At 34.2% G+C, this 144,179-nt stretch overlaps 11 protein-coding genes and 1 pseudogene across 15 annotated transcripts in view; 3 read left to right on the top strand and 9 right to left on the bottom strand.

Moving 5' to 3' along the window:
- Positions 1-2,735, top strand: part of LOC132266416 (transmembrane 9 superfamily member 3) — a 5,454-nt gene extending 2,719 nt beyond the window's left edge. Inside the window, exons 3-8 of the mRNA XM_059767281.1 lie at positions 1-64; positions 172-309; positions 427-583; positions 794-1,278; positions 1,923-2,176; positions 2,325-2,735. The exon at positions 1-64 is cut by the window's left edge and continues 522 nt beyond it. Of these exons, the coding sequence (XP_059623264.1) occupies positions 1-64; positions 172-309; positions 427-583; positions 794-1,278; positions 1,923-2,142 (1,064 nt within the window). The 3' untranslated portion in view covers positions 2,143-2,176; positions 2,325-2,735. The remainder of the gene's footprint in view (positions 65-171; positions 310-426; positions 584-793; positions 1,279-1,922; positions 2,177-2,324) is intronic.
- Positions 2,736-5,944: 3,209 nt separating this feature from the next.
- LOC132267485 (ubiquitin-like protein-NEDD8-like protein RUB3) lies at positions 5,945-6,751 on the bottom strand. The gene has a single exon (XM_059768644.1). The coding sequence runs from the start codon at positions 6,749-6,751 to the stop codon at positions 5,945-5,947; it is 807 nt and encodes a 268-aa protein (XP_059624627.1).
- Positions 6,752-20,664: 13,913 nt separating this feature from the next.
- On the bottom strand, positions 20,665-26,738 carry LOC132266415 (cytochrome c oxidase assembly protein COX11, mitochondrial). Of its 2 annotated transcripts, none has more exons than XM_059767280.1 (8): positions 26,588-26,733; positions 26,162-26,346; positions 25,562-25,895; positions 25,416-25,468; positions 24,311-24,383; positions 23,730-23,834; positions 21,363-21,443; positions 20,665-21,274 (listed from the first exon to the last, which is right to left on the bottom strand). In XM_059767280.1, exons 2-8 carry the CDS (start codon positions 26,242-26,244, stop codon positions 21,173-21,175), a joined length of 831 nt encoding a protein of 276 aa, XP_059623263.1. In that variant the 5' UTR covers positions 26,245-26,346; positions 26,588-26,733; the 3' UTR covers positions 20,665-21,172. The 2 variants fall into 2 exon arrangements, 1 of the variants encoding a protein (XP_059623263.1); XR_009468615.1 differs by lacking the exon at positions 20,665-21,274 and adding an exon at positions 21,972-22,116 and having other exon boundaries at positions 26,588-26,738.
- An 11,067-nt stretch (positions 26,739-37,805) lies between these two features.
- LOC132266413 (transcription repressor KAN1-like) lies at positions 37,806-43,851 on the bottom strand. Of its 2 annotated transcripts, none has more exons than XM_059767278.1 (6): positions 42,349-43,851; positions 42,139-42,215; positions 41,619-41,664; positions 41,128-41,296; positions 38,711-38,810; positions 37,806-38,484 (listed from the first exon to the last, which is right to left on the bottom strand). In XM_059767278.1, the coding sequence occupies exons 1-6, from the start codon at positions 43,154-43,156 to the stop codon at positions 38,371-38,373; spliced, it is 1,314 nt and encodes a 437-aa protein (XP_059623261.1). In that variant the 5' UTR covers positions 43,157-43,851; the 3' UTR covers positions 37,806-38,370. The 2 variants fall into 2 exon arrangements, with proteins under 2 accessions (XP_059623261.1, XP_059623262.1); XM_059767279.1 differs by having other exon boundaries at positions 38,711-38,807.
- Positions 43,852-62,747: 18,896 nt separating this feature from the next.
- Positions 62,748-68,507, top strand: LOC132266412 (uncharacterized). Of its 2 annotated transcripts, XM_059767276.1 has the most exons (3): positions 62,748-62,809; positions 63,130-63,274; positions 66,831-68,507. In XM_059767276.1, exons 2-3 carry the CDS (start codon positions 63,268-63,270, stop codon positions 68,366-68,368), a joined length of 1,545 nt encoding a protein of 514 aa, XP_059623259.1. In that variant the 5' UTR covers positions 62,748-62,809; positions 63,130-63,267; the 3' UTR covers positions 68,369-68,507. The 2 variants fall into 2 exon arrangements, with proteins under 2 accessions (XP_059623259.1, XP_059623260.1); XM_059767277.1 differs by lacking the exon at positions 62,748-62,809 and having other exon boundaries at positions 62,816-63,274; positions 66,834-68,507.
- A 2,459-nt stretch (positions 68,508-70,966) lies between these two features.
- On the top strand, positions 70,967-75,710 carry LOC132266411 (uncharacterized). 2 transcript variants are annotated; one of them, XM_059767274.1, is made up of 3 exons: positions 70,967-71,079; positions 73,545-75,128; positions 75,405-75,710. In XM_059767274.1, exon 2 carries the CDS (start codon positions 73,547-73,549, stop codon positions 75,080-75,082), a length of 1,536 nt encoding a protein of 511 aa, XP_059623257.1. In that variant the 5' UTR covers positions 70,967-71,079; positions 73,545-73,546; the 3' UTR covers positions 75,083-75,128; positions 75,405-75,710. The 2 variants fall into 2 exon arrangements, with proteins under 2 accessions (XP_059623257.1, XP_059623258.1); XM_059767275.1 differs by having other exon boundaries at positions 70,969-71,079; positions 73,542-75,128.
- Positions 75,711-76,544: 834 nt separating this feature from the next.
- Positions 76,545-93,038, bottom strand: LOC132266410 (uncharacterized). The gene is made up of 20 exons (XM_059767273.1): positions 91,793-93,038; positions 91,450-91,656; positions 88,565-88,669; positions 88,185-88,250; positions 87,922-88,089; positions 86,886-86,960; positions 86,644-86,789; positions 84,390-84,525; positions 84,231-84,300; positions 84,003-84,133; positions 83,825-83,881; positions 82,150-82,323; positions 81,914-82,006; positions 80,120-80,205; positions 79,966-80,032; positions 79,813-79,879; positions 79,593-79,729; positions 77,188-77,279; positions 77,025-77,091; positions 76,545-76,823 (listed from the first exon to the last, which is right to left on the bottom strand). Exons 1-20 carry the CDS (start codon positions 92,321-92,323, stop codon positions 76,677-76,679), a joined length of 2,622 nt encoding a protein of 873 aa, XP_059623256.1. The 5' UTR covers positions 92,324-93,038; the 3' UTR covers positions 76,545-76,676.
- LOC132316269 (uncharacterized) lies at positions 92,397-93,024 on the bottom strand. Its single transcript, XM_059814776.1, has 2 exons — positions 92,464-93,024; positions 92,397-92,411 (listed from the first exon to the last, which is right to left on the bottom strand). Exons 1-2 carry the CDS (start codon positions 93,022-93,024, stop codon positions 92,397-92,399), a joined length of 576 nt encoding a protein of 191 aa, XP_059670759.1.
- A 2,533-nt stretch (positions 93,039-95,571) lies between the features above and the next one.
- LOC132316268 (uncharacterized) lies at positions 95,572-110,618 on the bottom strand. Its single transcript, XM_059814775.1, has 22 exons — positions 109,392-110,618; positions 109,133-109,153; positions 107,800-108,003; positions 106,483-106,587; positions 106,153-106,215; positions 105,881-106,045; positions 104,597-104,671; positions 104,409-104,500; positions 102,683-102,791; positions 102,526-102,592; positions 102,306-102,433; positions 101,823-101,921; positions 101,390-101,521; positions 101,163-101,255; positions 100,497-100,595; positions 99,889-99,974; positions 99,733-99,799; positions 99,561-99,672; positions 99,327-99,463; positions 96,953-97,044; positions 96,736-96,802; positions 95,572-95,655 (listed from the first exon to the last, which is right to left on the bottom strand). Exons 1-22 carry the CDS (start codon positions 110,616-110,618, stop codon positions 95,572-95,574), a joined length of 3,324 nt encoding a protein of 1,107 aa, XP_059670758.1.
- A 1,984-nt stretch (positions 110,619-112,602) lies between these two features.
- Positions 112,603-120,474, bottom strand: LOC132266409 (cysteine-rich receptor-like protein kinase 2; annotated as a pseudogene).
- An 8,860-nt stretch (positions 120,475-129,334) lies between these two features.
- LOC132266408 (cold-responsive protein kinase 1-like) lies at positions 129,335-136,534 on the bottom strand. The gene is made up of 8 exons (XM_059767272.1): positions 136,092-136,534; positions 133,608-134,008; positions 132,623-132,745; positions 132,193-132,320; positions 131,794-132,004; positions 130,596-130,827; positions 129,999-130,149; positions 129,335-129,929 (listed from the first exon to the last, which is right to left on the bottom strand). Exons 1-8 carry the CDS (start codon positions 136,484-136,486, stop codon positions 129,612-129,614), a joined length of 1,959 nt encoding a protein of 652 aa, XP_059623255.1. The 5' UTR covers positions 136,487-136,534; the 3' UTR covers positions 129,335-129,611.
- Positions 136,535-141,813: 5,279 nt separating this feature from the next.
- LOC132266407 (zinc finger protein 4-like) overlaps positions 141,814-144,179 on the bottom strand; it is a 6,613-nt gene continuing 4,247 nt past the window's right edge. Inside the window, exon 2 of the mRNA XM_059767271.1 lies at positions 141,814-142,888. Coding sequence (XP_059623254.1) covers positions 141,992-142,777 — 786 coding nt within the window. The 5' untranslated portion in view covers positions 142,778-142,888 and the 3' untranslated portion in view covers positions 141,814-141,991. The remainder of the gene's footprint in view (positions 142,889-144,179) is intronic.

The raw sequence follows: 144,179 nt of genomic DNA, 5'->3' as shown, positions 1-144,179 counted from the left end.
TTCTCCTTTTAACTGGATTTCTTGCCACGATTCTTATGCGAGTCCTAAAGAATGATTTTGTTAAGTAAGGGTCATTTCCCATTTACTACAGTCAGCACTTACACTGTTGGTTTAAACCCTTTCCTATTATGGTTTTTATCATGTAATTATATATATATTTTTGTTTAAAAGGTATGCTCATGATGAGGAGACAGCTGAAGACCAAGAAGAAACTGGGTGGAAGTATATTCACGGGGATGTTTTCAGGTATCCGAAATACAAGTCCTTGTTTGCTGCTGCCCTTGGTTCTGGAACACAGCTATTTACCCTGTAAGTATGCCTTTGAAGTTCCATTTTTCAATTGGGTTTAGCTCAATCGAGCAAGTTGGTTATCTATTCTTGATGGGTGATTGATGATCTTAAGTGTGCATTTTTTTTTTTTTTCAGCACAATATTTATATTTTTACTCGCACTTGTTGGAGTTTTTTATCCATACAACCGTGGAGCTCTGTTCACTGCACTGGTTGTCATGTATGCACTTACATCCGGGATAGCAGGCTATACTGCAACCTCTTTCTACTCCCAGTTAGAGGGAACAAATTGGGTATGCTATTTTTGGATATTATTTTGTTGACTGCTTGATGGATGTCAAGAGTTCTTTACTTAGGCTACATAGTACTCATGAAGATGTACATTAGCCAGTGGTGTTTGTCCATTTCCTTTTTCCACTCTCTTTTTAAATAACAATTGAAGTTTATATGCCGAAATCTACTGTGAACTATAGTGATCTAATTTTCTATTGCTGATTTGACAGGTGAGAAATTTGTTATTGACAGGAAGCCTGTTTTGCGCACCTCTGTTTCTCACATTCTGCTTTCTTAACACCGTTGCAATTACTTATACTGCGACTGCAGCACTGCCATTTGGTACCATTGTTGTGATAGTTCTTATTTGGACGCTAGTAACAACACCCTTGCTGGTATTGGGTGGGATTGCAGGAAAGAATAGCAAGGCTGAGTTTCAAGCTCCTTGTCGCACTACAAAATACCCTAGAGAGATACCGCCATTGCCTTGGTATCGTGGAAGCCTTCCTCAGATGGCAATGGCAGGGTTTCTGCCTTTCAGTGCAATATATATTGAACTCTACTACATATTTGCCAGTGTTTGGGGTCACAGGATCTACACCATATACAGCATCCTATTCATAGTCTTCATCATTCTCCTGATTGTTACTGCTTTTATTACCGTAGCATTGACATATTTTCAACTTGCTGCTGAAGACCATGAGTGGTGGTGGAGGTATGAAACATAATGTTCTATAAATTTTGTTCTTTCTACATCATGCTCTATTAAAAAATTCACATGCATATTGCACGTCCAACTTTAAATGCTTCCGATGTTCATAAATTTGAATTATTTTTATGACATTATTTTGTGCTTGATTGCTTGGTAGGGATATTCTTTTTTGCTGTTTGTCTTGGTAGTATTTTGAAGTTTATAATTGTACTTACCTCAGAATGATGGATCTTGAATTATCATTTTATGTTATGCAAATTAATGTCCAATAAAGTCCAGGTTATTTGCTTTAATATCTGATAAATTGGCAAAAAAAAGAAAAAAAAAAAAAAAAGAAAAAGAAAAAAGAAGAAGAAGAAAATGTTTCAAAGAGAATCTCATGCTGGTAATAATGTTGTTTGGTTAAATTTTCTTAAATTGTCAGATGGTTACTATTTCCTGGATTCTCTGTAATTCAGATTTTGGTTCTGTGTATTATTTCCGGTTCTATTTTGGATTGTTTGGAATACATATTCCTGCTTCTTTCTTGTATTCCAAAGCTTGCTAGCTGTAGCTTTTTGTAATTCATTTTTTTCATTGTAAATTGTGATTACAAACTCTATGTCAAACATTTGCATTTACGGAATGTGTTTGATTGTTACCATCAGGTCTTTCCTTTGTGGTGGATCAACTGGCTTGTTCATCTACGGCTACTGCTTGTATTACTATTATGCACGATCAGATATGTCAGGTTTCATGCAAACCTCGTTCTTCTTTGGGTACATGGCTTGCATCTGCTATGGTTTCTTTCTCATGCTAGGGACTGTTGGTTTCCGTGCGGCTTTGTTCTTTGTCCGTCACATATACCACTCAATCAAGTGTGAGTAGTGCATTGGATCGTCAAACTTCTCGTGTTGAATAGGTATGTTTCATATTCCTATATTGTGCCCTCTATTGTAGAAAATTTTGTAGGATGTCTAACGAATGGTTGAAACCGTCCTTGTGTTAAGTAATTCTGTTCGTGTTATTTATCCATAGCAATTGGTGGTTGCTGATTACTTGATTTACAGATTCGTGATGACGCGTTCGATCAAAGTGGACTACGTAGAACAACAGGCGTTCTCAGAATGTAGCTTGTATTAGTTCCGCGTATGGCAAGCATTCCACGGAGATCGTTCTTCTTCCTTACTGCGGTGATAGTTCAATAATTGATGAGAGAGATAGAAATTTAGGCCTTTTTTTTCTCTTTCAAATCTTGCTTTTTGTCTCGTTATATTGAAAGAAAATATGAAACATGGGCACAAGTGTATGTCTTCTGCAGTGCTTAATTTTCAGTTTTACCCTGTACGGTTGGATCTGATGTTAATTTTCAGTTTTACCCTGTACGGTTGGATCTGATGTTGATGTTTCGTTCAAGCAATTCATTGGTATCATGTAACGTACTTATTGCTCTATATTGCATTACAACTCTTCCTTTTTAATGCAAGGCCAAGAACCCAATGGTATTAATGGAGAAATTATTACATGGTTCCGGGTCTATTGGTCCTGACTTGTACCACCTGTGACGACTTTGGTTTTTCAAATCAATGCGTTTTGTGATGAATCGAAGATTGACCCAATAATGAATCTAGATGTGGAAGCAAGAAATAAGACAACGGTCTCTCAAGGCACAACACACCTCTAAGACACTTTGATGACCTTCCATGAGGTCGTGGAATTTAATGAAAACTGACGCTGAAGCAAAAGATTAGAAAAATAACAATTAAGCCTCCAGGGGCAAAATAGTCATTTTACATGAAAATGACGTTCCTCGAATGTATATCATTCTCGAGACATATCCGTGATTTCTCATAAAGTCACAGAACTCAAAAGAAAGTAGCGGAAGCGAAAAGTAAGAAAAATCGGATAAAAATAGTCTCAAGGGTAAAATAGTCATTTCTTAAAATATGAATTCGGGTGCCACCGAGCACATTACTGGAAAGAGAACAAAAAACTAATCAAGATGGACTCAAGAATTGCATGATTCGAAGTTCGGATGAAGGAGAAACGGCATGACGAAGAAAAACGAGCACTTAAGGCTAAAAGGGTAAACTGGTAATTATTCAGGAAGATCCGGGTGCACCAATACGCATGGTTCGCAATATCGGTCAAGATTGCGGTTGCGGTCGCGGTCGTGGTGTAACGGACTCGGACAAAATTAGTGTAAACTGGCCGATACGAGTCACGTATCGAATTTGAAAAATGGTCGCGTATCGGACGATATTGCGAACTATGATTCACGCAAGAATTTGTGCCAAGTTTTTTTTTTTTTTTTTTGCTTATGTGTCAATTAGCGATTGGTCGGGACCAATGGTCTTGGGACGGTATTAATAATTTGACAAAAGCTAATGAATGAAGCATGTTGAGAGGATTGTTGGTCTCAGCTTTGGACCACCAACAAAGGTTCAGGCCTCAAAATGTGGAAGAAAATCATTCGATTGTGTGCTAAAGCAATAATATGCCTGCCGATGTGCAGTTTGGATATGCCAACGCCTTCCTTCTACTTGCACTAATGCTTTGTTGGGTAGGAAGGAAGGAATAGGGGTAGACAAAACATAAGAAGAATAAAGAAACAAATTTCATTCGGTATAAAAAAAAAAATTAAAAAAAAAAAAAAAAAAGGTTTGGGAAAGAAAGGATAATATGTCATCCTTTATGAATTTTTATCCTCCATATATTGGCAAAAGAGAGGAGGGAGGGCAAGTGAGGCTATTACAAGTTTTAAATTATAATATTAGCCTCCATAAATTATAATATTATATAAAAAGTGATAAGTATAATGGAAAAACTAATATAAAACTCTTTCTTCCCTTCTTTTCTAATGAATACAGTAATTTATAAAGCTTATTTAGTTATCTTCCGTCCAATTGAATAAAAAGAGGGAATGATATAATTTTTTCTCTAAAGATGTTTCATCCGCATCTATTCTCTATTAAGCCTATACCGGTAAGTCTCAGTTAGGAATAAAGTTAGAAAATCTTTGTTCATATATTCCTCCCCATATGATGGTTGAATTAATGCAGAGTGTTCATTGTGATCATCTTAGAGGCTTCACTGGTTAGTTAGGCTAGCCGGCAGTGAGCTACAAAGTACGAAAATTGGAAAATTAGACAATTGTCTCACTGGTTTGATGTGAGTGGAGGCGTACGTGAGTCTCACCACTGACGTCATGATTTGTTCCCATCATTGACGTCATGATTTATCGGACACTACTAATGTTATGAAGTTGTTCGACAATTGTCTAAGTGATTTATAATGTAAGTGGGGGCGTAAGTCTCACTACTAACGTCATTATTTGTCCGATACCACTGACGTCAAGGAGTTCCTCCCAACTTTTTTCCAAATTTAACAACTCAGGAAGACTAATGTCATGATTTATTGAACGCCAATGATGTCATGGAGTTATTTGACAATTGTCTGATTGGTTTAATGTAAATGGGAGCATAAGTCTCATCACTGATGTCATGATTTGTCCGACACCACTAACATCATGTAGTTGCTCACAACTTTTTTTTTTTTCCTTCAGATTTAATAACACAAGAGGAAGACTGACCGTCATAATTTGTCGAACTCCACTGATGTCATGAAGTTTTCTATAGTTGTCTGATTGATTTAATGTAAGTGGGGGCGTAAGTCTCACCACTGACGTCGTGATTTGTCCGACACCAATGACGTCATGTAATTGCTCCAGCCATTGACGTCATGATTTGTCCGGACATTTTGATGTTATTTGACAAAATCCATTTGTGGTTGGAATGTCATAAACAACAATGGATTTGCAATTTTTGAATAGTCGTTGCATTTAAAAACTACTTCAAATTATCATCCAATATTCAATAAAACCATTTATGTTATATTTGGGAGTACGAATAAGTGTCTTGAATTTGAAATTGAAGAAAGTTTAGTTCAGAATTTGTATTAATTTTTTTTTCAATTCCAAATTCAAGATGCAGATTGGGTGCCGCTAAATATAACTTTAGTCTTAGTCATTGAATTCCACCAAAAGGTGGGCAATACTGGAGATTGAAAGAAGTAACTGCTTGGGTTACCTAATAAAACTGTAGTTACCTAATTAAATTCTTGTCAATGTTTGTGTTACTCAAGTGAACATACATTGTTACTTCTCTGCTTCATTAACGTATTCATTCGATTGATGGACTGGTCTTCTAGTAGTTCATACCAAACTTAAACTTCTATCAAAGACCAAAAATAGAAAAGATACCATTCTACATATTGTTTTATCTCGATCTCGAAAGTTTACTTGTATAAAAAAAGAGTTGAACTCGCTCACATAAAACAATTGAATTAGCCTAATTATCAAATTATATATTATTTTTTAATTAACTATATTAATTGAAGCATTTAATTCTTGTTTCGTTGGCACATTCAATTCTCTATATTCTCTATAATCTTACTAACAACCTTCCAAATATTTCTGTGTTGTTAATTACTTCCCAAAAGGGCCTTAATTAATAGTCAAGGAATTTTTTCCAGTAATTGTCAGGTGAATCTAAGAAACCGGACAGCACCATCTATCGTCTACATACTAAAACATTGTTATTCTTTCATCGACATTAAACCCTAATTCTCGATCCACATAACTTAATTTCACACACACATATATAATAAACTAGAAAATGATTAATTAATTTCATGAACCACCGGTGACACTTCCATTGAAGATCTCAATAGTATCACCTTGTCCAACGTGGTGCCACCGGAAAGACCTATCCTCGTCCATCACATTCTGCTTGTAGATGAAAAAAAACCCATCCATCGGAAGATGAAAATGGAATCTATGATGCAACCTCTGCAACTCCTTCCTCAGCTCTCCCACATTGTCCATGGCATTCACTTCAACCGGAATCTTTTTCGTCCCGCATTTTGTCAGCACCATCACTTTCAGCTTCTTGGACCCGCCGGTCGAGTTCCCGGATGCCGAGGAAGCCGTCGGGGACGGCCTGAGACCCACCTCGATCTCTGAATGGTCCGAGAGCTCACTCTCCTGCAGAGACCGGGGGTCCTGTAATTCGACACCGTTTGCATGGAGCACCAATCTGTTTATTGGCACACCATCTGTTTCGTTGATTCTTTCTTTCAGTCTCCGGACGGTGTCGTTGACGTCCATTTCGAGGGCGACGCCGAGTTTGGACGTGGGCATTTTCAGGAGGAGCTGGATGGTCTTCTTGTTATTGCACGGCTGCGATTCTTCGACCTTTACGCTAGCTTTTTCTGGGTCTACGGCAACCATGAGCTGGATTTTCGATCGGTCAAGGATTTCGGAGGAGTGGACGTTGAGTTCGTCGTGGAGGACTTGGTTGTTGAAGATTAGGGTTTGTTTGGGAATGGGAATGCCATGGTATCTCTGGATCTTTTCTTTGATCTCTGAGACTGTATCGAAATAACCCACTTCAATGGTAAATGACCGGCCTCTTGTGGGTTCAAAGAAGAGGTCCATTTTTCAGTAAGTTTGGAGGAATATATTGTGAGTATATATATATATATATATATATATATATATGTCTCTCTCTCTATATATATATAGATATATATTGTTTATGTCTAAGTTGAAGCCTATATAACTGCATGTTTGTTACACAATCTTAGCAGCTGTAACAACATCGGATATTGGGCAGATTTGGATAATACTATTCCCCTGGTGAAATTATTTAGCTGTTGGTGGACCACAGCGGTGTTCTCTTCCTGGTGTTCATTATTATTGTTATTATACTCATTCTATCTCATATTAGTAGTTTATTTATTTATTTTTTTACATATCCCAAATTAGTTGTTCTTTTTAAAAAGTCAAAGCAAATAAATTCCATATTTCCATCATTGTCTTTTATTTTTTAAAAAAAATTCAAACTTTATAATTATATATATTTAAATTAGAAGGGACAAATTGGTAATTTTAAAAAGGAACAATGCATTAAATGCTTGTCCCTTTAAAAAATTCCAGTTCTAAAAATGGACCTCTAATGTGGGACGGAGGAAGTATTTTTTAAGATTTTATTAAAATTTTTAGGTCTTTTGTTTTTAATTAGAGAGTTTTAATTAATACATTATATATATATAGTTAGAAGGGTGGGTCTTACTACATAATTTTTTAAAAAGTAATGATAGGGAATTCAATGGTTGGACACATCAGACTAAATTTATGTGAGTAAAAACTAAGGACTGATGCAATCATGAATATTAGTGACATCCTATTTTTGGATTTCAAATCATTATCCTTTTTTAAATCACTATATTTCACTAGTTTAACTATTTGTGAAGTCATTTAACTTAGACCATTAATAACTTAAAGTGGGACTTACATACTTTTCCCATCAGCCTTAATTAATTCAAGGGTAAAGTATACTGACACCCCCTGAAGTTTGGCAAAATGACACACAGATGCAACTTATCCTATTTTGGGACAAAGACACCCCCTTGTAAAATTTATCATCCAAACAGAGCCTTAAAACATGTGAAAAGTTCATTTTATGTAATACCCCTAATTATATAAAGGAGAGTCCTGGTATTTCATTAATTGTTTAATTAGAATTTTAATGGTTTATTATTTGACTTATTTGAATTACTTGAATTAAATTGTAATTATGTGAAGTATTTGAATTAAATTGTGATTATATGAATTAATTGACTTAATTGTGATTGTGACTTTTGAATTATTGGTGTTAATTAAATAGTTTGTTTTAATGATTTCGTTAAATTATATTGGTTAATTATATTATTTGATAAATTGGTAATTATTTAATTAAGTTAATTATTGAATTGTTTTGTGTCCACAGTTTATTTGTTTTACGTTGTGTAAGTTAGGGTTTTATGTCTCATATTGTAGCCAACTTTTGGTTAGTATATGAATTAGGTTTTGGTGATATTCGAAGCCTATAAATACTATATGATATGTCAACTTAGGGTTTAAAAGACAGAACTTTTATTTCACGTAATGGAAAAAACAGAGAGTTACAGAGAGGAATACAGAGAAAGATACAGAGAGGAAGTCTAACATTTTGCCTTAGGCTACGGTTAAACCAAGGAAGGATTGAAGGAGTTGTATGTGTGTGGAACCAAAGAGAAACAGAGGTATTGATCGGTGAAGGATTTGCCTGAAAATCTAGAAACGACAGTTAGAGATTTTAATCCAAAGTCTCAAAGGTAAGTCTCTGTTCTTCTCTTTCCCTTAAACTTGTGATCTGTGTATGCTTAGATGGATTCCAGTAGTTTAATGAATGCTTAAACAATCTGTTATGCATGTTTAAATTGATAATTAATCTCGTTGAATGAAACTGATATACCAAAATTCTTTAGGTTTTTGTTAGTTGGTTTCTTCTGTAAACATGTTTAATTCTTACTTATTTGAGATCAACGATTCATATGGTTGCCTAGTAATTAATCTAGAATGTTAAACGTACACTGGAACAATAATTTAAACTCATTACAGAGGCTTGGAGATCATCGGAGTCGAAGGAGACAAGGTGAAAACAGACGACGACTGCCAAGGGAGGGGAGCACGCTCCCAAAACCTTTGGAGCCGGCTCCCAAAGAAGTAGAGCTGGCTCTTGGTGCCTTGGAGCCGGCTCTCAAGGTCCTAGAGCCGGCTCTAGGTGAATTAGAGCAGGCTCCAAAGTTTAAGAGAGCCTGCTCCATTTTTAATAGTCCAGTTTTGACACTGAGGAGCTATTTGGACTGAAAAGGTTTTTCTTGGTTGGTTTAAACTGTTTTAAATAGTGTATGGGACTGTAATAGACCTATAACAGTAGGGAAAACATTAATTCATAATTGGATTAAGGGATGGAACGAGATGGATTTAGGGAAAAACCTATAAATGACACACTATTGTGGTTAATTAACTTATGTGCGAGGTTTTGAAGCTTCTGTTGTTTATAAATTTTATACAGTTTAATTATGTTTAAACATAGTTATAAGCATAGTAACCTCTTGAAATCATCTATGCTTGGTTTGAAATAAATTGATACATATATTCTGCTAATTGTGTCAATTACTGGATTATGTGGAAGATTTAAATGCTATAACTCGTGTTAGCAATTTAAATATTCGGAAAGTGATTTTTAGGTTCTGTCATGAATGCTTAATGCCCTAATATATGTATTGAACTGTATTTATGCATATCCTGGCTAATGATTGATAAGGAACAATTACTGTTTTAACAAGTATGTTGTTTAGAGGATTGTATGCACCGGTATGGGACGGTGGCATACTAAGGATGTATTAGTAAAACACTAAATCCTACCTATTTTGGAATAAGTTGGATTAACTATAAAAAAGTTAAGTTCTACTTATATGGATGTCTATGCACCGGTATGAGACGGTGGTATATTAGGGACGGCTTAATTCAAAACACTGAGACCTACCTATATTGGGGATGGATTAGTTCAAACACTAAGTCCTACCTATATTGAAATAAGATGGAGTAACTACAGAAGGTTAAGTCCTACTTATAACTAGGTGTTAGGTCAATAAACCTTTTGAATGACACACTTGGAACGGACTTTATATATTTATGTTATGGTACAATGGTATGAGTTTGAGTCTCAAGACCATGGTTAGGGTGCGTATATCGCCTAGGATAGATAGTTAGACAGATGTGTTGTTCCCTGATAGGTCTAGGTACACATGACCACATTATGTGCGATTTGCATAGTATCTCTACTCAGGCTGAGACAGACCTATTGGACTAGTGAGCGTCCTATAGTGTATACTTATATATATATGGACTACTCTAGATATTATTGAGTCTATCTATGATGTATCTGCGTATCGGGTTTATGTATGGATTGTAGTAGAATATGACTTGCATGTGGGCCTGATCCACTCTCTTATTTTTCAGGTGTTCTTCAGTTCCAAGGTTATAGCTTGGACGTGCAGAGCAGATACAGACACTCACTCCTCCGATTATGTAGGATTTCTTTCTATATTTAGCTTTGGACTTGGTTCAGTTCTTCTCGTTACAATTTGAGATTTTTTTAGGGGTCAACTAGATGGATTCCCGAGTTGTAAATAAATGGAGGTTTTGGATTATGGGTTTTACAATTATAACCTTTGAGGATTTTGTAATTAGAATTCTCTCAGCTTTAATATTTATTTTTACATTTAGTTTTGTATTCTGTGTTCGTTTTACATATTAATTGTTTGATATCTCTCGGATTTGTGCTCGGACTTAATCACCCGTGGCTCTAGAATCGAGGGGTATCACATTTTACCCTTCACTATTTTATTAATTTTAATTATAAAATATAAAAATACTTAAATGACCAACTTACCATTTTCATCTCTTTCTCTCTCTCTCTCTCTCTCTATATATATATATATATATATAAACAATATATATATAAATAATCAGAGTCAACGAAGCTCGGCCTCAGTTCGGGAGAACTGAGCCTCTGTGAATCCCTAAGAGCCATTCATTAATATTGACGGTGCTTCTTGCCCCGAAATCCTAATTATCAGTTTCGTCAACGTTGTGGGTGAGACGACCCATCTTTACCGTAGATCGAAGATTCGCTTATTGGGGAACATCATCGTAGAGAGAATATGTCAAAACAGCCATGGAAGGTGGACTGTAGCTCTAGGAGTGGTTGAGGCTTGTTTGAGATTTCATTCTCCAGTAAACAGACCCATATTCCTTCTCCGGCGGAACCACGATGGTGAGTAATTTATTGGCCGATGTCTGCAACGGCCACCGTCGTTGAAGAGAAGAAGCTTCATCAGGTTGTCTCGAACCACTGGAAACTCGATGTCGCAACTCGAGGTTTTGTCAATCGAGTCTATCTCGGTAGTGACACAGCCGGGTTCAATGACTGACTCGTCAGAGTTGGATGCGATCTCAAGAGTTGTTGACGGAAACCAACAGTACGTAGCGGCGATGGTAATGGTGTGTTTAATTGTGGGTTTTTCATGGGTTTAATTAATGGGTTTTGGTTGTGGTGGCAGAGGTTGCAGTGGTGGGTGGAGAGAGAAAAAGAAAGGGGTGGGCAGTATTAGTGGGCGGTAGTGGTGACTGGTGGGCAGAATTGGTGGTTTGGTGGATTTAGTGCCAGCTCGATTGGTGTTGGGGTGGCGATGAGAAGAGAGAACAGAGAGAAGGACAAAAATGGGAACCAGTCTACAACCAGAGATAGAAAGGTCATTTCAACATTCAAATTAGTTAATATAAAAGTCAAACAGACAAAATTGTCAATTCATTACTATTGGGGTGTCTTTGATAGTTGTATCAAACTTGAGGGAGTGTCTTTGTCCCAAAATAGAATAACTTGCATCTGTGTGTCTTTTTGTCAAACCTCAAGGGGCCCTTAATTCAATTTGACAAATAAACCAAACTAATCAACCTTTAAACCATATATATATGTGTGTGTATTATTATTATTATTATTATTTTAAACATGTTTCAACAGCTAGCTTGGATGTCATTGCAAGTCTTAAAAGCATTTGGCGAGCTAAAGCATATATATCTCTTCTCATTTTTATAATTTTTTCTTTTTAAACTTTATAATTAATATGTCTTTAAGTTTGTAATGTTAGAGTGAGGTTCTCTCTCTCTTTAGTTATAGTTTTGAATGATATGTATTTACACTTCCTAGTGAAAATCTAGGTGATTGTGGTGAAATATATTTATATATATTAATATTATTAATGAATCCACTAACAATCTTTGGTCATGTATAGTTGCATGCATGGTAATTATAATAAATTCCACATTTGAGAACCATTGAGCACCTAAACGATTTGTTATTCGATTTTAAGTTATAAAATGGTAAGCAAGTTATAAAATGAAAAGAACAACACGTTAACACATTCGATTTTAAGTTGTAAAAATTCTATAATACCCTCTCGGGTTAACTGCAGAAAAACCTTTCCCCCTAACTTTACTTCTTCTTCTTCTTCTTCTTCTTCTTCTTCTTCTTCTTCTTCTTCCTTTTTTATTTTATTTTATTTTATTTTTTTATAATATTTTTGTAGCATTAATAAATGTTACAAATTACCCGTTGAAAGTTGAGGAGTATTTTTTAATTATTTATTTATTTTTTGCCGTATATCCTATTATCTATATATATTTTTTCTCTAGAGGGAAAATGGTAACTAAGACACACCTGAATAAAAATTTAACTTGTAATTTTTTTACACTTTCTCATTTGATGTAAAATCATTTCAATTTTTTTTTTTTTTTTTTAACAAAAAAAAAAAAAAAAAAAAAAAAATTCGACTTGGCTGGTCGTGAGGTGATGTGGGGTACACCCTCATATTTGTTCCTTTTTATTTTATATATATATATACCCCACATATTTGTTCCTTTTTATTTTATATATATATATATATAAGAAAATGAATCAGATACAATATAACACAAATATTCATTATTCAAACAATTTAAAAACATATATTCAAAAGCAAGTAATCATAAAGAGATTACAAAAACCTAATGGCATTTAATGTTAGACTTTAATATTAAAAGTTTTTAGTAATCTAGACTTTTGGCATGTAGTTAGAACTCTAGTTTTTATCCTACTTTCTTAATCTTTGTTCGATATTATTGTTTTTTATAGTCTCATTGTATAATCAATTAATTTAATTCTTGTATAGTATTTAAAATATTATATATATCTTCTAATTTTACTAATTAGTTCTATGATACTTTTCCTTCTCTCATTTCATAATATTTTTTTTTACTGTTGTTAAGGACGGATTCAAAAATTATCAATAGGGTGGACTAAAATTAAACATAAATTTAATAACTCAATTTGTTAAGTAAATTTTTTTATTAAGATTTGTTTGACTTGGGCCTTTATTTTAGTATTGTGGCTTAATTGACTTGTGCTTGTTTGGGTGGACTAATACTAATAATAATATTTTTTTTTTTATGATTAGGTTAAAATTACCCATAGTAATTATTATTATTATTACTATTATTTTATTTATTTATTTGGGTGGGTTGGAGTCCAACCTAGCCCTACCCTAGATAAGCATATGATTTGGTTAATTTTTGTCATATGATATGAGTGGTTTTGTTCATTTATGTAGTTATTATGTTTTCACAATTTATTTGTTGTAATGTTTATTTTTAATTGGTCCTTAAAATTTTGGGTGACCCAGACCACAAACGTTGCATTGCCGTGCGTATTTGCAGGAGTTGGGCTTAGCGCTGGCAGATGATTGGGTTTAGGGTGGGCCTAAGTCACAAAAAACGAGTGTTGCGGGAGCGTAAAAGTTGTAAAATATAAATTATACAGAATGAGAACAGAAATAAGAGCACGCGCGAAATGTGAGAGCGACACGTAACAAAGCGACACCCGTTTAATTAAAGAATTGTGTGACTTAAGGTGTGTTAACTTATTGGTTCGCCCAAGTCCCACAGTCCCACCCCCACTGTAATAGGGATGATACTTGTTAGAGATCTAAATGAATAAGTGAAATATGTATTTGATTGTTTAATTAAATGGGTATAGTTCTTACATTACGTGCCGCCCCTGAAATGGTGATCTAAATAATCAATTGATGAATATTTCAACATCTGAATGTATAACCAAGTATGAGGGTTAGACTTGCAAATAGTTGTTACGCAATTCACTATTCTCTGGTGTCAAAGAAATTAAAAATAAATAATAAAAAAATCACTATTGTCTAAACACATCTTTGAAGGGGAAATATTGCGATATAAATGAGTTGGAATGAGCAATTATTTGACAATAGAGTTGTGGTGAGTTTTATATATACTTCAACTAGAATATTGAAAAATTTGTATAAATTTGTAGAGTATAAAGTTATTTGACAATAGAGTATCGTTCTTACGTTACTTACCGCTCCTGAAATGGTCATCTAAATAATCAATTGATGAATATTTCAACATTTGAATGTATAACTAATATGAGGGTTAGACTTGCAAATAGTTGTTACGCAATTCACAATTGTCTGGTGTCAAAGAAATTAAAAATAAATAAATAAATAAATAAAAAATCACTATTGTCTAAACACATCTTTGAGGGGGAAATATTGCGATATAAATGAGTTGGAATGAGCAATTATCTGACAATAGAGTTGTGGTGAGTTTTATAAATACTTCAACTAGAATATTGAAAAAATTGTATAAATTTGTAAAGTATAAAGTTATTTATAGAATAGTTAAGAGTTTTGTAGTATAGGAATTTAGATGGATAGTTTTTTAGAGAGCATGCCCCGATTGAGGGAGTCAATGTCTATAAATATGTAGATTGTCATTTGTCAACCACGGCTACTACTAAGAATTAGAGCAAATATGAAGAGCAAGTGTAAAATATTAGAATACTAGTGAGACTTAAAATGGGTAAATATATTCTTGTGATTTAATAAGTTTTGGAGTTCAAAATGATTAGGTAAAATCTAATAGGTGATATAGTTTAACGACGAGAATGACTTATACTTATGGTGTTCGGGGACACTCGTCTGATGAAGTTTCAGATGTGGTCTTGCAATTTAGTGATATAAAAAATGAATATTACAAGCACGCAACCCTAGTACTTTTCTATATAAATGGTAACATTCTTTATTAAAATATCTTACCTGCAATGATCAACTCTTCACAGTCTTTCAAAAAAATAATTAATTAACATTTTACAATGCTAGAATCCTTATATTCCATTTCGGAGCACTTAATCTCTTAAATTTGAAATTAAAAAAAATTTAGTTAATTTCTTTTGATTTTAAATCCAAAAGCATAGTGTACTTGTCAGAAAACTATTTTCAATAAATACAACCAAACAGTTTTATGAGTTTTTGTTTTCTGGAAACTGTTTTGTAAATTTTCTTAACCAATGGTGCGTTTAGTAACGTTTTCGTTTTCTGCTTTTGCAGTCTTAAGAAAGTAGAAACATGATTTTGTTTTTTTTTTAGTGAAAATAAAAAACAGAAATAATGTTTATTAACACTTATTGTTGCCACAAATTTAAAAACATAAAACAATAATTATGTTTAGTAATACAACATATTTGTTACAAAATGTACATAATTATTTAAATTTTTCATTTCTATTTTTTTTTTTTTCATTTCTATATATATTTTTTCATTGCAAAATTTTTTAGGAATTAGTGATTAGAGGAGGGGATAGATGACTTGAACACGAACTCTCGGACACAGAAAACAACCCAACCACTCAGGCATGACACTTGCTTCCATTAATATCAAAAAGCCATAAATCTAGAAAATCTAATTTAAAATTATAAATCTTAAAAATACCCAATACATCTTAAGTACAAAATTAGATATACCAAGACAAACATTCCCACCAATTATGTATATAAATACATGTATATGCATGATGTATACATTTATTGTATGATATATAATATATTTAGCATATGATAATTTATTATGAATAAAAAATATTAAATAATATATCTTATATGTAATAAAATATATATTGTGTTATAATATTGTAAATTAATTATAATTTAGTATTTACATATAATATAATATAGATATGATATATAATAATATAAAATATCTACCGCTTAATAATTTAATAACATTATATTCTATATCAAAAATTATTTTGTCACAAAAAATCATTTACATTATTATTTAATATAATATATATTAAAATATATTTTTATCAAATAAAAAATAATATACAATATTTAATTTATTCAATATTAAAAATATATTTTTTTATTAACATTTAATATGCAACTTAGTATATAACACAAATAATATGAATTTTATTTGAAATGAATAGTGTCTGTGCACTATCATTAGTGAAAACGTTTCTCTGTTACAGTGCCGAAAATATAAGAAATATCATTTTGATGTTTTCTCTTTTCTTCACAAAAATTGAAAACGTTTTCTGTCACAGAAAAACAAAAACATTTTATTGAACACGATTTTTGTTTTCATTTTGCCTTTTTAGAAGTTGAGAACAGAAAACAAGAAATGTTTCTCGTTACTAAATGCAGTCCAAGTAGGTTTGAAATCTGAAAACTGTTTTCTGTTTTGATTATCTAAAAACTGTTATTGAGAACTATTTTCATACATGCAATCCAAACAAGGTCTAAAATCCACACACACCCTTCCTCTCTTGTTTGATTTTATATGCATTGCTCCAAATCTAATAAAGGCATGTTGATTCATGAGTTATACTAGATAATTTGATATAAACAATGGAAAGGGCCGGTTGGTTCTCATAACAATGTACGCTGCCCATCATCAAAATATTTCAACTTTTACAAACAGCATGCAAAATCCCACTTTGGCAAAACCTCTATATAGAAAGGGGTTTTCCGAATATGTCGATACAAGAGCAGCATCCCAATTATTCTTCAGAAATCTTGAAAAATGTATAGGATAAGATCAAGTTGTTGATGCCATCCATTCTAGGATACGTTTCAAAGTCTATATAAAAAAAGAACACCTACAAAGTTAATATATATGTTACGAGTCATGATATTCAGGTGGACTCATTAGGTCTATTTGTCAAAATAAAACAATCAAGACCATCAATGACCTTGATTGTGTCACCCAGGTATAACCAGTAACTGTGACTATCATTTTTTGTGTGCAATTGGTTGATAAAGCATGTTCCTGTTAAAACACATCGCTGATTACTCAATTGACAGATTCTGGAACTAAGAAAGCAAGCAAATTAATTTGGGAGTTCTTTCATGTTCCAAAGTAAAATGTAGTTTGTAAACTTTGCATAAATGCTTGTAACTTTATTTAATCCAATACCTTTCAAATCAACCATCATACTTTAATAAACTAGTGCTAGAAAATTCTGATTGAACTGATCAATACAGCCCATGACAAGGGAAAAGAAATATATTGAAGCAGGTAATTTTGAAGGGAAAAAACAAAAAAATATTTTAAAAAAGAGACTAATCGGTATTGGTCCCATTAAAGGTCTTGTGGTTCAATTGTATCTCATCTACATTCTAAAGTGGACTGTGAAAGTTCGAATCTCTAAAAGAACCAAAATGGGTGGCTCACGGGGTGTGGACTGCGGTGTGTGTGAATTTCTTAACGATAAAATAAAAAATAAAAAAATAAAAAATAAAAAAATGTATTGGTCCCTGTTGGCATTATTTACACAAAGAGGTTGCCCTTTGGTTACCACAACTCCATGCAATACTTGGGTTTTCACTTTTCACATTCCCCTCCAAAAGTAAGGCCTAAAAGGGTCCAAATTGAAGCCTTTATAGGCACTGAAAAGACCATATTTTTCTTCATCTTTTAATTTTAATTTTAATTTTATGTTTTAAAGGTCACAAAAGGCTAATTTATTGGAGTTTTGAAATTTTACTGGGGTCTGCCATGCTCACCTCCCACCTTGGCCGCAAATTCCACAATTTCCACCATTACCTATGCCCTAAGTCAACAATGCATCCGTCAGTAAATGATTTGGTCATACTCCTATTCTTTTGAACAAAAACTTACAGTATTATATCACATTTTGAAATATAAGGTGCATTGTTAAAAGCACAAAATATACATTGTTTAAGTTAAAAGATTAATCCGCGATAATTGTAATTAAATGCTTAATTAATTTCTATAAAATAGTGACAAAAAAATAAATAAAAGAATACCTACAATCAGAAACGGACTCAGAAAATTATGTGAGAGGGACAACAATGATTTTTTTAAGTATTTTTAAGGACAATAGTGATATTTTTTAGTTAATTGCACCTCACATACATGTAGGTCCATCCCTGTCTACAATCTAGGTACCTCTCATACTCTATTATTTTATTTTATTTTATTTATTTATTTTTTTTTTTGTGACATGCTCTCATAAACCATCTTATTTTGTAACAAATAAATTAAAATTGCACCTATGACAAATCCACCCAGAAAAGAAGAAGTTGTGCCACGCAGGCCTCCTATAGAATCTAGGTTTTTTCAAGGTTGTGTAGAAAAGTTTGAAGTGTTATAAAAGAGGGATAGAAGATTATAAAACATTGGAGGGTTTGTAAAATTTTGAACTGTAATTCTAAGAATATAGCAAGTTTTGTAGTGTATATCTAAGATATTTAGATGGGCAATCTTAGAAAGATTCTAGCCTTGATGGAGGAGGTGGATGATTATAAATAAGTTTGTTGTCATTTGTAAACCATAATCGCTAAGAATGAGAACCAAGCAGTAAGAGCGAGTGTAAAGTACAGGGTGAGAATGCAAGTAGATAAAGGTTGAATGTAAAAATTGCAAGCTAAAGACTCTGGATAGATTAATTAGTCTGAGGGTTAGACTTGTAAATAGTTCGTTGTTAAGTAGTACTCGCTAGAAATCAATATACTGAATTCTTCATTAATTGCTACTATCATTTTATCAATATCTTTACATATTTAATTGAGTGCTGCAACAAAGTTTAAAATTTTAAATTGGATCGAAAGACGGTTCCATTTATGAATTGGTGTGTTTTATTTATAAGTATGAGTTGGCGTGTTTTATCCATAAGTTTGAGTGACGAGTTCTGTTTAGTTATAGACTTATATTTTTTTTTAAGGAAAATGATATATATTTACTACTTGGGAAAAAAAAAGGAGGGAAATGGATACTCAATTTAAATGCATGTGTAGTAAAAAATAATAATAATAATAAAATAAAAATAAAATAAAAACTACACATGGGTAGAGTTAGGAGTTCTAAATAACAAAATGGTCGATTTTAAAAGTTTATTTTTCAATTTGATAGATTTAAATAAAATAATTACAAATAATTATTGTTAAAGTCTCAAATACCCTCTTTGTAATCTGATTTGCTTTTTTGGCTGTCAAGAAATATGCCTTTTTAGGTGTGCTTGTTTCCTTACTTAATAAAATTGATTAATTATCAATATATATATATATATATATATATATATATATATATATATCAAAAATAGTTTTCTCCATTTATCTTTTCAAATTGATTTCATGTATATTTTTAGTGAGACCAAATTTACAAGATTATAGAATAAAATAAAACAGCAAAATAAAATAAACGTACCAATAGAGACCTATATTATTTGCTAAGAACACAAGGAATATCACATGATCCCAACAAAATAATATAGCAAGAACTGAAAGAAGTATAGCATACAACAATAAGTCATACCTCTTGCACCATAATATTGGTACACCATAAAAGCTTATTACAATTTTTATGTTTCAAAGAGTGTTTTGTGTCTTTAATTAGACTTTACACCGTAATATCGGTACGTTTATTGGATATTCCAACAAAATAATATAGCAAGAACTGAAAGAAGTATAGCATACTACAATAAGTCATATGTCTTGCACCATAATATTGGTACACCATAAAATCTTATTACAATTTTTATGTTTCAAAGAGTGTTTTGTGTCTTTAATTAGACTTTACACCGTAATATCGGTACGTTTATTGGTAGGTTTATGTTGGTACGTTTATTTTATTTTGCTTTTTAATTTTATTCCATAATTTTATAAATTTGGTATTACTACAAATTATACATGAAATCACTTTGAAAAGATAATTCAGGAAAAAATTATACAAAAAAGCAAGTCATATTACAAAGAGAATATTTGAGACTTTAATAATAATTCTTGATGTATTTGTAATTATTTTGTTTAAATCAATCAAATTGAAAATAGACTTTTAAAATAGATTATTTTGTTATTTAGGACTCCTAATTTTACCTATATGTAGTTTTCCCAAAAAAAAATCCACCATTTGAGAGCTACTGAGCACCTAAACAATTCTTAATTCAAAAGTGTCAGAGAAAAAAAGAAAAAAAAAACCACCTTTAAAATCTTGCACGCCCAAAAGAAAAATAAAAATAAAAATAAAAATCAGATATTGTACCATTAGTCTTGTTTTTATATCACTCTCTTTTAACTCTAATTGATTTTTTTTTTTTTTTTTCCGTTAATTTTTAACTCTACTTTGTATTTGAAGACTAGCTCAAGATACTCCATTTAAATGACACATGAATTGGTCCAATATTTTTTTATTTTTTTATTTTAAGGGAGATTCAATGTCAACTCCTATCAAAATAAAAAACAGAAAAGGTCAATATTTATCTATACAAAAATATTCATGTTTGGCTACAAATTAAAGAAGCGACCCAGATCCTTTCCTGACAAAGATTAAATCCCAATTAAAGAATTGGAGTGGTTTAACAAGGGTATGGTTGATTTGTTGAGTGAGTTAATAAGGATATGCTCGTGTGTCACCCATAAAACAATTTTCTATAAAAACTCGTTTAGTTCAGTTTCTTAAACATTCGGTTATAAAAAAGTATTTTCAGATTCTTACAATCTCTGAAAATAATTTCCAGAGTGCTCGACTGTTTTCTGAGTGACAAACCAAGCAGACATGAATATATGAAGCATTGTTTTGGCAAGTAAAATAGAAACTTGACAATGTACCCCATGATGCACGTAATATCCCATTAAAAAAAACAGTTACATTTTAATGGGAAGAATAATTACACTTGACAACGTAAGACTCCTACAAGTTATACTTGCCACAATGTACTCGCAAATTCCTCCAAATCAGTAATCATGTTTAACACAGACTAGTAAAATCTACACACAGATGCCCCTCTGATATTATATGCATTGCTGCGAATCTAGTAAAGGACACCATGGAGAGCATGCTGATTCATGAGTTATACTTTGATATAAATTTATTTGCAACAATGGAAAGGGCCATACTTGAATCCAAAGAACATAATAATCGGTTGGTTCTCATGAGAATGTACACTGCCCATCTTCAAAATATTGCCAACTTTTACAAACGGCATGCAAAATCCCACTTTGGTAAACTATTTTTCGTCATTTCAGTAAGAATACGAATGATTTTATTGTGAGTATGCTGGTCAAGACCTCTATATAGAAAGGGGTTTCCCGAGGCTGTCCATACAAGAGCTGCATCCCAATCATTCTTCAGAAATCTTGAAAAATGTATAGGATAAGATAATGTTGTTGATGCCATCCATTTTAGGATCTGTTTCAAATTCAGGGTCTATATAAAAGAACACCTACAAATGCAGTTCATAAATATGTTACCAGTTGACAAGGCATGTTCTTGGAAAATGCAGACTACAACTGAAGAAAAGTTCTACTTACAGGCATGTCAATCTGCTCCCCAGGGAGTAATCGTTGCTCCTCAAAGCAAAAGCACTGTATTTTATTGAAGTAAACTGCAGCCTGAAAAGTGTCACAGCCTGATTACTCAATTGACAGATTCCGGAGCTAAGACAACAAGCAATCTTTGGGAGTTGTTTCATGTTCCAGAGTAAAATGCAGTGTGTAAACTTTGCATAAAGGCTATTGAAGTTCACCAAGTGCAATGCAATTCTACCTCCTCATTTCAGTAGAACTCGACCCTTGGCTTGTAATTGCATTAAATCCAATACCTTTTGTATCAACCATCACACTTTAACAAACTAGTGCTAGAAAATTCTGATTGAACTGATCAAACAGTTTTAATACTTGAAGCCAGTAAAGTTTGAAAAAAGAAATAACATTAAAAAGAGATTATTCAGTATTGGTCCTCATTAATCGAGGTTGTCCTTGGACTTCTGGTTTGACAGCCAAAGATTTTACCACTTCTCCAAGCAATGATTAAGTTGAAAAAAACAAAAAACTACACAATGAAAATCACGAGGTAATGATTTACAAAAAACAAAATATATATATATATATATATATTATAAGTAATTATTTACAAAATACCTCAAGAAGATGCCTATTTTGGGTCTCTCTTTAATTATATTTCCTCAGATCAGTTTTGTTAACCAAATTAATTGTGCCTCAGGCCCTCAGCCAACATTTTACCCATAGCATTAGCTTCTCACGGAGAACCTTCACCTTAAGAAGCCTGTCCAATGTAATGAAATGGGTTAAGGACACACGAGATCCTTAGACACTTTCTAGTATGATGAAAGAAGAAATGGAATTATCTACAAAAATAGAATGCACTTCATATTGGGATCCACCTCTAACTCCAAATTGGATGATTTAGTTAAAAGAATGAAACAAGTTTTGGATTTGTTATGAAAATAGAATGTGTTCCATATTGGGAGCCACCTTCAAATCCAAAGTGGATGGTTTAGTTACAAGAATAGTAGATTTTTTTTCAGAGGATCATTTTGAAATGTCATGCTTACAACCTATCAAGGGGCATTAGTTACTTGAAATCAATAACGTAATTCCACTTTATTGACTTGCCTATATGTAGTTCAGAAAAGATCACACCTCACGACTTGCCAAATGACAATCACACTTCAATTTATGCTAAAACTTGCTGTCTTCATCATTATGTAGAGGTGCATCAAATATTGGAATGGAGTGCAAGACCAATATTTGAGCTTGCCCTCTGCAGTTTCGAATATGCCATCAGAAATTGCAAGCCAAATGATATTCAACTTAGAGTTAATAGTACTTATTTAAATTAAATCGAATAGCAACTGTCTTCAAACAGTCCCAGTGAGTGCCACTGGTGCCCTGCTAAGAGCCTAAGACCTTCACCTTTTAACTCCCTAATTTCTCATGCAAACGGGAATTAATTATTCCATCAATTCCAACAACAATGGAGGCATTTTGTATTGGTTAATGCATTCTTCTGCCTAAGTGAATCAGCCTATTCTCAATTCTCGCATCAAACTTTAGTTGTATGCTATGGTTATCTAGGGGGAAAAAAAGGGAAGAAAAATTGGCATGTTGCTGCTTCAACAGGAAAAAAACTATGCCCTTGTAGATAGTAGACCTATTAATATGTCGTAGACGGTTGAATACCAACAATACATGGGCCATTATTGGGAGGTCTGCCCATGCTCACCTCTCAACCCAGCCACAAAGATTCCACCCCATCCTACCCTACCTATGCCATAAGAGAACAAATTTTCTGTTGGTAAGTGTTTTCAAAGTGTCTCACTCCTAACCGTCCTGATGGAGGATAGCCCCAGAACAGCTAAGCAAAGCTGAAGACTTTTCTCACAATTAATTAATTAAGCACCTTTAATCTGAACCATCAATCATGTTATGCATTCATTATCACTGATGCCAGGAGTATTATATTGCAGTTTACACATTTAGAACCATCTTAGACAGCTATTCTTTTCTTATTTGGTGCCTTATTGGAGCTACATCTACATTCTCAAGCTATCATAACATACATCGTGTTATGTACTGCTAAACTATAAAGATCAAAAGGAAAGCAATAGTTAGATTTGTAGATCACTTTGTCAAGAACTAAAGTAGTGAATGATAATACACCTTCTAAACAAAACTTTGGATATCACATTTCAAAAGATAAGGTGCATAATTAAAGCACAAAAATACATTAATTTAAAATTAATCAACTAGAATGTAATTAAACGCTTAATCAATTTCTAAAAATAGTGACAAGAAATACTATTTATTAAAGAGATCAAAAGGCTAAATCACATACCATATCATTGAGTAGCTGATGAAAAATTTGAGTAACCTTACCTTCATAGGGGTGACGTTATAAGTAGACATTCCAGTTATAGGAGTTTTACTTCGATTTTCAGCAGTATAAAATGCAAGGGCACTTTCTCCCGGCTTCACCTTTACCTACAATAGAATCAATGGTTTTAAAATACAAAGCCTATTATAACATAGGGCACTTGAGGGATTTGTATAAATAAATAAATGAATACATATATATTCAGAAAATAAAAGGGCTATAAGATGAACCAAACTACTCAGGCTTGGCTCATAATCTTCTCAACTAGATTCACTCGTGAGATAACCAGCCAAAGGCTAATCAATTTATTGAGATGAACTTGAGCTACGTTCAGTAAGCTAAAAGCACTCTAAACTAAATGAAAAACCAATCTGCTCGAACTTGAACCAAGGTTGTCTCCGTCAACGCTACCCTGAGACTATCTATGAGTTTGAGCTCATTAATTTTTCGAGCTGAGCTTAAGAAACCTGTGATTCACCTTGACTACATTCATTTACAGCTTTCTGTACATATATGTGTGTGCGTAGACTCACATACATATATATATATGTTAAAATAACATGTGTTACAGAAGAAAGAGGACCTCTCGTTGTGTGGGAATAAACTTCCAAGGCATTCCATCCGCCACGTCAGCATTGAACTGCACCACAATATCCCTGTATGAATAATACCAAGAATACATCAAAACAAGACATCTACAAGAAGAATCAACAAAATACATTACCTTAATCAAGGTCTTGTTAGATGTTCCTAAAAATGAAGGATAACCAAACTAATTATAATCTAGGATACAAAGAACCAATGCATACTCCTGAAACTAGTCACCTCATTCCGATTTGCTAGTTTCAAATGAGCTTAATTTTGAGCTTTACTGTACGATTATGATGGAGTGATATGGTTGATGTATCAGTTTTTGAGCAACTGCTCGAGACTGACTTCCATAGAGTACTCATGTCTTGTTTGTTTCAATTCACTTCTAAAAGCTCCCGATTGTACGTGAGCTAAGAAAGGAAGGGACGGTGATAACCCTCCCTTTATTTGGTAATTTCATGAGAGAAAAAGAAGGAAGAAAAGATGATGATCTATTTCCTTGATTAAGAATTTATAAGAAGAGAATATAAAAGAAAGAAAAGAACATTTTCTTTTGTTAAAATAAAGGATAAAATAGGAACTCACTTCTTATAGAACTATGAATAAAATGGGTAATTACTAACTCAGTTTACTTTCCCTCCATTTCTACCAATCTTTGGAGATGGGGGAAAAGAAAAATGGATAGGCCAGAGGTGTTCATTTCCTCCCATTTCTCTTGTTTTCTATCCATAAAGAACTCCCAAATGAGGGATTATTGGTCTAATCCCAACTTGTAACTTTTCTTCCCTCGAACCCCTCCACTTATTTCCACTTTCCCTCCTAAACAGAATTACTAAGCTCTTTGACTCATTGGAACATCAAAAGCACTTTTGTTCCACCTTACTGTAAGAGAATCATTCCAAAGAACAGAGATACGCTACCTTGAAAATCAGTAATTCATAAGTGCAAAAGTTTTCATTAAAATAATCACAAACAAACCGAAATAAATAGTTTCAATCTAGAGATTTAATTCGAATCAACGCTGGAGAATTCATGCTTTGAACAATGGAAACAATATAAAGCTGTCTCATTTAAGAAGTAAAATTTTAAAAACACACCTGGTGGTGATTGTTCCATCTTGAGCATGCCGAGATATCTTTTCTTCAACACTCTAAAAACAGTATGCTTTGGTTTTATTGCTCAGAAAAAGGTTGGGAAAATAAATTAACTACCAAACTGACAAAACTTATAGAGATTGCCTCACCTCACGGCGTTGAACAGTACCCCCATACCCAGTAGCTTGGCAGAACCTCCTATATAGAGGAACCGCCGCGTAAGTACACCCCACCATTGCGAATACCAATCCTGTTAGGTACAAAAGCATCTTCTGTGATTTCTTTTCAGTAGCTGCATGAGTAGCATATTGGTGCTGAAAACCGAGCAAAGAATATGACCTCCTCAAACACCAAGTTCTTGAAGATGAATATCGACCAGGCTTATCAAACAACCCCGTACTAAATTCACGTCTTATAATCCCATATCTAGTACTATTAATTCCAAGAGACTTACAATTCATCCATAGAGCTTCAGTTAAGTACCTACACCAAGAACAATAGTTTCATCTACATGTACCAATTTGGGGGACAAAAAAAGGCTCTTAATTTATAACATACACATACATATATTATATATACACATGGATAGTAAATAGAGACACATATCACACACACACACGAAAAAAAAAAAACTCTTAAATTATAACATACACATACATATACACATGGGTAGTAAATAGAGAGACACATATTATTGAAAGCATATTGAAATGGAAATTTCTATATTGACATTTTTGAATGTGCATCACCTTGATTTGTAAGGGACATGCTGTAGAGTTCTGTTGAAGTAAGGCAAAAGATGGGTTTTTCTAGAAATCCTGGATAATGACATATTCGGGTGTATCAAAGCACATACAATATCATCTAAAAAACAGGGAAAATCCACCCTGGTTCAATTGATTACGCATTCATCCTCTGTTTGGCGGCCGAGAATCTGGAAGGAAAAATATAAGAAAACGAAAGTTTAATTGAAACGCATTCCTTTGCTTTCCCGATGTAAGGAAGCGGAAAACAAATAGCGATTGAAAATTTCTAGCTTCCGAACTAAAACTAAACAGCAAAGAATCAAAAAAAATTGGAGGTGAAGTTTTCTCGGAAAACAAACAAGCGTGGAAAAAAAATTTAATTGAGAAATTATCAGCAGAAAAATGAGGATTGAAATGGAAACAGAGTACCAGTTGTTCGTGTTGTTGGTAGAACCTCAAAACCCTAGTTCTTCATTCGATGAGCTATGGAAGGAACGAGCTGGAGAGCGCAGACTATGGAAGGAGGAAATTTGTGTAACAGCTGCAAATTACAATTTTAGACACAGTCAATTCATTTGACTATAAAATTCCATTTAAAAGTAAATAAATCTGACCGAAATTTTTTATTTATCAAAAGGTATTTATAGAATTTCTACAATAAAAATTCCATTTAAAAGTAAATAAATCTGATAAAAAAAAAAAAAGTGAATAAAAGATCATTTGTTATATATATATATATGTTTGTGGGGCGCACAATCTTAAGTCATTCGTGATGACATTGTTGGCTTAGGGGAGAGAGCTCAATTCTTGTTTACATTGAAAGCCTTATTATGGCTCGTTTGGGAAGCTAAAATTGTGACCCTATAAATAGGCCATATGTATATACTGCTTGTAACGACACACTTGAATGAAAAAACTTTCCATTCTCCCTCTCTGTGAAAGATTTATTTATCTGAATATCACTCTATATATACATATATATTCATTACACGTTATTAGCACAAGACTCTGTCAACTGAGAAGAAAATTATATTTTTCTTTTATTTATATTAAACCGTTGTTGTTCAAATTTTATATATAATTAAAATTGTTGAGCCTGCAGTCTCGCAAATATTTATTTATTTATTTATTTATATTACAATATTTTTGTCCATTCTTTATAGAAAAGTAAATTGCTAAGCCCGAAGTTTCACAAATATTTGGTACTCTTTGCGAACCCGAAGTTTCTCAAAATAAATTTGTTGGCCTGAAATCTAAATGAATCTAAAATCCTTTGACCTGAAGTCATTTACACTGAGTACCCTTATAAACCTGAAGTTTTGCAAAACGTAGAAATATAAATTATATATGCCGTTTAGTGTAAACATATTTTGTCTTTTTGCCATTGTTTTATTTACTGAAAGTACATGATTAACTTTTTGACATTGCATAGTATATTTATTGACAATTCATATTATATTTGTTAAATATCTTGTTACAATCTTTTACATGTTACTTTATGTACATTACTATATACATAACTTGGCTCAGATTTGAGTACGTAAAAAAAATAATAATAATAAAATAATAAATTAAATTAATTACCACAAGATTCGAACCGTGTCTCTTTAATGCGCAAGTTGAGTTAACGAAACACCAAGCCACTTGTTCTGTTGTGATTATAAATTGACTATTATTTATATATATGGTATCACCACTATGCAAATCATATTATAATGACTGCAATGTTTTTATAATCTCAAATTGATTATTCTTTTTGTGAAATAATTCTAACTGTGTTATTTTATCATTTATAGTTCATAATGTCAAATCTTACCAAGCTTAAATTTGTGGCACTTGATATCTCGGGCAAAAACTACTTGTCATGAATCCTTGACGCCGAGATCCACTTAGATGCCATGAATCTCGGAGAGACAATTAAGGAAGAAAATAATGCGTCCCTACAGGACCGCGCGAAAACTATGATCTTTCTTCGCCATCACCTCCATGAGGAATTAAAAACAGAGTACCTCACGGTTAAGGATCCACTTACACTGTGGAAATATTTGAAAGAACGATATGAGCATCAGAAAACTGTGATCCTTCCAAAGTTCGCTATGACTGGATCCACCTACGATTGCAGGATCTTAAAAGTGTAAGTGAGTACAATTCAGCCTTGTTTAAAATCAGCTCACAATTAAAATTATGTGGAGAAAAAATTACTGAAGATGATATGTTAGAAAAAACATACTTCGTATTTCATGCCTCAAATGTGCTCCTGCAGCAGCAATATAGAGAGCGCAGATTTACCAAATATTCTGAGCTAATTTCTTGTTTGTTGGTGGCTAAACAGGATAATGAGTTTTTAATGAAAAACCACCAGTCCCATCCAACTGGATCTGTACCATTCCCAGAAGCGAATGTGTCCTCATTTCACAGCCATGGACGTGGACGTGGACGCGGACGCGGACGTAGTGGTGGTTGTGGATATGGTCGCAATAGAAATAATTATAATAACCGTGGTGGTCATAATTCCTCATTAACTCCCAGAAGGAACTCCACACCATCCCACTAGAAGTGGAATTCAAATGCGACCAAACAGGCAAAAGGAAAAGCTTTGCAAAACAAAGCTCCTGAGATATATGATAACAAGCTTTGCTATATATATGGAATGAAAGGTCATTGATCGTGTACCTGTTGTACGCCCAAACATTTAGCTAATCTTTACCGTGCCTCAATGAATGATAGGGGAAAAGGAAAGGAAATTGAAATGAATTTTGTGGATGACGACTTACTGTTGATATTACTCACCTTGATGTTTTTGACTTCTTTGTTGATCGTAATGGTAGTATTGATCATTTGATTGGTGATGGAAATGTCCATACCAATTAATGTGTCATTCTCTAGCATGTTATCCCTTGTGTGTTTTATCTTATCTATATCAGTATGTTTAAATTTTCATTGTATCAATATGTCTCTATCTAGATTGTACCAACATGTTTTTATTTTGGCTATCTTGTATGTAAATCTAGTTTGTATTTCAAGTTTGAAGTAATGAAATATATATTCTTGTATGCAACAACGCACATTATACTCCGAGATAGAAAATATTTTTCGCGTAAAACATTAGTTGAAGCTCATGTCAATACAATATCAGGTCCAGCAGATCTAATTGAAGGCTCCGGAAGAGCTATCATTGTGTTACCATGTGGAATAAAATTGAATATTGATGATGATCTATACTCTACCAAATCCAAAAGAAATTTATTAAGTTTTAAAGATATACGTCTCAACAGTTATCATATTGAGACTATAAATGAGAGGAGCGTTGAATATCTCTGTATTACATGCCAAAAGCATGTATTAGAAAAACTCCATGCTTTATCTTCTGGATTATATTATACAAATATAAGAGTAATTGAGTCACATGCAGTGACGCACCAGAAATGCTCTGACCCAAATATTTTTATACTTTGGCATGATCGCCTTGGTCATCCTGGGTCAACAATGATGCGCCGAATCATTGAAAATTCACATGGTCATCCACTAAAGAACCAGAAGATTTTTTTAGCAAATGATTATCCATATACCGCTTGCTCACAAGGTAAATTAATAGTCATACCATCACCTTCTAAGGTCGTCGTTGAATGCCCACCATTTTTATAACAAATTCAAGGGGATATATGTGGACTAATTCATCCAGCATGTGGACCATTTCGGTATTTTATGGTCTTAATTGATGCATCAACACGGTGATCACACGTAAGTTTACTTTCTACTCGTAATGTTGCATTTGCTCGACTCTTTGCTCAAATAATCCGATTATGAGTACAATTTTCGGATTATCCAATCCAGACTGTCCGTCTTCATAATGCCTGGGAATTCACATCTCAATCATTTGATGACTATTGCATATCAATTGGCGTTCTTATTGAACATCCTGTTGCACATACTCACACCCAAAATGGACTTGCAGAATCTTTTATCAAACGTCTTCAGTTAATAGTTAAACCATTACTCATGAGAACTAAACTACCTGTTTCTGCTTGGGGACATGCGATATTACATGCAGCATTACTACTTCGCATTAGACCAACTGCATATCATAGTTTTTCACCACTACAACTTGTGATTGGTCAATAACCAAGTATCTCTCACTTACGAGTTTTCAGTTGCGCTGTATATGTTCCCATTGTACCCCCACAACGCACCAAAATGGGTCATCAACGACGACTTGGTATTTATATAGGTTTTGATTTTCCATCTATTATTAGATATCTTGAATCTATGACAGGTAATGTTTTTAAGGCGCGGTTTGCTGACTGTCATTTCGATGAGACTGTTTTCCCTCCATTAGGGGGGGAAAGAAAAAGCCAGAAGAGCAACGAGTTATTAATTGGAAAGTCTCGACTTTATCTCATTTCGATCATTTCACAAATCAATATGAACTAGAAGTTCAAAGGATCATTCATTTGCAAAGTATTGCAAATCAATTATCCGATGCATTCACTGACACAAAGAAAGTGATGAAATCACATATATCAGCTGTAAACATTCCAGCAAGAATTGATGTCCCTGTAGGACAGTCTGTCAGTGTTATTGCAAATGCATCTAAGACACACCAGAAGCGTGGTAGACCAGTCGGTGCAAAAGACACTGTTCCCCGGAAGAGAAAAGTACAAGAGAAATCAAATAAAGAAATTGGCGCTCCTGAAGAGGTCACACTTGCAAAAGAAACAACGAAAATGATTGATCAATCTAATTTCTATAAGCAAGTAGCTCCAGAAGATATACATGCCCCGGAAGTGGCACAAGCCCCTGAAGAGGCACTGATACCTAAATATAATGAGATCTTAATAAACTATAAAGAATTGTGGGATACAAAAACAGTTATTATTAGCGATATATTCTCCTTTGCAGTTGCTCTTGATATTGCAGGTGATAATGATGATCCTGAACCTCAATACGTCGAAGAGTGTCGATGTAGAAATGATTGGCTAAAATGAAAAGAAACAATACAAGCAGAGCTAAACTGATTAGTAAAACGTGAAGTATATGGACCTGTAATCCAGACGCCTGAAGATGTCATACCTGTAGGGTACAAATGGGTATTTGTAAGAAAATATAATGAGAAAAATGAAATTGTAAGATACTGTGATAACCTGAATTTTTTTTTAGATTTTAATTTATAATTTTATTTTATTATTATTACTCATATTATTTTAAATTTTTTATATAGTTGTGTGTGTGTGTAATTTGATAGGTTGTTTTTGGTTTTTAATGCATTATATATATATATATATATATATTTTGTATATATAATATACATGGCATCAGTTAGCAATTGAAATAAACGAAGCTGCGAAATGGGAATTCAAATGGTGAAAAGTGTTATTTTTTTGGGCCCACATGAAAGTTATTTAAAGAGAATGGAATTTGGTTTTTCGTTTACATATTTATATATATGTGTGTGTGTGTGTGTGTGTGGTCAGATGGAATTTGGTTTTGTCTCATGTTTATGTAATATATATATATATATATATATATATATATATATATATATATATATATAATACATCATGTTGAAGAAAGGGAGCAGGTTGGTGATAAAATGATGATAAAGAAAATAAAAGAAGGCAGCGAAATGATGAAGAAAAGAGAGAAAATTGTAATGATGGTGGTGTATACTTGTGGGACCCAATGGAAGACTGTTTGGCCAAAATCCTTTGGCTTGCCCAAGACTCTTTTGACTTGGTTTATTTCTTCACGTGGCTTTGCTTTTTAGGTGGATGATAGTTGGTCTTGAAATGATGAAAGGGGACATTTGGCCAAAATGGGAAGAAAGATAAAGGAAAAAGGATTTGGGTTGGCAGGTTGTTCACATGGGTGTAGTCTGGTAGAAGAAAAGAAAGGAGGAGGTGAAATGAATTAATTTTGGCAGACCAACTTTTTGACTTGGGCTTATTTTTGCACGTGGGTCTGTTGGTTGGGTTCTGTACGAGATGGGTGGATTTGCCTTTATATAGGGTGCCTTGTCTTGTGAATTAGTGAGCAAATGGAGATAGAAAAAAATTAGAGATAGAGTGAGCCGAGAGAAAAACAGAGAGATACACAGAGTTTTGAGAGACAGAGAGGAGCTGAGAGTTAGAGAGGGCGCAGCGGAAGCTTGGAGACTTGGTGATCCAGTGGAAAATTAATCTTTTTTAGTGTAGGATTCTCTATACCTTGAATGGCATGGGGTGGTTTTACCTCAAATGATTTTATCAAATGGTTTGATTAAATGCATATTTATTTTGTCTATATACTCACATGATTATGTTTATTTTGTGAAGCTGTTTTATTAAACCTCCATGAGATTCTTGTTATGGTTTTTCCTATTAGGACTTTTGTCTCACCAACCTCCAGTTTCAGGTACCGAGGACGAACGGGGATTGCTAGATTCGGGTTTAGGGTGAAGAGTCGCCTTTGCAGAATTTTATTTATTTATTTAGAGAATTTTTTTGTATATTGAGGAAATTGACTTTGTATAAAAAGAGGCCATTTTTTTTTTTTGTGATCCTGGGTGTATTTTGATGTATTTAGATTTTAATAAATTGATGATTTTATTAAAATTTTCGGGGCGTTACAAAATGGTATCAGAGCTTGTACCCAGCCGGAAGTGTGAGTGTAGTGATGATGTAGACGGGTGTGAGTGGACGAGTGTGTAGCACTGGTGAGCTACCACTCGTAGCCGGGTGTATGTGGGCGGATGGCGGTCACTGGCAGCTACTGGGATGGTTAGTTGGTGTGGTTGGGCAGGTAGCCCAGATTTGTTATTGTTTTTTTAGTGAGTGGGCGGGTGACGCATCGACGAGCTACCACAACGGTTACGGAGTGTGTGGGCGGGTGACTAGTACTGTCAGCTACCACAACGTCCTACATATCATTGTATCTCACATCGCCTAGGTTAAGGATTTATGGATTATTGGTGTTTTCGGGTACACGAGACTGTTGGATCTGAATTTCGGAGACGAAATTCTTTTTAAGTGGTGGAGATTGTGATAACCTGAATTTTTTTTTTTAGATTTTAATTTATAATTTTATTTTATTATTATTACTCATATTATTTTAAATTTTTTATATAGTTGTGTGTGTGTGTAATTTGATAGGTTGTTTTTAGTTTTTAATGCATTATATATATATTTTGTATATATAATATACATGGCATTAGTTGGCAATTGAAGTAAAGGAAGCTGCGAAATGGGAATTCAAATGGTGAAAAGTATTATTTTTTGGGCCCACATGAAAGTTATTTAAAGAGAATGGAATTTGGTTTTTTGTTTACATATATGTGTGTGTGTGTGTCTGTGTGTGTATGTGTGGTCAGATGGAATTTGGTTTTGTCTCATGTTTATATATATATATATATATATATATATATATATAATGCATCATGGTGAAGGAAGGGAGTAGGTTGGTGATAAAATGATGATAAAGAAAATAAAAGAAGGCAGCGAAATGATGAAGAAAAGAGAGAAAATTGTAATGATGGTGGTGCGTACTTGTGGGACCCAATGGAAGACTGTTTGGCCAAAATCCTTTGGCTTACCCAAGACTCTTTTGACTTGGTTTATTTCTTCACATGGATTTGCTTTTTAGGTGGAGGATAATTGGTCCTGAAATGATGAAAGGGGACACTTGGCCGAGATGGGAAGAAAGAGAAAGGAAAAAGGATTTGGGTTGGCAGGTTGTTCACGTGGGCGTAGTCTGGTAGAAGAAAAGAAATGAGGAGGTGAAATGAATTAATTTTGGCAGACCAACTTTTTGACTTGGGCTTATTTTTGCACGTGGGTCTGTTGGTTGGGTTCTGTACGAGATGGGTGGATTTGCCTTTATATAGGGTGCCTTGTCTTGTGAATTAGTGAGCAAATGGAGATAGAAAAAAATTAGAGATAGAGTGAGCCGAGAGAAAAACAAAGAGATACACAGAGTTTTGAGAGACAAAGAGGAGCTGAGAGTTAGAGAGGGCGCAGCGGAAGCTTGGAGACTTGGTGATCCAGTGGAAAATTAATCTTTTTCAGTGTAGGGTTCTCTATACCTTGAATGGCATGGGGTGGTTTTACCTCAAATGATTTTATCAAATGTTTTGATTAAATGCATATTTATTTTGTCCATATACTCACATGATTATGTTTATTTTGTGAAACTGTTTTATTAAACCTCCATGAGATTCTTGTTATAGTTTTTCCTACTGGGACTTTTGTCTCACCACCCTCCAGTTTCAGGTACCGAGGACGAACGGGGATTGCTAGATTCGGGCTTAGGGTGAAGAGTCGGCGTTGCAGGATTTTATTTATTTATTTGGAGAATTTTTTTATATATTGAGGAAATTGACTTTGTATAAAAAGAGGCTATTTTTATTTTTATTTTTATTTATTTATTTATTTTTTTGTGATCCTGGGTGTATTTTGATGTATTTGGATTTTAATAAATCGAGGATTTTATTAAAATTTTCGGGGGCGTTACAGATACAAAGCCCGACTTGTAGCCCAAAGTTTCTCGCAGAGACCTGGTATTGATTATGAGGAGACATACTCTCCTGTGATGGATGCAATCACATTTCGCTTCTTGATCAGTTTGACAGTCTCAGAAGCACTGGATATGCGTCTGATGGACGTAGTTACAGTTTATTTATATGGATCACTAGATAATGACATATATATGAAAATCCCTGAAGGATTTAAAATGCCTGAAGCAAATAGCTTGAAACCATGTACCATGTATTCGATTAAGCTACAACAATCCTTATACGGATTGAAACAATCCGGACGCATGTGGTACAATCGTCTCAGCGAATATTTACTAAAAGAAGGATATGTGAATAATCAAGTTTGTCCATGCATTTTCATCAAGAAATCAAAATCTGGATTTGCCATTATAGTTGTTTATGTTAACGATCTAAATCTCGTTAGAACTCCTGAAGAGCTCACCACGACTGCTAATTATTTAAAGAAAGAATTCAAATGAAAGATCTTGGTAGAACAAAATTTTGTCTCGACCTGCAAATCGAACATTTACCAAGTGGAATTTTTATCTATCAGTTAACATACACTGAAAAAGTCCTGAAGCGCTTTTATATGGATAAAGCTCACCCCTTGAGTTCTCCAATGATTGTCTGATCACTTAATGTTAAGAAAGATCATTTTCATCCTCTGGAAGAAGGCGAAAAAGTTCTTGGTCCTGAAGTACCATATCTTAGTGCAATCGGTGCTCTAATGTACCTTGCGAATTGTACCAGACCTGATATAGCATTTGCAGTCAACTTACTAGCACAGTATAGTTCTGCACCAACTCGAAGACATTGGAATAGGGTCAAACACATTATGCGTTACCTCCGGGGAATGACTAATATGGGGTTGTTTTATTCAAGAAAATCAAAGCCCCAGTTGATCGGATATGTAGATGCAGGTTATCTTTTTGACCTACATATAGCCCGATCACAAACAGGGTACTTGTTTACTTGTGGTGATACTGCTATATCATGGCGATCTATGAAACAGACCATGACTGCAACTTCCTTAAATCACTCTGAGATACTCGCAATTCATGAAGTAGGTAGAGAGTGTGTTTGGTTGAGATTTGTTATACAACATATTCGAGAATCATATGGACTCTCCTCAATCAAAGATAGTCTAACAATATTATATGAAGATAATACAACATGTATTGCACAGGTAAGAGGAGGATACATAAAAAGTGACAAAACCATGAACATTTCACCAAAATTATTTTCCACACACGAGCTTCAGAAGAGCCGTGATATTAATGTTCATCAGATACGCTCGAGTGATAATCTAGCAGATTTATTCACTAAAGTGCTTCCAACTACAACATTCAAGAAACTAGTGGTTAACATTGGAATGCGTCAACTAAAGGATCTTCAGGGTTGAACTGATGAAGGGGAGCAAGTGATCAAAAATGTATTGGCACACTGTACTCTTTTTCCTTCGTCCAGGTTTTGTCCCACTGATTTTCCTGACGAGGTTTTAATGAGACAGTTTTAATTTATGTAATACCATACACAAGAATACTGTACTCTTTTTCCTTCACTAGGGTTTTGTCCCACTGGGTTTTCTTTAGTAAGGTTTTAATGAGGCATATTCTTAGTGTATTATTGTGGACCCCAAGGGGGAGTATTATATATATATATATATATGTTTGTAGGGCCCACAATCTTAAGTACGGAGAAAGCTCAATTCTTGTTTACAGTGAAAGCTTTATTATGGCTTGTTTGGGAAGCTAAAATTGTGAGCCTATAAATAGGCCATATGTATAAACTGCTTGTAAGGACACACTTGAATGAAAAAGCTTTCCATTCTCTCTCTCTCTTTCTCTGTGAAAGATTTATTTATCTGATATTACTCTATATATACATATCTATTCATTACATCGTTCAAATTTACCTTTTGTTAGTTTTTTATTTTATTTCTAAGCTGAACGGTATTTTGGTTTTTGGGCTTGGGCCTATCACCAGGCTTTTCTTCGGCTAGCTTGTTTATCTTATTTTGGGCTTTGTTAACTCATTGGGCCAGGCCAGTATATACATAATTGTTTCAATTTCCGGAATAAAAATAAAAAAGTAAATAAAATGTGTTTTTTTTTTTTTCCCCTTGAAAAGTAAAAGCCACATCCATCATCTAATTGATAATCTTTTCGTTTTATCAGCATATTAAATTAGAACAAATTCTGCTAATACCATCACTTGTTTGTTTTGTAATTCAATTTGAAAATCACTGAAAATAATAATTCCGTGAGTTTGAAAACAAAATTTACACGGCCGGTTCCAAGTCTGGATAAAGAAAGAGAGGGTTGTGTTAGGTAGCTCGGCAGCCGGAGTAAAACTTTATCATTACAATTATAAACATGAATAAAGATTAAACTTTGGACTGCATTTTCCATATAAAATGTCATATGTATTTAATATTTATAAATGTTTATGCATTATTGGACAACCTTCTTGAGGCTACTATTTATCTGAAACATTGTAGCTGTTGTGGTAGTATCAGGTTTCAGTAAATGATTGTTATTATGTTCTTTAATTTTTGCAATTATGGCCCTTTTGAAAACCATTCTTGGTATTTTCTAGCTTATTTCCTGCTGATGTAATTGAAGATTTTACTAACTTGTTTAGGTCATTTTACAGATTAAAGCAGTCATTTTATACAAAATAATGTAACACTTAAGCGGTTTCATCTTTTTCTTTTGTATATATCTCGAGGCATGCAGTTTCCTTTTTAATAAGAAAATACATTTATGCTAGGTTTGAGAGTATCGAATCGGTGGCTTGGGTTTAAAATTAGAAAAAATTAAATCTGTGCCAATTCCAAATCTATTGAGCCGATTTAGTACTTCTAAACGTTACATGAAAGATAATTAAGGATTTACATAGTGATTATGAATTATATTCTTTTGACATTTCTGTCATATATATATACACGTGTATGTTTCAATTAGAATTTTGATCCATGCTTGTCTATTCATCAAAGAATATGCATATGTGTAATCATCCATTATGGACCGGATCATATATATACACACACACACACATTTCATTCAGAAACTTTGTCTCTGCTTAATACTCGGATTATTACAGCTTTTTTAAGTAACCTCTCCCCAATCAAAACATATCTAAGCAAACTCAGCCACTTAAATACCATATGCTAGCAATGCTTCACAATTAGAGTTAACATGTCCATGGTAATTAATGACATAAATAAAATTCCAATACTAACTATTAAAGTACAAAAATAACTAAAATTTGGCATAGAGAGAACAAGAGAGCCAGTATAAAATATAAATCCTCTAAAACTGCAAATAGGGAACCTTTCCAACCTAAAGACCTTTAGTATTCGAGACTGCAAGGTAAACCTCGGATATGTGCAATCGTCCGCAAATCACACCAGACGCGCTTGATTCTTCCTCTTAATTTCTTATACATTTCTTCTTTGATCCTTTTCCATTTGTGCCACCACAAAATGTATGCTACATTACATAATCATGACAAAACAACCCCCACTACCACCATGATTAATGGAGTGAGTTAGAAGAACTATATATCTATGATTAATTTGTTGTTCTTCTTATTCTTCCTCAGCAATACTTGTTGATGATGAAGTACTTGATGAAAATATTTTACTAGTCAATTGCAAAATCAAAGAGAGCTATAATATATATATATATATATATATAGCTGATTAGTCATGCTCTTTGTCATGCCAATCCGGTCTGCCCAACGTGAACTCCAAGCTAGGGTTCTTCCGATTCAAATCACACCCTAAATAGCTTTTCAGCCGAGTCATTTCACATTCCTGCAATGTTTTGGATATTCTGTCATTTCTAAATTAGACCCAGTGTCTCAATCCCATTTTGTACTCTATGTGCAACATGTATATGCAGTTTAAAAAGTCTGCCCCGGGGCAATAATGGAAGATACGTTCTAATGAGTTTTTCCTTTTATGGATTCATATATATATATATATATATATATATATATATCAATTTTGTTGGAAGTAACCATTTTAAATCAATACATACCTCTACTTCTGGTCTGGATCTTTGTTGTGATGGGAGGGATGACGGTCTGAGCCCTTCCATGTCGCTAGAGGTGATGCGCAGACAAGCCTCTCTAGTACTGCTGAAAATTTAAATAAGAAAAATAATTGATCAGGATCTAAATTTCTGAGAACTAAATAAGATACATGTTCTGCATTGAAGGACAATATTAAATTCCTGCTCATCACCGGTGTTACAATTAAGCAAAACCAAAGAATGCTTTAGTTTGGAAGTATATACTATATACTAGAAAGCTATAGAAATAAAAGCTCTGCATTTTACCCAAAAATAAATAAATAAAATCTGTACAGATAGACAAGAATCACTTGCATATATGAATATATTTGGTTGGTTTGATTTTATTAGTTTTAAACTGATAAAATCATGCATAATGCTTGAGTTGAATTCATTTACTTGCTCCTGTAAATATTATTCCCATCTCTCCTTGCACAATATTCCCAATGGCTTTTTCATAATCATCAGATGAACAAGTTGACGTTGCTCCTAGTTTCCAAAAATTGATGATGTTGAGCTTCAACAAATGGAAATTAATCTTTATTTACGAAGAAACTCATTAATACTTCCACTTTATTCTATACTGAGATAAATCTTTAAGATATAAGTTAAGAGTCGCATCTATGATATAATGGGTAGAAGAAGAAGCATTTTCAAAGATTCTATTGTTTCTTCCGTCCATATCGAATAAAAACAAGTTGCTAGAGCTAGTTTGTGGCAGGAGAACCAGAAGAGGAAGTCCAGTGAAATGACGCCCATTCAATGAAAGATTCTTGGCTAGAAAAAGAAATTTGAAAGCTACAAATTTTATGAAAGTGAGACCATATGATTTAGGAGAAAGGGTATGACGTCCCACATAGTTGGGGGAGAAGTTGTTGGCACTTATAAAGTATGTCCCGTGTCTGTGCAGATGAGTTTTGAAAAATACTGTGAGCACCAAAGTATGCAAAGCGGACAATATCTAAATAATGTGGGAAGGCTAGAATTAGGGGAGCGTGCACAAGCCCGTGGCAGTTAAGCCAAATGGAATGACACGTTAGCCATTTTGAATGGGAGTGGAGAGGAAACTCAGGAAAGAAGGCTTGTCAATTCTATCAATGGAATGGCCAATTGGAAGTCACAAATCAAACCAGAAAGATCTGAGTTCTTTAATCCATTACCAACAATCTTGACTTTGATCAAGGGACAAGCCACTTGTCCAAGTTAAATTAGGTTTCTCCATGTCCATGAGCTATCATTGGGCATGACAATTCCCATAAATTCTTGTTGCTGCTGATAAGATAAACTCTACACCAGTTGGGCTGTAAATTAATCGGAAGAGTTGGAAGCTAAGCTCCACACGAGACTTAGAAGACCTAACCAGGCATTAGTCCCACCAATTGGTATAACTTTGATCTTCTCCCTCAAAAGGAAGGTGAGGGATTCGAGCCTCATAATGAGTATTTTGTGTGTAGATTTTTTGTTTGATTAATTAGGATTAGACTATTGCTCAACCAATTATAAAATGTACGTAAAACATGTGATTTGTGGGATATGACAACAGATCATCAAGATTTAAAATACGTAACTAATGTGTGGATTAATTATTCGTTATCCCAAAAAAAAAAAAAAAAAAAAATCCATAATAACTTGTGCAAATTATGACTCATCTATTTGTGGTTTTACTACATGATTCTATGGGATTTTGTGCACTCTGAATAAAAAAAAAAAAAAGAATAAAGGATGAAAAAAGAAAAAACAGTGTACACAGACAAAAGACATCTAATAAAAGCAGGCACTATAATAGAAGCTTGTACCGAACACTGTCCAACATTTTGTAATAATTTATTGCATGAATATTTATAAGATTAGTTAATTATAACTTTGATAAAAGGAGAGCACTTAAGTCAAGGGACTGATCTTTTTGATGATATGTGCAATCACCTCGTGAAGAGAATAATAATGATAGCCAAATAATGTATAAGATACATATAGTTCTTAGGAAAAATAAAAAATAGAAAAAGAAGTGTAGTAGCTAGCTTTGCTTTCTGTCATCCTATATGTTTATACGGAGTATATTTTTTCTAATATCCCATCAAAACTACACACACGTACAGTCTCACACACACACACACACACACACACACATATATATTATACTCATTGGAAGATCTTCCAACACAAAAAATAAAAGAAGGGAAAGAAGAAACAGAACAGAAGAAAAGCAAAAGCTGCCACAAGAACTCTTTTATTCTTCAAAATTGAAGTAGTGGATTTTTGCAGTTCTAACTGATGGTACCATGCAAAAGAAAAAGAAAAGCAATGTAGGCATTTTAACAAGGTTTTAAGATACGAGCTATATATAGACACATATATATATACACTATATATTCTATAATCTATACCTTGAAGAATTACTCCAGAGAGTAGTAGAAGTAGTACTGTAGTCTGTGTCCTGTTGCAAAGATGCAACAGATGTCCCCCTTTGATCCATAAACCGACCTAATAAGCCACCTCGTTCCGTTGCATCACCAATTGGGAGGTTCTCTTCTTCTCCGGACCCATCTGAAAGTCCTTCAAGAAGAACAAAATGTCTCAGCTGAATATCTTTGCAATGGAGGCATATAGAATATGGTATACACACACATATATAAATGCATGTGTGAAAGCATGCAATGCTATACATACAAGTGTTGTATATGGAAAGATTATCTCCTTGTTACCCACAAACCAGTAGGGCTTAGTGGTGGAATAGAAGTAAAATAAAATAAAATAAAATAGAGGATTTTCTAAAAAATATGTTTTAACCAAAAATATAATAATAATAATAATAAAAAATGGGTTTATATAGGGAAAAAAATATATAAAAGAGACTAAAGATGAGCCATAGAATCACCTGAGGAAGCTGCAGGCTTGTCAGTGGTTTTAACAGTTCGATACATCTGTAGAGAAATTGGGAAGTATTTCCAAACACAATTAAATAGAATGAGAGAAAATTAATAGAAAAGGTCAAAAAAGAGAAAAAGAAAACAAAATAGTAAATACCCAATTCAGATCTCTCTCTCTCTCACTCTCTCTGACCTAACCTTCTTTATGGGCATCTGGGTTTTGTCTTGGTTTCATCATTAATCACGAGGTCGACGTCTGATAAGGTTAGTAATGCATTTGTATTATTGAGAAATGATGACTTACTTTTGTCTGTTCTCACTCTACTCTCTCTCTCTCTCTCTCTCTCTCTCTCTCTGCCATCAGAAGCTCAGACTTCTCTCCGATTCTTTTATTCAATATTCAGTCATTCACTGCATTCATCGACTACTGTGCCGGAGGCAGATAGAAGAATAGACCAAGACCACCCCTTACATCACACACACATACACAAAGTCACACACACACAGCTTTCTGTATTTTTTCTGTACCTGTAAATGGCTTTTGACATGAGCTAGTGTGAGATCTTTGACATCCATGAGCTCAAGTACTGACTTTGGAGTCGCCCCTAAAATAAAAAAACATCAAAAAATGAAACTCCTCATACCCCAAAAACCCCAATACTAATGATTTTTTAAAAAAAACACACAAAACCTAACCCAAAATACAAAATTAAATTAGAGAGAAATCTTGATATTTACTTTCATGACCACCAAGAAGCTCTACAGCATGAACAAACCGAGCATGAAGGGTGCTTGTCCAACGCATTCTAGGCGCCCTCATGCTCCGTTTCGTGGGGAGCTTAGGTATGAATCTTGATCCGTACTGATTCTGATGATGGTGGTGCAATTGATACGAGGAGGAGAGGCCGTTGAGCCTCGTGGCGCCTGAAATCCGATAAGCCGGCGATGAAGAGTGCACATTAGGCCCCGAGTTCAAGATGGACATGTGATGATCCATACCAGCTCGGAGATTATAAGGCGAAGTCGATGAGTGAGGAAATGAGGAGGAGAACAAATTGGAGGAAGTAGAGGAAGGCCAAGGTTGGGGATGAGAGATTTGATGCTCCAAAGGCAAGAAGGGGAACGAACGGTTGTGATACACCGGAATACCCTTTATAGGCCTCAAGCCGTCAGATGATACATCCAGCAGCGAAACCCCATGGTTTATGTGGTTTAAGTGTTGATGGATGTGATGGGGATAAGGGTTTTGTTGTACTACTACTTGCTCTTCAGCTCCACCGCCGGAGAGATTTCTTCGGTACCGGCTTTGATCAAAGTCCATGGCACTTGTCCGGTGAGCTAAGGAGAGCTCGGTGTGAGATTCCGAAGTGGCATTGCTGGACTTGTGAGCTTCACGGAGGCTTGAAAGATCAAAATCTGTAAGTAGATGATTGCTAGTAGTAGTATTGGAAATAGATGAAGAGGAAGAGTTTGGAGGACTAATGTGGAGAGAGAGATCAGGGAGTGGGTTTGGAGAGGGTTGGATGAAAATCCCTTCCAAGGGCATGTTTGGTGGATTTCTAACCAAATAGTTAATCAAAAATAAGAATCAAAAAGTTGTTGAAGAGAAAAGGAAAGGAAAAGAACAAGTGCTAGCTATATGTATGTTTTTTTGTAGTTGGTTTTTGATCTTTTTTGTTTTTTCTTGTAGATTTGTTTGATTTGAAGAGAATAGAAAGGTTTATATGAAGGAACAGCTTTGTGTGCTTTCAAGCTAGAACAAAGGAGAGAACTTGAAGAGGGATGAAGTAAAGGAAAATTATTCCATTTTATTCAAACAGACATACTTGTGTGTGTGAGAGAGAGAGAGAGGGGAAAGGAATGGAAAGGGAAAAATTAAAGAGAAAAAGAATTCCAGAAAGGCATAGAAAGGAGTGGGATTTGGGTCTGGTGTTCCTCGGGAGTATATCTTTGAAAATGACACTTGAACAAGGTCTCTCTATAGTCAAAACCAAAAGCAAAACAAAAATAAAAAATGAAAAGAAAAAAATAATTATATGGTCACCTTGATTTCCATTCCCGGATAGGACGGGGAAAAAAAAACGAAATTAAAAAAAAAAAAAAAAAAAAGAGTTGGAGAGAGAAAGAGAGCCTCGAGTGTGATACCTTTTTCCTTCTCTCTCATCATATATAATAATATTGTTTAGTTATATTATTCTATTATATAAATTGAATAACTACAAAAATGGAATTCCATTTCCAAGCTAGGATATATAGACCCTGGACTAGAGTGAACTTACTGGATAATTTTACTCAAAATCGCATGATATATTAGGACTAATTCAGTGTACAAGATTCTTATGACAGTGAGGTCTAAAATTTATTTATATGTGTATAGATATAATATTTTATCAATAGTATAATTTTATCGGCACAATTTTATCACAATAAAGAAATCACAATATTAGAGCAGCCTTACTATCAATCGTGCACCCTAAGGCACCCCCTTTCAAAATCTCATGATATACAGAGTTCATATATTTTATATTTCAATAAAATATACATAGTACGTACATCTATAGTATTATAAAGTATACTCATTGACCTGATTCAGAGACCATAAAGGCAAGGGTGTTTGTTTACTTGCATCCATGTGTAAAACCCTAATAAATTCCGCATTATCTTCTAATTCCCTTTCATACTCCCAAATATTCCCTTCTAATCTTTCAACATATTTGTCTGGCATTCTGGGTTTTATGATGTCTTCCTCCACATGACTGTCCATCCAAACCCTCATTGACTCCAGCCCCCTATTAGGGTTTTCAAAGCCCTAGGCTAAATCGAAGATAAATCAAAGTTTATTCATTTGTTTTGATTTATTTATAGGGATCCTTAACTCTTTGTACTGGGAAGTAACTCCTCTCCTTTAATGCTTTCACTAAGATTAACAAACTAGGTCTAGAGTGTCATTTTATTAATGGGGATCTTATTCTACCACCACCCTTTCCAATTCCCTTCTTCTGGCATTCATAAATGAATGCATATGCAATAACTGTTTTTCTCTTAATTATTATTAATTTTCTCTTCTTATCCTTTAAATTTATTAATATACTTTTATTGTGTTCCTGAATTTTTTTTACTGCAATTTTTTGCAAAAATGATGTACTATTTGAATATTGAATACGAATCAGTGCACTTTTATTTTTTGGGGTGAATTGCAAAAAATTCTCTTCAACTATTAGTCAGTTGTGAAAAATTCCCCTTATGAATATTTTTGGCAAAAAACTCTACTCAAATATCCCAATGGGGTGTTTTTAGTTGATGTCCGTTTAAGTGATTGTTTGAGGGAATTTTTTGGACAAAATTACCCCCTTAACAGATTATTCTTTAGACAATTTATTTATTTATTTTCTCTCTCTCCATCAAGCAAGGTATGTGAAGTAGAAAAAAAAAATTCCCAAAAAAAACTAAAAAATGAAAAGCCAATAAAATCATATTTAAGCTATGTATAATTAATAAAATAAAGTTGAGTACAACCGTACAGGAGAGAGAAGATTCACCATGGCGTTGGAATAAAAGATGAAAAAATTAAGCAACTCAAGAACTCCTTTAGTGCACTTGATCTTTAGCAGCCAAGAAAAATAATTAATAATTTGTCATGTTTCCTTAGTTCAATTAATAATTTGCCATTTTTCCACTAACAGGCTAGTGGCCTAGCGGTACCAGGCTCCTACTTCCCAAAAGAAGTTAGTACCAATTAAAAAAAAAAAAAAAAAAAATTGCCATCTTCCATATATAGTTCAATTTCTTTCTTTTCCTTAATTGACTTATGCTACTGCAGGCTAGGTAGGTTAGACTAAAATTGGCAATTAAAAAGTAACATAATTTCTTTTGCAAATCTGATTTTTTTTTTTTTTTGGACAATACTTAAGTCCTTACTAGTAATAATCTACAACATACTTACAACATACTTACCGCTTATGTGGACCAATAATAAATGGATACATCCTATTTTAATTATCAAATCATAGAAGGTAATCAAATCACTATCTCTGATTTGGTAAGTGAATATCTACCCACCATATTTGATTTGGTAATTAAATATCATATGTGCATTTATTATTAGTCCACATCAGCAGTGAGTATGTTGTAGATCCTCACTAGTGAAGACCTAAGTATTGTTATCCTTTTTAAAAAAAAAATTAAAAAAAGTATTACTTACTTCGAGATCACGAAATACCCCAAAGTAACTTTCTGAGATAAAATTGTTGTAATTGATGTACTCAAGTTAAAGACCTAAAAATATAAAAGTTTTTAATGTGAAAGGACATTGTTGCTCTCTATTCAATTCACAAGAATCTAAATACCTCTTGAATCCGAAACACCGGTTGATCAGGCCTAGGCCCAAAACCGAGGGAATATCAAACAATTAATATTTTAAAAACGAACACAAATGACAAAATGAAATAATAATAAATATTAAAAGCTGAAAGAAACTAGAATAAAATCCTTTAGAGATAAATACTTAAATCCTAATAATCCAAAATCTCCAATAGATTAAACAACTTGGGAATCCATCTCTAGTAGCCCCCTAATAATAATCCAAACTATAATAAAAATAACTGATAGAACATCCAAAAGTAAGCTATGGAGAGAAGTCCTACGTCGTCGGTAAAGTGAGTAGAAATCTCTGCTCAGCATGATCAAGTCTAAGTCTGGAACTGTCGTGTACCTGAAAAATAGAAGTGGGTCAGGCCCACGCGCAAGTTTTAACCTATTACAATCCAAGCAGAGACTTGATACGCATGTATATCATAAACAATTCAACAATAACTAATAGTCCGTAAGTATATATATAATCACACTAAAGGACTCTCACTGGACTGCAAGCCGGTCTCAAACTGAATGGAGGTAACATGCTAAAACGCACACGAAGTGGGCATGTGTACCTAAGTCTAAACAGGATACACCTCCAACCATCGTAGCCAGCTATGCATCCCGATGCATATACGCTCCCTAATCATCGATCTTGAGACTCAAGCTCATATCGAGGTACCATAACAATACATATAAAATCCATCCATAATCCCTAATAGTGCCGGTCAACTAGTCGTTGCCATGACACTACACATCAATATGACTTAACTTTTAGTTAATCCAATTCTTTAATTTCCAAAATAGGTAGGACTTAGCGATTTTTGAGCTAATCCCCCTAGTATGTCACCGTCTCATACCGATGCATACAATCCGTCCATCCAGTAATGATAATACAGAACATACATGTAAATATCATCTAAATCCATAAATCCAACAATTGAGAATAAAAACATTAAATTTAAAAATCAATTGTTCCATAAGCGAGCATATTAATTAACATCTTTTAACATGCTGATTATACACTACCCAACCAATAATCCCGCAATTAACAATACAACAGTATATGCAGGTATTAACTTATCCCCAGATTCCATATAATTGAGAGAATATGACTAAAAGTCTACATCAATTAACTCCACAGTAAACATAATAAACCTGGACCAATTATTATACTCATAATTCCAGTCCAACAATTGATGCGATAAATAAGACAATTTAAACACCAATCATTCCATAGCAAGCATAGGAAAAATATATAGATTTTAACATGCTTAGTTTATACCACAAATACATGATTAGTATTTAATAATTATTCACAGAAAGTTTCTAGAATAACTTAAGAAATTTAAACCACTCACATCCACGAACAGTTTGCATAACTTGCTAAAAAACTGGTTGATGATCAACTTATCAACCCTAAGTGATTTATTATTCATTCCCACATTCTCGGAAGCTCTAATACAACCATAGAACTCCTCTAAATTCCCATGTACAGTCCTTGAATATCCCAGAAAGTTCAAAAACACAACCTAGAAGCAAAACTATGCCCAGATTGCATCAAAAGGGGGTGGAGCCGCCTCAACCTGCATTGGAGCCGGTTCCACCCTTGTGGGGAGCCGCCTCCTTGCTTCGTTTGCCCCGTTCACTTGTTTTCCTTCCACGGTTTGATCTCCGGCGGTTTCCATCACTTCCGTCCTCTGTTAACAAGGTTTCTACTGATTTAAAATTAGGTTTTAGTGTTTCAGAGAGTTTAAAAATCATTCCTCAGTAATTAACTTCAACTAACCCAAGAAGGATGCAAAGAAGAATTAACACCGAAAAAGAACAGTTCATATAAACATACAGTTTAGAACAATTCAAACATGCGAACCAGTTTACTTTCAACATTTATTTACTCCTGAAATTGTATTAGAGATGTAAAGAATACAAGTCTAAGGGATAGAGTTAGGAATAGAACTTGTCTTCCACCGACGTCGTCCTAAAGTCTCCGGCCAACTCTCTGTTTTCTTCCTAGCCATCTCCAAAACTTCCCTCAACCATACTATGTCGTAGTATTGTTCTAAAACCCTAGGCAGACATCCTAGGAAAATATTTAAAGGCCACATTAATCCTAGGCTCAACTAAACCCTAATCTGATTTACTCGGCCAATAGAACAACCTAGGTTATTTTCTAATGTCGGCTGAACTGAAAACCTAATATAACTATATGTGTGCCACCTTCCATACAGTTACATTGAAAACATAATTACATGTAATGAAATCAATTCAAATTAAACAATTAAATTAAAATAATTAAATCATTAAATTTAAGTAAAGTAATTCAATTAAAATAACTAAAGTAAAACAATTAAACAATTAAAATCAATTCAATCAATTCAATTAACACATATACACGTCAACAATTAAAAATGCAACTTAAACAATAAAATAAATACCAGGACTATCCTTTTTAAAATTAGGGGTATTACAATAAAAGATATTTAAGTAATTTAGTTTGAGAGAAATACATTTATCATCTCAACATATATTATTTTGATTCCACCACCAACTACTCAAAATTTGTTTTGATTTCACAATTAGGTTTCTCGATCTGCTGTTAGCTTCGTGTTTGAAGGAATGAGAAGGCTTGCTTGACGCGGAGAGAAAAGAGAGAAAAAATAAATAAATTGTCTGAAGAATAATCTGTTAAAGGATAATTCCGTCCAAAAAATTCCCTTAGACAACCACTTAAACGAACATTAGTTAAAAAAAAACCCTATTGGGATAGTTGAGGAGGATTTTTTACCAAAAATATTCATAAGAGGGGTTTTTCGCAACTAGGTAATAGTAAAAGGGGATTTTTTGCAATTCGCCCTATTTTTTTGACTTGCTGCACTTTTAGTTGTCATGTGCTACTTGGAAAAATTATTTTATTATGTTCGATGTGTGAGTAGCGCGGTGCGGACGTTGTTCTGTTGATTAATTTGTGAAATAATACTCTAATGACTTAGAGGGGGTGAATATGTCAACTTGTCCAATATTTGTGATTGATTAATTACCCACAATGATTATCAATTCAACATCACAACCACAAAAATATAAGAGACACTGAGTTTTAATAAGTGAGGAAGTGGAAATCAACCTCAAAGACTCCGTTGGCTGGAGCAAAAAGATTTACTAGTGTTGAAGTAAAGTATAATGGACTCTGACTTAGGCTCACGCCCACTCCATTCTATCAAGTACCAATTGTTGAACATCTCTCTAACTCTGTAACACCCCGTTCAAACGCACTAGACTTCAAGCTTACTCCTTGATCCTTGTAGAAGGGTTGCTCATAGATTAGCAAACACTTCTCGAATACTTTGATCCCTTCATAATGTGATCGATCCCTCATTTTCCTTCAAAATTGACTTTTGTGAAAGCTATAGAAGAAAATATGCCGCTCTAATTAATCTTTGTAATTTGATATAAACTCTAAAGACTCTGTGTTCATCAGTAGTAGAAGAACATTACCCTAATCATTCTCGTGTTCAAGTGTGTGCTCTCAAAGATAAACTATCAAATTACTTTAAAAAATCTCTCAAAAAGCTTCAATGTTTATGTAAAAGATAAAACCTTATTTTTCCAATAAGTCTACATCCATTAGGGAAACAATTTCTCAAATAAGGAAACAAATTCAAGAAATTAAGTGCACATTCCAAATAACACTATATGAGTCTTTGAATGCAATAAAATATAATTTTTGTTTTTTATTGGTAAGAAACACACATACACCCACTTTTATTCTTATAGGAACTTGAATCATCAACCTTCTTCTTTAGAAAGTGAGGAACTACCATTAGGTAACAAGACCCTTGGTTTTGGAGACAGTTTTAATGAGCTCACTTTGACCATAAAATACCCATTTCCAATATATAAAAAAAAACGGCCAACTTGTAAAAACCAGTAGCCTTGCTACTGTGGAACATTATTTTTCGGTTGAATCCATTATTTAGGGTCCAAAATCGTGTTTTTGAAGTTGTTGAATGTTTTTAAATATTTTTTTAGAAGTCTAAATAAACTCGAATTATTCTAATTTTTTGAATTTAGTAGTTTTTAGTGATTAAACTTCTTATCCTATTTTTTCATAATATTCAGAAATAATTGAATTTAAAAAAAAAAAAAAACTTACTTTATGTTGCTACTTTTCGTATGTTTCTATATTATATATACATCAACAATAGAGAACATAATTTGAGAGTTTTAATGTCTAAGCTTTGTGGATTCATTAGTATATATATATTTAATCATGATTCGCCGTATAGGTCGATACGTGACGTATCGCTCAGTTCGTAACTCTTTATTAAGGGTTCGATACTATACACACCTTTATGAACCGGTCGGTTCGACCGATTTACACTAAAATTCGTCTGAATCTATTACACCGTAATTACAACCGATACCGGAATCAATACCGCGACTACAAATCATATTTAAAAGTTGACAAGTCAATTGGCATAGTTCCATCTCAACAATTAGCTTCATAAGCATTCGAATGCAGCGGGGGGCTTCAGCCTAATACCAAACTCAAAACACAGACCACATGATTTTGTGGCTCCTCTTCTAATAATGGTGGCATAATTGTCAATTGAGAATGATCTAAAATGTATAGAAACCATGAAAAAGCAATAGAAATTTGAAAACCATTGTAGACTTTATGCTTTTCTGAGCAATAGAAATTTGAAAACCATTGTAGACTTTATGCTTTTCTGAGCAATAGAATTCCCACATGGAGCCCATTAATTGGTGAACACTGAACAGTTTGAAAAGAATGTATGGTAGAGGATATATATGGCATAGAATTGCCAGCAACGAATATATATGCTACTTAATATTGTTACAACTCTCTATACCATACGAAGTGATGCTCACTCCCATCAATGAGAGAGCCAATTGTCTAGTGGATCTCACTCAATAAAACTTAGTGAATAAAATAATCAAATTAAATCATTCTTAACTTTTCATCCTAATTATGACTCCCTCTGTCCCCCTGCCCCACCAAATATTAATAATAATGACTTTTTAAAAACTTAATTTTTTAAGAGTCTAATTTTTGCTACGTAACATATATTTTTTAATGTGATAGAAAATAAATTTTCAAATCTACTTTTCTCTGATTAACATGCTTTTATAATATTTTTTTAAAAGTATAAATTAAAAATATTAAAAATATATCACATTAAATGTTTAATTGAGGCCACTATTTTTAAAATAACAAATAATGAAACAGAGACACTCTTTAGAAGTTGGATAGAATAATAGGACTTGTTTAGTTTATAATTTTTAAAATAGTTCTTAAAAATTAAGAAAATAAAAAATTATTTTTAAATAATTATAAAAGATAATTGTTTGAAAATAAATTTTTTAATTATTAAACTTTATAAAATTTATTTTTAAATTTACAAATCTATTTTTCTTTTTTTCCTCTCCGACAGGAAGAAAGTATAAGTGCATGTAAAATTTAATTTTAAAATTACAAATCTATTTTTCTTTTTTTCCTATCCGACAGGAAGAAAGTATAAGTGCATTTTAACAAAAAAAGTATAGCTATTTAATGACTACTACAATATCTTATTATCCCGCTGGATGTTGTTGTGATATTTATTCTTCTTGGGGTCCACTGATTGGACGTTTGCTACCAAATATCCATTAGATTTATTTTTTTCCTCCCAATAATGGGAATGGATACTTCTTACTGTCACTCATTTTCCTTGGTGAATTTTTAGTGAACATTACGTCAAATTAATAGTAAAATATCAAATTATGAATGGAAAGAATTACCGAACATAGCGGCGTTACCAGATATTTGGAAGCTAAATTTTTAAGGTCTTATTTTTAAATTGTACTCTTGATTTAAATGGTGCGTGGCCTCACTTTCGAATTACACTTCTGACTTAAATAATGCGTGTGTTAAGGGGCCAATACACGTACTATAAGAAAGAAAAAGAAAAAAAAAAAAAAAATTGTAGAGAATTCAAATCCCTCACCAAATCACACAATAAAACTAACAAATATGCCGGTACTCCTGGTAAATTTGGAGAGGGGAGATTCAAATACGGGTACATTCGCTAGGAGAGTTAGACGCTTTACCAATTAGGTCACTGAGTAATGTCTTTAAATTTTTATCCAATACATATATATATATATATATACATATAATTTAAATAAATAAAAATATTAATTATTAATTGAAGGCGATTAATATATTTAAATCTTAATCAAATCGAAATGGCATTGGAGTAATAGAGACATGATCCCAAGTAGCATCTAATTAATTCATCCAACCATAGACAACCCTACTTAGCAATAAATTCTTGGGACTCATTACTTGAGTGAATCCGAGTCCAATCTAATTGCATATATATATATATATATATATATGGGACAAATGTACATACATGTAGGGATGAAAATTCAAAATGACAAGAAACAAGTAATGGGCTCGTTTTCCAATCATTGTGCATAGAGTAAATTGTAATAAAATTTTTGAAGCATTGTATGGTCAGCTATCCTCTATGCCAATCACATTAATGTGATGTAGGAAAGTCCATCCAACTTTTGAAATATCCAAAGAAAGATGGAGAGTCGCCATGCTTATTGTTTTTCTAGGCAACCAATCAAGTGAAACCAAACACACCGTATTAATTAAGCCCCTTTTTGAAGAAAAATCACCATGAAACGTCTCATTGAGTATTTATTGATATCTTTCATTCTTTCATGACCTTTTCAATTGTCTACCCACCTATAGTTCTGGTGGAGAACAGCTTGTCTTTGGGGGGGGGGGGGGGGGGGGGATAGTTCTGGTGGAGAACAGCTTGTCTTTGGGGGGGGAGGGGGGGGGGGGGGGAGCGGGGACCCGTGGTCGCGACTTTGAACTCATTGGTCGCGACTTTGAACTCATTTTCGTGAATATGTGTTGTGCCATTCATTGGTGGGCTAGAGGGAAAGTGTAACGTGCCCGTGGTCGCGATTTGATTCAAAAATTTAAGTTATTAAGTGAGATTAATTTCTAATTCATTTATACATGCACATATTACTTTTTATCCGGATTTGATGTGAGACATTTTTAACATTCTCCTCTATTCGAACTCGCAACGCCCTCATTACAATCGGACCATCTTGCCTACTCAGGAGAAAGTACCTAGACTCATTCGGACCGGATGCTTAGCGTGACACTGGATTAAAGATTGTATCTAGTTCTGATACAAACTAATCGGGATTTGATGTGGGACACGTTGCGGTCGGACCGTCCTGCCTACCCAGAAGGTACCCGGACTCATCCGGGCTAGGCGTTTAGCGTGTGACATTGAATCGATCAAGGATTGTGTCTAGTTCTGATACATATTGTAATGGGCTGGATGCATTGTCATTCCATCCAAAAACTTCAGTTATTAAGTGGGTTTAACACACAACCCATTTATACTGGTTTCACTTTTCATCCGGATCCGATGTGGGACACCTCTAACAAAAAATATGGCAAAAACTTGCCTTTCTGATTATGTAGAAACACTTTCTTCAGGCCGAACCACATATAATTAATTGGTTATGGTGATTAATTTTGAATATTTGGAAATCAATTTAATCATGAATTGGTGGAGTTTAGGTTTAAGTTGCTAGAATCTCTCATCCTAAGAAGTAAGGAACTTGGATCTCACAATCTAAGATAGGTGTTAGAGAGGTCTTGTCTCACGTTGGATTCAGACAGGAAAGATTTGGGGTATATATAGACTGGTAGAATCTCTAATCCTAAGAAGTAAGGAACTTGGATCTCACAATCTATGCTAGAGGGGTCTTGTCCCACGTTGGATTTAGACCGTGAAGATTTGGGGCATATATAGACTGGCATGGAGTACTACCTAATAATTTAAACTTTTAAGTTAAAAGGCAAGAGCCCACCTGATTACAAGTGGAATCAGAGTGGCCTAGTTGGGAATTTCAGAGTATGCATTAATATTGACCCCAAAAATATTTTTTATTTAAAAAAATAAATAAATAAAATAAGGATGCTTACAAAGTTATTCCGGCCACTTGAATTGAAAGTGACACATCACAAAATATTTCTAACTACAACTTTTGCCACTTTGAATGTGATGTTTGGTTCTAGCCATGATCGACTTACTAGCTTTCGTGAACCATATATATATGTTTGCATCTAATCAAGAACCTGTTGTTCCCTTTTAAGTAGTGGTATATTATATATTGGAGAAAACTTATACATTCATTTTGTTCTTTGGGTAGCTAGGTTTAGTCAAATTCGATCTTGGTTTGATTGGTGAAATGGTATCTACATCAAGAAACTTGTCAAGGGTCCCAATTGCAATGAGGAGTTTGTCAATTGTGAAGACCTTTTGAGGACAATTATGCATGAATTATATGTACTAAGTTGACAAAGATTAGGTTCAAGATACACAAAAAGTAACCCTTCTCTACCATTAACAAATTTAAAGCAGTGTGAAATGCCTAAAGACAATTCAAACTTTCACATTCTACCTTTCTAAGTCTGATTAATATCATAAATTCTTACCAAAAGGTGTTAAATTGAGATACCCAAGTTAATTTTTGAGCCTATCAATCACATTTCAATCATTCTTTCAACCCCACATTAATTTCTCCTCTTGGACAATGTGAAACGTCACAATATATGTGTTAGGTATACTGTCTGCTTTGTTTATCAATGTTTTTACTTGATTTTTATCTGTCAAGGTAATTTTTCTCAAAGCTTTCAACTTACCTGATACAAGTAATATGAGGGTAATTATGGATGTTAGGAATTAATTACTCTTACCCATTAGGGTATACACATTTCATTTGAATTTGAAAAGAAAAATAATATTCAAGCCTACTAGTTAGGCTTATTTTTCAAAGTAAAACAGCCGTTGATAACTTAAAGTGAAACCGTTTTAAAATAAAATAAATAAATAAGTTCTTCTGGAAAGTGAAAGGATGAAAGTTGGACATGTATGAGCTGCTATAGCCTGGTTCCATGTCTACCTTTTGGTGGGAAATTGATCTTCACTGCAATTATTAAAGCAATAATGTAGAGAGACTCAAAAAAGAAAACACTCTGTTGATATATATAATAGGAATGAGATGATATCTTGTGGAATACAACTTTACTGCTTTGGACAGTCGTTTCACACTATGCGATTGTGAAGTACCCAATCACAAATCACAATCATCCAATGCAATTCAACACGCATGGTGAATTACAAATAATTTTAGTTTTATAGGAATTAGAATTTTTGGGTACATATTTAGGTCCAGTATTATTTCATATAATTTAATCTAAAATGCAATACTGTGTAATATCATTAAATCGTGAATACAACAATGATAAATAAGTATGATGATTTTTATTTAATGACACGTGTTACAATGTTACAAACATGTTCCAGTGTATTGCATTTTCGATTTAGATTGCATTGGACCATTTAGTATACGAGAGAATATTCTTGTACATAATACACATACATGTAGACAAAAATAGAGAGAGAGAGAGAGTTAAAAGTTAATTGAATGGATTGGAATTTGGGAGAACGTGAAGGATTTTGAGGACGCTAGATTCCCGGAAGTTATATGACCCAATTCTAGTATAATCTCTTAAATTCCATAAAAACATTCATATTTCACTTATTCTTGCAGCCAAATTGATATGAGCAATGTTTTACTGGTAATAGTGGTATGGTCTTTGAGTGAATACTATTATCTGCCAAAAGAATTAATGCTTTGAACACGAAGCAAATTAAAGAAGGGTTGTTAATTAACAAAAATGGAAAATAACTAATATAAATATTTTATGAGATTATATATAACATTAATAAACATTTATGAGGTTATATCATTACTCATAACCTACCCATATATGAAAGAAAAAGTAGATGGAAAGTCATAGTCATCCCAATTAATTTTTGTTTTAAATCATAAAATTAAGATTAAAATAAGGAAGACATTTTTATCACATGAAATTCTGACAAGAATTTAGTGGCGGTGATAGAAAAATAAATGGATTTTAATAAGAATATCAAAAAGTGTGGAGGGGGAGGAAACAAGAAAGGATTGAACAGTGACGGAGGGGAAAACCTAATTACAATCTTTATATATATATATTATCTATCATCACCCTCCATTACCATTCTCTGTTTTTTTCCCTTCCACTTCCATTGCACCATGACCCTATAAGTGAACTTAATTTATACACCGTACACGTATATACATACAGACCTATTGTATTACTTATAATTTATAGATATATTACATGTGATGGGAGCAAATCACCTTTGTGATTCCCTAAACTAAAGGGAGCTTTTTGGAAGGTCTGTGTTCCTTTTCCTTTCACTGACAGACTGCATCTAATGTAACCTAGTGCTTTTCATTTTCATCAAAGGTGACCACAATGCTTGCAAAAGCCAAAGTACTATTTCCTTTCTGTGAGTTAGCGCCATATAAATTACATATATATATATACACACACACACACACACATATTAGTTCTTTCTTGCATGGAGGAATATTTTGGATATCTGTCTTTTCTCATGTAGCCAAGCAATTATAATTATTATAATTTCTATCCAACAATGCTTGACACCCAATATCCAATGTTCACTTTAATTACTTTTGGGTAAAGTCCACATTTTTTATTTTTGAGTGAAAATAATAAGAAAGTGAATGAAAGAAAATTAATTTTTATTGGTAGAATGAATTTATTAAAAAGTTATAAAATAATTCTATAAAATGGATTGGTGTAACATGTAGGCGCTTGTCCATTTACCTAAAAACTCAAACTGTTAGGTAATGCTGCATAGCTACCTATTTATACTTAATCACTTTTCCATCCAGATTCGATGTGAGATAAATGACCCTTGTTACATTCTCCTCCACCTAAACTTGCAATGCCCTCGTTGCGGTTTGGGCCACTCTGCCTATCCAAGTGGCAAACTCCAGATGTTATCCGGGTCGAGCGCTTGACGTGACACCGGATCAAGGATTGAGTCTGGCTTTGATACCAACTGTAACGGGTGGGCGCTTGCCCATGCATTTATTCAAAAACTCAAGATGTTGGGTAGTGCTGCATACCCACCCCCATTTATACCCAATCATTTTCTCATTCGGATTCGATGTGGAACAAATGACCCTTGTTACAGTTAGATAGATGGAAAGTTACAAAATATGTATATATTATTGTTTAATTAAATTGTCCTTAAATAACAAGGCTAAATAGATTTGCTTTCAAATTAATATTTTTTTAATCTTTTTAAAAAATAAATTTTATGTGAAAATCTACATAAGTACTTTTTTTAGGATATTCTGGGTGAGAAATATATCTTATTATACCATTCATTGAACATATACATTTAAGTTAATATCATTTTTGGGAGATAAAAGAAATGACATAATTATAAATTTAAAGGAAGTTTCTTTTTCTAGTGGTGATGAAAAAAATATTTTTCCTCAAATTTATTTTTATTTTTCCAGCTATACATATATATATATATATATATCCAAACTCCTGAAATGTTTATAAAATCCATTTTCTTCATTTTCCACTACTTTTTATCTAGTCAGACTAAGCCTTAGGATCTGGAACTACATTTATCATAGGGTTACAAGGCTGCTTCTTTAGTATTTTGACTTCTTCATAAGCCGGATGGTGCATGGTTACAAGATGACTTCTGAAAACAGCTATATTTTTCAATATATATAAATTTAGTTCTCCATAATGGCTTGAATAACTATATGTTGTTATTTCTTATTAATCTAGGATATCAAAAAAAAAAAAAAAAAAAAATTTATACAAAGTGACAGATCGAACCAAGCCATGCCGGGTTTGATTTTGTTTGGGCTTAATTTTATTTGTTTTGAGCTTAGTTCAGACTCAGTTTAAGAACGTGAAATGTTCAAAAAGAATGATTAGGGCTCGGTATTATTTTGAAAAGTTCAAATTAGCTCATTTAATTAATAACAAAAATTGTCCAGATTCTATTTGAAATCATGTTCAAAACAATTTTAACTTGCACAATTCTATTTTCACAATTCTATGCAAGAGAATTTTAACTCATTCATGAATTTATATCAATTTACACAATTCTATTTTTTAAGCGAGTTTTTGAACATATGCAAGAGTATAAAAAGCCTTACAAATATATTATATGTGTGTGTATATATATATATTCCACGTTGAAATGATTCTTTTCCCATAGATGCACAGCCTATTGTATAGGTGGAGTAGTCTGAATGTGCACAAAGTGGTAGAGGATGTAGCCTTCCCTTCTGGGTAAAATAATATACGGAGTAGTAATCAAATCAAACAAATGGTAAAGAAGTAAGGCACATTATTTTGATACACGTTGACACTTGGAACAAAGTTGTACCCTATTTGAAGTTGACGTGTGTGTGTGTGAGAGAGAGTGAGAGAGAGAGAGAGAGAGAGCTAGTTATTAGGTTTTAGGCATTTGGGGGGTGTCTAACCCTAGAAGACCCATTCCTCGAAGAGTGAGTAATAAATGCTAGGGCAGAAGGATACAGAACTCTTTTGGCTGGACAGAGAAGATAGATAGATGTGAGAGAGGAGGGAGTGAATCATTTTGTAATTGATTGCTTTTATGATTGGCAAAGATGAGAATCATGAGAGAGAAAGAATGGGATGACTGAGAGAGAAAACCAAAGTGGGGTGAGAATTGAGACTTGGAGTGCAGAGAAAGGCTTTTTAAAGCTGGCTTTTTTCGTTTTTATTTTTATTTTTTAACCTACTTTTAATTCTTAAAAAGAAAAGTAAATTGGATTATTTTAGAGGTTCTTGTGAATTTATATGAGTCAGTATGTAGTTTTGTCTAATAATTTAAGTTTACAGGTCAATTCTTACAATTATATTAATGTTAGAGTTAGTCCTTGATCATGTGTCATATTTAAGGACTATTCGAAAATGTTTGTATTGGTATTGGATATGCTAAGTGGTCTCGGCAGCAATAAGAACATTGCCAATTCAAGTGAGGGTAAAATGTGCTAAAGATTCTTAGTTGTCTCACATCATATTCGAATAAAAAAAGGTCACGAGAGGTGTCCCTGCCGAGTAGACAAAGTAGTCCGATTGCAAAAAAACAGCATGCGGATTCGAGTGGGGAAAAATGTGTTAGAAATTCTTATCCCACCTCTAATCCAGCATTTTAGGCTTTTGAAGACATGTACCTGGTTGGTTACGAACAATTGCTACCTCAAGCCTCTCTGGAAAATAATGGAGAAAATTATTTTAAAAGTGAAAACCTTTTAAAGGGAGACTTGAGAATGCATTGAAAGCCTTTTTTTTGTTTTTTTTTTTTTTGTTTCCGTCTCATTCTTTTAATTTCTAAGGAGAAAAGTGAAGTGGATTGCAATCACAACCATGTGCATAAAATAATGGAGAAGATTATTTTAAAATTGATAACATTTCAATATAATACTATTCAAATTTTTTTCCTACTTGGTTTTTCACATTTCCTTTTAAGGAATTATTTGCATTAAGTCAAATCTTAGACATGAGGTATCAGGGTTAAGTGATTTATTGTAACGGTATATTCTCAATACAATTTTCATTCGGATCTAATGTGGACAAATCCCACGTACTTGTAACATTTTCTTCCACTCGAACTCACAACGCTCTCATTGCAGTTGGGCCACCCTATCTACCCCTCTGGATTAGGTTTAATTTTGCTACCAACTGTAACGGGTTAGGTGCTTTTAATTCAACCCAAAAGCTTAAACTATTGGGTAGAGCTAGCACCCAACCCATATATACCCATTACAATTCACACTCGAATCTGATGTGGGACAAATCTCATTTGTAACATTCTCCCCCACTTGAACTCGCAACGTCCTCGTTGCGGTCTGGTCTCCCTGTCTATCCGGTGTGAAGACTTGGACGTCATATATACCCATTATAATTTACATACACATTACAATTCACATTCGGATATGATGTGGGACAAATCTCACTTGTAATATTCTTTCCCACTCGAACTTGTAACGCCCTCGTTGCGGTCGGGTCACCTTGCCTACCCGGGGTGAAGATCCGGACACCTTCGGACTAGGTCAGGCTCTATTACCAAATGTAACGGATCGGATGCTTCGCGATTCAACTAAAAAATTTAAGCTATTAGGTTGAGTTAACACCCAACCTATATATACCCATTACAATTTCCATCCGGATCCAAGGGAGAGTTTAAGTCTCCGTGAAAGAAACGAAGGAGTGTGTGAATGTGTTTTTTATGAAGAAAAAAAAAAATCAAACTGATGATGATGAATTGATGATAATAATTTATAATTTGTGTGATGGACAACTTAATAAAAAATAATGTTATGTAATTATATTTATTGGCCATTTCGGATTTACATTATTTACCTAGTTTCATTGGCTAAGTATGTGGCATTGGTGATGTTTTCTCACATTTTATTATTTCAAAATAAAAGATTCATATTTCAAGTTTCTATGAAGATAAAAGTTGGTGTGTGATTGTATTTTTTGTCCGTTAAAAAAAATAAAAAATTAGTAAATCTGTCAACCAACCATGAATTCGGATCCTCTAAAACGACAATTCATATTACTCACACGTGTGTGATTAGGTGATTCACTCGTGTGGAGTTGAGGGAGAGTACAGGGAGAGAGAGGATTGGGACAATTGTGTGCATGGATGTGTGAATGTGAATGAGCTTTCACATCTTTGCTTGGTACAAGGGCATAGTGGGTAGTAGACACTGACATTGTCCTTCGCCAAAGTCGCTGACTGTATTGTCTACTCCGCATTTAAAGCGCGCGAATCGTGCCAATAGTATTAGGAGGCTACAACTATAGTCGTCTCTCTCTATCTCTCTCTCTCTCTATATATATATATTTATGCACACGCATTTGTATGAATATATATGTGTATACAATCGAAGGATTGTTCATTCTTTGGACCAAAGCCTGTGTTCCGTACACGTAATACCACGTTTGTGAATGCAGTTTTCAAACTCGTCTTCCAAGGTCGTCAATTTAGTAGTACATTTTCAAACTGTAAAAATACAGAGTGTATGTCGTAGTAATTTGTCTTTTTATTCTTCAAAATTGGTTTATTTTTTAGGGCAAAGTACAGTCACGTTCGCTAAAATTTAGTAAAAAAATACTTAAAGAAAATTTACTTATTTTTTGGACAAAAATACTCCCTTAAAATTTAAAAATAGAGAAAGACACCTCTTTACATGAAAAATTGACTAAATTACTCTTTGACCTTTTATAAGACTTTTTTAATTTTATAATTTAATAAATTAAATTAATCTACTCTCATGAACAATTTATGTATAAAAAAAAAAAAAAGTGAACAAATTATAAATGTCCTAACTTCTTAAAAATGTAAACGTCTAAAATGATTTTTTGATTGAATACATATATTTCAAATAAATTATATTTTGTTATTACTTCTTTTCTTTTTATTTTTTATTTTTTATTTTTAAATTAAGATGTTTAATTCTTTCATTTTAAAATTTTAAACTAATCTCTTTTCTTTAAAAATAAAAAATATAGTACCAGTGTAATTTTATGCATTTTAAATTATATATCAAATATTATGCATTTCTCAACATAAAAGAAAATAGATACCAGTATAACTTGATATGCATCTTAACTTTATGCTTGCCTTTGTTTTTTTTTTTTTTTATTTTTTATTTTTATGTTTGGAAATGCCTAATATTTGATATATAATTTAAGATGCACAAAGTTATACAGGTACCATATTTTTTTATTTTTAAGGAAAAAAGATTGGTTTAATTTCTTTAGATAAAAGAATTAAGCATCTTAATTTAAAAATAAAAAAGAAAAAGAAAAGAAGTAATAACAAAATATAATTTATTTGAAATATATGTATTGGATCAAAAAATTAATTTAGACGTTTACATTTTTAAGAAGTTGGGACATTTATAAAGTAAATAACAAAAAAAAAAAAAAAAAACAATATAAAGTTTTATTTTTATGCATAAATTGTTTATGAGGGTAGATTGGTTCAATTTATTAAATTGTAAAATTAAAAAAGTCTCTTAAACAGTCAAAGGGTAATTTGGTCAATTTTCATGTAAAGTGGTGTCTTTATCTATTTTTGAAACGTCAGGGAGTGTCTTTATCCAAAAAACAACTAAGTTTCCTCTGGGTGTTTTTTTGCTAAACCTCAAGAGGTGTGGTTGTACTTTACCCATCTTTTTATTAGCATGCATGCAGTAATTTATAAGTAATTTTTAAGGATAATCGCCTAGTGCAATTTGCCAAATTGAAATTTGAAAATTATGAGCGTGTTTGGTTTACTTTTTTTTTTTTTTAATACATTTGTGAAAATATGATATTCATAGAGCCGACTTTAAATAATTTTTTAAAAACTTAGTGGTTGTTATTGTTGTATAATATATTTTTTAAAATACTTTAATTTCGTAAAGGTAGAAGTACATAATATATGAACGGGTGCTGCATATGTTCACTGGTGAATTATAAAGTGCAGTAAGAAATGCCCCCGGTGCATGTGTCGGTGATGAATAATGAAGCGACACCACCATTGTGGACCGAAAGACAAAAAAAAAATTGTATTAATGTTCTCCGGCCCAACTTGTTGAAGCTTTTACCGTTAGCCTGTATTTTACACTTTGGGCTCGAGAAGTCGAGATGAAAGACTTTGGGCTTATTACCCAATCGCTTTGAAGCCCATTCTAATAAAGAAAAGTATCTAAAGTGGGTCCATTTTCCCATTTTAGGGCTTAGGTATAGAAAACTATATATAGATATACAACTCGTGATCATTCTCTCTCTATAGCAATTATCAGTGTCTTCTCCTATCAGGTAATCCCTAATAGCCACTATTATAATTCATCTGTTTACACAGGAGCACCATTTGGCTGTTGAGAAAATAACTGAGAAAAAGAGAATAAAATAGATGTCTTTTTTTTTTTTTTTTTTTTTTTTTTCATGATTTTGTTGAGTTAGTTGAGGTGAGGGCTTTGTCTCGTCAAGCCCCAGATAGGGAAAAGTTCAAATTCATGATCTTTTCCTCTATATTTTCTCAGAAACCAAACAGATGGTGATGGAAGATTTTTTACCCATTTTTATGTTTTTCTTACCCATTTTTATGTTTTTCGATTCAAAAAAAAAAAAAAAAAAAGAAAAAGAAAAAGAAAAAACGATCTGTGTTCTAGGGCTCCTGTCGGCTGTCACTCCTCGAAGGCTCGAAGTCGAAGGAGAAGATTTGGGTCTGTGTTTGGGAGATTAGCTTCACTTTCATCAGGAGCTGCGCCGAAAGGATGACAAGTAAGTAACTCATCCAATTTATGGTACTCGGTTCCTTTTTGGCTTTTTCCAATCTGAAATTGATCTTTTTTTTTTTTTTTTTTTTTTTATCCCGTGTGTTTATGGAATCCTTTATCTCCTTTTTGATCAATTTGAATCTAATTTCATTGGTCTGGTTGATTATAGAATTTTGAATATTTATGGGACGCTTGAAATAGGAGATTTCCCCCTTACCTTAGAGGCTTAGAACAAAAAAGGCTGGATAAATTGGATAATCAAGAATTCAATCTTCCGTACAGCTATGAAGCACCAATTATATATATATATATATTCAAAATCCACAATTTATCATCTAAGCATTTAAGAACCAAGCAAATAATTTATCACCTAAAAGTCATAAGTTCAATAACCAAAAATCTACAATATATGCATCTTTCATCATTGGCCAGTGATAACATAAGATTCATAAGAATAATAACTGAACAGTTTACTTATCAAAAAAAAAAAAAAAAAAAAAACTGAACAGTGATTAGTTGATAACAGTGAGCCCAAAAAAGAAAAGGAACTCTCTAATCCCCTTCATTGAGTTGGATCTTCTAGGAACTCATTGTCATTTCCATCTCCCTCGTTGAGTTGGAATATGTTCCCTGATTTTATTATTCTTCAACATATAACATAGCATATCTATAACATTATAATCTGGGAGATGTCAACGTACTGAATAATAAGGCTCTTTTTTTTCTTTTCTTTTTGATTTATTTATTTATTTTTTGGGTAAATTGCTCATCTTTCACAAAGTCTTGTACATCAGTACATGTAACTTAAAAAAAAAAAATGTCTTGTTGATGTACGTACATAGATCTAATTGAAGAAGAGGAGAGAGGAAGTGAGAGAAAAGAAACCTACTTGGTGGAGTCGCCGTAGTAGACACCGGAGACACGAAAAATCTGATGGAGAGTTGCTGTCGCTGAGCTCGTAGTTGCATCCGAGGAGAGGAATCGCCTTGGGCAATCGGCGAAGGAATGGAGGATTTGGGAATTTTGGGTCTAGGGCACAGAACAGATATATATCTACGTATTTAGAATTTTAGAGCCCAAATAAATTTTATCTATGTATTTATTTTTTCAAAATTTTACTTTTAACTTCTAAAATTAGTAAATTACATTAGGTACCCATTTATCTTTAAAAAAAATTATAAAATATACCCCGCCGTGTCCCCCCGTGTGTCCGAGCTTTGTTCACCTCGTGTCCAATAAAAAATAATTTCTGGACACTTCAAAGAAGTGTCGGACACATGTCCGAGCCTCGGACACGGGTGTCGGTGTCCGAAAAGTGTCCGACACTGGTACGGGACTCCTGGGAGGAGTGTCCGTGCTTCATAGCCGTACAGACTAAAACCTCCATTCTTTTTCTGATTATGAAGATCTCAGCCTTGCTAGGATTGCTCTTTATATAGTTATATGTCCAAGTATAAATGGTTGTGTTCCAAGTATATAGATATTATATATAGTACGATAAAATCATAAGAACAATGAACAATAAGGAAAATTACAAAGTGTTTTTTTTTTTATATTTATATTTGCGGTCAATTATTGCTTATGTGATAAAAATAAAAAATAAAAAAAAAAAAACTAAAAATTTAAAGAGAATCAACATGGAGAATCAGACTAAAACCTCCATTCTTTTTTCTGATTAATTAGGTTAAGGAAAATATGAGAAGAATCAAACATTGTTGATTTTTGTCAAACAATTATGAACCACTTTTTTTGCTTTGCATTGAGGTAATATCTATATTTTATTTCAGCAAAACAAATATATTTTTTTTATTTTTATAACTTCTATTTCTGTTTTTTTATTTTTTATTTATTTTTGTCAATTATGTCTACAAGAAAATTTGAATCTGGGCATGAAAAGGGGGAGGGGGGGGGGGGGGGGGGGGGGGTGGGGGGAAGGGAGAGAAAAATCAATTTAAAAAAGGCGTTATTCATAAGATTTTTGGACCAATACACAAATAGAGAGTTTAGTTGAAGATTTGGTGAATGGAGAACATAGGAATGAAGAAAATCTTAATGAACATGGAGATTTAATGAATGAAGAAAATGTGAATGACCTTGAAGATTTGGTAATGAAGAACACGTGAAAGAGAATGATAATCTTCCCTTGAACATTAATGATCTAGCAAATTGGAGAAAGATTGATAAAAAATTGAGAGATTTATTAGTTGAAAGAGGTCCTCCAAGAGTTGCTAAAAGCTTTTCAAAGTTGAAGTTAATCAAATCTTACTTGCGGTCTACGATGACACAAGAGAGATTGAATGGATTGACTATCTTATCTATTGAAAAATATATATTGGAGCACTTTAATTGATTATTTTGCGACTCAAAATGCAAGACGATAACATTTAATTTAATGAAAATTTTACTTATAAAAAAAAATAATAATAATAATAAAAATAAAAATTTACTTTAATGAAAAATTCGCACTTTTATAATATTTTTTTTTTAGCGTGTGAAACATTATGTATAAAGGGCCTCTCAAGATTTTTTCAATCTTAGGGCTGGCCCTACCCCTATCGTGATTCTCATTGTAGAGTATTGTATATAATTATAATTACATATATTATTGAATATTTATTATTTAATAATATAGAGTCCAAAGCAATACCTTTGCTTTGCAAAGCAGCAGAGGTATTATGACTAATGAGTACGGCAACAATACAAACCAGTGAAATGAGTAGCCATTTTCATCTGCTTCTTTTGTACTGCAACTAAGTTCTGAGTTGAGTGCTTTCACAAGTCCTATTGGATGTAAATTTCTAAGTATATGATATTATGTTAATAGCAAATTACAGTTCAGGTTCATAATATTATGTGATGCGTACCCTTAATAAATGGTGATTATTGTTTCTGTGTGATTGGGAGGTGGTGGTGGTGGTATTGGTGGAGGTCCCAATATATGGCTCAACTTGGCTAATTAAAAAAAATCAACTTTTTCTTCTTGATCTTGTGTTCTTTTAGCATATTAAATTGATTGATATGCTTGGTAAAACTATAATAATGGGATAAAATTAGAAGTTTGAGAATCTGTGGAATGAAATGATAAACCGATTCTAATACTTCTGTTTAAGTAAGGAATAGGAATTGCATGATATTCTTCTAAGAACGAGTGTCGTGGTCATATAAAGCTGAAGCAATTGGCCTACAGCTCAACAGTGTAAAAATGGAAGGAAAAGAGAAAAGACACAAAAGACTATCTGAAGACTGACACAGCTAACATTTGTATAATCATTGTAAAGTCGTATCTAGGAGTAATGACTTAAAATTTTCATTTTATTTTGATATAAGTTAACTTTAAATTCCTTCTTTCTAATTCCCTTCATTACTTTAAGGATATTGGATGCAAGCGTGGAGATTAGATGTTTAATCAATCTGTAGTTTAAGATATTAAAAGCCGAGGTTCCTGATTTTCATGCTTTATTACCTAAATTTCATCAAACTGTATTCCTACTTTGTGGAGTTACAATTTATTTATTTTAAAATTATTTCTACTCTTATTCTTCATTTTCTTGTTTTGTTAGCAGGCATGGCTGTGGAAACAGGTATGTTTGTGGTAAATCATACTGTTGCTAGTATATTGTGTTGCAAATGTGGTATTCCAATGGTACCAAATGCTCCAAATATGTGCGTGAAGTGCTTGCGTTCTGAAGTAGACATTACTGAGGGTTTACAAAAGCATGTTGATATCGTACATTGCCCGGAGTGTGATTTGTATCTGCAGCAACCGAGGACTTGGATTAAGGCCCAACTAGAATCAAAGGAGCTCCTGACGTTTTGTGTGAAGAGGCTGAAGAGTTTAAATAAAGTTAGGTTGGTACATGCTGAATTTATTTGGACCGAGCCTCACTCCAAGCGAATCAAGGTCAAGCTGAGAGTCCAGAAAGAAGTTCTTAATGGAGCAATACTTGAACAAGCTTATACTGTTGAGTATGTTGTCCAAGATCAAATGTGTGAATCTTGTTCTAGGGTTCAGGCCAACCCTGACCAGTGGGTGGCTGCAGTGCAACTTCGTCAGCATGTTTCTCACAGGCGAACTTTCTTCTATTTGGAGCAGCTTATTCTTAGACATGATGCAGCAGTCCGTGCCATAAGAATTAAACAGATGGATCAGGGAATTGATTTCTTTTTTGCGAATCAGAGTCATGGTGAGAAGTTTGTGAAGTTCTTGGGTAAAGTTGCTCCAATTTGGAGTCGTCATGATAAACAACTTGTGTCCCATGATTCCAAGAGCAATAATTACAATTATAAGTTCACTTTCTCTGTTGAAATCTGCCCAATTTGCCGTGAGGATTTGATATGTCTCCCTCCTAAAGTAGCCGTTAGTTTGGGAAGTCTTGGTCCTCTCGTGATTTGTACAAAAGTGAGCAACAACATAGCTTTACTGGATCCATTCACTCTGAAGCATTGTTTTTTGAATGCTGACCTGTATTGGAGAACATCTTTTAAGTCATTACTTTCTAGTAGGCAGCTTGTGGAATATGTTGTATTGGATGTGGATGTTGGTCTTAAAGAAGTTAATGTTGGTGGTTCAAAGTATGTTTTGGCTGATGCCCAGGTAGCTCGCGTATCGGACTTCGGGAAGAATGACACAATTTTCTCCATAAGAACACATCTGGGCCATCTTTTAAACCCAGGGGATTATGCTCTTGGTTATGACTTATATAGGGCTAACACTAATGACATGGAACTGGACAAGTACAAAGGCCTTGTCATCCCGGAAGTAATATTAATAAAAAAGAGCTACGAAGAGAAGCGCCAGAGAAAGCGTGGGAAGCCTCGCGCATGGAAACTCAGATCTCTTAACATGGATATTGATGACACTGCTAAAGCCCGAGCTGAAGAAGAGAAGAACTTGGAGTATGAACAATTCTTGAGAGACTTAGAGGAGAACCCTGAGTTGAGGTTCAATATCTCGTTATACCATAATAGAGTATACCAGCCATCAGAGATGGCATCTGTGACTGATGGTGAGGATCTCCCTTCTGTGCCTTTGGATGAGTTGCTTGCTGATCTTGATTTAAGTGATGAGGAAATGGAGGATGGTAGCATGAGTGAATGAATGGTAGCACGGTTGACCTTTTGAATGTTAAATGTTTTATTTATTAAAAAGTTTTAGTTAAAGGTTTTTTATTTGTAATATTTGCAGCCTACTAGTTACGTGATACAAGTGATATGAGGGTAATTATGGATGTTAGGAATTAATTACTCTTGCCCATTAGGGTATACTTTACATTAGAATTAGAAATGGAAAATAATATTCACACCTATTAGTTAGGCTTATTTTTCAAAGTGAAATAACTATATGGTCATTCATAATTTATTTATTTATTTATTTATTATTATTTTTTAACCTGGCAATAAGAAAAACAGCCTTACAGCATCTACAAACGCTGAGGCAAAATGAAACCACCAAGAGGAGAAGAGCAATAACGGGAGTGACCTAAAGGTCAAGCCATCATCAAGGCAACAACTCCAAGACTGCATCCATAAGGCGTCGCTGACTGGGAGAAAAACCACCCAACCCCGCACAAGAAGGCGGGAATAACAAAACTCGACATAGGTCATAAATTTAGTTGGAGGCAAAATAACAGATCTATCCTGTCGAGTCAAAAAACTAGCCAAACAGGAGCAATTCTAGCAAAACAACATCAAACGGCTAGAAACCATCCACCGACCAAATTTATTACAACACGCCGAGTTCATTAAGCGGTGAGTGGCAAGGATCGGCACCTCCCCACTCACCTCTCCACTCTCATGAGAGGGAGTGGGGAGCAAACAGAAGAGAGAGAACAAAAGGCGACGGCTGAAGGATTAGAGAGAGACGAGAAAAAATGTTCGAGAGAGAGAGAGTTCCATTCATAACTTAAAGTGAGACCGTTTAAAAATAAAATAAATAAATAAGTTCAAGACTAGAGTAGTTTTAGAAAGTGAAACGATGAAAGGTGGAGCTGCTATAGCCCGGTTAGAGCAATTCCAATACTCTCTCATTTGGGCCTCTCAAACTCAAAATATGAGAGTTGGGTAAAAAAGAGCCTCTCTAATGGGCTCTTATTTGAGCTCTCAAAATTTGAGATTTTCAAATTTCTTCACTTATATGGCAGCTGCCAAATTTTTTTGGCAAGTCTCTCATTTCCCAAAACGGTGCCGTTTCTCACCCGTCATCACCCACTCGCATCTCTATATGTATATTATATATAAATTTTTGAAAAAAAAAATTATATAAAAAAATTAATTCACAAATAGTGGTAAAAAAATTATAAAAAATTTGTTTTTTTTTTGTCCTTTTTTGACCAGATATTTTAGATTTGTACTTCTTTTTAATTGGGTTTAATTTTAGTTTCTTTCTAATGTTTAAAACTTGACTTGGAATATGCCTAATATTATTATTACTGATGCAAATATGAATGGTGGGAATGGTAGTTAAAAAAGAATAGTGGTTATGTTAAAAAATAGTATTTTGCGTGAAATGTATCGTTGAAGGAGAATTGTTAAAATGTAATATTTTGATAATATAACACTTGTCAAAATATAAATTTGCCCATTTTAAAAAATATAGGGGTATTTTTTGCACTTACCCCTACATAATATACGTACATGTAGACTAAAATAGAGAGAGACAAAAAGAGTGGGGTCAATTTTGAACAATAAGGATGTTATTTGCACATTTAAAAAAAATAATATAGGAGTGTTTTTTACACTTACCCTTACATAATACCCGTACTAGACTAAGAGAGAGAGAGAGAGAAAAGATAGTTTACCAACAGTATCAAGAGGCTACAACTATAGTCTCTCTCTATATATAGGCGCGCACACGCATTTGTATGAATGTATATAAATATATATATATATATTATATATTTGTATACAATTGAAGGGTTGTTCATTCTTTGGACGAAAGCCAGTGTTCCGTACACGTAATACCGCGTTTGTGAATGCAGTTTTCAAACTCGTCTACAAAAGTCGTCAATTTAGTACATTTTCAAACTGTAACAATACACACTGTATGTCGTAGTAATTTGTCTTTTTAAGAGCGTGTTTGGTTTATTATTATTATTTTTTAATACATTTGTGAAAATATGATATTCATAGAGTGGAATTTAAATAATTTTTTAAAAACTAAGTGGTTGTAATTGTTGTATAATATATATATATTTTAAAATACTTTAATTTCGTAAAGGTCGAAGTACAGAATATTTTGACCGTAAGCCTCAAACTAGTGAGTAGAGTAAAAATGGATGTAACTGAATGGGCTTTGTTCCCCAAATAACTGAAGCAGCATTGTTTTCAGAAAGTCTTTTATTTCGAGATTGTTTTGTCTATTAAATTGGATTAACCGGTGGTAAATTATAAAGCGCTGTAAGAGATGCTCGATACATGTGCCAGTGGTGAATTATAAAGTGCTCGTGGACTGAAAGAAAAAACAAAAAAAAATTGTATTAATGTTCTCTGGCCCAACTTGTTGAAGCTTTTACCGTTAGCCAGTATTTTACACTTTGGGCTCTAAAAGTCAAGATGAAAGATTGGATAGACTTTGGGCTAATTACCCAATCGGTGGGCTGATTGGGCTTTGAAGCCCATTCTAAAAAAGAAAAGTATCTAAAGTGGGTCCATTTTCCCATTTTAGGGCTTAGGTATAGAAAAATATATATAGATATACAACAATATCGTTGTTCAGAGAAATCTCTCTCGAACAACAAGCTCGCCTCTGCTGTCTGAGGATTCGTGATCATTTTCTCTCTCTAGCAATAATCAGGTGTCGTCTCCTATCAGGTAAACCCTAATAGCCGCCATTATAATTCATCTGTTTAGATAGAGCACCATTTGGCTGCTGAGAAAATAACATAGGAAAAGAGAATAAAATAGACGTTTTTTTTCTCATGATTTTGTTGATTTAGTTGAGGTGAGGGCTTTGATGATTGTTAAAATCTTGATTTTGGGTCGTCGATTCTACGACTCCAGCCCCAAAATCGATTTTGGGTCGTCGATTCCACCGATTCTACTAAATTGCTTGTTTGAGTCTTTTTTTTGGGTTGGTTCCTTCTTTTGAGGGTTGGGCTAGAAAATAAGAAATCATATGAAGATGGAAAAAAAAATAATAATAAATAAATAAACAAAGCACACAACAGACTTCGTGTTTGGGCAGACAACTTCTCTTTGCGAAAGTCCAGAGTCTCCAACAGCTTCAATTCTTCGACCATTCGACCTCGCAAAAGCCTTCGACACCTTCTTGCTTCCTCATCACATCTTTCTGAACTCTGAAGTTTAAACAAGGTGTCTTACTGTGTTTGAAGTTTTGAACTTCGAAACTTTTCTCAACTTTATTTATTTATTTAATTGGGTAGCACCCTAGGTGTTTGATAGAAGTCCGCAATCATATTGAGCACTCTATCTTGAACTTGACCATGGGGTTGGGATGTTAGTATGTTACTCCCCATGTATTGTAAAAGAACAGTGAGATAATTTCAGGAAAAAAAAAAAAAAATAGAGATCAGTGGAGTCTTCATGGGTCTATGATATGTTTTCCTCTCATTCTTATTTACTTTTGTGTCTTTAGTCTAATTCTAAATTATTGACACTCATCCAAATTGGATTCTGTAAAGCTGGAGCTTCTAAATAAGTTGAAGTTTTGGTGCAGTGGAGTAGTGATTTTGGTTGGAATTATTTTTCCATTCTGATTTCTGTTTTGTATTATATTCCGACTTTGGATTAACAATTGTATTCAATTTATTTTGTGTTTTGGCCTTATTCTTTCTATATTTTACACATATTATGCGGAAGAAGTTAGTTTGAATTGTTTTGTAACAAGTTGGTAGAATCTTACGATTCACGATCCGATTCTACGGAGCGCAAAACGATTCTACCTTGAATCCCGATTCTAACAACGTAAAAGTTCAAATCCATGATCTTTTCCCCTATATTTTCTCAGAAACCAAACAGATGGTGATGGAAGATTGTTTTTCTTAGCTAATATGTTCAATTAGGCTTTTGCATATTAAATTTCTTTAGGCTTGTTATTGGTTCGTTTTGGTGATTATATGGGTAATTGTCACTTTGCAGGGATATTTCGACTAGTTTATATTATAAAATCACTACCCCTATCGTGATTCTCATTGTAGAGTATAGTATATAATTATAATTACATAAATAATATAGAGTCCAAAGCAATACCTTTGCTTTGTGAAGCAGCAGAGGTATTATGACTAATGAGTATTTCAACAATACGAACCAGTGAAATGAGTAGCCATTTTCATCTGCTTCTTTTGTCCTGCAACTAACTTCTGAGTTGAGTGCTTTCACAAGTCCTATTGGATGTAAATTTCTAAGTATATGATATTATGTTACTAGCAAATTATGGTTCGGATTCATAATATTATGTGATGCGTACCCTTAATAAATGGTGATTATTGTTTCTGTGTGATTGGGAGGTGGTGGTGATGGTGGTGGTATTGGTGGAGGTCCCAAAATACGGCTCAACTTATCTAATTAAAAAAAATCAACTTTTCTCTTTCTGACTCTGATGCTCCTTGATCTTGCGTTCTTTTAGTATATTAAATTGATTGATATGTTTGGTAAACCTATATTAATGAGATAAAATTAGAAGTTTGAGAATCTGTGGAATGAAATGATAAACCGATTCTACTACTTCTGTTTTAGTAAGGAATAGGAATTGCATGATATTCTTCTAATAACTAGTGTCGTGGTCGTATAAAGCTGAAGTAATTGGCCTACAGCTCAACAGTGTAAAAATGGAAGGAAAAGAGAAACGACACAAAAGAATATCTGAAGACTGACACAGCTCAACATTTGTATAATCATTGTAATGTCGTACCTAGGAGTAATGACTTAAAATTTTCATTTTTTTTTTCCCTAGTTGTTACTCACACGTACATGTCTCTTCTGAGACTTGAACCTCTGACCTCTCTTTGGGAAGTAAGAGGCTGATGCCACTGGCTCGTTGGTTAAAATTTTCATTTTATTTTGATTTAAGTTAACTTCAAATTCCTTCTTTCTAATTCCCTTCATTACTTTAAGGATATTGGATGCAAGTGTGGAGATTAGATGTTAAATCAATCTGTAGTTTAAGATATTAAAAGCCGAGGTTCCTAATTTTCATGCGTTATTACCTAAATACCTAAATTCCATCGAACTGCATTCTTACTTTGTGGAGTTACAATTTTTTTTTTTTTTTAAAATTCTTTCTACTCTTATTCTTCATTTTCTTGTTTTGTTAGCAGGCATGGCTGAGGAAACAGGTATGTTTGTGGTAAATCATACTGTTGCTAGTATATTGTGTTGCAAATGTGGTATTCCAATGGTACCAAATGCTGCAAATATGTGCGTGAAGTGCTTGCGTTCTGAAGTAGACATTACCGAGGGTTTACAAAAGCATGTCATTATCGTACATTGCCCCGAGTGTGATTTGTATCTGCAGCCACCGAGGACTTGGATTAAGGCCCAACTAGAATCAAAGGAGCTCCTGACATTTTGTGTGAAGAGGCTGAAGAGTTTAAATAAAGTTAGGTTGGTACATGCTGAATTTATTTGGACCGAGCCTCACTCCAAGCGAATCAAGGTCAAGCTGAGAGTCCAGAAAGAAGTTCTTAATGGAGCAATACTTGAACAAGCTTATACTGTTGAGTATGTTGTCCAAGATCAAATGTGTGAATCTTGTTCTAGGGTTCAGGCTAACCCTGACCAGTGGGTGGCTGCAGTGCAACTTCGTCAGCATGTTTCTCACAGGCGAACTTTCTTCTATTTAGAGCAGCTTATTCTTAGACATGATGCAGCAGTCCGTGCCATAAGAATTAAACAGATGGATCAGGGAATTGATTTCTTTTTTGCCAATCGGAGTCATGGTGTGAAGTTTGTGGAGTTCTTGGGTAAAGTTGCTCCAATTAAGAGTCGTCATGATAAACAACTTGTGTCCCATGATTCCAAGAGCAATAATTACAATTATAAGTACACTTTCTCTGTTGAAATCTGCCCAATTTGCCGTGAGGATTTGATATGTCTCCCTCCTAAAGTAGCCGTTAGTTTGGGAAGTCTTGGTCCTCTTGTGATTTGTACAAAAGTGAGCAACAACATAGCTTTACTGGATCCATTAACTCTGAAGCATTGTTTTTTGGATGCTGACCAGTATTGGAGGACATCTTTTAAGTCATTACTTTCTAGTAGGCAGCTTGTGGAATATGTAGTATTGGATGTGGATGTTGGTCGTAAAGAAGTTAATGTTGGTGGTTCAAAGTATGTTTTGGCTGATGCCCAGGTAGCTCGCGTATCGGACTTCGGGAAGAATGACACAATTTTCTCCATAAGAACACATCTGGGCCATCTTTTAAACCCAGGGGATTATGCTCTTGGTTATGACTTATATAGGGCTAACAGTAATGACATGGAACTGGACAAGTACAAAGGCCTTGTCATCCCGGAAGTAATATTAATAAAAAAGAGCTACGAAGAGAAGCGCCAGAGAAAGCGTGGGAAGCCTCGCGCATGGAAACTCAGATCTCTTAACATGGATATTGATGACACTGCTAAAGCCCGAGCTGAAGAAGAGAAGAAGAACTTGGAGTATGAACAATTCTTGAGAGACTTGGAGGAGAACCCTGAGATGAGGTTCAATATCTCGTTATACCGTAATAAAGAATACCAGCCATCAGAGATGGCATCTGTGACTGATGGTGAGGATCTCCCTTCTGTGCCTTTGGATGAGTTGCTTGCTGATCTTGATTTAAGTGATGAGGAAATGGAGGATGGTAGCATGAGTGAATGAATTGATGCTGTTCATTTCAGTCGCAAAATTTTGCCAAAGTTAGTGGGTAAGTTTTTCCTCTCTCTTTTTAAAGTTTCATATTTGTGCATTTAGACATTATATTAAAAGATTTACCTTCTTAATTGAATGACATTGGCTGTACAAGCTGCTTTTGTTGATATTATAGTTTTTTCCTTATTACTGGGGTTCTTACTTGAAGCTCTATATTTTATTTCACCCAGACAATAACTAGTTATTTATAGCTTTCAGATCATGTTCAGCTTCTCATTTTCTTAACTCGAATAGGTTGATGCTAACATACTGTTTAATTGACTTGTGACAGTTACTGTAATACAAAGCAATTGCAAGGTTTTGACATCTATGGATGACGCGAACTGCATTTACTTCTTTTTAGAGACACCAATATTCCCGTGAAGTGTGGTGGCTAAAGGTTTTAGATTTGTAATATTTGCAGATTGTTTGATGATCTTCAGCTTCACGGTTGGCCTTTTGAATGTTAAATGTTTTATTTATTAAAAAGTTTTAGTTAAGGTTTTTTATTTGTAATATTTGCAGCCTGTTCGATGATCTTCAGCTTTCCGGCTGTAGTTTTGATTTTATGTTTTATTTATTAACAAGTTTTTGCTCATGTTCATTTGGTGCTCATGTTCATTTGATCTATCTTACGATGATAGAAATTGCTCATGAAGTTGTCGTTGGGTTCTGCAAGAGTTTTGCATTGGATGGTTGAAACCATTAGTTAAGCAAACAGCAATGATGATGATGATATTGTGAGTGGTGTGATTTATGTAGGTGTTGGTGATTGGTTACAGTTTATTGTATGATTCTCTGTAATGATTTAGCATATCTGTTTTTCTGGTTCTCTTGTCACCTATATAACACAAGATTTTACCATTTAAGCTTTGAATAGGTAGAAGGTTGTAGTAGTTTGGATACTACTGAAAGTTGTTGGATTCAGGTCTGAATCTTCTGCTTCTGTAAATTCAAAGAAAATAAAATAAAATGAAGCAAAGAAATTCTTCCAGTTTTGAGGGTAATGTTTCTTGATTTTGTTTCAGTTGACCATTTCCTGCTTGTGCTTCACATTTTGGTATTTATTTAGAGGTCTTGTCAAAAAGCAAATGGCACCAACTTGTAACCTCTTGAAATCTGTAGGGTTAATATTCTTTTCATCTGCAGAAGAGAGATTCAATTACATTGCTATTTCATTTACAAAAATGGGAGCAATCATTTACTTTTAAACCCTAAAGTTATTGAACAGAATCTGCTTTTTTTTTTTTTAAGGGATGGTAACAGCATCTGCTTGTTATGCCTATGGAGGAGCCAAGTTTGCAATGAATGTACTGAGCTCAATATATTCACATTGAATTGTAATACACAATACACAGGTGGTGATGAGCATAAGAATACAATAGCTTTTTGCAAGCACAAATATTAGCTCTGGTGCTTTTACTCAAAACTGTTAGGGAAAAAAATGTATATATACAGTGGAAAAGAATAGGTGATGTACAATTTGCTTATAGTTTGTGTTGACTGAAAGATACACTCAGGGAAAGAATGGTGACAACTGATAAGAGGTTTCAAGGAACTAAGTTTATAGTATAGATTCAATCAGATTTTGGTGATGTAGAGGCAATGATGCCAAGGTTGAGGGCTGTAATTTCTGCTGAAATTGCTTCAGTAGTTTAATCATTCTGTAGATAGTCTGTGCCGTTGCTAAATTGTCACCTGCCCATAGAACCTAGGGAGGAGAGGAGAAAATCTCAGCAATGAATTGAAATATTAATGAATATGTAAGAACAATGGGATTTCATCTGACTGGATGTATATGCATTGCAGATAAACACTCATCACTAGTACAGAATGAGAAACCAGAAACTGAATTCTAAACCGCTTTACAATTAAGGTCAAGAAAACAAGAAACCATCGATAGAGAATTTACCTCTGAAAGCACTGCAATGATCTTAGGAAGATTAACATCTCCGGGACCAAAAATATTTTCCTCAGACCTGAAAAATAAACACAATAGAGCATACATTGAGATGGGAGATTTATAGATAATTCTTTGCATTATTTTTACTAATGGCTTAATAGACAGTCCTTACGTTTCGATCATTGAGCAGAGCTGATCATGCACAAGCTTGGCCTCATTTAAATTATTTCTTAATGGCAAGTGGCTTAGCCAAAAAGAGACAACCTGTCAAACAGATGATACGCAATCAAAATTCATGGAAGGGCACACAAAAGGTTGATATGCACGGCGTCATAGGACCAGCAAATTTTATGTATTTTGTGGGAGAAAACATGCATGAGTAGGAGAAAAATCATACAATAATAACAGAAGGTGATGGATTTAAAACGTAACTGAATAAATAACAGAAAATGATGGATCAAAAAAATATCTGTGGGAGCAACACAGTCTTGATTTACCGCATCGAAAAAACCCAGTATATGCCTTAACAAGCAACATTGTCTAGCAATAAAATGACAAGAAAACATTTTTTCTAAAAAAAAGAAAAAAAGAAAAGAAACTGGAGTATAAATTCTGTTCAGGCAGCAGTGGTATCTGACATTTCAATTTTGATTCCAAATCCCCCTTGCACCAATCATTGTTCGGGGCTGATGGAAACTATAAACTACTTGCTGCTATGATAAAACTTAATCCAAATAATAGCATTTTAAGATTAATACATATGGACCATCTTGTAGAGAATACTAGTTTCTATTCAATGAAATTTAAGATAGCTTCACTTGGAATTTTGAGATTAAATTTGTGATATGAATATAAGTAGAAAAATTAAAATGTTTTGCAAGGAAATTCAACTTCGAGTCTTTGATCCTACCTTGCTGAATATCATAACGCAATACTAAAAAATACTTACACGATTAAAACTCCATGAACATTATGCTCCTTGGTGTTCAATGCAATTGTGAACAGACGAAGAGTCAGCTCAGCTCAGCATCAACCATAAAATTCACATTATATTTCTCCATATATCCAGAACTGACAATAGTGATGCACAAGTATTTTCTGATTTGCACAAGCACAAGCATTTGATAAATTAGCCTTGGTAAAAAGGGAGCAAACCTAGTGCTCGAGGCTCCTGCCGTTGTGGGGTCTCGGGAGGGTCAGATGTATGCAGCCTTACCTTTGCATGCGGAGAGGCTGTTTTCGTGTTTCAATCCCTTGACCTCCAAGTCACAATGGGGCAGCCTTACCATTGAATACTTTTTTTTTTTTATGATTAAAGTCATACCTTTATAATTGAATTTCAACTAAAATGATTGGGATCCTAGGTCTAATTCCATTAAAGAAAATCTCGTGGATTCTTTCAAATTGTAGTTAATAATTATCAAAGTTTAGATTATGCACATCTTATTTGGTTGATCTACATTCAAGAGAATACAGGATTCACAATTAATATTACAAACTATAATATAACATTTGTTGAAGCACGCATAATCCTCTGAGAAAGCCATGCCGCATCATATCCATTCAGATACATGTACTTTTTAATACTGCATATTCATGTCAAACACTTCCTAGACGGCCCCATAACTTAAATGTAAGGTTTTATTTTTTATTTTTTATTTTTTTATTTTTATTTTTATTTTTTTCAAACATATAGCCAATGCTTTTAAAATAGTTGGGATGTAAGTCAAATAGGCCTTTGAATATTAAAATGTAACTTTTCCCGGTGTAAGAAAAGTGTAATGAGAATATACAATTGTTTAAGTCCAAAGTTTGCCCTAAAAGTTATTATTTTTAATTCATACTTAGATACACATAAATTTAAATATTATATTAATACAACGTATACATACATTTTCATTCTTAACCACATCCATATCCTATTCTTTTGATAATTTGGTCTTATCACCGAGTTTACAGCATGCCATGTCCATCTTATGTCCGTGTTCATGCTCCACGTACCAATTGAAGAAAATATTAGGGAAAATTGCCCTTAAAAGATACGAGGAAGCAATGGGTCCAGGACTTCAGGCACTAAGAGAGGACATGATTGTATGGATTTAACTAAAGATGTGACTATGTAAATCTAATAGAGGAGAAGGATTCACATAATTTACCCCATGCTATATGGATTAGCTTGGTAAAGACTGGAATAATTACCCCTCCTAGATGTTGTCAGGGCATTGTTAGATTCCCCACCATTCATGTAATTATCATCTATAATCTGCACAGATGTGTCTGCAGCCTCATGAGTGGATGAGAAAGACCTATTTCTCAGAGCAAACCCCCAGTTCTAGACCTAGGATAGGAGTAAACCTTCCCATACACACACTCAATACTTTTATCATTTGGGGAAGAAGAGTGAAAGAGCATCATGTTGAGTGAGAAGGAAGATTTATTTCCCTTGCTTATGAATAAAATATCTAACAGGATGAGCTACAAATAGAAGAAATTAGGAGTTCCAAAATAAATTTGTATCTTTGGTCAAGCACGAGTCTTCTTCACCATAACTAAGGGGAAAAGTAAAAATGGAAGTACCTCATATGAACCAATGCTGTCGCAATGGAGATGGCATATTTGTCCAAAAGCAGAAACAGCAACTTCATAGGTCATTATATTATCAGGTTGTAGGGCATTAGGATGCTCCATCACTGCTTTGAGATTAGAAAGAGCCTCTGCAAGACAATAAGAAGGTAAAGTTTATGAGCAGTATCTGCAAAGAATAACTAAAGTAACTAGTACTTAATCCTGAAACTACCATCAACATGAGGTTTAAAGACAGATCCACCAAATTCGGCACAAATACTGATTCCACGAGCAACTACCTGGAAATAATATATGTTTATCTTTAGTGATATGGACAAGAACTTAAAAATATGTACAACCACTGCAGGCCTGAGAAGAGTCAAACCTGTCGAACTTCTGGGTTCTCATCATTGCAAGCTTTATTTAGAAAAGGAAGACATGTCCCATAATACCTGCTCCCAAAAATCGTGTCAAGGAAAATTTAAGCAATGTATAGCAATCAGTGTTTCAGAAATGTAATTTGAAGTGAGTAGGTTTGCCTGAAAGCTTCTTCTCGGCATTGCTCTGCTACATCATAAAGAACCCGTAAAGCAATCGTTCTCTCTTTAAGTGTTCTATCATTACCCTGCATACCGAACATCAAGTAAGAAAAAGCAAACCAAGCTATTTGAAAGTAGAAATGTCTGCAAGATTTGAAAGAGAAAATCATTGCACGTATTCATAGTGATCAATGTTTTAGAATCAATTTTTATTTTTTTATTTATTTTTCAAAATTAATAAAATTAGTTTGCAAAGAAAACTTCAATTGCTTAGATTAAAGGATGCAAGTCACTGTAAGCTTTAGGAGAAAAATCAAAATTAAATAAATTATCAACATCAACAATGGTTGACAGCATCATCAGCATCATCATCATCTTTGCCTCAATCCCATATGAATGGGATCAGCCACATTAATTTTCTCCCTCTAAGCTTTTCTATTACATGCCATTTCACCTACTATATTTAACTTTTTAAAATCATTTTTAATAACCTCAACAATGGTTGACATCACCTTCCAAAAAAGAAAAGAAAAGAAAAGAAAAAAAAACAGAAAACAATGGTTGGTATCATGGACAAAATGCCTGTTCTGTCATTGCAATCTATCAAGATCCACAACTTTTGCTGAAGTATGATGTTCTTTTTACTTGTCCTTGCTATCTCAAATCATTTTGTTGTTATCTTCCATCCCTTTATTCTTTTTTATTCTTTTGTCCATTTATATCAGCATCAAGATTCTGACAAACATAATTTACAAACGTCAATTATATGCTGCCAACACATTGCTCTCTAAAGTCCAACTATGACAGAAAACTGACAAGAACATTGAACAATGAAGAGAACAAGAAATGATTTTTGGAAGGAAGACTTCAAGTTATATGTCCACATGACATCTGATTAATTAAAAAACAGTCATCATTGAAATAGATTAAGAACTTCACATTTTAGTAACATGCAAACCAAAGGAAAGTGTGCCTTATGCGTCTTTCTCAAAATATGGTGTTTGATATATAATTAATGTAAAAAAATAAAAACACTGAAACACAATCCATAGCAATGTGGATTATCTGACACAGCAGAAAAGCTATGACAAAGATACTTCATCAATGTTTTTTCTTTTTTACTTTTTACACCAATCCTTCAAAAGTAACTGAATACCAAGGCAATGCCCAAGTCAGTTTGTGAATTGTCCCAACTTTACCATCTAACACGAATTCAAGTACTCACCTAAGCTTACCCCACCAGATCAAGTACCACAAAGTATTAAAACAAAACACTACCAAGTAAAAAAAATAACACTTCGCTTCAGTTTTTCAGATCACATAATGCAGTAAAAAAAATAAAAAAGAAAAAAAAGGAAGAGAAAATACAGGAATGCCAATGATAAAAGAGGACAATATCACTAGAAAGGAGATGATAAAATAATAAGATACTGCCAAATTAGAAGAGGATTTAGTAATAATAACTTCCAAAAATATGATGGGCTAGAGCAATATCACCAGAAAGATCATTTCATGCCTTGCATGAACAAATTATGGTTAATCACTTATTACGATATTAAAGAATTGGCATCTCAAGGACATTTCAGAGAGACATTGCATGAGAAGAAATTGTATCTCCACTCTTTCATGCAACAATTCATTTGAATGAACATAGTCTTTGCTGAGCATCAGTTTTTAGTTTATTTTTTGTCCACGGCAACTGGAAGCATGGAATTACAGAAAATCAGGTCTCAGATGCAAGAAAGAGATAGCATAATTACTGTAGCTTACTAGTAGAGGACTTGAGTAACTCACCCACATGAGTTTTAGACATGGAAAAAGATTGTTAGAAAGAGTCAAGAATGAAGCTTTAGATGTTTTGATTAAAGTGCCCAAGCAATCTTCAATCTGAATCAAGATAAAAGTATACGACAAGAAACAAAAAAGTGTTCAAAGTTCTTATATAACCAATGGGATCCAATAAAGAAAATTCAATTGTACACCAAGAAGAGAATAGAAAACATATGCAAGAAAGTGAATAGAATACATACCATGTTAAAAGCTTTCTCTTCTTCTATAATTTCCTCTTCAAGCAACTCCAGTGCTGCATCTACATCCTCTTCTTTGACTCTTTCAGTTATCTTAAATGAGCAAGCTGTGAGAACCTCTATTATTACATCAGTGAAGTATGTAAGCTGGCTTTTTTCCAGAAGAGATCCAGAAATCTGTGAAAAGAGAACACCATTTTTGTAAGATAAGTGCATTGCTTTTGGTAAACGAATGCATCACACATGAAGTAAAACAAGCTCAAAAAGAAAATTCAAATACTATATGCAGCTAATAAAGAAAAAAGGAGGAGGCAGGGGTAGTAAGGAAGAGCAAATAAACAAACAGAAGACAGATAAAAGTGAATGGTTGCTTTCGTCCCTGTATTATTATAGGGGACACCAGCCAAAAGCTTTGTAGTGCAGTGCTGAAGTATTAGCCTGATATTTCAGAAAAATGATGCAGATAGGAATTCTATTCTTGTTGGAAGATGTTATGTTGGAGAGTATCATGATAGGAGTGATTAAAGCCCTTAAATCACTCCTTGATAGAATATTGATACGAGGGAATCATGAGAGTGATTTTAGGAATCTTTCCTATATCATAAGTATCAAATGTTTGTATTCTTTCACCTATAAATAGAGGTGATCATTGTTTGCAAAAACTAAGAGAGAATATTATAAAAGTGATGTAGCCCTTTGGGACGTGGATGTAGGCCCTACTGGCTGAACCACGTAATTTCTTTGTGTTCTTCTTTGTTTCATTTCTCTCTTCACTTATATTTTATTATTTACAATAGTTCGTATTCCTTGTCAATTCTCAACTTAACTTAACAAAGCCTTTTTTCCAACTATTAGGGGTTGGCCACATGAGTTTGTTTCACCATTCCTCTCTATCTAAGGCCATAATCCCGGTTAAATCACATGCTATCATAATCTTCCCTTTCTTCTCGCGTTACCCTAAAAAAGGACCTGGTCACTTCTCCTAACCTGATACTGGGCATTACTGCACATGGTCAACCCGTCTTAATCTATTTTCTCTTATACTATCTCCTATACTTGTTACTTCAACCATTTCACAAATATGTTCATTTCTAATTTTATCCTTTCTTCACTTGCCACACATCCATCTCATCACACGCATTTTTGCTGAACTCTAATTCCTTGTGAATTCAAATGACAAATGCAAAATGATGAAGAGGATACTGGTAGAGATTCGCTAGACCTTTTCTTGTTTTACGGCCAGAAATTCGTTAAAAGTATTAAGACAAATAAACAAGCTGGTGTAAAAATAACATTTGGCTTTAATCAATATTCCTTACTATATCTAAACAAATAAGAATTGGCTTTGATTTAAATAGGAAAACCAAATATACTTGCCAAAAATAAAAAAGGAAAACTAATATTCCTAGCCATAACTTGAGACTCAAGATTCACAAATATCCTAGTCAATTTCATATTCAGAATAAAGGTCATAAGCTTCTCAATATTTGGTTAGCATCACCAAGTAATTGATACGCAAGAGAAGATGGATAGCAACTCTAATGCACGTCAAACATATAAATTCATAAAAAGAGACCAAGAACATGTCTTTTATTTATTCATTAATTAAATTTTTACAAGGTATGAAAAGAAGGTTCTATACAGGTATTCATATTTTGAGGTTCAAAAGATGACAAACCTGCATGCATTTATTCAATGAGTCCAAAATTCTTGTGCGAATTTTTGTCCTGGATTCCTACAAGTCAATTGTAGTTCAGAGCACTTCATTATAGAGACAAGAAGCATTTATTCATTAATGAAAAAATCAAGCCAGATATTTAGTGATAATTGTCAATAGCCATTGATGACAGGATTACCTCATGTAGAGCTTCAACTAGAGCTTGTATGATGGTGCGAGATAATATTTTGATAGGGGATTCTTTAAACCCTGGAAGATAAAGCCCCCTGTTCATAGCGGCTATGACTGAATGCAAGATCAGTGGCATGGCTAAATAACAAAGAATAAATAAATCACATTAATAAAACAGGAAAAGCTCAAATATTTTGACAAGTAGTTTAGAAATTACTACGTGTCACTCTATTACCTGAAACAGCAGCTGTTCTAACTTTGTCATGGAAACTAAATTTGAGAAGTGGAACTAAAGTTTTTGCAACCTGCACCAGATGTGAGTTAAACTAGATTAGTTGAAGTTCAGCCCAAAGGCCCTTAACAGGAAAATTCACAAATAATGCATCAAATTGACCTCATCAATCCACAAATGTAATGCTCCTTTCAACTCAGCAGCATAGCAACAGAGCACATTACAAGCCAATGCCTTCTCCTCTAGGACATTAATATTGATTCCAAACCCTCCACTCCCAAAAGCCACTTCCTCCATACTGCAACAAGTAAAATCCCTTGCCAAAAGCCAAGAAGTTTTGAGCAATAAATCAAGCAGAGGTATTATTAGCTTAATCTAAACTTGCTTTTTTCACTACACTGCTAATTGCCATTAATCATGAAATTTTGATTTTCATTGAATAATTGAAACCAATATATGATAGGAAAGAAAAAATGAAAGATGGCCTGGAAATCAATTAGACTTGCCTCATCTAAGCTATTTAAATTCAGCTAAAGAATTATGTTTGAGCATCAGAAGTCTTTATTTAGGTCCTCTGTCTTTTCTTTTCTTTTTTAAATTTAATTCTTAACAATTATATAAATGTCTATTCAGTGCCCCTTTCCCTTCCCCATCTACTACAAATGTAAGACTCATACAAAATCACAAATGCCACCCTATTTTTCAAATTTTCTGACTTGCTCCTATGGAACCAAGTTCAGAAAGGTTAAAAAGTAACAATTCATTAGATCCTTATTTTTCTTGGCATGACAAAGATATCCCAAAAGACGCACAATATCTTAATCAGATATCATAGATTGCAAAGGGCACATAAGAACCTTTGGTAAAATATTTTTACTTCAAACGTCCAACTCCATTACAATGAGCAACATTGATCCAATTCTCCTTAATTGGACAAGATTGGACAAGCAATACCAAGGTACTAATTGTATTGTCCATAAAAAATGCATCCTACTAATCTTTAAAATGAACCGCATCGATGCAATATTTTGGAAAAATTGCATTTTATTATGCTAGTTGGGTTTCCTTAAACAGAAGCAAGATAAGTTATACAAGAATGACCTCCCCATAAGAGCTCTTTAGAATGAAAGCAAACAGATTGCCTTGAATAGAACATTTACTCATTTTACTCACTGGCAAACAACCCTCTCCAATGTAATGTCTCCCCCATATCATTAGGCTAACCTTGAATTTCTCCTTTGTTTTTATACCAAGATGCCATCGGGCATTTCCCCCAAGATCATTGCAGTTTCGAATCATCATCTCATTGGACAACTTGTCAACCAACAAAGCTATTTCTGCCATGCAATTCCACACATCACAGTAAACATAAGAACCAAATTACAAGTACAACAATCCCTATTCTAAAGCTCCAAGGCTACAATTGGTAGCAGTTCTGGAAACAGTCACTCATATTTTCCTCAATATATTTTTCTTAGTATCAGGACTCTCCACGAAAGTTCTACGTTGTTGGTTTCTTCCTACTACATTTTGCCAAAGAGGATCCTCTCATCTCATAATTCTGGGCATGGGTATCAGGGATATTTCCTCATCTGTAGTTTCTGCATCTTTCATGATACACTTCACAATAAGAAAATTAACAGTTTAATGTAAGACAAGCATGGAATTCTATTTATCAAACCAGGAGAGAGAACTTTTGCATCACCGAAAGAGATTGGCTAAATACAAATATGAGTATTGACTGTTTTATGAAATCAAGCAACCCGTCACTTGAGTTGAACTTGCATAAAATGTAATCCCGATCAAGCGGTGCAATGAGGCCACATTCACAAGGCTACACTTTTGAGAGGAAACAACCCATCACTTGAGTTAAACTTGTATAAAACTAAAAAAACACCATCAAACAGTGCATGTAATAAGGTCACATTGACAAGGCCACCACTTTGAGAGCAGGCACAACAAGGTTTGTTGTGAGAAGGAAGGTAAGGCTTACCAGTGCACCTGTTGTGAACTTAAATTCATAAAAACAGGATCGCATTAATGATTTTTATCTGTAAAAATACCACATCACAAAAATGGAAGTAGGTATATATTTAACAGTACAGGTGCAAGTGTGTAACTTGTGGAACTCTCATGGTAAGTAGAATGTCTTTTCATACTGTTTCAAATGAATTATATCTTCCTTTGTACCAAATTGGTAATAAAGGATCTCACAGAAATGATGAAAGTATGTTAATTTTCTAGCCAATAACAAGCGGGTTTCTTGGAATGGTGCTCAATTGAAACTCTAGACTTGGTAAACATGACTTGAATCATCTCAAAATTGGTTCCATTTATGTACGAACAATATATTAAGATTTGACTAACTTCATGCATAAAAAAGGACAATGAATGAACTTCTTAAGCAAAGGCCAACCTTTCATCATCTGATTCATCATTATTATCAGGATTGGTAATAAGTCTATAACACTTGAGTTGAGCAGATTGAAGCAAATGAGGCATGGAAACACTCAGATAAGGAAGAAACTCCTGCCCTAAGCATTTGCAGAGTCTGCTCCATGCCTGTAACAAATTAAGCATTCATTACATAAAAGAAGGCACTCAATAAAGACTGTTTAGTACATGTCACTGTAGAAAAACTCAAAGACTACAACTTACTTGTAACAAATGAATTCTCATTGGATCACCAGGCTCTGAATCATGTTTTTGTAAGAAGATAAGCATGTTCACAACCTTCCAAGACATAGCAAACAATAAGGTTATCGCTCTGAGATAGTCAGACAAAATATTTTATGTGGCATCTAAGAACGCTCAGAGCATATATCTGAATTAGGTTGACATGAAGAAAGCAGATACATCAAAATAGTCAGAAAGACTCTAAATCAAGTTTGAACTAGTCAATCTTTTGAATTAACAATTGATAATTATGATGCAATTATTTAATATCTTAGAGATAGTTTTAACAGCTTGTTTTCAAAACATTACAATCTTCATCAAAATGCACTTAGACTTCATTGGAAAAATATCTTTTGGTTGATATCATCATAAGACATGGATTTGTAAGAAGTTTGGGACACATTCATGATATAAGCATGCTCAGCAGAACAACAAGCCACATATAATAATACGAAAAATTAGGAGGCAGGTTTGAGGTAGTGATGAAATACCCAAATGACTATGTTTGAGGATTTAAATATTAAAGTTAAACTCTCTCTAATAGCTTAAGCTTTTGGAGAAGATGTTTGCTAACATGGTATCAGAGCAGGCAAGGTCTTTAGTTCAACCTCACCGTCACCCTCAAAATTGAAATTGAACAAGTGTTGGACCAAAAGAAGGTCACACGTGAGTGGGTGTATTCGAGGATTTAGACATTAAAGTTACACATAATAGAAATTTAACAGAAACATATCCTAAATAGTGTGGAATAGCACTAAAAAATTCTTATAGCCAACTGCATATAACTGGTGTATGGCTTTCTTGAATTAAGTTATGTTTTGTCTACTTCTAATCTTTATTGTTTCTTATGGTTTTATTAAGGCATTGTATCTCAACTCAATCAATCTCAGTTGACAAGGGTCTGTCGTAAAATTTAGATTATATAAGAGCATAGAGGACTAAACCAAACAATTTATACAAAATTTCCAATGCCCAACAATACACTGGAAGCACACAGAATTACTAAACAATCCATCACCTCTTCAGCATCGCTGCCGAACATTTCCTTTCCAACAGCCATTCCAATCATAGTAACACACTCCACGGATTTGGCAACAAGTATGTGATCATTAGGTATGTCTAACCCACTTTCCCATATAACTTTCAGGTAAGGCATGACATTACTATAGTACTCCCGAAAATACTCCTACAAATAAATATAACAAAAGTCAGAGAGGCATTCTACAGCATAATTCCACAAAATATCTTAGAATAATTTATAGAACAAATTACATTACACACCATCGATGAATTAGCTATCGAGGCTATAGTTGTTAAAGCCCCATCCTTCAACATCCGCTTTTCTTTCTGGATTGAGAAGATACAAGATATATACATGTATTCATATATATATATATATTATAGTCAAAAGAAATTAGAAATGAAATATAAAATCACATATATGCCCAATGCTTGCAGAGAAATATGTATACTTGCATGTATGAATAAATGTGTACATCTTGTGTCCCCATCTAGGATATCAGAGGAAGATAAAATTAACTTCTAAAAACAAATGAAGATGGATACACACATACTCATTTAAATAAACACACATATGTCAACAATCATTTGTGAGTGCATCATGTGTTCAAATGATGTTATTTATTCAGGCAACAGAATACCTGTAGGAGATCAAGCAATTTCCTTAAGATTCCCTTCAGGTAAGGTTTCAAGATATTTGAAGTGCAACTCTGGCTGAATAATAGCATTGTTGAAGCAGCATGTGCCTATAGAAATACAGTTGACTCGATAATTGAGGCAGATTTATTGGGCTTTTCATTATGATTTTCAACAAATACAGATATCAAAATTAAACATGAAGGATGTGCAGATTGAAGAAGAGAAGTAACTTAAAAGATCACCACTCTGTAAAACCATATGCCAAATGACCAATAACTTCAACATGAATTAGGGATGCAACTCTGAAAATTGTCAAAAATTTATTAATTTTTATACAACAGAATTTGCAAAAAGTAGGATCATTGAAAATTGTGGATCATTTTTCATTCATGAAGCTTAAGAGAAGAGAATTACTATACATACCATATTTTTCAATTAGAAGTCAAAAAAAAAAAAAAAAAATGTCAAGTATTATCACTACTTTTTGAGGAAACATGAACTGTGGCAGATTTTTCCAATTTATTGACTCACAAACATGATCTTGACATCTCGAATCAACCATTGATCAATTGCCTAGCGTCTTCTATATATCAGAAAATAATTGAGCCTTGTGGAACCGATTTCCTGTTACATCTACATACCGAACACAAGCACATATACTTCATTGGCATGTGTCCCTTGTTTACCGGATATGAATACATGATATTCTATGAATTCTGCTTATGCTTGCCTCTTTTTTTTTCTTTCTTTTTTCCAGTAAGTAAATGCTTACCTCTTGTATCACGGTTTTACGTATATATGATATGTGTGTGCGCGTGTGTGAAAATAGAGTGTACATATAAGATAATATGTGAAAATGTTCTATATATAGAGAGAGAGATTTGGAGAGGCAATTTTGAGCGACACTGTTTAATAATCAGAATGAAATTCAATAATTGGCCACATGATTCAAAATTTTCTAACAGGAGACTACATGGTTGATCAATAAATAAAAACCTTTTAGGACGTCAAATTGATAATCAAGTTGAACTCTACAGAGTAAGACTTACTATGCATTCTTGCATCAAAACCTATTATATATGAACCAAGGAGGGTCCTGCATTATCTACGGAACTTCTTTTGTAGTATGCATTCACTCAATGTCGCACACTATGGCCGTATGGTCTTGGATCTTGCGAAAACCTCTAGAGAATCAATTCAATTCCAAACCAAATGAGTTATGACCATCACCACACCCAAAGAGATGAATGTGGTCATCTGCAGCTATTTACACCTTAAGAAATGCAAAGGCCACCAAATGGCAAATGTTACACAAGCGCAAGTTCAAAATTTAAAATTGGTTATTTAAATAGAGAAAGTGAATAAAATATGAGAACTGAACATAATGCTAAATGTAGTAAAGAAATAACATGTTCATAAAATGAACATAAATACATGATATCAAGATGGATGTATAGGAGGACAAGAACAGATACAATTAGAAATAAACGGATTCTGGAACTAGTACCAGCTAGAAATAAATTTAGAGAAAATTAACTAAGACAACTTAGCCTGCAGCATTGAGGAAGTGTAATTGGTCCATATTGAAGGTATGCTAGGGGACAGGGAAAACCAAAATGGACATAAGTTGAGATACTAAAAGAAGATGTTTTAGCCTGCAGTTTAGCAAAGCAACTGCCCTAAAAAGAACTGAATCACAGACCAGGATCTATGCAACCAACCTTAAATAATTTAGACAAGATCTGGTTGAATTGAGTTAAGTATTAAAGAAACTAGAGAATACTTTCACTCCTCAAGTGACTTGTTTTCTTCCTCTAAACCTAAGAGTGTCCTCTTTCATGGGTCTTCTAGAAAATGCTTTTCTCGTGGACTTTACTAACATCCGCTATATATATATATATATATATATATATATATTATAAAGAATCCACTAAATTCCTTGTGATTACATAAGAAATAAGGTAATACTGTTACTATGCTCCCCCGATGAGCTTAAGAATTACAAATAGATTAATATGTTCCCCTGCACATGCTGTAAACCCAATCTATATAATAAATCTAGCTAGGAAAAATGTATTATTATATTAAAAACAAAATCTCTTGTTAAACACAACTACTTGTTCCTGATCATTAAATAATATTTATCGCATCTAGAAGTAGTGATTCAGTTCGACATCTCAAGTTCAACCACAGAAGGCCCCTTAAGGAGAATTATCAAAGTACAAGATCGTGACCATCACAATTCAGTTTTCAAGTCAGTCAATGATGATGTGATGATGCTTCAATATGCTTGTCTCAAGGAAACAGACTATCACAATAGAGATGCATTTATTTACATTCATCCTAGTTTCTTCCCTAAGAAACTAAAGAGAAAAAAATCATCAAAATGAAGTGAGCATCCTATATGATCACAAGCTGAAGGATGAACATCATGGAGCAAAATAGCATACATAATTTAAATACAGATAGTGGCAGAGACACCAGCTGCCCCACTAAATTCTTTTTAGTTATTTACATATATATTACAATAAGTTTAATGCTGCCCCTCAAATTGTTTTTGGTCCCCTTCAAAAGGCACGTGATATTTACATTCCTTTTTTTTTTTTACAAATGAAATGACAAAAATATCCTTCAAAAGTGGAGCATGATAGTATTTTCTGAAAGAAAATGAAATGTGTGCACAATTGCTTCATTTCATTTTATAGAAAGGAAAAAAAAAAAAAAAAAAGAGAAACAAATTCCCTCTTCTTTATTTTAATTAATTTTATTGAACTTATTGTTGTTCAAAATCGGTCCACAATAAAATAAATTCTTGACACTATTGTGGAAAATGACTTTTAATTGATTATCATTTCAAATACCGTATGACTCATATAAACCTAAATACCTGTACTCTGGGATTCTGAAAATCATCCATGGCTGCTATTAGTGCAGGGATCAACCGTTGATGAAACTTCTCTTGCAACTGGGGGCCTAAATGGTTAGACAAATGCCCAATTGCATTGATAGCCGCCCAACGCACACGAGGGTGAGAGTCTTGGAAGAGAAGCAAAACTTTTTCCACAAACAGGCTCAAACTATTTTGTTTTATTACCTACACCAGTATTTGAAAACCCCAAATCATCATGAATTAGCTATACTTATTTGAGTTTGTACACACACACACACACACATTGCTGATTACAGGTAGAATAACATAATTCACTATACAGTTAAAACAGCTCTCATACCTTTGAGCATCCTTCTGCAATTAGGCCGAGGGCAGTTACCCCTGCATGGCGCTTTGTCCATTCTGAATCATCCAAGAATGATGGGAACAAGTCTGGGAAATTGGATGAAATTGCATTACCACGCAATGCGACAGCGAATCTACCTAAGCACCCCATTCCATAGCAGTACATGTCTGTTTCCCCTGCATTCTTGTCATCACTGCTTGCTTCGCTCCATGACGGGTCATCCTCAATAAACAATAGCATGTTCATGAAGAGACCAAGCAACTTATTTATACTCTGAGGCAAATTTTGAATCATAAGGCATCCTTGCTCTCTATCTTCCGCGACCGTGATTATGAATTCAACGGCAAGATGCCTTGTCTTCTCTTCAAAGACCTGATCTTGCTCAGCAACCAAGATCATAAAATCAACCAAAGTCTCAATTCGCTGCCTCAAGAAACCCGTTTTCGTCCCTGCCAGCTCAATCATTTCCTCAAGCACCTTCTGTGCATACATCTCATCTACCTTTTCTAACACAATCTCGGACATAGTTCTGAACACACAGTCCAAAAGGTCCTGAAACTTTTCATGGTTTGACGTATTGGAAAATGTAGAACCAATTTCACCGAAGCCTTGACTGCCCCAACTCCCAAAGGCAAATCCTCCAAAGACTGTTCCATAAAACTCACAAATGCAGCATGTATAGTATCCACATGAGGACTGAATATTTCAGCATAATGTGGTATCAATTCAATGAACAACAAAAGCCCCAATTCGCGAACATGAGATAAACCAGACGATAGAGATGTGAGCATAAACGATTGAAGCTCGGGCCATTCAAATCTCGGTAAAAGGTTCTTCGCGATATCAGAGACCAAATTACACAGATTCTTGGAAACTTCCGGTGAAGTTTCAGTTTCGAGACATTCAATGCAGATTGATTTCAAAGTGTCTTGGATCTGAGACTGGATTTGAGGCCAACGGAAGCGAGTGAGAAGTTGGCGGAGTAGGAGAGCCGACATGGTCCGAGTCTCTGGCATAGTGCTGCCCCTGAGGAGGTAAGCGAGTCCTATAGAGAGAGAGTACGGGTACTCTCTCTTGCAGCAGTTGTAGACCGATTCGGCGTTGGAGCGAACGGTGTTGTCAGAGGAGGAGAGGTCGTATAGGAGATTTATCAGATGTACTGGTTCATCGCCAACGAGTTTCTTGGCTTGCATTTCTAGGGTTTCAAAATGTTGCATCGACGCCATGAGAGGAAAACAGTTTTAGGTCTTCAAAAATATTGTAAAACTTGAACGCCTATGGCTCTGTCTGTTACAGAGAGATTTATTTATATATGTGTATACAGAGAAAGTGTGTGTGCGCGCGCTCGGGAGTGCGTATTTTCTTGCTAGAGTGTCTTGACTCTTGAACAATGATGGTTCTTGCTACAGAGCTAGAGACGCCTGAAATGGTTTTATGTGTGTGTATAGAGAGAGAGAGAGAGAGAGAGGAGAGGGAGAGAGAGCGGGGATAGTCGTTGCTAGGGGAGGATTGAATCGGAGTTTTGGCGGGTGTTAAGACTTAAGGGTACTACAGTACTATATAAGGTGTACTGTAGCGCAGGTGATTTCCATAGTAAAGGTGGAGATGGACGGTGGTGATTGAATACGAATATGATAACGGGTCTGGAGATTTAGCCACGTCAACCTTCCCCTCCCTCAAAGAAAAGCCGGTTGGATTGGAGAAAACTTGGTTGCCCCTGAATGCACCGTGCAGCGGGCGCAACCATACCCCTAAAGTATTTTATAATTTTTCAAAAAGACGAGAGTTTCAAGATCCGTTAGTGAGCAATGTTCAAAATATGTGAATATTGACTTTTTATTAATTATGTGACAAATATTATTACTACATGTGGAGGTGAATCATATATATATATATTTTTAACTTCGCAATGTTTAGTGACTTAGTTAGTGGGGGATAGGAGAAGGGGATTGAAGGCCGTTGGATGGGGATACTTAATGCCTTATCTTTTTATCATTCGGACAACAGTGTTATACTTATTGCATAACCTAACTACTCCGAAAGCCGACTACTCAATTGTTGTGATGGATCCACCAATGGACTACCGATTACTCATCGGTTGTGATGGGACCCACCATAGCTTGTTAGTAGTGTTGTCGCTAGTTGTTACAAAGAGGACAACCTAAGCGCCCCGCATGGATGAGTCTGGGTGTGCTACCTCAGATAGGCAAGGTGACTTAACCGTAATAAGAGCGAGTTTGTATGGAAAAAAACGTTACAGAGAAGACTTGTCCACGTCAAATCCAAGCTTGAGCTTTTGGGCACTATTCGTAGTTTATGTTTTACAGTCTAAGGTTGAAAAACTACTCTAAAAAGTTTGAACCTTGCAGATTGTAAAATCTTTTTAGAGTAATTAATATTCTTACACTGGTGGCACATGCCACCACTGGGCCCATGCTGGCCCATTAGTTTTAATTACAAATTGGCCTTATGAGTTATGAAAGTTTTCAAAATGCTTCCTCTAAAATAATTTTTTTCTAGAAAACTCTTTGCCCCTGGTCATTAATTTTTATTACACATGGGCCAATAATTTATTAAAAAGTGAAAAATGACCCCTGAAATAATTATTTACACCTGGGCCAATTAAATTTTATTACAAATAGGCTTGTAATTTATAAAATTTTACAAAATGCCCACTAAAATAATTATTTTTCTAAAAATCTCTTTAGTTTTTCCTTTCTTTTCATTCTTACTCCTCTTCTTCTTCTTCTTCTTCTTCTTTTTTATATTCTCTTCAAAAAAAAAATTTGCATTCCTTTATTCAAACTATATTTTTTCCCTTCAAAGTTTGCAAAATAAATTTGTTGCTAAAAGGACTCTTAAGGTCGGTTATTTATGTTGCCATCTTTTTTCTTCTTTTTTTTTAAATAATTGTTTTTCAAATTATTAAATGCTATTATTCCATCATCATTACAGTTCTATTTTTCGACTTATTGTCTTGCAACACTATTAGCTTGAAAAAATATATAATTTATCCTATTTAATACGGCGCCCCCCTTGAAACGAATTCCTGGCTGCGCCCCTGTACACAGTACCAAAGTCTTGTGTTGTGAGTTTTGATTTCGAATCTTTTTTCTTTTCGTTTCTCTTTTTCTGTTTTTTTATACTATTATTGAGATATGCTTTTGAGGATCTTATTTTGATCTGGACATTAGTTCTGTTGTATTATATTTTTCACCTGCATGAGGTCTATCTTACCATCCTTTGATTACAGTGATAAAACCAAATGGTTGGAAAAACATTTCAGCTAAAGATTATACAATTAAAGCCAAAAGACTATGTTCTTCACATTCAACAAGTAGAGAAAAGCACCAAAGGCATTTACAAAATTTCCTCAATAACAGATTTACAGCCTTCGGAACATAAAGCAACAAGTGAAAAGAATATTTTTCATTTTATCAGAACTATGAGTGTTGTATAATCCCATCTATATACATTCTATACCAAAGAAATATTCTTTTATGACACGAAGAATGTTATAATGATTGCACTATACAAAAGAATGGATGCTATACATACAATACAACAAACACTGTTCTGCGAACCATATTGTAAATCTTCCTTTGTCTCTGTACAGATTCACACTCTGCTATCCAGATGGTGTACCGCTGCATTTCTAGACATTCTACGTATTCACACTGTACAAAGATATGGGCAGTAGTGCAGTAATGCATACCAAAAACAATTGCTGCTGGTGTTTCCAAAAGGGAGAAGAAAATGCCAACAGAGGGTGTTTATAGCTGCTTGTATCTCTCAAACAGAGCAACCATTCGCTTGGCAGTTTCCACTGTTAATAATTTGTCACTGTCATTCAAAACCTACAACAGAAGACCTTGTTAACATTTTAAACAAAAAAAGGGAATGGCAAGCGAACAATTGGACCTATGATAAGACATATATAAAAATGTGTTAATGTCAAATATAATGTGCATATTTTTCTCAACCTTCAAACACTTCCTCCACTTATCTTCATTTCAAACCTCAAAAAACACAAGGTTGGCCTTAGATGATCAGAACGTTCTCAAGTTTCAAATAACAGCTAAGTTTTAATTTTTAATGTCCTTTTGGTTTTTTACCAAGATCCAATGTCTCCCACCTACCAATTTTTAATCATTTTTTAATAATGTTCGAAGCAATAAGTAATTTAGATTTACACAAAGGTGTATGTCATATATATATATATTATGCTGTAGATTACAGAGATGATAAATTTTTTAATTTTATGTATTTTGGATTACAAAGATGATCTGTTGTTTAGTTTCTTAAACTTTTTTTTTAGATTATAGAGATGACCAATTACAAATGCCATAGATTATAGAGATGATCAATTACAAATGCCATACTTTTACTTGTTGCTGTATGTTTTTAAGCTGTGTTTAAATGCTTTTGGCCATTTGGACCACTACTCATTATCAAAACATGTTTAGATATTAACGAGATTCATTAAAATCATTGATAATAAATTTTATTGGATTTTAGAGTTAAAAGTTGTATATCATTTGTTTTTACCAAGATCGTTGAGCTGGGGAAAAACATTCATGATCTCAATAGCCGACACCATTACTAACCGCCATTTCACTTTGCATCTGAAACATAGAAACCGTGTCCACTTTGGCAGCCGCGACTGGGTTTTAACACCTTATGAGCACTGCCTTCCACACTAGGTATATATATATATATATATAAGTAATTTCTCTATAAATTGTTATCATTTTTTTCCTAAATATCAAGAAACCAACTTAACAATACAGTTCCTTCCTAATGTCGCTAGGGAGATATGATTTATGAATTGTAAAGCATGCTTTTTTCCAAGTCTATAGTCTGCTTTGTGTTTCTGTTTTCAGGAATATGCAGTGGTTCCTCTTTCATAGTCACATAAAATATGTAAAAAAAATTACCTCCGAAATAACGTCCAGAATTTTGGGAAGATTTATATTGTCTGGGCCCAAAAGTTCATTGTCTAACCTGGAAATGTCAAGAACATGCAGATTGATTTCGAACTAATGTGAGACTATTGCAAATTATAGCAAAAGTATGCATATGATGAAATGGGAATTGATAATAAATATTTCAGATTCTTGTGATGAAATTTCATATTGTAAGAAGACGTTTTACTTTTCAAGCATTGAGCAAAGCTGTTCATGGACAAGTTTGGCCTCCACAGAGTCATTTCTAAGCGGCAAGTAGCTTAACCAGACAGAAAAAACCTGCCAAACAACATGAAAGTTGATTCCATCGGCAGGGGCATTAAAAGGATGAATGATGATTATTAGCAAGTATTGAAACTAACATGACAGTACCAAATGATGTATTGAAATAAGAGATCATATCTGAAGGAAAGACACTCCAGTAATGGTGGAGAAAATGGAACACAGTAAGTTAAGCATGAATTGCGAAATAATGATGTATAAACATTGGCACAACATAGTTTTGGAATGACCCTTTCAAGGAAAATTAAATTCTTGCCTCATCAAGGGACAACATTAACTAGTGTCAACATGAGAAAATGGCCAAAAGTTTGTGTTTTACTATTAAAACCTAGCTGAGCGACCATTTTTTAATGCATTTCATTGCAGCATATTGGCAGGGGCAAGAGAACCTTTATATAGTACTCTATCAACTTTACTTTGAATATATATACGTTTAAAATTTGACATTTTTAAGACTTACTGTAGAAAAAAAAATGCAGAGAATCCATATCATGCCCTATAGAATGGGAAAGATATGCCTCTGTAAGATATTAATGAAAAAACCTAGATATTAGGGTTATGAGTGCGGAAAGTTCAATTTTCAGCCTAAAATTTTAAATATATTTTATCAACATTTAAAGTACTTACACTGAAATAGTGTCTTACTCCAAGGTTCTGGCTCTGTATTGACAATCCCAAGCACAGTGAAGAAGCATTTTATAAGCCTAGAAGCCAACACATAGATCGTGGAAAGTTTCTTCATATATTCTGATTTGACGATGATGACAGCCAGATAATTCCGATTTGTGAGGCTGACAAAAAATTTGGATAAATGAATCCTGATTTCTAGTATTCTAATATATATGATTTTATGCATACCTTCACATGAAAAGATACCCGGATTCTTTCAAAAGAAACTCCTGAAAATATCATACTGTATACTATATGATCTAAAGAATAATTTTATGATTATGAAATGTTTATAATATAGTTCACATAGATTTGACATTTATCGAATGGGATCCATCCCGCTGCATCTATCTTGCATGTGTAGGGTAAAATGTTGTCTCACATCTGATTGAAAATCAAAGAATTTTAATATTACCAACACTAGAGTGGTGTGAGCCTTCTTCATCTAGATTCTAGACCCTAGGAACAATATAAGATTAGACTCGCTCACTAAGAACTGTATTTAGTCAAATAGAAAATTATAGGTACTTAGAAGAGCATCTATTACTATCAATATAAGAACATCTTCCAACAAATAATTGTGTCTATGAGAGAATGGTTAAATTTTAAGTTGTCTTGTCATCTATCTTTTCTGGCAGAAGATTCTGCAATCCAAGTTCCTAAATAAGGTTTGAGTTAATGGTTTACAATGGCCTGAAGTTGTCCACTGAAATGACCATTTTTCTTTGCCATTTATTATTAAAATATATTTCACTCCCATTTTGAACATTCCTAATTTCTTTGGAAACTTCCAGGTTAGGCAGGGGGGAAGACTATCCATGTTATGAAGCCCAGCCACTGGAAACTTCAAAAGAAAGAATTTATCTAGATTCTTGTACACCACAGAGGGGCACTGTGTCTAATTATTCTTGGCTAGTTACTACTAATAGTTATGACCTAGTTTACCAGTACAGTGCCCTATGTCAATGAGGTAACTAGAAGTTTATAGGGTTCTTGGAAACTGTAACCTAGGTGGTAATCCTTATTTCTCATAGTGGATTCGGTTTTCCTGACTAGGTTCCATGGTTTTTCCAGTTTGCATTTTCCACCAAAAAAATAGGTGTCCATTGTTTTTATTGCTTTAATTGTTTATTGCATGCATGTTGAATTGAGTAGATTTAAATTCTTGCTCTAATTTAAATTTCTGTTAAATTAGTTAAAATTCAAAAGATCTGTTAAAATTTTGTAATCCAATCTAACACACCCCCCCCCCCCCCCCCCCCCCCCCCCCCCCCCCACCCCAAGGTCTAGATCACGGGCATTGCGTATGATCTGAACTTTCAGAGGTAAATTCCACTCTAGTACATTATACATCTAACTTGAGATTTGAGGAGAACCGGTCCTTCTTTCCACTGATTATATATCCATATTTACCAATAGCACACACGAGCACATGTATCGCAGCAAAAGGATAATTTTGGAATCATCAACGAAAGGATTTATAGAATATTATAAATCATCATGTACATATATACTATACTCAAAGAACTACACTGGAGCAATAAGCTAGAATCTGAAGATAGTGAAAAATGTGTACATGCTTGGTCAATAGACAAAGAACCAAGGATTACCTGAGCTGCATTGATTCTGTCATGATGGAACTCACATATTTTTCCAAGTGCTGAAACAGCCATGTCATATGCTCTTGCATTATTTGAATTTAATGCATCAGGATCTCCTATCATCGCATTTAGACTCGAAATAGCCTCTACATGAAAGGTAATAGAAAGATCAGACTCTAGTTATTATACCTTTCATACAAGTAATAATTACTTCAATATGTGAAAGTTTGAGAAATAGGCTACCTTCAGCAGAAGGATTGAATTTAGCTCCACCAAACTCTGCGCAAACACCAATCCCACGTGCAGCTTCCTGAAGCATATGAGAGGGGGATGGGGGGAGAGACAGAAGATATTTCTAAATGCACAAGAGCATCATAGGACATAGAAAACTGCCAGGCATGGTCAGATTTAAAACCTGTTGAACATTGGGGTTCTCATCCTTGCAAGCTTGCAACAAGAAAGGGAGATAAAAATCACCATATCTGTTCAGAGAACATATAAGAAGATCAGATAGAAAGTACAAACTAATATCATGTTATTAAACTAGGCGATGTGAGTAGCATATGCTTACTTCAGAGCAGCTTCTTCGCTTTGTTGTACAACATCGTTGAAGATACAAAATGCAGTTTGTTTCTGTTTTGCTGACTTATCATTACCCTGCATGCAAACAATATAAAGCACAATGAAGCGAAGTAAGTAATGCAAGATCTAGGAGTACACAGCTTTCATACAGCCAAAGGTTGATTGCCAATGATAGTGTTACTAAATGAGATATCATTCCTTTCAATAGAAGATTTAAAGTATCAGTTATTTTGATATTGTCCCTATTTGACTGCAGAGGCCATAGATGGATGGATGGGAAGCAGAGCCAGGGAACTTTGAAGCAAACATCAAATAGGTTGGCATGAATCAACCTTCGCCTCAAATGTAATTCAAATTATTGAATAAGCTACCCATAAATTTTGCATTTCTTAGTATGGAAAAAATGCGTCGTAACACGCCTTATATGCCCCACTAGTAAATTACAGAACAATATTATACAGATTGTGACTCATAAGCGAAAAGGAAAAGCAGCAACAAGAAGCGCTTGCCTAAAATATAAAAATTCGAAGTATGTTAGAAATCCTATTAATTTGAGAGGAACACTATTTAAGAATAGAAAGGGACGGAAAGCATTACTCTCTTCAGGATAATCATAATGGGATTGTAACTTCCAAATTTTATATTGCTGATATTGTATGCCTGGATAATAATGCCATCAACATTTAAAGCTTCAAACTAACAGGGAAGGAGACAAACAGAGTTATCACCCCATCAATTTTTTAGTATAGTTGTCGCTCAGTTTTATAGGTATAGATCACACAATACACTTGAGGAATCCACTTTTTCTATCTAGATTTGACTGCATCTATAGGGCCATGTAGAGAAGAATTAAACGTATGTATCAATTCATGAGGCTGAGAGTTAGGTGTGTTGAAAAGATTCAAGACCATGGTAGCCAATACCATTATTTATTCAATAATTTTCTATCATCAAGTTCATCGACTGCCAAAGTATGAAAAAAATCAAAAGATAACAATCAATAATATACAAACAAATGCATCAAGAAAATCTCTCAATCACTACACATCATGAAAGGTATTAGAAAGAAAAGCAATTGCAAAAAATTCCTAAGAAACAAAGCAACAAAACTTGTTCAAACACCATATAAGATAATATGAAAGTCAGAAAACTTCAGCCTTCTTTTCAAGTATTACAGCCATCAAACGACATGACAAGGAACAAGCAACGCATGTAGGATGCAGATGAAATAGGATAGGTGAAATTGTTGATGAAACAACTTACCAACATCTCTGATATATATGACAAAAGTTCATCAAAGAAAGGTGAGAACTTATCCTTAACTTTCTTGATCAACATGCACAAGCAATCACCAGACTGTATGAAGAAAGAAATATGAGGGTTGAGACACACAGAAACATGTGATACTCAAATATTAAACTATACTAACAATTATAGAACTCCATCAAATAATATAAAACATTTGAAGGTTAGCTGTCTTATATACTGACTTGACTGAAGATTTCTTCTTTTTCCTCATCCTTCACCCAATCTAAGTTGTCCACTGTTCTTGCTGTCAGCACTCGTTTTATCTCGTTTACAATCAACTTGACTTGAGATTTAGTAAAAAGAGATCCAGAGGCCTGTAAAAATGAAAATGCAATGCTTAAGAGAAGTACACAATATTCTTCAAATGACAGGTTGGCAACAGAGTATAATATTTTGGAACAGTTTTTTATATTGTAAGTTATATTTCACATACCACAACATTCTTTCTTATACAATATTGTTAAATCAATTCAAATTAAGTAAAGGGATGTTGAATGGCTATGTATATTAATTCTGAAGGCAAGACAACTTTATGAAAGTAGACTCACGGTCTAGGTAGAATTTCCCCACATACTTGTTCAGGTCTGTTTTAGTATATTGACTTGAAATCTCAACCTCAGTCTGAGTCTCCTCAATTGAGGCCTCCATATAGTAGCCAACTAACTTTAGCCTTTCCATGAGATAGCACCATAAATTATATGTTTCTGGGGACCCCTTTTAGAAATGTGTTATGAATATACAAAGTCATACTGATTAATCACTCGATACCATTCCAAACTTAATATATGGAATTGTCTTAATGAAGCTATTATACATCTCTGACACATAATGAAGCTTCAGTAAAGAATGTAACAAACCTCAATGCATCCAGTTAATGAGTTTAGCACTTCTGACCAGGTTTTTTTCTCCGGCTCCTACATGACAGTTGCAATTCAATCTTTATAATAAATTACTTACTGCAAGGACAATAATCTTCTTTTATAAGGAACTTGAAATATAAAGTTAATTAGCATAGACTCCATAGAGATCTCAATTGATTTTTTTGGTTTTAGAACAGACCAGAATTTTAAATTGGCTATTTAAGCAGAGTAGTATGACCTTGCTCAAAGCTTCCACCAAAGCTGGTACTACTTGAAGAACCAATTTCTGAATATAGGAATTTTTGTGTCCTTGAGCTTGTTTCTTCTCAACAGCAAGTTTAGCTGAATGCAGCAGTGCAGGCATTGCTAAAAGCAAAACATGAATCATTCAAATTTAGCACACTTGCTAAGGTCAAAGGGCCCAACAAAGAAAAAGGACCTGCAACTTAAGCGAATACCAGAAACAGCAGCCAATCTAGTTTTGGTATGATGAAAATTGACAAGTGGAATCATAGCATCAATGACCTGCATCACATTGAATTCTCCCCATTAGAATATTTTTTGTTGAAACGGAAAAGCCTCAGTGAAAATCATACATAATGCATCACAACCAACCTGATCAATCCATGGAAAGAATTTTTCCTTCAACTGAGCAGCACAGTAGGTCAGCACCGCACAAGATAAAGCTTTCTCCTCTAGGATATTAATTGCTTCAATACCCTCACTAAGGCGCCCAGAAATAAAAGAATGCATGTCTTCAGCAAAAGAGCCAAAACATGATATAAAGAGCATACGGAAAGAAGATTATCTTGGTCAAACTTACTCTGTTTTTCTCAAAAGTACTTCAAGTTGTTGGTAATCATTAAATTACTTGGAAGCAATTATTTTAGGCGTGTCTGTGCTCATTGAGAGAGAGAGAGAGAGAGAGAGGAATACTACATTACAAACACTGGTGCCTTATCCTCACTAATAGGGTTGCAACACAAATCTTGCTGGCTTCAACCGGCAAGAATGAGATTTCCATCTCTTCTCTATACTTCTATCCTTTCCCTCTTTACCTGTCTCCTACCATTAAATAACTTATGCGGTATGATAACCAGTTTCATTTTCTCAGAATCACAATCCATACACCATTAGGCTGCACTTGGAAAAGCTATGAAGATAGAGATGGAGAGAAAGAAAGCTGGAAATAGAGAGAGAAATATCATTGAATAAGAAAACCCTCCGGAAGAGTTTGAAGAGAACTTGCTTTTATGCAAAGAAAGAAATGACAACTGCATCGTGGGATTCTAGAAGTTACCCTAAAGATGATGAGGATACAAGGACTGCCATCTAGAAGTTACCTTTGGTACGGCAATTCCAACTGCACCCTTACAATCTACTGGGGCCAAGATAATCTAAAACAATTTATCTCTCCTTCATAAATTACCTAGCCTTGTTTTATAAGCATGTGGATTTTGGCTGTCCATAAACTTGCTCCATCTAGGACAAGTTTTTTCATACATATATGCTTATAGCTTAACACAAATTTCAAATTAGTTCATTAAGAATATTGTGGCCAGATGATTCGTTTGATGCTCTCCTTTTTTTTTTTTTTTTTTTAAACATATATATAGCAGCCTTACAGTCTTTAATTATCTCAACTTCTCCATAATTATTTTTATAAGAAACATAAACATTAGTAATAGAACAAGGAAGAAAGAAACATTACAAAATGGAGAAATTTAAAAGTGTAGGAAAAAAATAATTTTTTATTTGTTTTTTTTTTTTTTTTTTTTCCTTGGGTGGTGGTGGTGGTGGGGTGGCGGGGGCAAAGGGAGGAGTTGGGGTATAATCCAAGGTATGGTATGAAAATTTTAAACCTTTGATATTTTTGAAATTTTCAAACCTTTAAGATTTTTGGTTATATATTGATTTATTGATAACATGGAAACTTGATCCTAATATTTCAATTCTTCTGCATATATATACATACATATTAACATATATAAATGTATTTTTGTATGCTCATCGTATCCGTGTCATGATATTAAGGAATATGCTGTCTCTTAACTTTAATTTTATGGACAGCCAAAATTCACATGCTTATAAGCATATAAAACAAACAAAAAATTGAGTAGCCACGTTAATTAAAAACCCATCACAGGGAAATAGAAATATACACTTGAAATGCAAACAAACAACCATATGCTTTCAATTCATCATCACAAGTTTGAATCATTAAAGCAGGACTTGAGTAGCCACAAAAAATTAGGTCCACAGCCAGTTCAAAGTTGTTTGCACAAATATTCAATATTATGAACTAAATAGGAATGATTGACTTCTTTGTCCGGAGGCAAACCTTTGATTAAATATCTGAAGCAATGCAGGCATTAGAACTCCAGAATAAGGGAAAATTTCTGATCCCAGGCATTTGCAAAGTCTGAACAAGGTCTGAAAACAATCAAAAAATTATCACATTGAAGAAGGTAACTGGGAGATAGAGCACTAGGCACATAATTTATTGATAACAATTTAAATAATACGTACTTTTAAAATGTTGATTTGCATATAGTGATCTCTCTGAATCAGAGATCCTTGTAATGATATAAGAATTTCTATAACCTAGCATGAAAATACAAATTAATACATAGTGTTAGACTAATGGTCTTAAAATATATAACATACAATTGATCCAAGTAAAAGAAGAAATCATTAATTATATCATACTAAAAACAATTATTCGTAATCATAGCCAGAAAGGAAATTGCAGCCTTGCCTAAGGAAATAATCTAATAAAACACATCAATCCCACCTTATAGGTTCCAATACATTAAAAAATGTACTTCATAGTGTGTGCTACCATGAGATGGAAGCCAAACACCTTGACTAATCTTAAATTCCACATTGGCATGTCGAATAACAAAATAAGAGGGAGTTACATCACAAAAAGAAAAACACTGAATGTGATTCCCGCTTAAAGCAGTTTAATTTATCGAAGTCAATGATGTTTTATTAATTTAACATTTTGAAGTATGTATTTATTCTACAGTCCACTCTAACGGTCTAATAAGAGATTTTAAGTCATTGGACGATTGTAAAGTTTCACTCTACTTCCTTTCAGCTGTTCACCACAATTTAAATGTATGATCTAAATAAATAACCAAATTTGTTTTTCAGTTTAGGCCTCTAAGCGTACAGCTTGCAATACTAAATTGTTAATTTTTTTGAGTAAAACATCAAAGAAAGAACAAGCCACATACTCAACACTCAGTGTCATCACTTGCCAAATTAAAGGTATGAAAATAGATTGGTGTTACTTGTGAATAGATTAAAGAAACAGAAAAGTAAAGGTATAAGAAATCTAAGAGGGGCTGGTATATTTTTCTGACAAGATGATGATAAAAAAAAAAAAAAAGGGAGAGCAGAAAAAATAATGTGCAGGCATTTTTAGTTCTGAAGTTTATTTGAATTGGATAGTGAAGCTGTCATTTGATGGAGTTGCAAGAGTGAGAAAAATAGGGTAAGTTCGGCAAGCACAAAAAGAGCATGCCAATAACTCTGTTATGTTCCACTACCTAGTGGCATGGATACTACTTATTTCAAGACAAATATAAAATCTAATATCCATTTGGATCACATTAGATGTATTAGCATTTGGAGGAGATAATGGTGGAAAGTAGCCTAATTATCAAATAAGTTTATATATTTAACAACTGGAGTTGAGCAGAAATGGAAAACTTAAATCAAGCAGAATCTCATACAATGCTTCACTGAAACATTTCCAAATAATTCTCATTAAAGCACACAAAAAGAATCACTACAAACTATCACCTCCCTAGCATCCTCCTGAAATTTGTCCTTTCCAACTACCATCGCAATTGAGCTAATGCACTCCATAGATTTGGCACGAAGAGTCCTCTTTGATGTGTCAGTAGCATTCAGCAAGATAGCTTTCAGGAAAGGAATTATCTTGTCATAGTCTATTTGAAATTGGTCCTAAAGACATACACATATTGTCAGAGAAATCAATTTTAAACTTGAACAAATAAAAATGAAATCCATCAAATGTGTAACTGTAACTAAAAACAATCATGAAAGAACACCTGTGAACTTGCAGCTGATACTAGAGTGGCCCAAGCTTCTTCTTGCAACACTTGATTCCCGTTCTAAAATGTGCACGGGTAAAAAGGGCCAAGATTTAGATATGCAGATAGATACGCATGGACAAGCCAAAAATATCTGAACTAAAAATAGACCCAGTGGGATGATTTTGTTTTAATATATTAGTGGAGTTTATTTAGAGACATGGTATGGACATGTGTGTGAAGACATGGTTTTATGTTTGTGTCTGAATTTATATCTTTAATATACATGTGTGTGTGTGTGCATATATTAGCTACTTGTGCATGCACCCACTGATTTAGTTATAATACCTGCAGGAGGACAGGCAGTATGCTCGCTATTTCGGCCAAGTAAGGTGTTAAGATATTTGGAGTACATTTCTTGCAGAATAACAACATTGTGACTGCAGCATGTGCCTGTAGGAATTAGTTTATCACAAAAACATCAAGAAAGTGCAGAAAATAAACAATAAAATGGTTAATGAAATAAAAATTGAATGCACCAGCCCATTGCTTGTAACTTTGTAAGCGATAAATATTTTATGGGAAAGGTCTTTTACAAAATAGGGATCCTAGGTACAGAAGATTTAAATTTGAATGATAAACGGCTGAGCAATCAGGGACTTGTGTGATGAGAAAAAGGAAAAAGGAAGAACATGAGTTCCAAGCTCACAATTAGTATACTAGCTAATAAATAACCATACAATGAGAAGGTTAGAGAATCATTGTTTAAACGTGACAGGAAAAATCAAAAACAAAACGGAACATCTCACTTAGTATATACCCTATCCCTCCCCACACCACGGGCAAAGGTACAACAAATTTAAGAGACTGAGAATAAGAAAACGTCAGTTCTGAGGTCAAGAACCATAAAGTCCACTTCATTGAGATTGCCTAAATTCCTGGATCAATTTATATGAGTTGCGTTGAGGATTTAAATATTAAATTTCCACTCTCTCTAACACTTAAGCTTTTAGATTAAATAGTGGTTAACAACTTAAAACCGCCAAAAGCATTCTAAATGTTTATTCCCAATATCAACCTTCAAAATTGGAAAATTACCAACAGAAAACTCCCATTTATATTTTCATAACCCAATACAGATTCTGCAAAGACATGGAAATCAGAAAATAAGGAATGGAACTTAATAAATTATTAAAATGGAAATCATAGAAACTCAAAGCTCTACATGTTGAAGGGAAAATATGCATAAGATGACAAGTTTATGCTTTTAATGGACCTTAAAGATATCAACATGTTTTGTGAGTGTGTGTGTGAGAGAGAGAGAGAGAGAGAGTAGAGAGTCATTCTACCAAGATATTAAGGTTGTATTTTCAACTAGGTTCATGCCAGGAGGCTCTTGAATGGCCAAAATGAAGTATATAATTTAGGCTACTGGCTGGCCTAATTAAATAAGGGGTCTATGGGGTCACACGGAGCTTGAGAGCAATATATCAGGAGGCTGTAACTTGGTTTTTCCTATTGCATTGCAAATGCATTTCACAGCTGTAATAAAAAGTATACCAAAAATAACCATACAAAAGTGATTCATAAAATTCATAATATGTAAAAAGAAACCAATGAATTGTTAGCATTTCATTGAATCTACAGGTTCAGAAATTCATATACCTGTACACGGGGATTCTGAGAGTCCCCAGTTGCTGCAGCTAGTGCAGGAAAAATCACTTGATGATATTGAACTTGCAAATCTGGACCGAACGCTTTAGTTAACAATGTAATTGCATTAACAGCTGCCCAACGAACGCGAGGATGAGGATCTTGGAATAAGTTCAAAGCCATTGTTACAACTTGATTGAGATTTTCAGTAATTAACTGCAGCAATATAATTCCATCATTCCATTGTTAAAGTCAAACTAAAAATAGTGCTCAAATACATATAATTCCATCATTTGAATATCTAATCACAGATAAATTGTTCTTGGAATTCACTCACATGTAGCTTGTACATTGAATTTACTCACACATAACATGCACTTAAATCTCTCTGGTGGCTTCTACCCATCTGAAATCACTTGAAAGTAAAATTGACCAATATATTATCAATTTTTTTTTTCCACCACAATAAACCTCAACCCATAGACGTGATCATTCTATCTGCAAAAATTCTTTTAGTCAACAAAACTTTGGGAACTTTGGAATTCAATGAATAAATAATTAGGTTACTTTTGCAATATGTAACAACAATGTCATTTGGAAAAACCTCCAATTACGGGAGTCACACTGTTTATATTCCTAGTTAGTAGTACAATGAAGAGCAAAAAATTATTTTTTAATGGCTTCATGTCATATTATCCAAATTTAAGTCTGCCAAATAAGCTCTATTTATAGTTTACCGCTAAAAGGTCCTAATATTTAATAAGCAGCCGCTGGCATAAGAGATCTTAATATAAATTCCATGACCAGAACAAACAGCAAAAATCTAATCTAAAAATTGAATGATTTAATTGTAAAAAATAAATGCAGAAACTCTAAAACTGTATACATGTTTAGAATGCTTACAAAAGTAGTAACTAAATCCTAGTTAACTCTTAACATAAAATTGGGGTACCCTAACCCAATATGACAACCCAATATTTCTTTATTTTGGACAGAACTCGGGCTGGGTTTGGTTAGAAAAATCCCTACCTGAATTTAATTTAGATTGAGCTTGGGCTGAGTCATCTGACAACCTGAACCCAACTCAAATTGAGTAACCCAAGCTGAACCCAGTTTCTAATTTAACTTCACATGATGAAATTCTTTTTTTCCCTTACTAGTCATGTGACATGTTTATTTAATATTTTTCGCAAATATTTTTATTTTTTATTCTTGGAAATTCTGTTATAGAGGTTGGACATTGGGCAATTAACCTGAACCTAACTGAAGTACAACTTGGTATCAACCCAAATTCCCATCCGAACACAACCTGAGCTTAAAAGATTATAGTACAAGTTGGGCTCACCCAACCTACAAGATTATATACCTGTTTGAAAAGGGGAAAAAAATCAAATACTGTCAACAATAACCCCACCCACACATACACATTGATATATATGTTTGTTTTTTTCACATTATTACATATATACACCAGTGATCACATCATCACATGTTATAAAGGGACAAATCACTCTAATGTCAAAGAATTAAGCTACAAAAATGGTCATATATACATAACACATTATGTATAGTAAAAGAGAAACATAATGCAACGCTCTGTATACCTCTAAGAATACTTGTGCAGTCCGAGCAAGGGCAGTGATTCCAGCAAAACGGTTCTGCCATTCTGGAGCAGCCAAGTATACTGGTACCAGCTCTAAAGCAATGGCCATGATAATATCCTCATTCAAGGCAACAGAAAGTTGATCCAAGACATACACTCCAAGATCATAAGATTCCGATTTCCCCGCATTCATGCCATCTTCATTGTTCGCATCATGCCATGCCGGATCATCTTGGACTACTGTAAGCATCCTCATCAGTACTGGGAACAGACTTCGTATGATATCATGTGGTAACTTCTCTATGAGCTCTATTTCCCACGCATCACTGAGGGCGCTAAGAACTTTAACTGCAACACACCTTGTCTGCTCTGTGAATGCCCCGTTCTTTGCAATCCGAATCATGGATTTGAAAACATAATCCAACCGCGGCACAAAAAACTCCACTGCTGGCATTGCCAACACAACCAATTCGCCGAGAGCCTTTTGAGCATGCATCTCCTGATCTTCGATAAAAAATTCAAACACCACCTGCATCATTGCCGGCAAGAGGTCCTCAAGCTGACGGTACAAAGTATGCGGCACTACTCGAACCAAATTGGCTGAAGCAGAAATGGCATGCAATCGAGTACGCGAATTCAAGGACTCCAATCGGCGCAAAAACGTTGAGTGAAGCCTATTAAGATGAGCTAATGACTTCTTACCGAGTGACTCGGGCATTTTAGCGAATACCAAGATGGTCAATTCTTGAATATGTTCTGTATCTGATTCAACGTACTCAATGGCATAATCCGAAAGCTCTGGCCAATCTTTATTGTCGTCAAATATAAATTTGGCGAGTACAGAGACAATCCGACACGTGATCTTGGAAAAGGGTTCAGGTTTTTCTTGATGAATACAATCAATGAAGGCCAATTTGATTTCAGTCAAGATCATTGGAGAGATTAGATGGTAGCTGTACCAGGGATGAAGGAGAAGCGAATAGAACAGTTTACCCGAGCGAATTCGGGTGTCGAATCGAGGGCAAGATCGGAAGAGGTGAGAGAGTTTTAGCATATGATTATTAGGGTATTCTCCGGCGCAGAATTTGAAGAGCTTCGTCGCCGTTGATTTCTGTGAATCGTCCTGAGAGTTGAGGTGAGAGACGAGTGTCTCCATGGCTGTGAGGTCAGGGGAGTTTAGCATTTCTCTGGCTTGCGCTCGCAGAGCTTCTTTCTCTGCACGATCCATGAGAGAGAACGAACTAGGGTTTGCATGCAACAAAAATTTTCTGAGAGATCTTGATTCTTGAAGCCTAGAGAGAGAGAGAGAGAGAGAGAGAGAGAGAGAGTAGAGTGGGAGAGTAATGGGTGGTTTTGGCGGGTTTATAAAGACAATTTTCTGTTAGAGAGGTTGGCACGTGGGACAAATGACTCCTCAGTAGTTATATTATATACACGTGTGTAGGGATAGTTTAGGTAATTTTATATAAAAATGGGATTTTGGTAGTTATGGGTGGGATCTAACTCTTCCAGGTGGGGTTTCAAATGGGACTAAAATTGAATTAGGTTTTTCAATTCCAATTCGATATGATGAAATTCAGTTTACAAACCGGATACAATAATCTGATGAAATTTTGTGAATTTGACATAAGCTCTAATTCTTTTACAAACTGGATTCAACTTGAATACACTAAAATTCTTAATGAGCACACATTAAATCCTCCAATTAGGGATGTTAAAAAGGACGGTTTGGAGGCTAGGCATCACATCCTAATGGACAAGTGTTACAAGTAGAGACTTGTTCCACGTTGTATTGGGATGGGAAAGTGAATGAATATATATGAGTTTGGGTGTTAGCTCCACTTAATAATTTAAGTTTTTTAGTTTAATTGCAAAGCATCCGTCCATTATAGTTGGTATCGGAGCTAAATCCAATCCGTGATCTGGTGCCACACCAAGCGCCCAACCCAGATGTGTCCGGATGCTTCACCTCTGGTAGACAGGGTGACCCGACAACAACAAAAGCGTTGCAAATTCAGGTGGGAGAGAATGTCACAAGCAGCGACTTGCCCCACCTAACAGTTTAAGCTTTTGAGTACGTTGCAACGGGCACATTGTCATCAGGCACAGACCCAACGTATATTTTCATTTTATGTCTTAATTTTTTTTTGAATTTATGAAGATACTTCCACTAAAATTACAATTTGCCCCATTGGATTCCTTTTTTTTTTTTTATATATATACTTAATTTTTTTAAGAATTTATGAAAATTTCACCACTAAAATTACAATTCGGCCCCACTATTTATTTTATTATTATTATTATTATTTTGCATTTTATACTTTATATTTTTGAAAATTTATAAAAAAACCCTAATTAAAATTATAAAAATGGACCCACTATATAAGTTTGCCCTCACAAATTAAAAATCCGCCCCTCTTATAAAATTTTCTAAATCTGTCACTGATTGTCATTCGACAAAGTCACATAACTATATAACATGAGACCAACGGATTCAATTGTCATTCAACAAAGTCACAAAGCTATATAACATGAGACCAACAGATCCAATCTTGTTATTATACTTCATTTTGAAGAAAAACAATTAGGTGGACATGTTGGCCTCACGTTAACTATAAACAAACTTAACGAAATTATAACTGGCAAATAAAACTATGCTGATTCCCGCCTTTTTTGCCAGCTAACATAACTGTTCTAACAAACATAACGACCACTTCAGTTTCCAAAGTTTACCCAAAAAAAGAAAAAGATAAAAGATAAAAGATAAAATAAAAAATAAAAATCAAATCTATTTAGCCCTTAAATCTCTCTTCAAATAGGTAAATTGAACACAGCTCTTTGAATCCCCCATAATCAACCACAACTGAACTGGACATCGAGCACTACTCTGCCCTTCACCGTGCCATGAAATCCTTAGAACATGGACAAAGACCATACTTTCTCCCCACCCAGCCTAGAGATTCAACCTCTCAGACTATGGTGAGCTTCGCCGTGATGATTGCTGAAATGGATAGACTACAACACCCAGGCAGCACCACATTTTATCCAGCTTGCAAGCTCTGTCCACCTTAATGGTGGTTTTGTAGCTCAATGAATCAATAGATAAGCATTAGGAGTGTGAGTGTGTGCGTGTGCGCTTTTTTTTTCCCCGCCAGTTAGTGGAAAAAAGCGATTTCAACATATGAACAAACAAAAACTCACAAGGATACAAGGAACAACCTTGGATATGAAAACCATTCCATTTATTACACTCGACGTATAAAGGGTTACAACCAGTTGAGGGGATTGCAATTTGCAATGCACAGAAACAGCAGTCTAACCCTTGCAAGAACGATATTTGACAGGCGGTGAATATACCATAAGTTACAAACATGAATGTTATGATTACATATATGAATTGAAGAATTAAAGTTCTGTGTAAATTGTGGTGCTAAAGTGACTTGAAGATAATGAACGTAGTCATATACTTAATAGTCCAATGAGTCTAGATGCTAGCGACCTGTGAACTCAGTAATTGAGGCAGTGGCATTGGATGTTGATGAGCCAGTAGAAGTGGATGTATCCCCGCGAATCCTCAGGTCAGACTCAAGGAAGGTAGACCTGCTTAGGCGTCTAGGCTCTGCTGAGCGCTCGCTTAAAAGCAAAACAACCACCTCAGACATTGTTGGCCTAAGAGAAACTGGCGACTGAGTGCACATCAAAGCAATCTCTAAGATTTTCTTCAAATCTTCTTCTTTGTACTCACTTGGGTCTAATGTCTCGTCCACCAACTTCAAATGCATATTCCTCTCGTACAGTTTCCATGCCTATAAGACATAAAAGCATTGGATAATTGAAATAAGAATTCCTAACTTCAAATGCATATTCAGCTTCCAGATGCACTTCTGGTTTTTAGAAAAGAAGGGTGCTCGAGTTTATGGTTACGATAAGTTACCTTTTCAAGGAGGTATTCAGTTTCTTCCTCGACCTTCATTTCATTGCTCTTTTGGCCACTTATGATTTCCAGGACCACAACACCAAAGCTGTAGGTATCAACCTTCTCAGCAACTGCCCGTGGATGGCATACTCCGGTGCTGTGTAACCCCTGATGCATGAGAATCAGAAATTGTGAACGGCTTGCAATTATACTTTTGAAGGTATGATAATTTAATGCATGTTATAAATTAAACACAATGGACTGATTCAATTATATTAGGCACCCAAATATCCTCTAGTAAATCCATTTTCACTGAAAAAACTAAGAGGTTCCCGAGCAATCAAAGGCAGATGGTTCAAATCATCAAAATGCTACAAATTCTTTGAACTGAGGTCTCAGAGGATTTATTTTTAACTGTCTCCTGTAAGATGTCATGAATTTGATATCAAAATTTGTTTCCACTTGCTGGAAACTAATATTGTTTGGACGCAAATAAACAGAATATAAATGCTGCACCAGAAAAGAAGCAAGTATTGATTCCAAAGCAGTTTGAAATTCATAAATGCCCAGGGTTTTTGCACTTGGCATCAAAAGAGAGGTCATAGCAAGGAATTTTTTTTTTTTTTTTTGATAAACAAAACTTATATTCTGAATTTTCTTTCAATGGTGAATTTATGGAAACTACTCCAGCAGATGCATTGCTCTGCCACTGACCAATTTTTAACAATCAAATTCATAACATAATCTGATCTGATAAATTTTTGAGTACTAAATTTATTATGAATACTAAAACAAAGATCGAGGTTATCCAAGCAATTAAGTGATTGCATTTACTCTAACTTACAAGGTTCCAGCAAATCTGGTGCTGACATGACTCTTATCCGCAGGTAGAAGTCTTACCAACCCAAAATCAGCAATTTTGGGCTGGAAATTATCATCCAGCAGAATATTGCTGGATTTTATATCTCGATGTATAATACATACATGGAACTGCTCATGTAGATAAGCAAGACCCCTAGCCATTCCAAAGATTACATCAAACCGTTGCTTCCAGTTTAGAGTTCCCCGCCTTTCACCTGCCCAACATGAAAAATTATTTTACATAAAATAGAAGGTAAAATAAAAAACATATTTAGTTTTGATGGAAATGAACAAACATGTATATGATGCTCTGTGGGTGTGTGTGTGTGTGTCCCTTTTTCTTTTTCTTTTTCTACTGCTTCTCAAATGCATTGTCCCTTTTTAACAGATAAAAATCAAATGTCTTCACTGGCCATGGGATGGCACTAATGTTAATATTTCTCCAATAAGCATAAAGCCCCAGTAGGAGCAATAATTACTTAGAAGGCATTACCAAATGTATTGATTCTGTAAATTACTTCAAATTTAGATTGTGTAATGAAAGTTCTGCCAAATAAATCCACTGCAACATTTCTTAATTCTTAATAAGATAGTGATTGATCCACTATATAGCTCTTTTTGGATATGTCATTTTTTCAGACAATCTTTGCTCCTGTTCATGGAATTGAAGTTTCACCATACTCCAAAAGGGCGTAAAACATAATCTCGAAACTCCTCCTACCTGCCTGGCTATGGTCTGCTTCCATTAGGAACATGTGTAATCTAAGCTCCTACAGTTGTCTTAAATTTTTTGCATAAGAACTCTATTTTCAAGCTTCTTACTTGTACTCATAGTTCCGCTACAGATCTATCCCCAAGAAAAAAGGGGGAAAAAAAAAAAAAGTAAATGAATGGACTTCTTTCTGTCACAAACTTTCTCGCGAAAGCTAACAAGTTATAAAATAAATATAAACATTTTCACTTTCCAAAACAAAAAATCTAAACATTTTATGACAAGAAAGAAGAGGCAAACTTACCGTATAAGAATTTATCAAGGCTTCCATTTGCCATGTACTCATAAACAAGAAGCAGGTCTGGTCCTTTGTTACTACATCCTAGAAGACGAATGAGATTCCGGTGATGAACATTACTTATAAGCTTTACTTCGGTCTCAAAATCTGCCTTTGCTCTACTGGAGACGTAGTCTAGTTTCTTCACTGCAACAATGTTCCCGTTTTTAAGAGTTCCCTGTTCAATTACATAAAAAGAAGGTAACACTCCTAGTCTGAAAAACAATCCAATAATGCAATAGCAACAAATTGGATTATAAAAATTATAAGAACCAATGAAAACGCAAGTTAAACTAAAAATAATGTTTTTCATAGTTTTTAAAAACCATGATTCATTTAAAACTACAAACTGCAATTGGACGACATCTTACATCAGCCAAAATATACATGATATATCAACTGAATATGCATCAATTTACCTTGTATACATCACCAAAACCTCCTTCTCCTAGTTTATTTTCTTCACTGAAATTTTTTGTTGCAGACTTCAAATCTTTAAAACTGTAATTCACTGGACCTCGCAACTCAGTTGACCCTAATATATCACCTGATGCAGAGGGAAAAATTCCCATTTTGATTGAATTTACACCAAAAATAATAATAATAATAATAATAATAATACAAAGAAAAATAGAACTTTGAATACTTAGAAGGGTTTTTAATTTGGATGGTTGGAAGTAAAATCAAGGGACTGAAGACTGAGGAAATGGGTTCGGGTCACATGGTTTAGGAATAAGTGAGATACAATTGTTGGGGGTGAAATCCAGTAATGAACTGGATTAAAGATAAAATCAGTAAGTGATTTATCTACTTCTCGAATGTGATGACTTTGATTTTGCCACAAATTTGGCAATTTGTATCATTTTAAATTTAAAATTTTAAATAAAAAGAACCCAAAACTTGTTCATAACAAACTAAACTTGTAAATCTTGGTTTACCTCTTCGAGCTGCCTTCGGCTTATTTGAGAAGTGATACCTTAAAAATAAAGCAGCTACAAGCAAAAGAAGGCCTACACCTCCAACCACTCCACCAATAATAGCTTTCTTCTTGCTTGAACCTCCTGCAGATATAAAAAATGACAAACTATGCAATTTCAAGAAATGATATGCAATTTCAAATTGGAAGGAGCTAAATAATGTGTATCTGTGAAGGAGAGGAAGAGAGATCCTAAGCATTATTCATGATGACAGTACTCTTGTAGACCTCATATCTAGCAAATGCAGTTTCTTATCAATACTTTGGGTAAATTAATAGAAAAAGAAACAGGAACACAAGCAAGAATACACAGATTTACGCGGCTCACCCAACACTAGGGCTACATCCACGAGAAGTTGAGATTTCTATGTTGAAGAGCAAAACAAAATTACAGAGTTAAGAATGAATCACCACCTCCCCTACTATACTACTATAGAATTAGCGCTGCATAACAAGTGTGAAAATTCTAAAATAGCCCCAAAAAAGCGAAGTTGGTGTAAGTTGTACAATATACACAGATTTACGTGATTCACCCAAAATTAGGGGTACAACCACAGAGTCGTTGAGATTTCACTATGTTGAAGGGTAACACAAAATTACAGCCTTCAGAACAAATCACCACCTCCCCTACTATACTACTATAGAATTAGACTTACTTAACAAATGTGAAAATTCTAAAATACCCCCCAAAAAGCGAAGTTGGGGTAAAGTGTACAGTATTATAAGGCTTCACACTTCCTATCAAGTAGTAATTACATTTCATCTACTCCAATCACAAGGAATTTAGGTAATTTGCCAAAGCCAAAAGAGATTAACCCAATGACAAGCAATTAATTAATATGCAAAATGAAGAATGTACAATGCAAAAAAACAAAAACCATTACTCATCTGATTTTGAAGTGAAGTTAAAAAGAGAGGAGGACTCACCTCCTGATCCAAGGAAAGGGGTGATATTGACTGTCTGGTTATCTGCGAAAAAAGCGGTCTCCGAGTACCTGAGGAAACACCCGGCATCAACAGCCCTACCATCTGTATCTTGTGAGCAACTTTGTATGTTGCCATATGCCACTGCCAAGCAATCTTGGCAACCAGTCTCACTTACTGTCTCAGCGCATTGTGCCACTGTGTACACTGATGCATTACCACCAACCACTTCTCTCTTTGTTGCTGCAAAGAAACCACTAATCTTGGGTGTCGCGACTTGAAGATCAGCTAATAATCCTTTTACTGCCTCATCAAAAGCAGTTGGCTGAGATGCAGTTTGATTGCCACATAGCCCAACATGGCCCACTTGAGTGGTCTGGTCATAGAAATTGTTGCTCTCATACCTTCAAAAAAGAAGCAAACAGTATAAAATTTCTACATACCATGAGATGATCATCATAAAAGTTTCAGGCTCATTCTCCGGCCTTAAGTTTACTAGTAAGTTTAATGTCCTTCCTTATCATTATTTATTCAAGACATCCCAGAATCACAATTCTTAATACAATGTTAGGCTACCAATTGCCTTCAAAAGTTAAAATACTACAAATGTGTACCAATCTCTAATGAAGACACTAATTAATCTACTGTGTAATGATTGTCAATCTTAAGTAGCATCCCAAGTGTCCAGACTCATTCACAAGAATAGGTTTTCATAAGGAAAATAACAAGTGTAACTCAAATATAAGGTCTAATGAATGCATTTTAATTGTCAAAATACACAATTCTACTACATCCAATGGTTGTAGAGCACAATACAAAGAAATTGAAAGATGGACTTAAACATAAATTTTCAAAATACAAATTACTTAGGAAGCTTGAAAAAATCTTTTTATAAGCTCATAAAAATTTATTCTTTAATAATGTCTAATATACACCAAGGCATGTAATGTAATGGCATTCCCCTTCTTTTTAACAGGAAGGTGGAGGGTTCAAGTCTACCAAGAGTATTGCAGGAGTTATTTGCTAGAAAAAGAGAATTTAGAACAATACTCATCTCCTGATGCATGAGGAGAAACCCCTCCTCTTTACAGCTGATGTGTCATGATATCATTGGACCATGTGTCCTTTTATAACATTAAAAAGTAAATTAAAAAAGAAAGAAAGAAAAATATCCTACTTTTTTAGGTGAGTCCAACGGATACCAAATCCAATAGTATGGTACAATCATACCATGAGACGTCAGTTTTAAGGAGTGAAAGCAAATATTGACATTATTTAATAAGATTATGGCACAACTTGTGAAATGGCACATATATTCATCCCACAACATATAAACTTAGCCCACATAACTAATACCCATTAGACCATTCAATTTCGTTGCTCACTCACAAACAAAACCCAGCTCAAGTCCATATCATTCTAATTAGTCCCAAGTACACACCATATTTGAGGCAATTCCAAAATCGATCATGACTATGCCAAGCTCAACCAATTCTATAAATTTGGGAAGCCTAGGAATTTGGTTTAACTTGGCTCAGCTTGGTTCATTTGCGTACTACAATGAAGATAAGTCACAAATTCAAATATTGAAAGTTACCTGAGGAAGCAGCCATCATAGATGACCCGAGCACCGTTGGCAGCCGAGCAGTTGCGTATTTCAAACACAGCAACGTCGAAGCAAGTGACACAATCAGCTATAGAGAGGAAGTTCCTGCACTGAACCATGGCAAAGACAGGGTCTGAAATCCTGGCATGCTGTGCCGTTGCAAAGTGTGTTTTGTTATTGGAAAGCTGGCTGCGGAGATCCAAGAAGCTGGTATTCAGGTTTCTGAAGAAGTTGGGCAGGTTCGTGGCGTTGTATTGACTGCATCCATTGAGCAGATGATTAGTTTGTGGGTCAGATGTCGCTGTATCTGACATCCATACAACCACCTCAATAACCACCATCATCAGGCGGCGGCACCACCACCACCTTTTCATTGTTGTTCTCATTATTTTGTGCCCAGTGTCAGGCAAGGGCAATACTATATATACAGGGAAGTTGGACTTAAAATTCTATGCCATTTATAAAAATCTGATAGAAGGCAGGAGGACCACAACTCTAGCAATCCAAACTAAACTATTCAACCATGATAGTGATAGTAAAGTCTAATTTAAGCCATTATATTTACTGCTGGTAATCCCAAGCAACCTCGATAAACACTAAGTTGAGTCTAATAAATTGAACACTTTGTGATGCATAAATGTCTTGAAAAGGTTGGTTTTTTTACATCAGATAGACAAATTGAAATTCAACTCTCAATCATCTCCATTGTGGCGGGACAATGCATCCGACGGATGCAAAGGCTGCCGTGGAAGACTTCAGCTGAAGCTTGACTATTATTATTCTATATACAAACGTGTTTGTTGAATTGTGTCACTGTGAGCCGTGTTTGGCCAATTGTTGGACTGGAAAACTTGCGTAAAGACAACTTTGAAGATTCTGTAGCTCATCGGTTGGTTGAGGGAGGTGATTCAGGTCTTCACTCGGACATCGGTTGTGCACCAAGTGATCTAGATGGAGAATGGTGTCCTTGACTTTTTCTACAATGATGGATCCGGCAACGAACTCTAAGTGGGACTCACTGCATTCAATGGATGTGATGAGTCTGTCAATGAACTCTACATGGAACTCACTGCATTCGATGATCCAAAAGCCACGCCACAGCTACTCGAAGTGCTATAATTCAATTTGGTGGCCCACAAATGCAAATGCTTGGGCTGAAGAATTTGACCCTTCAAACCAAATTTGCTGAAGCAGAAATGGCAGACACTCGAATACATGAATTCGAAGACTCCAATCGGCTTAAGCACGTTGAGTGAAGCTTATCAATATGAGGTATTAACATTTTACCAAGTGATTTGGGCATTTCAGCGAACACCATGATGGTCAATTCTTGAACATGTTTTTTGGAGAGATTGGATGGAAGCTTTACCAGGGATGAATGAGAAACGAATGCAAGAGGTGAGAGAGTTTTCGCGATTGAGCATTAGGGTATTCATCAGCAGCAGAATTTCGAAGAGCTTCGTCGCCGTTGACCTCTGTGAATCGTCCGGAGAGTTGACGTGAGAGACTAGTGTTTTCATGCGTGTGAGGTCAAGGTACTTTAGCATTTCTCATGAGAGAGAACAAATAAGGGTTTTCATCCAACAATAAATTTCTGAGAATCTTGAAAGAGAGAGAGAGACGTGGGGAATTTGACAACGATTAAGGGTTTTCATGCAGAGTCCTTCTTGGCACCATGTTTTTGGCGGGTATATGACAACGATTTTTCTGTTCGAGCGGTTAAAGAGTGACAAATGACGACTCCTTATACATATTCGTACATAGGGGTAATTTTGGAGCGGTAAAACGACCAAGAATAGTTGTAATAGTAGAAAGTAGGAAAAAAAAAAAGGTGACAAAAAATGTATGTCAATTAATTGATATGTAATAATAGAAAAGTTTGAAGGAAATTCATGTTATTGATCTATTCATATTAATAATAACATAAAATTGAACCTGGAGGAGGTTATTTCATTGAGTCAAGAGTCTTTTGGTTATATTATACTATATATTTAAGCAATATTATTCATAACATGGTTCGGGCAATCAACCTCGCTTTAGGACAGATGTTGAATCTGGTTTTTTTTTTTTTTTCTTCTTTTATTTTTAAAAAAGAAAAAGAAAAATAAGAAAAAATAGGAAAAAAGATAATGCCATCTGATTTAATGTTCATTAAATACAATAATATGATAAAATTTTGTAAATTTGATCCAAGTTCAAATTCCTCCTACCAATTATTATTCAATTTGAAGGCACCAAAATTGTTCATGAACACATCAAATCGTTGAATTAAGGACAACAATAGAACGAGTGGTAATTAACCTCCTTTTTTTTTTTTTTTGCCTGATTGTGATAATATTTAATAATACAACTTGAGAGAGACTTACAGTTCAAAACACACAATGAAAATCCCAAATCAATACAAAAGAAGTAAAAAGCAAGAAGGCCTTCAAAAGGTCCACCCTCAAAAAATTATTGGAAGGACAACCAATTGAAATGAAGTTTTGTATGTAATTCTTCCAACCAAGCAGCCTCCCTTGCAAGTTCAACTGCCTATTGTGCCTCCTGGAGGACATTATAATCGAACTGACAAATGCATCCTCCATCTCACATGCATCCATAATTATTATATAAAAAAATTCTTGAAGTAGTCCCAAGAAATTTGAACTCTCGATCTTCAAAATGTGAGGTGAGAGTATTTGCCATTAAAAACTAAATGTGAGGTGAGAATATTTGCCATTAAAAACTTCACCCTAATCGTATTATTGGAGTTCAGATTGTTAAACCAAAAAACAACCTTATTTAATGATTGAAGTTGCAGGATAGATTCCAACCATATAAAGCAAATACGCGCACAACAAACCAAAACTAATCATCTGTTGCAAACACGTCCAAAAAAGTTGATCCAACAACAGATAGCAGTCTATCACTAATCCTCTCAATCTTGAGCATATTGAGTATGTCCACACAATGAAAATACATAATTCATTATTACAATACTACTTGATAATCCTATTATCTCACTCGACTACCAATCTTGTCACAGAGTGAAGAGAGTCAGGGATGGAGTCAAAAATTATATTTAGGGGGGCACAATGCAATAAAAAAAATTAGGGTAAAGTACACCCCTTGAAAAAAAAATTATATTTAGGTTTGGCAAAAAGACACTCAAAGGAAACTTACTTATTTTTTGGACAAAGACACCCCTTGAAGGTTCAAAAATGGACAAAGGCACCCCCTTTACATAAGAAATTGACCAAATTACGCTTTGACCGTTTATGAGACTTTTTTAACTTTACAATTTAATAAATTGGACAAATCTACTCTCATGAACAATTTATGCATAAAAAAAAAAGTTAAAAAAAAAAACTTTATATTATTCACTTTTTTTTTTTTTTTTTTTTGGTTATTTACTTTATAAATGTCCCAACTTCTTAAAAATGTAGATGTCTAAAATGATTTTTTGATCCAATACATATATTTCAAATAAATTATATTTTGTTATTACTTCTTTTATTTTTCTTTTTTATTTTTAAATTAAGATGTTGAATTCTTTCATCTTAAAAAATTAAATCAATCTTTTTTCCTTAACCACCTTTTTTTTAAATAAATAAGTACGCTAGTATAAATAGAATGACGTGCCTCAAATCAAGCAGGTGAAAGGAAAATGAAATAGGAAAACACATACACACACATAACATAAACCACCAGATAATTGCCAGAAACTGTTGATTTATTTATCTATTATAGAAGGTTCACTCCATTTTTATATTGAGTTGAAACTAATTTCTACTCACATACATCAGGTAACTCGGGAAAGAGTTACACTTGAAATGTCTCAAATTGTTGATTTCTTTGAGGTTTCCAAGAAATTATTGATTTCCTCTTAAATTTTGTTAAAACCTTTACTTCTTTACATGGAGGCAGTCAAGAAAAAGGAGCTAGAAGTACTTACTTTAAAAAAAGGTGGTTAAGGAAAATAGATTGGTTTAATTTTTTTAGATGAAAGAATTAAGCATCTTAATTTAAAAATAAAAAAGGAAAGAGAAAAGAAGTAATAACAAAATATAATTTATTTGAAATATATGTATTGGATTAAAAAATCATTTTAGATGTCTACATTTTTAAAAAGTTGGGACATTTGTAAAGTAAAAAAAAAAAAAAAAAAAGTTGAACAATATAAAGTTTTTTTTTTTTTTTTTTTTATAACTTTTTTTAATGCATAAATTGTTCATAAGGGTAGATTAGTCCAGTTTATTAAATTGTAAAATTAAAAAGTTTCTTAAACGGTCAAAGGGTAATTTGGTCATTTTTTCATGTAAAGGGGTGTCTTTGTCCATTTTTGAACCTTCAAGAGGTGTCTTTATCCAAAAAACATGTAAGTTTCCTCTTAATGTCCTTTTGCCAAACCTCAGGAGGTGTGGCTGTACTTTACCCAAAATTAAGGATGGACAATTTTAAAATTTTGAATAATTATACATATAAAAATAATTTTTTTATAAAATTAGGGTAGGGGCAAGTTTAAATTTTTTTAAAAATATACATACAAAAAATACAATTTTTTAAAAATTGAGGGGGGCAATTTTAAAATTTTAAATAAATATACTTACAAAGATGAAATTTATTAAAAATTGAGGGGGGCACATGCCCCCTGGGCCTTAATTGGCTCCGTCCTTGAAGAGAGTAGATTCACACTCGAATTGCTCGAAGTTGTATGCCAACGTGGTGTCAAGAAGGACTCTGCATGCGTTTGCTTGGCATATGTGAAGGTTGGGTTCTAAATTAATTCACATTTGATACGGTTGTAGAATATTCTAGACAAGTAGAGAATTATGTAGATTTGTAAATATTTAAGATATTTTAAAGCAGAATTCTAGAGAATAAATAGTAGAGAATTATGTAGATTTGTAAATATTTAAAATATTTTAAAGTAGATTTCCATAGAGTAAACCCTATATATGGATTGTAACGCATCATAGCCATCCCTTAAGGATGAATATGGCTATATAAAGATTGCATGTTTACCTATTGATTGTAATGCATTATACAAGTCCATTAGGGATGAAGATTATATGAGGAATATATGTTTTATTTGTAACGTAGAGAAGTGTAGATTTAAGAGGGAAACAGTGTGATGGTAAGCCTATCCAACGACGGTGATCATACAGCGATGGTGAATTTGGATTCTATGGTTAATGTTATTTTATGAAAGAAAGACAATGCTGCACGTTGAAACCATTTTTGGTAAGGAGATAGGAATAATTTTATTAGATAATAATACACATTCTGCAAAATATGTCAAAAACCCTAACTCTACTTTTTCGATAGGATTGTTGCATCCATTCCAAGGAAATAAGATAGTTCTATTTTAGGTGTAAATCTTTTGTGCATATTTGAATCTAAACTATTCCTTAAAAAGGAACAACTCCAAATACAGTCTAGATATTTTATTTGTATTAGAAAAAAAGAAAAAAGAAAAAAGAAAAAAAAAAGAAAAATAAGTTTTCATAAATGACGAATGGACTTATTCCCGAAAGTAAAAAATATGGTGATTCTCGTCATTTTTTTCGACAAACGTAACTACCACTTCAGGTTACATAGTTTAACCAAAAAAAAAAAAAAAAACACCCTAAATTCTCTTCAACCCTTAAATCTCTCTTCAGATAAATATATTGGACACAATTCTTTGAATCCCCACTATAATTAACCACAACTAAACCGAATATGGAGCCGCCCTTCAATGTGCCTAAATCGTATGAAATCCATAGAACACAGACATGGACATACCTTCTGTGACGTTCCCACATCAACTTGGAAAAAGGATGTTGGCATTTGTGTGGACACCCCCAAACTACGTAGACTCATTCTAAGCAAAAATGTGAACATCGAGAGGAGAGTGTGCATATTGGACAATATCTATAGGGTGTGGGCAGGTCGATCATGACAAATGGTATCAGAACCAATCCCTTGAAAATGGGGGAGCATTCACAAGTCCATCTATGTAAGGTTAGAAAAGACGATAGGTCCAAATAGGGGTTGATTGTGACGTCCCCACATTGTCTTGAGGGATATGTTGTTGACCCTTATATGCAATGACAAACCCAGAAATTTGTTCTAGTGGGGGCGATTTTAAACAATAATGAGGGTATAAGTGAGAAGAAAAAAAAAAAATCAATGGGGGCAAAGATAAGTTATGGGGGCACTGATATAATTATGCAAGATTTTCTAGGAAAAATAAGAATTTTTACAATTCTGATAGGGGGAAAGGAAAAAGTTATGGGGGCATTTATATAATTACTTAAGATTTTCTAGGTAAAAATAGAAAATTTTAAAATTCCAGTGGTGGTAAGTGCCCGCACTGGGCTCACATGGGTCCGTCCCTGTGAGGACCATGACCTCTTTTTCCTTTTTTTGCATTATTTTTATTTCTTTTCTTTTTGGGCTATGTGGGCCCAGGCAGAGACAAGTGCTCGGGAATTATTCCCAACACTTCATTAGCCCCATTAGGGCAGATTTAATCATTTATGTCATTTTCAGGACATTCCATACTCATTTATGCATTTATTTTGCATTTGGTGGCTTCTGTGTGATTTTGGGGACTTATGGGGTCCACAATGACTTTAGAGACACCTTTATAGATATTTTGCAATTGTCTCAGCACTTCATCTCTCTCTTCCGTTTCTCCCCCTTCCTCCATTGTTCCTCATTGGCTTCAAGCCTTTTTATTCATTTTTGGCTTCTTTCCTTTGCTCATTTGGTGTTACCATAGAAGGAAGAAAGCTTGGGGACTCCAAGGCCATCAAAACCCTTCAATTGGTTTTGGTTTTGAATTATTTTTGCTTCTTGGATTCCTAGGATTTGCTTCCTTAGTGAGGTAGGGAGTATAGTATAACTTTAAGGGTCAAGTGCAAAAAATACCCCTATAATATGCTTACAGTGTATATTACACCCCTCCTGTACAACAAACACCCCTAAACGATGACATTTGTGTCAATAGGTCCTATTTTATTTGTGAAATAACTAAAAAGGGTTTGGCCCTTCTTTTTCTTCATTTTATGATCATAGCTTGAAACCGTACTATGATTGTTATGTCTGCATTTTGACAGCCATCTTTGGATGCACAATCCGCGATCCAGTCTCGACATGATATGGTTTGCCCCTCCTATCTATTGTTGCCCCAAGTAAAAGGATGTCCCTTGAAACCCATGTCCAAAGAGAGACCACAATAATCAATCAACTGAAGCTATGGAACAACCATCATTGTTTCCTAGAACCCCCTCGATGTTCATCCAGATGAAAAAAAGACTGTTAAAATCCCCCATGAAAATCCAATTGGAGCCAATTCTGTACTATAGAGATTTCAGATAGCACTGTGCTTCACTGAATGCCTCATTTCGTTCGACGAAAGCAATTCACATTGGCCGTAAGCTTACGGCCGAACCAATCTTTTCCACAGCCCATCGCCGGAATCGCTGTTCGCTGTCATCGCCACCACCTGCCAAGATTCCCCCTTACTCGCCGGCCACTGTTCCAAGCTCACTGCCCTCGTGAACCACGATCAGTTCCGTGCGAGCTTCTCCTTGCTCACCGGCCGTTTTCATCCTCACCGGTCCGTCACCTCCTTGCCTGCCATTCAGACCCCTCTGAGCCGCGGTCAGTCAGTCGAGCTTGTCATGGCCATTTTGCCCTTCTGAAAACCACCTTGTTCGTTGGTCCACATCGTCAGATCTGTCACGGCTACACTAGCCTGTCCCAGCCGAATCTGTCTCACCAGTGTACTACCGTAGTTCTTCATCACGGCCGTTCAACCATCCTTGTCGGCCGATTCTGTCCCACCGTCCATCTTCGCTGCTGTGCCGTTCCTTCAAGCTAGCCACTACCCATTAGCATCTCCACCGAAATCCTTGTGAATTCTTTGGTTTGGTATTTGGGACATTACAAAAAAGAAGTAAGGTTTAGTAGGGGCATTTTTGGAAGAGTAAAAAGGTAAAATGTGTATTATATTAATTGAGGGATGTTTTTGCACAAATTGAAAAGAATATGGGTGTTTTTTGCACACTTTTTAAATAAGGGGTAAAAGTGCTATGAAAAGTATACTCCAGGAGTGTTTTTTGCACTTACCCCGTAACTCTAAACTAGCCACTTCTTTGTGTTTTGGGTTATAGTGTGTGTTGTGCATGTATTGTGTGAGTGTGAGAGTTTTTAATCTACTTTTGTTCATAACCTAAGCTTACTTGATGTCCTAATGCATGCGCAATGGTAGCTTTATTTTATTGCTCATTTAGTTCATTTATGTTATTAAATTGATTTTCTATGGTACTTGTATCATATGCTTTTACATAACCCTCTAATATAAGGTTTATGGTATGATGTGTATTCAATCTTTTTGGATTAATTGTGTAAACCTTTGAATATTTGTTCAAGAACATGAATTGATGATATATTAGGTTATTAGTATATCTTTGAGGATGAAATGCTAGCATGATTATAACCTTACTTGCTTTAACAATTACAAATGCCTTGGTATGTCATTTATATTGGAATTCATGCCATGGTAGCAATATTGGAGACTATAGAGCATGAATTGTGTGAGTATTGGGATTTAAGTGTGCTTGTGAAGTGCATAACTTGATCTTTATGTATGTAATACATTGTGGATATTGTTGATGATTTTTGGGAGATACTTGGGACTTGTTACTTGAGAATGCTAGGGCTTGGTGCTAGCGGGTGAAACCAGAATTTTCCCAACTTTATAATGGCCATTAGGTTTGTTCCCTACTGTTTAGTAGACCGAGAATAACTATTTTACTGGTTCATGCAGTAGGTATGTCCCGAGGTGTGAGTGTGTCCAAGTTATTCCTATTATATGATTTTGAATCTTGATTTCCAAGTTGACATCCATGTGTAGTGTAACTTGGCTTACTTTAGATTTTAAAGTATACATCTTGAGTTGTATTTGTGAATATTGATTCAATTGTTATTTCCAGGATGTATCCTTAGACCTACCCTTGAATTAGATGATTAGCAGGCATGTTCTATACTTATATAGCATGTCATATAATTGCGAGGCCAAAGAAACCTAGTTTATCTTTATAATGCATTGCCTACGAAGTAATTTAAATTACTCACACCCGTTTTTCAGGTAAGAGCGTGCTATACTTGGATGCACCTCCGTCTTAACTTGGATTTGATTAGTTCTGCTTTGTGGACATGGTTTGTGCCATGTTTACATGCTATATATTAGGCATGTTTGATCTATCATTTTTGGACATGTACTAATTGGGTGATATGACGTATATTTTTTTGAAGAGAGAAATTGACTAGGAACTCAATTGCATCTTTTGGAGTTCCCGAGTTATTTCTACTCTACCATGTTATATTTGTAACCTAAACAAGTGTTGTAATGAAGCGAAGGGGCCATTTTTCTTTAATGTATGCTTCCCTATATAATTTGCACACTTTAAGTATGCTACACACATTTACTTGTTGGCATCCACACCCCATGCCATGTTCTTAGACTATGAGATGCTTAAAATGTGTTTGGAATCATATATGTATGCATGAAAATGAAGTAGGGATGACCAAAGACCAATTTGTATTCAAAGGAAAAAGAAAACCAATTTTTGAAAATTATTTTGAGGCCACGGTACTGTTCACCAGAGGGCTTCACTTAAGTCCGAGCGCTCGCAGACCAATTCCGATATCTTGGAGCTTGTCAGGCCCATGTGCGCATGCGCACAGGAGCTCGCAGGACACCGTGCGTGCGCTCGCACAATGCCCTCCGAGCGCTCGCAGCTCCTTCTTAGGCACACCTTGGACTCTTCGATTTAAACCCGGAAATTAATGTTTGTTTTCGTCATTCATGTTTAGTAATGACTCATGAGGTTATTGTAAACCTATTATCAGACATTATAATGTCAAATGACCATTTTGACCTTAGCTTTCGCATTTTGGACTTGGTATCAGGTCGGGGTTTCGGACCATTGTAGTTAATGCACCAGATCATGGGATTCGGGGCGTTACAGTCCCTGCTTATATGTGTGAACACCCCCTAATCGTGTTCACGCATTTTGTAAAAAATAGTGAACACCGAGAGAAGAGTGTACAAGGTGAACAATATCTACATTGTGTGGGTAGGGTCGTGACACCTCTTCTACTCAGCCTCAAAATACAAGCTCACAGTCTCTACTCTAGCCAAGTCAATGAGGCTCACTGATATAGGATTGAGCTCAGCCTGCAGAGGATTCAAGGCAAAGGAAGAGCTAAGCAAGTTTCCGCCATGATGATAGCTGAGGCAGATAGACTACAAAACCCAGGCAGCACCACATTTTATCAAGCTTCCTAGCTCTGTCCATCTTGATGGTGGCCTTGTAGCTCATTGAATCAATAGGATAAGAATTAGGAGTATTGGGATAAGCTTGATGAAAGGAGATAGATTGTGAGATAGACCAAGAAATGGCAGTCCTAAACCAAAGCAGAATGAAAGAAGGGTAGAGTTCCTTATTTAGCCTGAGCCAAATAAACTATCATTTGGAGAGAAAAAAAAGAAGTGCGCTTTTTATTTTTATTTTTTTCCCCGGTTAGTGGAAAGAAGTGATTTCAACATATGAACAAACGAAAACTCACAATGATATAAGGAACAAACTCGGATATGAAAACCATTCCTTTTAGTACACACAACGTAGAAAGGGTTACAACAGTTAAGGGGATTGCAATTTGCAATGCACAGAAATTGCCCTCTAACCCTTGCAAGAATTCTATATATGAGTCATATGACAGGCCATAAGTTACAAACACGAATATTATAATAACAAACATGAAAAAATTAAAGTTGTGTATAATTGTGGTGCTGAAATGACTTGAAGATAATAAGCATAGTCACACACTTGATAGCCCGATGAGTCTAGAAGCTAGCGACCTGTGAAGTCAGTAATTGAGGCAGTGGCATGGGATTTTGTTGAGCCAGTAGACGCAGTAAATGTGTCCTCGCGAATCCTCAGATCAGAATCAACGAAGCTAGACCTGCTCAGGCGTCTAGGCTCTGCTGATTGCTCGCTTAAAAGCAAAACAACAATCTCAGACATTGTCGGCCTAAGAGAAGCTGGCGATTGAGTGCACATCAAAGCAATCTCCATGATTTTCTTCACATCTTCTTCTTTGTATTCACTTGCGTCTAATGTCTCATCCACCAACTTCAAATGCATATCAGTCTCATGCAGTTTCCATGCCTATAACACCATAACATAAAAGCATTAGACAATTGATGGAAATAAAAGTTTATGGTTATGACAAGTTACCTTTTCAAGGAGGTATTCAGTTTCAGCCTCGACCTTCATGTCATTGCTCCTTTGGCCACTTATGATTTCTAAGGCCACAATGCCAAAGCTGTAGGTATCAACCTTCTCTGACAACTGCCCATGAATGGCATACTCTGGTGCTGTGTAACCCCTGATACATGAGAATCAGGAATTGTGAGGGGCTTTCAATCATATTTAGGCAAGTCTGATCATTTAATCAATGTTATATGTGAAACACAATGGACCGGTTTTACTATATTAGGCACCTAAACAGCCTCTAGACTCTAGTAATTCCATTGTCACTAAAAGAAACTTCAACTGATATCAGAGAACTTATTTTTATGGAAACTTTAGTATTTGGATGCGAATAAATGGAGTGTAAACAATGAATCAGAAAAGAAACAAGTATTGATTCCGAAGCAGTTTGAAATTCACAAATGCATTTGGCAACAAAACTTATATTCTCAATTGTGGATGCGTTGTTATGCTACTGCCAATTTTAAACATTGTTTACACAAAATTTTGAGTGCTGATGAATACTACGATACAGACTAAGGTTATCTAAGCAGTGAAGTGATTGAATTTACAGTAACTTACAAGGTTCCGACAAATCTGGTGCTGACATGACTCTGATCCGCAGGTAGAAGTCTTACCAACCCAAAATCAGCAATTTTGGCCTGGAAATTATCATCCAGCAGAATATTGCTGGATTTTATATCCCGATGTATGATGCATACATGGAACTGATCATGCAGATAAGCAAGACCCCTAGCCATTCCAAAGATTATATCAAACCTTTGCTTCCAACTTAAAGTCCCCCGCTTTTCACCTGCTCAATATGAAAAATTAATTCATATATTTAGTTTTGATTGAAATGAACTAATATATATGTGTGTGTGTGTGTGTGTTTTTCAATTGCTTCTCAAATGCATCTGCTTTTTTAACACATTAAAAAAAAAAAAAAAGGGAAAATTACATATAAATGGAGTTAAAGTTCCATATTTACTTAGAGGCTGAGTCAAAGTTCCATATTTCTCTAAAATGGATTGCTGAGGTGGCACATGGTTTTTTACTGTTTAGAAATTGTGGTGCCTAAAATACCCTTCCGGAAAGGTACTACTTTTTCTTCGAAGGTACTACTTTTTTGAACTGAAGGTACTACTTTTTGGCGTCCAGGTACCATGTTTTTTAAACACCGCGAAGGTACTACTTTTTCTCCGAAGGTAATACTTTTTTGAACTGAAGGTACTACTTTTTTGAACTGAATGTACTACCTTTTTGTTAGGGAAGGGCATTTTAGGCACCATAATTTTTTAAACAGTAAAAAACCATGTGCCACCTCAGCAATCCATTTTAGAGAAATATGGAATTTTGATTCAATCTCTAAGTAAATATGGAACTTTGACTCCATTTATATGTAATTTTCCCTTAAAAAAAAGAGGTTCACTGGCCATGGGATGGCACTATTGTAAACATTTCTTCAATAAGCAGAAGGCATTACCAAATGTGTTGATCATTGACTCAGTAAATTAATTCAAATTTAGTGTGTAGGATATGTTCAGCTGAAAAAATCCCCTGCAACAATTTCTAAATTGGACTTCTTTCTGTCACACACTTGCTCATAAAAGCTAGTAGATTATAAAATAAATCTAATCTTTTTCACTTACTAAAACAAAAAATCTCAACATTTTCTAATATCAATCTTTCTCTTCATTGATTAATGCAAATAACTTGGAATAATTAAATTGAAATGCTAGATCAGTCCTTTTTGACAAGAAAGAAGAGGCAAACTTACCGTATAAGAATTTATCAAGGCTTCCATTTCCCATGTACTCATAAACAAGCAGCAGTTCTGGTCCTCTGTTACTACATCCCAGAAGACGAATGAGATTCCGGTGATGAACATTACTTATAAGCTTAACTTCGGTCTCAAAATCAGCCTTTGCTCTACTGGAGACATGGTCTAGTTTCTTCACTGCAACTACGTTCCCGTTTTTAAGAGTTCCCTGTTCAATTACAAAGGAAGAAGGTAACACTACTAGACTGCAAAAAAAAAAAAAAAATCCAATAATGCAATAGCTAAAAAATGTATTATAAAATAATGAGAATCAATGAAAATGCAAATCAAAATAAAAAATACTGTTTTTTCATAGTTTTTAAAAACAATGATTCATACAAAATTACATCAAGTTACCTTGTATACATCACCAAAACCTCCTTCTCCTAGTTTATTTTCTTCACTGAAATTTTTAGTTGCAGTCTTCAAATCTTTAAAACTGTAAGTCACTGGACCTTGCAACTCAGTTGCCCCTAATATATCACCTGGTACAGAGGAAAACAATCACATTTTCATTGTATTTCGAGCAAAAATTCAAAGAAAAAAGAAAAGAAAAGACAGAAATAGAGAAAAATAAAACTTTGAATACTTAAAAGGGTTTTTAATCTGGATGGTTGGAAGTAAAATCAAGCGACTGAAGAGTGAAGATAAAATCAGTGTCATTTATCTACTTCTTGAATGTGATGACTTTGATTTTGGCAAAAATTTGGCAACTGGTCTCACTTCAAAATTAACAATTTAAATAAAAAGCAGCCAAAAATTTGTTAAACCAGTAAATCTTGTTTACCTCTTCGAGTTGCCTTCGGCTTACTCGACATGTAATACCATGAAAACAAAGCAGCTACAATCAAAAGAAGACCTACACCTCCAACCACTCCACCAATAATAGCTTTCTTCTTGGTTGAACTTCCTGAAGATATAAAAAATGACAAATTATGCAATTTCAAGAAATGATATGCAATTTCAAATTGGAAGGAGCTAAATAATGTGTATGTGTGAGGGAGAGGAGGAGAGATCCTAAGCATTACTCATGATGACAGTACTCTTGTAGACCTCATATCAAGCAAATGCAGTTTCTCATCAATACTTTGGGAAAATCAACAGAAAAAAGAAACAAGAAAATAAACAAAAATACACAGATTTACGTGATTCATCCAAAACTAGGGCTACATCCACGAGACGTTGAGTTTTCACTATGATGAAGAGCAAAACAAAATTACCGAGTTCAGAAAGAATCACCACCTCCCTTGCTACACTACTATGGAATTAGCGCTACATAACAAGTGTGAAAATTCTAAAATACCCCAAAAAAGCAAAGTTGTAATAAGTTGCACAGTATATATAGATTTCCGTGATTCACCCAAAATTAGGAGTACATTGTTGAGATTTCGCTATGTTGAACGGCAAACAAAATTACAGAGTTCAGAATGAATCACGACCTCCGCTACTATACTTATAGAATTAGGGCTACATAACAAGTGTGAAAATTCTAAAATACTCCCAAAAAAGCAAAGTTGGGGTAAAGTGTACAGTATTATCACGTTCCACACTTCCTATCAAGTAGTAATTAGATTTCATCTACTCCAATCACAAGGAATTTAGGTAATTTGCCAAAGCCAAAAGAGATTAACCCAATAACAGCAATTAATTAATATGCAAAATGAAGAATGCACGATGCAAAACCCAAAAAAAAAAAAAAAAAAAAAAAAAAAAAAAAAAAACACATTACTCATCTGATTTTGAAGTGAAGTTAAAAAGAGAAGAGGACTCACCTCCTGATCCAAGGAAAGGGGTGATATTGACTGTCTGGTTATCTGCGAAAAAAGCCGTCTCCGAGTACCTGAGGAAACACCCGGCATCAACAGCCTTACCATCTGTATCCGGTGAGCAACTTTGTATGTTGCCATATGCCACTGTCAAGCAATCTTGGCAACCAGTCTCACTTACTGTCTCGGCGCATTGTGCCACCGCGTAAACTGATGCATTGCCACCGACCACTGCTGTCTTTGTTGCTGCAAAGAAACCATTAATCCTCGGTGTCGCTACTTGAAGATCAGCTAATGATGCTTTTACTGCCTCATCAAAAGCAGTTGGCTGAGATGCGGTTTGATTGCCACATAGCCCAGTGTTGCCGGGGAGAGTGGTCTGGTCATAGAAACTGTTGCTCTCATACCTTCAAAAAAGAAGCAAACTGTGAGAAACTTTCTCCATATGATGAGATCATCATCATCACACCACTTGCAGGCTCTATTCCACAATATCAATTTCAATCTGTGTCTTTCTTAGGGGTGCAGACTGTTCGAAGATTGGACCGGTTTTGGAATATTTTGGAGCCAAATTATCATAGACGGTTATATAAAAGTTAGAACCGAAATGAACTGTCAAACCATTAATGAAACCCACCCGAACCAAACTAAATCGTTAAAAAACAATTTTTATTTTTTATTTTTTAATTCAATCTAATATATCCATAATATATAATATATATAACATAAATTTTTATTATATATTATGATATATACTTGAATGGTTAAAATACTAATCTTATTTTTTTATTATTTACATAATACAAATAAATATATATATACAATTTATACAATGGTTAAGTTTTGTTCGATTTAGGCTCGTAAAACTGTAAATCGTAATTGAACCGTTTATAATTGATTCTATGTATTTTTGGAGCCGATCTAGTTTGGTTTGAATCAATTTATCGATTTTACCGATTTTTTGTGCACCCCTAACCTTTCTCATCACTCTCTAAATTGAGGTTTTTAGGGTTATTTTTCAAATAAAAACCCATCCTTTGTTTAATCCATTGAAACTAAATATGGAATTGAGTTATTAAACAAGACCAAGGTAGTAGTTTGGTCACAACTATATGTGTGGGTTTTATTAGTTTGGGCTTCTCTAATTAATTAATGAAATACAAATTTTTATAAGCTCATGAATACTGTCTATTAGATAATTAAATAGTGTCTATTACGTAATAAGCTTAGCCCACAACCGACTCATCCCGCAAAATTGATTAATGAGATACAAGCATAGCCCACATAGAGAATACCCATTCCTACATTTAACATCTTTTCTCAATTGCAAAAGCCCAGCCCAAGTCCACATCATTCTAACAAATAAAGCCCAATTAACCAAACTCATCTATCATATAAAATAACGATCATGTGGCCCATTATATGATGGTCTACCAAATAAAATCTTATAATATTTTTTTACCCTTTCATCTTAAACATCAAACCGCATCCACCGCCAGTGGTTTTATATTGGCAATTGTAACGACTTTTTGGTCAATCCCAAACGTGTCCTCTCTCCTTTTTTGGCAGGTATTGACAAGTTGAAAATAATGATAGACAAATCATGTGAAGACAGGCCCCCTAATAAATTAAAATGGATAGATAGATATAATGGATCCCTCCTGTTGATATGGAATTCGGTCCATCCAAAACTATATCGTTTTAATCCACAAAATAATATATATAGGATTAAAGGGAATCTTTTCTCTACATACATACGCACACACATACATATATGTTATAGGATGCGGAGAGTCTCTTACACAACATGAGTGTTATCTCTAAGTTGGTAAGGTAATGACCTGGGAACGCTCATGTTTCAGGTTTGAACCTGTCCATCGCTATTATAACCCTCAATTGAAATTGTTACTGAGGTGTGGGACTGTTGACAACATCCCCGATTTGTAGGTTGGCGTGAGTCCCAAAGAGACCATGCCCAAGTGAGTTCCGGTGCCAGTAAAAAAAAAAAAAAAAAAAAAAAAGGGCGTTATACAAAAATTAAAATTTGTTTGTGGTGTTTCAATTGATTGTTGTACAACACTTGATTCAAGTCACATGAGATTGTCTATTAATTCGTGTGAATTGATCTAGAATTGAACTGAGCCTGAACATCTCAAAGTCTTTACGGATTTTAAACTAGTTGGAGCCTGAACATCTCGGAGCATGGTGTTTGGGCCCTCCAATTTGGAAGGGCCTTTGGACCCGCGATCCTCCATAACTTCTAATTTGAAAGGGTTTCAAATTTAGAAGACGAGGATGATAAAAAAATGAAAATAAATGTAAAAATAAAATAAAATAAAAATCTTACATAGAGGGCCTCAGGGCTTACATTTGAAAATTCTCCTACAATCTCTCAAAATTTTGAGAATCTGAAGGCCGGGCTAACTCAACCGAACTCGGTTAATTTACATGTAACAGTAAATTTAGAGATCGAATGCAGAGGATAGTTACCTGATGAAGCAGCCATCATAGATGACCCGAGCACCGTTGGCAGCGGAGCAGTTGCGTATCTGAGACTCAGCGACGTCGAAGCAAGCGACACAGTCGGCTATAGAGAGGTAGTTCCTGCACTGAACCATGGCATAGACCGGGTCCGACGACCTCGCTGTCGCCGCCGTGGCAAAGTGCGTGTTGTTAGTGGAAAGCTGGCTGCGGAGATCCAAGAAGGTGGCATTCAGGTTGCTGAAGAAGTTGGACAGGTTGGTGGCGTTGTACTGACTGCATCCATAATTGAGCAGCTTAGTCTGTGGGTCAGATTTTGCAGTATCTGACATCCACACAACCACCACCATAAACACCATGATCAGCCGCCACCGCCACCACCACATTTTCATTGTTGTCTTCATTATTGTTTTGTGCCCTGTGATATGGGCAACACGATATACAGAGGGAAAGTGGGCTTGGGATTTTATATATATATATATATATATATATATGCTTTTTGTAAGAATTTGCTTGAAGGCAGTAGGACCACAACTGTAGCATATATGTCTATCCCAAACTATACTAGTCAACGATGATAGTTTAGTTTAACCCTCAACAAATTGGACAAATTTAACCCTTGATCAGTCTTCGTTTTGAAAATTGAAATATGATGCTATCTAAAGAAAACCGACATTTCTACAAATAAACCATATCCTGATAATTAGATATCACTTCTGGGATGCATATTTAACACATTTAAAAAATAATAATAATAAAATAAAATTAGAAGTTAAATTAGTAAGTGTAAAGAGTCAAAATTTGACACTCTTAAAATTTATCGGAGATACTAACCATTAGACTATCAGAACATCTGCATTATTTTGGACGCTTACTCGACTCTTCAAGACACTTCTTCAACTACATTTTTAACAAACTATTCAACTTTTTTTAAAAAGAAAATTTAAATTATACATATGGTCCAAATGACGGATAAAATAATATTTGTTTATTTAAAACAAAAATATTGTGATGACATGATAGTGAAATAATAATAATATATATAATATAAAAATTATTAAAATAGTGACTAACTTTATTTTCTAAACCATGTACAGTAATTCTTAATATAAAAATTAGACTTTACCATTCAAATAAAGTCTACTACATTTATTTTGAAAGAGTGATGATGATGATGATTCAATCAACTGACGCCTGAAATGATGAAAATTATGTCAATTGACTCAATCTCCAATTCTATATTAGAATATGTACACACATCTATATGTATATATTATTATTTTTTAATTAGATAATTTGATAGAACTAGACAAGAGTAGTTGACCAAATTGTATATATATAATGTAGAAGTTTATGTAGTTTTTGAAATATCAAAAAATTGTCACATCCATACGACTTAATTTTTATTTTTTAAAATTTGGGTGAAGAATAAATATGAGCTTCACATTGGAAAAAACAAATAAAAAATCATAAGAAAATATATAATTAAAAACAGAATGTGCAAAAGAATAATAGAAAGCTGTGGCAGTTTTTGTTTCGTCTTTCTTCCATGTCCGCACACAGATGTTCATTATGTACGTCGCGTTCATGACAGACTTGCAGATAAGACTCTTACCACGAGCTAGCTACACAACATAATACCTGGCCTTTAATTTTCAACAAATTAGCCACCAAATCTGCCAGACATGGAGGCTGGCAGCCAGTGACCCCAGCACACAGTATGTGCGTGTATGTGTGTGTGTGTGTATATATATATATATTACAGTATGTTAGATGTATATAATATACAGAAAATTTATTCAGGGGTAAAAAGAGCAAAATTTCCCAGGGTGGTTGAAACATTTGAAAATTGTGAGAGTAAGGTCAATCTATTACCTTAATGAAGTATAAAATGACATAAATGTCCTTGTTTAAAAAGAAAATATTAGGATAAATAAAGTACAAAATATTCTCCATTCTATAAAAAATGTGAACCAATTACCCCAAATAACTCTTATCTATCAAAGTAATACGGAAAACTCGGAGTACCATATTTGAGTCCTGCCTTGTCAGAACAGATTTATATATATTATGTAATATGCTTATTAAATCATCAGTATATACCAATTCATTATGTAGAGTCAATTCTACTAATAGACAACATTCGAATTCGCCAATATTGTATATAATTTATTGCATCATATTTATACAATAATAAATAAGAATTATGTTATGACTAGAAGATTCTATTATTCTTATTGTTTAGTTTAAATTGCCGGCAGCCTAAGGAAATTATAGTCCAAGTTGACAGCCCAACGAAAACATATTTTTTATGTCTCGGGGGGTCGTCGTCAAAATTGTATTAATCATCCATGAAAGAGTCCCTATCGGCTGTCCCATTATTCATTTATTTATGTTTGGAATTATTAAGAAATGATATCATATTAGTTTAAATTTTGTTTCACTAATTGAAAAACTATGACCATTGTGAGATGGCTGTAACAATGGAGAATTTATCCTATATCGGAAATAGATGGAAGAATGATTACTGATCAAGTATATATGGATCGGGTATTAATCCCATCTAATAACTTAAGTTTTTGGATTGGATTACGAATCACTCTCCTTCTACCGTTGGTATAAAAGTCAGAGTGAATTATTGATCTGATGTCACGTCTAGTATCTGGTTCCGAGGGCGTATGGGTTGTCAACCCAATACACAGGATAGCTCGACCCGCAACGAGAACATTGTGACCCACTTAATAGTTAAGGTTTTTGGGTAAGATAGCAACCTGAGTTCACAATAAGAACACTCTTATATGTGTGTGCATATATATATATATATATATATATATATATATATATATATATATATAATCTTTTATATTAATATAACAAAATTTAAGCAAATAGTTGTATTTCTATTAAAAAAAAAAGGGACCTGAATTCCAAAGGAATTTTAGTCGACTTATTAGAATAAACTCCTTTAGTGCATCAGTACCGACCCATCAATTATGAGGTGCTCTAATGGTGGACTTTAAATGATTATGTTTTCTTTGTCCATGCCTCCATGGATGTGCAAGTTTAGTCTATTTAGATATGTAAAATATTCTATTTATGTAGATTATATATTATTTCTCTTTGGATTATATTTTTCTGATCCCTCATATAAAAAAGAATTAAGTTTTTGACCTTCAAGTTGACAGACTAAGCATTGCAGAGTCTAAGAAAAATCTCTAGCAATCTGTTAAAGTCACGTATGACGTGTAAATTTTTTTTCTTTTAATTTTAGTAGACTGTTAAGATACACTCCAAAATTATTAATGTGTAAAATTATTATGTATTTTACATAACTTTTTTACACAGTCACATCAACATATTTCCTTTCTTCTCCCTCTTTCTCATTCCATTAATCAATCAACCCTATATTAAGTAGGTTTGTAAAAGTTATGTAGAGTCCAGGCATGATATTAGTTAATTGTTATTAGGGGATATATTTTTACACAAAAGGTATAAAACAATCGCTGGAGCTAAAAATAAATAATCTAATTTTTTTGTGTAAATCTATTATAAGAAATCAATTTATACAAAATATATATATATATATATATATATATATATACATACATACATACACAACGGTTGAAGATGCTCTAAAGTTTTTCCTTCTTAATTCAATTTTATTTACCCAAATATGTGTGTGTGTGTGTGTGTGTTAAGTGGATAATGCTTGATCAGAAATGTATTAAATAAAAATGCATTTATTTTAGTAAATTTTATTACTACCTATCAACATTTAATTAATTGGTGATACATGTAATTAGTATCATTGATATATTAAAATCATCTTTAAAAAAAAAAATGGTACAAGTAAATGTCTCTCTCATATTTTATGTAACACATTTCTAGGCTCTTTCATCATAAATGTAAAATGGTTACAATTATGAAAAAAAAAAAAAAAAATGTCTTTTTTTTTGTGTGTGTTCTATAATGGAAAATAATTAAATAATAGGCATCATGGTCAGACTCAAAATGTTGGGCAAATGTCCACTAAAACTGCTAGATATTGTCTTTGCAAAGTTTGTTAAATTATTGTTAATATTGGTCATGAAAGAAGAAGCTAATGGTTGATCTGTGACTGTGAGTATCCCATTATGTGAGCATGGTTTGGACAGCAGATCCACTGGTTTTAATTTCTACCAAGTTGTCTTCTCTTAGATTTCTTCCAACACTTATCCCAAAAACACATCAACCACTGAGTTTTTAATCAAGTACTATGATGAATATAAAAAATTGAAAAAAAAAAACCCACTTTGAAAATTGAATTATATATCTTTCAAACATAACTTAGATTCCACAAATCCAACTAAAAAAAAGTTGTGGACAGGACCACTTCAAATACACATGCTAGACCATATCCCTTGTTCTAGTCAAATTTGCTGCAAATTGATTTATTCTTGTTATTTGGTAAAGCAGAGTCTCCACAACCATGATTCTTGTAATATCATAACATAAAAATGATCCAAAATTAACTTTTTTTTTTTTATTTTGTATATATATATACTTTTTTTTTTATTTTGTATATATATATATATATATATATATATATATATATAGAGGCAGTTGTCAATCATATAAGACTTCTTAATAATTCATCTATATTTACAATTATATCTGATTTCTTTAAGAATAGTAATTTTGAGAACGAATTTGACGGTTATCAAATTAAATTAGGTGAGAGGAGTGATCGGTCCCATCACATGATGTCATAATGACATCATATAGTGGGGGCCACTACCACAATCACATAAATTGAATTCGATGACTATCGAATTTGATTATTAAATTATTATTCTTTTTTTAAAGACAATGTGAATATAAGGGTTTTTTTTTTTTTTCTTCCCGAAAGTTGAAGCAAACATACGACATATAGGGCACAAACACTCAAAAGAGAGAAGAGATCATACCATCTAAATTAAAGTCCATTGATAATCTGAATATAATTTAACAAATAATAGATGAAAAGAACGAAAAATGTCTGAATAAAAATATAATGAGGCGAGGATCATAGAGAAGTTATTACATCCCAAGACCATTGGTCTACACCAATCTCCATTTGACACATAACTAAATATGTCAGTGAGCTTTATTCAGCTTTTTATTGAGATATCAAATAATGATGGGTTTGGATCAATGATCACGAGATTGTAATAATTTATGGAGAATCATTTAGCAAGATGAGTCTAATCACTTGCCACATGTAACCTCGTCGTTGTGGCATGTGGGCCGCCACTCAATTAATACGTGACCATTTACAATATTTTATTTTATTTTATTTTTGGGCGGTGGACAATTTGTTGTTTGAATTTGGGTATACGGACTATGAGTACCTATGAAACCTGAATGAGGCAGGTTGTATTTACTCTTCCGTAGTGCAAGCTCTATAAATAAATATGGTGGGGTTAACCTTAATTCTGAGTAGTTGAAATAGCAAAACAGGCTGTTCACTTAGTGTTCAATACAGTGCCACAAATATCAATAATTTTATGCTAGCCAGGTCCAGGCATTTAAATCAACTGCTGCCGTGTGTGTGTGTGTGTGTGTGTGTTTTTCTGATGAAATGTTGAGATCCACCAAGATATGCCTCATTACAGTCCCATTCAACACACAATGCTTGGCCTTAAATTTTCAGAAGTAAACAACTGCCATTTTCATAGTGCTAATTGCTAAGTAAGGAAAGAAAATGAAGAACTATGCACAAAAAACTGAGCAGCACTGCATACCAAAACCTTATGAAGATCTTACAAGTAGAAGAAAGCATAAAATTTGAGTAGAACACCAAAACATAGATTGAAAAAACAAAGAACTAAGGTATAATTACAGAGAGTAACTAGCAGAATGATGAAGCCATTTATGAGCAATCAAAATTCTCAGAGTCTCAGTGTGAGATCCGGCATAGGTTCGTCTATGTTCACTGAGGAAGGCAGCTCTAAGAAATTCATATTTGAACTTCCGGGAAGTACGAAACTCGGATGAGCATGGCCTACTTGAGAGAATTGATGGAAACTACCAGGCCATGACAACTCTGCCTCATCGTCCTCCACGAATATTGGCGGACCAATATGCCCGTGTTCGAATCTTGGGCTGCCTCTGGTTTCAAGCGGCCTCACTGGTGGCACAAAGCCGTGGTGCGCTGAAGAGTGTGCTTTGATTCCAATGGAATTGAATGAAGGTCCATGCAGAGGGAGAGATGCCAGGCAAGCATACCTCTCGGAGAAATAATCCATTCGCATAGCCCTCTTTGCCAGTGTTCTCTCTCTCTTGTGTGCATTCTGGTGGCCACCAAGAGCCTGTGAGCTGAAGAATTTTCGCCTGCAGTAATTGCAAGAAAAAACTCGCGGAATGGTTGCTGCTGTAGTTCCGGATGCAGGTTCATTGCTACTCTCGCTTGTGCTCGATATTTGAAGTCCTACAGAGTCCCTTCCCACTGACTCACTGTTACTAGTGTTGAAGCTGAGAGTTAAGTCGAGAGAAACTGGTTCGGAAATTGATCGAGTCCCCACAGGATTTGTGAGTCGGGGAGAGTCAATGAGGCCGTCTATAAAGGGACCTCGGAAGGTTTGCTGGATGGATATGTTGGAAGCAACCTGGCTACTGATATCAGAATCATTTTCTGAGGCGGCCTCCACTTCAAGGTCAATGTATGGTGATTTCATGATTGAGTTGAGCAGTGATATGAAGAGAAGGTTTTCAATCTATCCGAGCAACAACCAAATTGAGCCAAGTCCAGCCGACCGTTCCTGAAGTTTAGATCTCTTGTGCTGCATCTGTGAGAAAAAAAAAAAATGACTATTTTAGTGCAACTGAGAAGAGAATTGTCACGCGACAATAACAGACTTGATTGTGAATACGGTTTAAAAGTACATAACATGGAGAAGAAACTTTTGCTCCTCTTTCGTGGTGAGTTTAAAGCCTAAGATATTTTTGTGGCTTTGAGATGAGAAATCTATCACTGGTGCAAGGACCAACCTTTTCATTCATGATGAACTATATTTAAGAAAAGACTAATTTAGAAAAGGAGAAGTAATATGTCATGTGCGTGGTTAATGTATGAGGCAACAAAATGTATTCAACTTGTGCTTCATGTTAAACTTCTTCAAGGCAGTTCCTTGGAGGGAAAATCTACAAATTGCATAGGCCTCACCTCAGACTATTTAAAAAATGTAAAGCCAACAAAGAAAATGTGAGCTCAATGACTCACAAAAGTGAGAAAACAAAAAATACTAAGTCATTAAGCAGAAGAAAAGGTACGACAATTGAACTACTGATCCAAACCCCATCCAGGGAGTTCATTCCACTGACGGCTCCATTGGATGACGGGACCAGATATTCTATTACATTCATTTGGACAGTTGAAACAAAAAATGTGATGGCAATAGCTTATAAAATGAATAAAGGACTGGAGGTGAAAGAATTTTGGAAAACTACTTATAAGTAGCTCATTGATCACAAATGAAACACTGCAAGAAAAGTGACTATTTACAACATTATATTTACAACATGCAAATTTGAATGTTGTTAAATGTCACTTTTCATGCATTTAATTTTGTTGTTAAAATGGAAAGTTAATTTTCACAACGTTCACCGGAAGCATGTTGTAAGAAGTTGTCAGGGACTACATATTTGTGTTATTAATTACTCTGTTTGCTACAATTTGCCTTGATCTTTTTTTTCTATACTACGGGGGTATTGCCCTGCTATAGCAATCACGAACCACAAAAAGAATAGAAGACTTGGGATAGCAAAAAATAAATATCATATAATGCAATATTAAGGAAATATCAAAGCCATAATCTTCCAAAGGTTTTTCTGAGAAATTTGGACAGGCAATAATACCTGGTTTAGCATAATGCAGACGTCACTGCTGCATATTGTACGTGTAGTTTTAAGAAAATTGGTTTCAAAATGAGACAATTTATCTAAATAAAGTAGTTGAGTTATTTAGAAAAGAAATGTGAAAGTTCATCATTTCAAGCGTTTAATCACATTCTAATGTAAGACAGCTTTCCGTAAGTAGAATCTTTATTCTAATAATCCAATGAAGTAAAGCTGCATGCT

Source organism: Cornus florida, unplaced genomic scaffold, assembly GCF_030987335.1.
Source record: "Cornus florida cultivar Cherokee Brave unplaced genomic scaffold, ASM3098733v1 CherokeeBrave_3.0.0_Hap2_Chr07, whole genome shotgun sequence".
Classification (NCBI taxonomy): domain Eukaryota; kingdom Viridiplantae; phylum Streptophyta; class Magnoliopsida; order Cornales; family Cornaceae; genus Cornus; species Cornus florida.
This window is presented reverse-complemented; position numbering and strand designations above follow the sequence as displayed.

What these genes read in the sequence shown, in the direction of transcription:
- LOC132267485 (XM_059768644.1), bottom strand. Translation starts at nt 6,751, where the DNA reads ATGGACCTCTTCTTTGAACCCACAAGAGGCCGGTCATTTACCATTGAA.
- LOC132266415 (XM_059767280.1), bottom strand. Translation starts at nt 26,244, where the DNA reads ATGTCATTATCCAGGATTTCTAGAAAAACCCATCTTTTGCCTTACTTC. An exon ending in GTACTGTTCAACGCCGTGAG is followed by an intron (nt 25,469 to 25,561) that starts GTGAGGCAATCT and finishes TACTGTTTTTAG; the next exon opens with AGTGTTGAAGAAAAGATATC. An exon ending in TTATTCCCACACAACGAGAG is followed by an intron (nt 23,835 to 24,310) that starts GTCCTCTTTCTT and finishes ATTCTATTGTAG; the next exon opens with GTAAAGGTGAAGCCGGGAGA.
- LOC132266413 (XM_059767278.1), bottom strand. Translation starts at nt 43,156, where the DNA reads ATGCCCTTGGAAGGGATTTTCATCCAACCCTCTCCAAACCCACTCCCT. An exon ending in CAAGCCTGCAGCTTCCTCAG is followed by an intron (nt 41,297 to 41,618) that starts GTGATTCTATGG and finishes TTCTTCTTGAAG; the next exon opens with GACTTTCAGATGGGTCCGGA. An exon ending in CTCTGGAGTAATTCTTCAAG is followed by an intron (nt 38,811 to 41,127) that starts GTATAGATTATA and finishes TTAAATTTTCAG; the next exon opens with CAGTACTAGAGAGGCTTGTC.
- LOC132266411 (XM_059767274.1), top strand. Translation starts at nt 73,547, where the DNA reads ATGGCTGAGGAAACAGGTATGTTTGTGGTAAATCATACTGTTGCTAGT.
- LOC132266410 (XM_059767273.1), bottom strand. Translation starts at nt 92,323, where the DNA reads ATGTCCGAGATTGTGTTAGAAAAGGTAGATGAGATGTATGCACAGAAG. An exon ending in TAGAACAGCTGCTGTTTCAG is followed by an intron (nt 84,134 to 84,230) that starts GTAATAGAGTGA and finishes TTTGTTATTTAG; the next exon opens with CCATGCCACTGATCTTGCAT. An exon ending in ACAGCATTGGTTCATATGAG is followed by an intron (nt 77,280 to 79,592) that starts GTACTTCCATTT and finishes TCTGTTTGACAG; the next exon opens with GTTGTCTCTTTTTGGCTAAG.
- LOC132316269 (XM_059814776.1), bottom strand. Translation starts at nt 93,024, where the DNA reads ATGGCGTCGATGCAACATTTTGAAACCCTAGAAATGCAAGCCAAGAAA.
- LOC132316268 (XM_059814775.1), bottom strand. Translation starts at nt 110,618, where the DNA reads ATGGATCGTGCAGAGAAAGAAGCTCTGCGAGCGCAAGCCAGAGAAATG. An exon ending in AAGAAGAAATCTTCAGTCAA is followed by an intron (nt 101,256 to 101,389) that starts GTCAGTATATAA and finishes TTCTTCATACAG; the next exon opens with TCTGGTGATTGCTTGTGCAT. An exon ending in TTCTGGACGTTATTTCGGAG is followed by an intron (nt 95,656 to 96,735) that starts GTAATTTTTTTT and finishes CTTCTGTTGTAG; the next exon opens with GTTTTGAATGACAGTGACAA.
- LOC132266408 (XM_059767272.1), bottom strand. Translation starts at nt 136,486, where the DNA reads ATGAAGACAACAATGAAAATGTGGTGGTGGCGGTGGCGGCTGATCATG. An exon ending in CCCTTTCCTTGGATCAGGAG is followed by an intron (nt 132,746 to 133,607) that starts GTGAGTCCTCTT and finishes TTATATCTTCAG; the next exon opens with GAAGTTCAACCAAGAAGAAA. An exon ending in CCTTGATAAATTCTTATACG is followed by an intron (nt 130,828 to 131,793) that starts GTAAGTTTGCCT and finishes CATATTGAGCAG; the next exon opens with GTGAAAAGCGGGGGACTTTA.